The 144,179-nt window shown below is 48.0% G+C and overlaps 1 protein-coding gene across 2 annotated transcripts; it reads left to right on the top strand.

Moving 5' to 3' along the window:
• Positions 1-42,546: 42,546 nt before the first annotated feature.
• On the top strand, positions 42,547-102,663 carry LOC144179428 (UBX domain-containing protein 4-like). Of its 2 annotated transcripts, XM_077707779.1 has the most exons (13): positions 42,547-42,570; positions 42,647-42,844; positions 47,032-47,137; positions 51,101-51,129; positions 52,442-52,560; positions 56,713-56,900; positions 59,095-59,149; positions 60,703-60,872; positions 70,711-70,833; positions 75,048-75,150; positions 76,082-76,219; positions 93,147-93,370; positions 100,620-102,663. In XM_077707779.1, the coding sequence occupies exons 2-13, from the start codon at positions 42,763-42,765 to the stop codon at positions 100,771-100,773; spliced, it is 1,491 nt and encodes a 496-aa protein (XP_077563905.1). In that variant the 5' UTR covers positions 42,547-42,570; positions 42,647-42,762; the 3' UTR covers positions 100,774-102,663. The 2 variants fall into 2 exon arrangements, with proteins under 2 accessions (XP_077563905.1, XP_077563904.1); XM_077707778.1 differs by lacking the exon at positions 42,547-42,570 and having other exon boundaries at positions 42,577-42,844.
• The last annotated feature ends 41,516 nt before the right edge of the window (positions 102,664-144,179 follow it).

Below are 144,179 nucleotides of genomic sequence, written 5' to 3'. Positions count from 1 at the left end.
CCGCGGAGGTCAGTCTAAGGTGTAGATCTACCATTAGGGGATTTTCACGACCGGAGTAGGCCCGATTCTACACTAATCTTGAAAGACCACTCTCTACGCCGAACAGCCCAAGGGCTCTGATAAAATTCGGATCTTCAAATGGAGGATCATCTTCCGAGGCATCGGGAGGCATAGCATGGGTGAGGATAGGCCGGTACAGCAAAAACGCGGAGCAACGCCAGATTAGGTGGTCAAGGGTGGCGAATACGGTCATTCGGCAGTGGGGACAGTAAGAAAGTGGAGACCCCATTGGGTAAATCCATTTTCAAGTGATGTGGGGTGTGAGAGCTGCGTTGGCCCTAGCTTTGTTGACGAATACTTCCGCAGAGCGAGGCATCGGGCGAGCCAGAGCCAGGTAGCCAGGAGGGGTAACGGAAGAAAGACGGCACTTCCGTGACTGGCGTGCGTGATCAAGTTGAAGGCGAGGGCAAGGGGAGGAGGGCGACGCGTTGTCAACCACGGGAGGTGTACTATCAAGGCGCTCCCGTGCTGCATCATGTGCAGCCTGGTTGTCCCCATCCGGATCTGTGTGACCCGGAACCCATGCCAAACGGGTAGTGATCCCATTACGCGCCAGAATGGCGGTCATATGTTGGATTCAGTGCACTGTTGGATGATCGGTGAAGGGTTTGCGCAGCTCTTGGAGGGCTTGGTGAGAGTCTGTGAGAATGCGGATGCGTGGAGGTGGCGAGTTTGCAATGGTGAAGGCCAAATTATCTAGTGCGCTAAGGATGCTCTGGAGTTCCGCTTCCAGGGGGGACGAGTTACAAGCGTGACGTGTGAGGGAGCCGTCCAGGTCCGGTCGAGCTGGGCAGCGCCAGACTAGACCCATATGGGAAGGGGAGAGGCACATTTTAAAACATTGCTTTATGGTAGCCTATGTAAGGCTGGCGATAAATAGTCACCGGGAACAAACTTTCGTTGCAGCGCTCATCATAGCTTTCCTTGACATTCTAAACAAATATTTCAAACAATACCGCGTGATAAGAAAGTTAAAAGATTCCACAACCTACTTCAGGAATCCCCATGGCGGCTTCATGTTACTTTGCTCGTACATGTAAACAAAAAAGGCAAATGGAAATTTACGCGCTGCTGAAGTGCAGTTAGTAAAAGGGGGGATCAACCAATTTGTACAAGATAAAAAAATGAAACACTAGTTGGTGCACAAACAAATGCATGAGCCCAAGAACCCAAGCCTTTAAAGGCAAGAAGTTGTCCCTGTGTAGAGGTTCCCATTGAGAACCCCACCCAAATGTAGCAGAAATTCTATGTCGAGCCTGAACGTTTTCTTGCGTACAGGGAAGCACTTGAAGCACATAAACGAGCTTTGCAGCACGGAAGAAATTACACACTTATGCACGAACAAACACAGAGAGGTCTCGACCTTTCCATGCCCCCGATCCGCGCTTAACGTGCGTGAGTGCTAACGACAAATGAGGCTGTGTGCTCCGTATCTGATGCAAAGGGCCGTTTAGGTGCTTATGAGGAGCGCTATCCGAAATAATACCAGCGAATCTGGATGGGTTCATTCCCCAGTGCCCCATCAAAAATCCCTTAGTTATTTTCATTCTATTATCCAGTGCAGACACATCACAGAACTGCTTAGTCTCTATAAAGGCCTCCTGAACGCTCTTTTTGTCAGCGCAAAAATATGCTATGTCAACTACACAAGCAATCACCTCAACATCGCATGGTTGTAAGCGAAAACCTCTCACTTGTGGACTCTGATGAATGCTACGACAAAGATGCTCGAGGTACAATGCGGACAGAAAAGGTCAGGCGGGTAGCTTGCATGACACACGGCTGGATCGCAATTGGCTTAGACACTATATGATTGACCATAAGCTGTGTACAGCATTGGATATAGCACAGCTCAATGCCCTTGTACAACACATCCCATAAGTTGACCGCTTCCAGAAGTGCGGTTAAGAAATCGTGACTGATCCGATAAAAATCTTTCTCAAGGTCCATTTGCGTTAGGGCTACCGGCTCCACCGAATCACACACGCACTCCAAAACGAAACGAGCAATATGAATATTGTCTCGAACCTAACCAGCGTAGAAAAAACGGAGACGGAGAGCAGAAACACACAGGACAGCCGCTGGTATGACCTGCCCGAATGTTGGAACACTCCTGCCCCGAATACCGCAAGTTTTGTGGAACCCCACTAAACCGATGATTGCAAGTTGAAGGCGCTTAGACAAAATTTTTGCAACTATTTTGCAGTCAACGTTGCAGAGGGAGACTAGTCGATTATCCTCAACAGAGCTTAGTTTTTCTGTACCTGCAGTTTCCCTAATTAGCACCGTATGTGCTGAGTAAAAAGTTTGCGTCAAGGTGGTCTAGGTGGTCTTAAATACGTCCAAAGGAAGCTGGAGCAAGATTGCCAGAAAATTCCTGATAGAACTCACCCCCCAAGGCCATCTGGCTGTGGGGTCTCGTCAGTCTTACGCGGGGAGACACATTCCTAACTTCTTCCAAAATAATAGGTCCTGACACCTCCACGCACTCATCGTCTGTAAACCTGGGAAGTAAGCCAACGAGAGAATGATAGTACAAGTCCTGAACATTAATACGGAACCTCACAAAAAACATGCTGTAATGAGCGTGGAAAGCACTAAAAACTACTTTTGCTTCAATATACCTAACACCGTTATAATTAATTGGAGTGGTGGTCGAAGCGGTTTGGGTTCGCAGAGGGGTGCATGGTGCTCAGACGACAACCAAAAAATACGCCACGACAAAGGTTCGCGTTCAAACATAGTAGTCGTCAGACGGAGGCCTGCGCGGACTTTAGGGCACTTGATTAATTCTAGGCTCGTTTATGCCTATAGGCATCGTAGTCTCGCTCGCTGTTTCATGGTGTTATTTTTTCTTAAAAAATCAGCACATCATTCAACTAAACCGTTTAAAAGCAAGTTGGAAAAAGGAAAAGTCATTCTTCTTTTTAAAGGCGGTAACTAACCTTCTATTTTACGCATTATCACGTGATACTTTCAGTCACAGGGCAAAAAAAACGGAAGCTCAAGCGCTTAATGAAGCGAAATCTTCTGTTACTTCTTTTCATTATTTTTTTATCAACCGCAAATGACGTAAGAAGATCGCAGGGCCTAGAAATAGCCAGCGAGACTTTCACCAACCACGTCAACCACTCGGAGCGAAGTCGAGTGAGTGCAATACTACCCAGAAGGTCGGGGTGCCTTTTTCTAGTGCTTTTTTGTCCACAAACAACAAAGGATCTGTTGGCAGGACGGCTCCGCGCTTGCCACCCATTACTGCTGCCTTCCACTACATCACAAGCGCGCACATGAGCACACAATGTTAAGCGGATAGGATAGGATAGGAGTAACTTTATTAAATGCCGGCAACCGACGGTTTAAAGCGTCGTGACGTTGGCCAAGCGTCGACCCGGAGTTATGCCCTACTCTGCAATGCCCCAGTTCGGCCTGTTTGTGGCGGGTCGTGAGGCTTGTGCTTTTCGGGTGCACCCCCGGCCTGCTGGACGGCCCATTGTTGAGTGTCCTTGTCTGTACACTGCACTGCACTTTAAAGTTCGGGTGGGTATGTCCTGGAGGTAGATTCGTTCGGGAACCTGGCACAGTCCCACATGATGTACCATTGGTCCGCCGAACCCACTGAGCAAACACTGCACACACCACTCGGATAGAGTTCTGGGTGAAGCACGTGTAGAACTGTCGGGGCGGTCTGTAGCTGCCTTAGGATGACGGCCTCCTCCCGACTGAGTGCCGGGTGGGGAGGCGGAATTGTCCGTCGAGCTAGGCGATAAGACTTAGTCACTTCGCCATAACTGGTCATTCGGTCCTTGGTTTCGAACCGCCACACGGAACGGTCACTCTCGGGGGAGCGGAAGGTAAGCGCTCGCGCCGCCAAATTGGCCGTCTCGTTGTGGTTCGGTGAAGATGCACACTCGTCCGCATGAGCGGGGAACCATTTGATACGGATGGTGCTGCCTTGTTCTTGGAACTTGAGCTTGGCGATGATGGCAGCCGCCGTCGCGCACACTCGCCCCTTTGCAACGTTGCGCACGGCGCTCCTCGAGTCTCTGAGCACGGTGAGACACTCTCGGTCTCGCCAGAGCGGTGGCAACCTCCTCGGCGTCTGTGGCGTCTTTGCACCGCACGCTCGCTGCCGTCGTCCTGGTGCCGGTAGCCTTCGCAACGACCACTGCCGCAAAGCCTTCCCGTTGGTATTCCGATGCGTCTACGTATCGGGCGTGGGGGTCTTGGGCGTGTTGCTCGGTGAGGGCCTTGGCCCGTGCCTGCCGCCGTTCTTGGTTATACTCAGGGTGCATGTTTTTTGGAATGGGGTCCACGCGGATGTGGGCCTACGCTTCCTCGCTGATCTCACATGGTTGCCGCCTTGGAGCTCGGTGGTTGTGACCTAGGGATGCCAGGATAATGCGGCCCGTCTTGGTGGTAGAGAGATGCTCCATTTGCGCGGTGAGCTGCGCCTCGGATATTTCTTCTAGGGTGTTATGGACACCGAGTTGCAGGAGCCAAGCCGTACTTGTGGTCTCCGTTAAGCCCAGCGCCGTCTTATCAGCCCGTCTGATCAGCGTGTTGATCTTGGTCCTGTCGGTGGCGTGCCAGTCGAGGTAGGGCGCAACGTATGCGATGTGACTGATCACGAACGACTGGTCAAGGCACATGAGACTGTCTTCACGCATGCCCGCCCGTCTCGTCGAGACTCGGTGTATGAGCCGGATTGCGTCCATTGCCTTGGTGGTAAGCTTGGTAATGGTCTCGTCGTTGCGGCCGCTCTTGTTTAGCAGGAGGCCCAGGACCCTGATCTTGGAAACCTCGGGAATGCGTTGCCCTGATGCTGTCACGACCTTGATGTGATCGCACTCCCTAGGAGGAGCACGTTTCCGCCCCGGTCGTAGCGGTGTGGGGACGAACAGCTCGGATTGCTGTTCAATGGTGGTAACCGCCGCTTGCAGCTGTTGCTCGATGCTGGCGTCGGTGCCACCGGCCGCCCACAGGGTAATGTAGTCGGCGTAGATCGTGTGCCGGACGCCGGTCCCCGCCAATGCCCTCGCTACCCCGATCATGACGAGGTTGAAGAGCAATGGCGAGATGACCGAACCCTGCGGTGTACCCATGCTGCCGAGCTTACGTTCGGGAAGCTTCAGGTCTCCGGCATGCAGTTCCACCGTGCGGTTGGTCAAGAAGTCCTTAATATAATTGTAGCTCATTACCCCCATGTTAAGTCTTGATGCTTGTGATAATATGGCTGAGTGTTTTATTTTATCGAATGCGCTTTGTAAATCAAGCCGCAGAATTACTTTGCTGTCTTGTGTCTTGTTGTCGATGATTTCTTGTTTGAGTTGTAACATGGCGTCTTGTGTGCTGAGCCTGTGCCTCAAGCCGATCATCGTGTCTGGATAGAGGCCATCCTTCTCCAAGTATTTCTGCCAACGGGTGGCTACCACGTGCTCCAGCACCTTGCCCACGCAGGACGTGTGCGAGATGGGACGCAGGTTGCCAATATCCGGTGGTTTGCCCGGTTTCGGGTTCAAAATCGTTCTTACCGTTTTCCACTGTCTGGGGAGCTTGCCCGAACGCTAGCATTCGTTGAAGTAACGGGTTAGGTACTCGATCGATGCATCATCGAGGTTGCGTAGCATCTTGTTGGTAACGAGATCAAGGCCGGCTGCCGAGCGGCTATTGAGCTCGTGCAGCGCTACCCGCACCTCTGACGTGGTAATGTCTCGGTCGAGCCACGCGTTGCGCAGCCCCCCCGTACGGTGGGTGGGTTTCCGTTGGCGTGTCCGGCAGATACTTGGCATCCAGGGTCTTGACAAGAGCGTCTTTTCCTTGATGTTGTGTGGTAGTGTGCATGAGGCGGGCCAGGCGGTCACGCTGGTGTGACTTTGTCTTAGTTTCGTCTAGGAGGTGCCGAATTAGATTCCAGGTGCAACCGCGGTGCATTTGCCCGTCAGCTCGGCTGCAGATTTCGTTCCACTGCTGACGGCACAGGACCTTGCATGGTGTTCAATGGCCCTGTTTTAGTCAGCCACATTCTTTCTCAAATTGCTGTTCAGCCGTTGCCGCTTCCAACGCGCCTGTATCGAACGTTTGGCCCCGATCAAATGGGCCAGGCGGCTGTCCATGGCAACGACGTCCTCGCCCGTTTCGATGGTCTTGGTGGCCGACTGCACTGCATCGCGGAGCTCTGCCGTCCAGGTTTCAATGTCTGTGATGTCTTGCGCTGTAGTGGGACGTCCCTTACGGAAACCGTCCCAGTCCGTCCACTTGTGTGCAATGCTGTTGCCCCGGAATAGGTTGGGTACCGTGATTTCGAGGATGTAGCGATCGCTGCCCAGGTCGACGCCGGTGTTGTGCCATGTTACTTTTCCCGCGTGGTCGTTCTTGGCAAATGTAAGGTCTGGTGTGGTGTCTCGTTCTACGGAGTTGCCGATGCGGGTGGGATGAGCGGGGTCCGTTATCAGGGCACAGTTGTGGTCCAGAGCATCCTGTAACAGGTCCCGTCCCTTGGCCGTGTCCTTCGCGTAACCCCACGCTCGATGGGCGGCGTTGAAGTCCCCTCCGATCAGCAACGTGTTTTTTTGGCTTGTGTGCTGGCTGTGTGTAGTAGAATCTTGAATTTTTGTGTGTGGTGCTTAGGATTACTGTAGATGTTGGCGATGAACAGGTTGCGTTTTCGTTGTTTGCTTGGAAGGATTTCCGTGAAGGTGCATTCCACCCTGCTGCGGCCGTGTTTTAGCCAGTGCTCGACGAACATGAGCCCTTTGCGAACAAACGTGCAGACGTCCCGTCCCTCCGCAGGACTAACGTGAGCGCAGTACCCAGGGAGGGCGGGAGTCGCCATCGCCGTTTCTTGCAGCAGGATGATGTCGGGTTTCTTGGTTACTGTGGTGATATGTTGTTGCACCACTGCTCTCTTGTTGTTGTAAGTATGGCCGTTCCACTGCCAGACCGTACGTCCTGGCAGCCATCCTATTGTGGCTTGGGGCTGGGACATGGTTGTAGCGGAGTTTGGGCTTTCGTTTGTTCTTGGAGGTATGGGTGGTTGGCGAATTGCGCCGCAAAAATGGGGCTTCAGGCTATTGGCTTGTGGGTCTGTTCAATGAATTCGAACTGCTTTTGTATGTTGCTGAAGGACGTGGTGATCAACTCCTCCAGCCGCGCCAGTCGTTGGTCGGTGACGGCAGCTGTGCGGGCGTATGTGTTGGTGAGCGTTTCAATTTTCGCTTCCAGCTGAATTTCCAGTTGAGTCAGTTCCGTGTGGTTTTGTGATGACGTGCGTGCTCGTTTCGTGGGGGTTGGATCAGTGGTCTTCTCTTCATGGGGCGCGTCTTGTGCTGTGTCCATTGATTGTGTGCCTTGGTGTGATGGCGTGTCGATGCTCTGCTCGGGAGTAGCGGCGGGTGTAGATGTCTCGGGTGGCTGACCTGGGACAGTGGTTGCCTGGAATTGCTCTGCTTGCAGTTCTTTCTCTACCTCGGCTAGCTCTTGGGAAAGCCGACGCGTGGTTTTTACCAGCGCCGTGTTGGTTGAGCGGAGCTGTTCGAGTTCCTTGTAGTAGGGGCTGGTAATCCACACGTTCCAGCTGTTCGGAGTGCTTCGGCCACTAGTGGAGTTGTTGGAGCTGATGCTGCTGCCTTTAACTTTGCCCTTTGCTGCGTCCGCCCAGCTGACTCAAACACATGAGTCACGGCCGCGGGATGCACTGCGCGATGGACGACGGGAAGCGTGGCGTGAGGCATGGCGCGATGCGCTGCGCGACGCGCTGCGTGATCCGCTACGGGAAACACTACGTGAGCGGGAGCGTCCAAGGCGTGGAAACGAGTCTGATTCGAGTGCTTGCTTTTGCTGTTTCGGCGTTACGGCGTTACCATCGCCGTCGTCGCACGACGTATGGAACCTTGTATTTCGCTCTGCAGAGGCGGTCGCCGGTGGGGTGTTCTCTGCCGCAGAGCTTGCATTTGGGCACACACTTGTGGCCCTCTCTTGGATTACAATGCCACACGTAAGGCAAACACGTGCATTGGGTGTGGGGCACACGTCGCGCCTGTGACCGACCTTCCCGCATACTTTGCACACTTCTATTTGCTTCCTGTAGAGACTGCGCGGGTAGAGCGTGGATCCGTGACGCACATACCTAGGAACCTTGGTACCGTTGAAGACTACAATTACTGTCATCGTGTTCCCGATACGCTTCGCCCCCGCGGCAAGGGGGTTGTACTTGGTAACGATCTGCTGCATTATTTCGGCTTCGCTGTCCTCGAGCCCTATGCCCCTGATCACGTCCTTGACTGTACCGTGGGCCGTCGCTCCGTAAGCGCTCACCTCATATATTTTGCCTTGGTTGTTGATGGCTTGAATTCGCGGATACTTCTCCGCCCGCTCGATGCTCGGAGTGCTGAGCACCATAATGTTTTGCTGAGAATTGGGACACGCTATATCGTCAGCGCTATCGGCCTTCTCAATTCCCGCTACCGCCATGATGGCGGTTCCCATGCTAGCAGCTCCTGCCTTGGAAATATCGAGCCCTCCGCGGGGCCGCACGACGATCTTAATTTCGTCTGCAGGCATGGCTGGCATGCGAACTGTCCGAATAACTGCGGTCCGGGGGTTCTTGCTGAACTTAGGGTTCTGTTGCGAGCTCGGAGTAGCGGTTCCAGAAGTCGACCCACCCTGAGTTGCTTGCCGGCGTGATCGGCTCTTGTGCCCGCCAATGTGCAGCCATCCGGACGAGCGCTGAAATTCCTTGGGCGTAATTTCTTCACCGTCTACTTGCACGCACATTTGTGAGACCTGGGAACCATGCGTCGAAGCGGCGGCGGAACTCTCCGTGTTGTCGTGGCAGTAGAACGGCTGGCTAGGCCTATCCAGCCCTCGGTTCGCTTAGGCTTAGCCGCTCCTCGTGGCGATGAACCGGGAAAAGTCCGATAAATCGATAAAAAACGCACCTTCGATGGAAACTGGGGTATCGGGTGATAGCGGACGCTCTCACAAACACATCGGCAACCAAATCTTTCGGATCCAAAGTAATTAACGCCGACAAGTGAAGGTCCAGGGCCCCCAACAACGATGACTCTATTCAGGAAATATCCCGGAGGGGCCCTGCCGTTACAAGATAAATTGGGCGGGACAGCATCTATGCGATGAAGGGGGCCTTTAAGACAAAATACAAGTTTGAGTTGTTCGAAGAGTGCAGAAGAGAAAAACACTTCATTGGCGGAGGAAATGGCCATGGAGAATTTAAGTCCTTAAGTTGACGGGGAGCAAGGGCTGAACGTCGATTCCTCCAGGACGTCTTCTCCTTGAGTTAGGTGGGCAAGCTCGGGGTGACGGTACGCCGGTGCCTTTCGGCGACCTTTTCTGCTCTCTTGAACAAGGGTACCTGTACTTCCGGGTCGGGGCCTCAAAGGTAGACCTCCCACCTCTCTCAGAAGGGATTTCGGGGAAAGGTTCCTAGGGCATGGGAAGATCATGTGGGTCAGGTTTGCATGGGTCCTACACAAGGGGAACACCGAGGTTTTGTATTGGCTGGGGTGCATATGTGTCATAATGGCAGGAATGGGGAAGACTCCCGCCTGGAGTTGGCGCAAGACGTCACTTTGCTCTGATGTGAAGGATTTGTCTGCCCGAGGGTAGCTCCGGCGCGAGAGAAGGCAACAGGTAGTAATATCGTGGTAACTGACCAGACCATCCACGCTGGCCGGGCTCCGTGGTAGGGATACGGGCTCAGCCCAGGTAAGGTAGTAGGTCCTCGGGCTAGGTCATGGGCTACCTCGTTTCCCCTCAGTCCGGTTGTACAGGGGCTCGCGGGGGGTTCCTGAGTAAACGTTTTAGCGCTGTTTGGGTTATGCGTCAAGTGGCAAAATTTTGGAGAGCGGTTTTAGAATCTCTAATGATTGTTGCGGAGGTGGGATTTAGTGAAAGGGCAGCACTATCGCCGCCTCTTCCGCCGGTTCTGGGATGGGCGCCCGGACTGTGATGGAGTCAAGAGTGTAAGTGTTGGAGTAATTGCAAACACCGATTGCGGTGAAGTCCCCGTAATATCTGTATTCCGCTGCATCTGTGTACACGACTAGTGGGTCGTTATTGTACTTGTGCAGGGCGCGGGCTTGTTGTTCCCCCTAACGGTGTTGTACGTGTGATTCATGTTGCGGGGAGTGGGTGAGCTATGATGCGAGCGTGGATATTACGGGGAATAGTTGTTGCATCGTAATATTGGGTCTGGTATCCTATTTTTTACGTTTTGGAGGATGTGCCTACCTGTGAGGCTGCCAGCGAGGCATTCGTATTGTCCCATCAGGTGTGCTACAACAACTTCACTGGCCTTACTGTGAAGACCTATCCCTTCTAATCTGGCAGTTGACGTTCCGGGAGGGAGGCGTAGCACCGCCTTGTAGGCGTGTCTAATGAGGGCGTCTATTTTGTCGGTTTCTGGTGTTGTGAGCTTAAGGTGTGGAATGGAATAAACAGTTCGGCTGACTGACATCGAAGGCTTGGAGCAAGCAGACTCTGCCCTGCTTGGTCAGGCCTGAGTGCTTACTAATGGCTATCTTGAGCAGATTAATAGTTTGGTTTACATGCTGTTCTATCGTCTTCAGAAAGTTGTGATTAAGTTTGGAGGATTGCATCTGCATCCCAAGGACTTCAAGGCCAGTGACTTCTGGAATCTCTCTCCTTAGATGTGGAGTTCGATGTTGGACCTGAGTTGTTTTTGTGGCTTGGAGGAATAATGAGTAACTCAGACTTGGCACGGAGCAGGTCAAGCCCGCTGTCTTCACCTCGTCCACCACCACTTCTACGCCTTTTTGAAGTGTTTCTTGGATGTGGCCATCACTCCCCCGGTTAATCCAAAGGGTGGTGTCGTTTGCGTAGAGGGCATGGTAGAGATGGGGAAAGAATGTGTTCTAATTTTGGGGGAATACTTACGATTGCTTTATTGAGAAGTAATGTTGACAGGACGACTCCTTGTGGAGTGGCTCGACTGCCTTGCGGGATAGTGTCTGAGAGGAGGCTGTTTATATGTATGGCGGCTGTCCGGTTCGAAATGAAGTCCTGAACATAATTGTTCGTTCTTTCAGCCGGAGTGACCGAATCTGTACCCGACATTATGGCCTCGTTAAAGCCATTGTAAAATGCTTTTGCGGGTCCAGGACCAGTGTCGCCACCGCGTCTAGGCCGCTCTGGGGCATGATTATTTGCCTTGATAGTTGTATGAGTACATCTTGAGTTGACAGACCAGTTATGAATCGAATCATACTGAGGGGGAATTGCTAAGTGCCATTCATGTATGTTGTAAGTTGTGCTAGGATGACGTGCTCGGTGAGTTTTCCTAAGCACGACGTGAGGGAAACGGGGCGCAGGAGTTCGATCATCAATGTTTTGCTTGGCTTAGGAATAGTTTGGAATAAGATCGGAGTATTTGTCTTGTTCTCTAACATGTGTTCATAAAAGCTGTTATGGCGTGATTGATAAGTCGTCGAGGTTTCAAAGTGCCCGGTTCGAGATATGGCTAGGACCAGCGGGCGAGCTAAACCTAACTTTGTGAATCGCCAGTCGGACATCTGCCTCGGTTATTTCTCTATCCAATTCAGAATTAGGATGCCTACTGTAGGAGGCCAGCGCGATCTTGGGCCCTATTGGTAGGTACATGTCTCGGATTTGTGCCGTAAGTTCGTCGTCGGAGCCCGAGTGTTCGTGCAGGACTTTAGATATGTAGTGTTTCTGTTCTGCCTTGTTCTGGTCTGGATCGAGCAGGCGTCTAGGCAGCTGCCACGCCTTATTCATTCTGAGGTTTCCTTCCAGCTGGTCGCAAATCTGGCCCCACTGGTTGCGTGCGAGCGTGATGTTCCAATCTTCGCTTCCAGTGTGTCCAGTTTCAGCCGCAGTTTCCGGTTGCTCTTGTTCCTGCGCCATCGTTTTAAAATCCCCGGTATGGCTCCCAAAGGTGGTTGAGACGTGAGCCTGCCGTATCGGAAGAGATTTAGCGGTGTAGGTCTTAGGTGGCCGCTTTTATATCTGCAATTATAATAGTAATAATAATAATAATAAAGTTTTATTTTCCTTTTGTACAAGGATGGAGCGGCCTCAAAAAGCTGAGTGACAGCTTGACGTGGGGTCTGCCCCGTTTGTGACAGCAGCGGTGGGTAAAATACCAAACAGCACGTACAAGAGTATATACATTTTACACAATTCTACGTATTTTTACAATCTAATAGGACTACAGAAGTAAAGTCTGAAACAGGCGCAAGTGTTTCAACAAAAAAAAATACTTATACAGGGATACAAAACACAGCCTAGTTACAAGGGTGCAAACGAAAACAAGTGTATAAACAAAAAAATACAAGTTCCGAGTTGCAACACGGGAGACTACAAAGGCAAGCTATGGAGAATGATTACTAACCAATCACGGACAAATTATAAAAACATTTCTAAAAACACTTCTTTCAACTTGTTTTTGGAAAACGACAGACTATCAGTTGACTTCGTGGCAAGATCATTTAATACCGTTGGTAGGGTGTAACCGATCGATTGCATGGCATAATTATTAAGTTGGGTCGGTGTGTACCATGCATCGGGGTGCCGGGTAAGGTAAGTCGGAGTGTTTTGTTTCAATCTCGCTAGTTCACTGTAAAAATTATTCTGACGCTTTACGGCAGTAATGTATGATTGCGTGAGACAATATTTATAGTAATTTGTAGCCTTAAGAACCTTAAATCGCTGAAAAAGCTCATGCGTGTGACAGTTATATGGCAGGTTTGCTATTACTCTGACTGCTTTCTTCTGAGGTAGGAGCAATTTGTCCAAATTACTTTTCGTCGTTGTTCCCCATACTAAATGCGCATACGTTAGGTGAGGCAAGAATAACGAGTTATAAATTAATAGTTTAATGCACTCAGGTAATTCGGGCGGACATTTATTTACTGCACCTACAGTCTTACAAAGCTTTTTGTGAATTTGAATAATGTGGTAATCCCAAGTAAGGTTGCTAGAGAAATGTACACCTAGCACTTTCAGGTTCTCGACAACTTCTATCACGTCTTCGCCAAGGACAAGGTTTGGGCAAACAACCGTTTTATTTTTTGGTCTAAAAAGCATGGCTTTTGTTTTTTCCGTATTTATGATCAGCGAGTTTTGCTGGGTCCAGGTTACGAGTTCAGTTAGCACTTTCTTGGATGTTTTTTCTATATCAGTGGTTGCTTTACCAGTTACCAACAGGGTAGTGTCATCAGCATAACAGAGTAAGGATACCTGAGGAATTAACGATAGAAAATGCAAATCATTTACATATAAACAAAATATCAGGGGACCTAGTATGCTTCCTTGAGGTACTCCGGCATTGATGCATTTCAGTTCTGATGAATACTGGCCCATGGAAACATGCTGTTTTCTGTGGGACAAGTATTGATTGTTGTGTCTATGTGTTTATGTCCTCAATGCCTTCCGGACGTTCGCCTTCGTTTGCATCTTTGATGCTGATTTATAGGAGCTCTCTGAACTCATGCCAGTCGGTCAGAGTTTTCTGTCTGGAGTTTTGAGCGAGTCTTTTTATTGAGGTTTTGATCATCAGGATCTCAATTATTTTTTCGTCGCTGCCAAGTGTTTGTTCAGTGACCCCCCGCCCCCAATCTCCGTCTGTTTATTTGCAGGGTTAAGGTGAGATCCGAGGCGGTGTGGAGTTGTGCGCAGTTTCCGATACGTGCATGGGTATGGATGGCTATTTGTAGCGTCAAATGGTGTGTCTGTATACGTTCCCAGAGGTCTCTGTCCTTTGGGTCGCAGGTTGGGTACATCCAGGCCGTGTGAGGAGCATTAAAATCGGCGAGTATGAGCAGTGCGTGCAAGCTCAACTTCTCTTTGGGAGCGCGAATAGGTGACTGAATCTGTGTGCTTTATATTTGGGGGCGTTATAGACGTTCATTGTTTAGTAGACGTTTAGTATTTTCGCCCCCCTTTTGCGTGGAAGGACAGTATTTACGTCCTGGGGAAGTGCAATGCTCTCTAATTGGCTCATATAGGCCGGTTTATGTCTCCATAATAGGACCGCCGTTTTGATGTCCGTCGAACTTTGAAAGGCTTTATGACCGGGCAATTTGACAACGGCATGTGTCTCTTGTAGTGCTATAATTTTCGGGGGGGGGGGATCTAGGCTTTGAAGGTACATATGTAAATTATGTTTTTTTTTATACCCTCGGCATTTCAAGTGCCAGACCTTAATAGGGTTGCCCTTGCTATTGTTGCTGTGGGCCATCGAGTGTTTCAGGTTGGGTAATTAGATTGAAAGCGATACCGAGCCGGTTTATTATATCTTTTATGAAGTTATGTAGTTCTAATCTGTACAGGTTCATTTCCGATCGTAAGGATTCTATGCTTTTCTGCATGGTGTTGATATGTTCGTGCAGGCCACCATTGCTTTTACCGAGAGCGACTATTTTACGTTTCTTTTTTCGTTTTTTTTCTATTTTACTATTTTTCTTGTTTTTTAGTAGCTTCTTCTACTCGGTCGGGGCTTCGTACGGAGGCTACTACAATCCCTAACTTTTTGGGTGTGGGGGAGGTAGGTTCTTGATCTGTGGAAGACTTCCTTGTCCCGATAATAATGATAATAATTTACCAGCAAGCATCAAACAGATGATCCAGAAATCAAAGGAAACGAATGTATCAGTGGTGGCTTTCCGATGAGTTATCTACGACGTCACAGAATCTTGTTTTTGCAATTGGCTACCGCCGCCCTCAGACGCCCCCACGAAACAGGATAAGGCAATTGTAGTGGGGCCTCTCGCTCGGTTAGACTGTATTCCTTGAATGCTAGGGTGCATTTAACAGAACGATACCTATTTCTCAGTGTTGTCCTATCTTACTTCACCCCTGCCCTTATCACATCACTCTAGTGGGAAAATTCAACGTCTATCAATATTCCTCACGTTTCTCGTTAAAAACAACCATTTTTCGAGACGAGTGTTGTACAAGTTCCTCTTAAATAGGAACGGAAGCTCGTTCCTCGTACTTTCGCAATTTTGAAACGAATTCCCGTTACAAGTTCCTATACTGAGAACAGCGAGTACAAGCTGAGCCTACCACAGTTGACGGACTAAAACGCATAAACAATTAAATGGCGGCACCCATGAACCATCGAAGGTAAACAAATGTCACGTAAAGTGAACTGACCAATCATCATGGAGTCGACACGGAACAATAGGAGAAAAGAGTGCCGATACGCTTTAGTCTTATCTAGTGACACATGCCGAGCAGAAGTGACAATCCCGCCGAGACGACGTGGAATATTTCATACCCTCCTCCATCACCATTTGTAGTGGTTTACAGCAGATTTTGCTTGACATCTACTTTCGCAGGGCGGGATAGCGACCAAGTTTGTCCCTGCCAGTGGGTATCGCAAAACCTGCAAGTTGCATTTATGTACAGCATACCAAACGCGTCAACGTATATTAGATGCGACGCATCTGATTCACTCGCCTTGCCCCTCCATACGGCGTCGTTGTCCGTCCGCACATCTCCCCCTACACTATAAAAAAAGTAGTAGTTAGCGGCGCCCGGTTTCGAACCCACGACCCTGTGGGCGGAACGTGAGGTACATGGTGCTCTTCCCACTGCGCAACAAAACCGAGACAGAATGAAATGCTACGAACGCGCCTTATATCCTTGACTCATTCAAACTACGTCAAGAAGCTACTGATACAACGCATGATGGGGCAATGATTAACACTTGCAATAAAAGAAAAGAAGCTCCCACTTACAGCAACAATGATGGAGTAAAGGTCGTTGCGCCAGCGAAGCCCCAAGCATACCACTTAGAGAGATCGACCAAGATTGGCCAATAAAACATAATAATAATCATAAAACATAATAATCATACGCGTTCCCGACACGTTTTACGCGATTTCAGAATCAATCCAACGGAAACACCAAGTAAACCCCACGATGCGTCGCATCTACACAGGGTTCCCCTCGCGGGGAGGTGGGCGCAATTTTTTCGACAGAGTGTTGGGCTGTCACAGTCTGAAAATGAACCCATTTTCACAAAGATTGATTCGATTGATTATGGGTTTTAACACGTCTAAACTACACAGGTTATGAGGCGCGCTGTTGGGGAAGGCTCCGGATTAATTTTGAGCAACAGGGGATCTGCAACGTGCGGCCAAATCTCTAGCACACGGGCGTTTCTGCTTTTCGCCTCCATCAGAAAATCGGACGCCGTGGCTGGGAATTGAACCCGCGTCCTATTTTGACAAAGGTAACAGGGATGCAGCGCCGATCATTTGTTATTTGGGCTCCAACGCGTTCGCAAATATGCTGTTGGCGAATCCTACCTCGCGCTCATCCGCCGTTCTTAAATGCTAGAGAATACAAGTGCATGCATGTAAATGAGAAACCATACCCGAACGTCCTCCGTATTTTCGCAGCATTTGGCGGTCATGGACTTCAATTGAAAAAAGTTGTTTAACAGCAATCAACCCAGACAACACACATACATCCTAGGTAAGTGCTAGGGATGTCACACATGGGAGTTTAGGAGCTCCCAGGGACATCCCACTTAAGTTCAAAAAACATCACAAGTGATACAAAAAGAGACCCCTCTGGGATGTCCCAGACTAGGGCTTTGCTGGGAGGTCTAATATCCCAAGTAAAACGAAGAAAGGAAATTTTTGGGATGTCCCAAAAAGGTGCTCGTAGGTCCTTTTGAGGACACGTTTGATTAATATATGTGGTTATACCTCAACATTCCATTGCAATGGAGCTTTTCTTCCACTCAGGCACACAATTAGAACTCTGTGCAAAACATGGCAAAACCATTTTATTGGACGGGTTCCATACATAACAGACTATAGTGGCAAAATCAAGCAGCACTCTAAAGGTACCCCATACACTTCGAATACCACCAATAAAAGTTCTTTATAGCTTCATGCACGACGTATGCATCTGTTCCTGACAATAAATTCCACTAGCTGTACCACAAGTGAAATTTCACATGAAAAATTTCAGTAAGTAGCACAAGTTATGTACAGAAAGATAAATATCATCTCTTCTCTTTTACATCAGAAATTCGCCATACATCTTAATGGCGAATTAAATTCGCCATGAATTTAAAAATAGGGGCAGCCTAATTTCTAAGCAACTTGTGGCATATAGAATAAGGTGTGAAAGTGCTGTACTTCCTAAAATACCGAAAGGTGAAACATTTTTCACTACACAGGAAAAGCACATTAGTGCGCAGAAAGTTGCTGAAAATCATTAAAAGGGCCATGCAGACAAAAAACAAGGGTGGTTCATTGGAAAGATTGTTTCAATAAAATCATACTGACATGACTTAAAACGTAAACTTCCCTCAAATAAGCTACATAATTAGGAAAAAAGGGAATGGCCATGCGACTCACTAGCTCATTTCTCGCACTAAAACATATGACATACGCACAGCCGATCGATTGGCTGAGGGCAGCAAAAGTAAACGCAAGTTAGGCAGGGCTTATAAGCTTGCAGAATGAGCTATTTTCGCTTAAGTGTAATGCATATTCATTTATAGCAGTAAGAATAGTGGGGTGAAACAATGGAAGTTACGAAAGTAGAACCAGTGCGCACTGTTGTTGGTACTGCGGGCACTATGCTTGTTATAGCAGCACAGCAGTGCAGCGTTTTGGGGTTGTCTCAGAAGACACTGGCGGATCGGTGTAAGCGACATTCATTGTCTTATGTGACCCTAGCTGTCGACGTACACCATGTTTCACGAAACAATTGGTACCTACGGTAACAAAACTAAGCCATGTGCAAATACAATCAAAAGAAAGCAAAGGTGAAGGAGCAGTATGGTGGCGACACCTAGTAGGATTGATGGTAAACAAGGCCCAGCAGTCCGCTGCACACGGGACGGCGCACTTGAATGTCGCTTGAAGATTCTTCCCTAGGTCATGGCAGACGCCACAAAACACTCAATTTGGCGGGAGAATAAAAATTCTAACTTCAATTGATTAATTTTTGGCAAATAAAGCATCATTTACTGCCGGACAAGCGCTAAGGGCACTATAAAACACCAAATCTTTCAAATAAAACAAACTTGTATTGTGTCTGCATGGCCCCTTTAATGTGGCAGTCACACCCCCTCATGGTGTGCAGCCACTTTTGAACAATACGGGGCTACCGCGAGGCATCACTTTGCACCACACACATAGCAATCATTTGAAAGGCCAGATGATCTAGCTCGGATTTATATAAAATGCCACTTTTAAAATCCATTGCAAGTGAAAAAACAAGCTGAATTTTAAAATTGTAAAATCAAATTTTGGATCACATGTACCTACATTCAAAAAGAATTATGTAAAACTATTCAACGTAAAGGGAGGACATTTGCTGTGTGCTTAGAAGACATGCCAATTGGCCACATGATGACAGCAAATTTTTTACAGCCAAACAAGTTTTCACCTGTTTGCTAAAAGGCAAAGCTAACGGAAGAAAATTGATTAACGGGTAACATTGCACAGGTTAGAACACAAGAATAACAGTTTGCACGTGTTGGCTGTACGCGTATTTTTCTACCTTTAAGATTTAGCTGCATTTTGTTACCCTTTTACGTACTGAGGTGTCAATGGGTACATATACCTGCATGCATACTTATGAGTTAGTGGTGAAAATGTGGGACCATGTATGGATGTATATTGCGATATTTTATCCTTGGCAATTAAAAAATTCCGAAATGCAGCCAAATTTTGTGGCAAGAAAATCAGTCTACAGCCAACGTGCACAAAAACTATCACTCTTTTTTAGACTTGATGAAGAAATTTCGGAACCAATTCAATTCCGTCATGCAGCTACCAGTTGATATGTCATATGAACGTACAGCAAACTCTCCAATTTCTGATGAATTGTTTTTCTACAACTCTTCGAAAATACAGAGGCAAGTGAAGCAAAATGAGATTTCTCGAGTTTGAAATTTGGGTTTGTCTCTCATGCAATAAATAAATAATATTGATATCACTCAAAACTAGACAGGCTGCACTTTGTAATGGTACATTAGTCATGTATGTGGTGCTAGCTGACGCACAGCAGTGACCGTACAAACGTCCAAAACGGACAAACACACCCTGAGGGAATACTGGCACCTTGCACCTTAATCTGGGATGAGGCACTGAATTCCGTAGTTTTTTTTACCACGTATTAGCTTAAGACATTAACGCACAAAAATAAACATGGTTTATATCAGCATTAGGAAAATTTACATGAAGAGTCAAGAAAATAAGATTAAACGACTTTCATCATTCCTCGACAGTAACTGCATTGCAGCTCCAAAGGCTCCGTGTGCCGCAGCTCTTTCCGCAGCACGTCAGAACTGTGTTGCTGTCTTCTTATCCTTTACAGTTCCATGTGACTCGGGAGGCTTTACGTGGTCCATGAAGCTGCCTGCACATAATTTAGAAAACAATTTGTAATGAATTCGAAGTACAGGGCTGACATAGGCTGGCTTGAACACTGCCAGTAAGGAAACAGACCTCAAGCATTACCAAAGTGTACAGATAAACAAGACACGATTAGCGAGGCTTTACTTCATAATGCTAAGGATATGTAGTAGGCACAGCAATAACAAACAATGTTAATGCAGTGATTTCACACCATGGGTAAAACGGCACGCTTACGAGTAATGCTAGTTTTATACGTGCTGAGCTTTTCTGATCTCTCTCACAATGCCCTTCCTGATACATGCTGTCGTGATTGCGCTAGTCAAAATGAACCTTGAAGCCAGAACTTTCACCACACTCCGACAGCCCCCTGCCACGCGAAACTCTGAGGAGCTTGCAGGTTGTTTACGCAGAAATTTGATGTATGATGGAAATTTGGTATTTCGATTTGTGAATGATCTTTTTAGTTCCGTTTCCTCGACATGACCTTTACATTCCGCGATTGCTCAAACATTTCACCTGCTTCAGATGTAAATAAGACAGCTTTACTAAATACTTTTCAGTCAATGAAATGAAGGTTTTAGATTTTGAACTGGCTCTGGCAAACAATCATGCTTGTGGGCACTACGCATCACACACACGCAAGCTACTGCAGCCATTTAAAATAAAAAGTGTTTCAAATACTCCATTACATTAGTCTTCCCTGAGATCCAATGATGCAAAGCAAAATGAAATATAACAGAGTAACAATAACAAGGATGACACTAGACATGGGAGTCGCAGTTTTCCGGTCATGCCCACCAGGTTTAAAGCTGCCTGTAAAAACTGCTAACTGCATCTTCAAGCCTCTGCTTGCCGACAAGAGACTACAGGAAACTGTCAAAAAAAAGCTGCTTGGCCGGTAAAGGCTGACTAATACCTATATTCAGAGTATACAGCGCAATTTGAGAAAGATTACAAACAAAATGAGTGAAAGGTTGTTTTTACTGCTCATGACAAATTGATAAGGTTTCTTAAGAGAAACTGGAGTGTGAAGACAGTCTTCGCAGCCCTTTAAACATGATGCACAACTACTCCCCCACTGCCCAATTCTTTAAAACGGTCGTCAAATAGGTGAGGGTAAACGAGTGCGGAAAACAGACTATTCAAAGCGGCCCAGATTACGTTGACATTTGTGTGGAGGTTGCGTAGTCGCCAGCATGCCCATCCACAAATGGCCGCAAAGTTGCAGCAGCAAGCCCGATTTAGACTGCAGCACAGTCATTAGCACATACAAGGGCAGGCGATCACGCGAGATGAGTAAATTGAGGCCATCACACACTGAGATGTTACTCAGTAAAAATGTTAAATGCGTAAATTATAACGCATAACGCCTGCGCTATGCCGCTTTACTATTCCTAAAAAAGATACAATCAGTACCGAGGACTGTCACTGGACTGTCGCACGTGTTGACAAAACCTGAGACGCGACTTCCTCTAAATACATGCGAGAAATGAGTGATTGCGTCCCGAGTAGCGAGGGACTGGTAATTGAGGCCTAGAACCAAGAACTAAGCTACGCTAAAACCTTCAGTTAGTGACACTATTCAGCTCTTTGTCTAGAGTTGTTTTTGCTTGGCTTTCCGGCATCGGCGGCGTTTTTTTTTTGCACTGTTGCGGTGATTCCCCAACTAAACTTGCTATATTATAAAGTCATGTAAAATAATCAACAGCTAGAGGTACAAAACAAGTTGAGCGACGCAAAATAGTGCAGCAAACGTCGCACTTCTCCCCAACGTCTAAGAACGTTGCTTCTCCCAACACCCCACGAGAAGCCTTTCGACGGTTTCCTCAATGAGCACCCACGTTGGACCACAGAGCAAGAAATCATGCATAAGACACAAGAAGGGCATCGGAAGGGTTTAACGCTGAGTGGTATATATAAACGACTTGGAAGAGTTACCTTGTGAAAGGACGTTCCAGCAGGACGGCGCGACATCTCCATCTGCGGGCGGCCATGTTTATGAAACTATATGAAACTGTGATGTCTGACCCATAGAGTTTCTTACTATATACACTTACTAAGAAGCTCTATGGTCTGAGCCGGCTGAATCACAGTTCCGTAAAAAGTACACAGAAGGTTCTAATGATAAAAAATAACAATCAAGCTTTACAAATGTATGGAGATATGAATAAAATAAAATAACAATTTTAGTTTTTCAAGTTAAAGTAATAAATATTTTACATAAATACCACATAAAATCGATAAAATGGCAACAACGCAGACAAGGTTCTTTCCTCCCTGAGAAAGTTGCCGTTCTCAAAAGCAGCGTTTTTAGTCAGTTTAATAGCCTTTCTCTGAAGCACTTCCTGTAACAATCAGGCGCTCGTTACGAGCGCCTACGAGCGTTCTTTATTTCATAGGTGGACACGCAAGGCATTTCCTGTACGGCTGTACCTCCTTCAAGCGCATTATGCGCGCCTATGCGGTTTATTCTTTTATACACAAAAATTAAACATTGGGCTGACCGAATCAACATGAAAGCACGCACGCCCTTACGCGTGCATCCCAATCACAGCCATTCTTGGACATTTTTAGGACTCTCCCAGTGCGGAAGTCCCAGGGATGCCCATAGGCAGTGCTGTTTGGGATATGGGATTTAGGTACCTTTTTGGGATGTCCTTAGGATGTTTGGGGTTGTCTGGGAACTACCGTTTCTCTTCTGCACTCATAAAATCGCCGTAGGCGGGCTTCACCACAACACTCCTGAACATCAATCATGGTGACCAATTGTGCCAGTTTGACGAATGACAATGCCCAGCATAAGATTACAGGAAAATATAATATCGGCGCTGTGACAACAGCGCCGATGACAGGGCGCCTTGCGCTGTTGTAACAGCGCAGGTACGATATTGGGCTCTACTCGCATGATTTACCTATTTGTTCTAATACACGCTCTAATCGCATTCCAATGACTAGAGCGCGGTAAGAAAATAAAAGTCTCCACAACCTCCTTAAAAATCGCCATGACTCCTTCGTGGAAACTTCGCCCGTACATACAATCGGAAGAGCCAAATGCACACTGATGCGTTGCTGAAGTTCGTTTACTTAAAGTGGGTGATCAGCCAGTTTGCAGAAGAAAAAAACGCGACAAAAATGGGTGTAAAAACTAATTCCTGAGCCCAATAGCCACAGATTCTAAAGGAAGAAACAAGGTATCCCTGAGCGATGGTTTCAATCGAGAACCCCCATAAAAAATAATTCAAGGAAGCTTGCGCTCACGCAGAATGCTCGTATGACGAAACTGTTGTAGGTGAGCATTTCCAGACATATAGTCTGGTTTCACTCTCATTTTTATTTTTATCATCGTAATCATTGTCATATGCATCAAAGAGGGCGTTGTCTTCGCGGGGAGAGGTGAATGCAAAGTCACCATCAGCATTTCAGACTTCCAGCAGCTGAACTGGCGAAGCTTGCATACACTAAGTTGCGCAAGGTTTGAACCATTACGAAGCTGCAGGATTTCGATATACCTGAGCACTTCATGACGCATCACCACGCAATTGTGCAAGTTTTAGACTGTTTATTTACATGTTCTGTAGTTGCTTTGCACCTAGCTAGTAGTATTCATCGCCATATACATCGCTATTGACGTGTTTCTAATGCTCATACAGCCATTCTAGTGTCCCTTGCAGCTCTTGGACTTGGTGGGAGGTTGTATGCATGGATTTCCAGCTACTTGGAACGACGAGAGCTTTTTATGAGCACACCGAAAATTCCTACGTCATGTTACAGTATAAAGAAAGGGGTACCTCAAGGAGTGGTTTTGACCCCTCTGTTATTCAACATTACACTAATCGACCTAAAGCGTGTGCTCCCTCCTGGCGTAAATTTCACAATTTACGCCAACGACATCTGCAATTGGAGTGCAGTAAGTGCACGTCTAACTACACAAAGCAGGCTCCAGAAAGCCCTAAAAAATATATCTGAATACCTTGCACCGAAGGGCCTCCGCCTCTCACCTCAGAAGAGCGTTGTCATGGCATTCACCCGCAAGCGGATGACTCAGTACTCATTAATCCTTGATGGTCGTTGCCTGCATTATGTGCGCACTCAAAGATACCTCGGGATAACCCTGAGGTTCGGAGACTACGTACTCGTATTTCCGCGGTGGCGTAAGTCATTGGATACCTTGCCGGAAGTCAATGGGGCAGCGACTGTCGATCAATGGTGCTTCTCTCCAAAGCTTATGTTGATGGCTTGCTGTGTTACAGCCTGCCTGTTTTGCAGTGGCTTTCAGCCAAAAGCAAAAAGCAGCTTGGTGGGGGGAGAAATAATTGTCAGCGCACCTGCCTTGGCCTTCCTAGGGGCTCTTCCTGCGATGGTAGCGTTGCGGAGGTTGGCTGCTTGCCCTTAGATGTTCTTCGGCTGCAAGAGACATTCCGATTATACCTGCGGTATCGATTGCACACAACAAGCAATTTTTGACCCGTGTTGTACAGCGCGATGAAAGCTCCAGCTTCGCAGAGATGATAAACTCTATTAACATATCTGTACCATTCCAAGCGCGACCAACCATGCCGTCTGATTTCCCTCCCTGGACTCTCTCACCCGTATGTATAAAACTCAACATACCTGGTGTCAACTCAAAGCAAACTCTCCGTCAATTCTGCCTCTTTCCACCCGCGCTTGCCCACATCAGTGGTCGTTATTCACATATTGCCCACATTTTTACGGATGGTTCATCTACACCTCACAGTAGTGCATCGGGCGTCTACGTTTCAACCGGCCAAGCGCTTTCCTACCGCCTTGAACGTGCAACGTCATCCACGTCGGCCGAGCTTCATGCAATTAAGCAAGCCCTCCGCTACATTTTTCGTCAGCCATCAGCAGAATGGGCTATATTCACGGATTAGAAGACAGCGCTACAAACCCTACGGCACGCCAGTTGCTTCAGCCTTCGCGAACATGTATCCCGCGACGTCACCTACCTGCACCATCTAGCGTACGTCGCTGGGCGTCGTGTAACCTTGCAATGGATACCCGCACATTGTGGCATTATCCGCAACGAGAAAGCAGATGAGGTGGCTCGCACAGGGCTACAACTGCACAATATAAGGAAAATTTTCTTTACAAAGCACGAGGCTGCAGCGCTAGCGAAGCAGCTTGCCTTAGAGGAACGAAACCGCCTCTGGTCTTTTCCCGAAACTCATCACCCCTTTCTGTATTATATAGGCTCGGACTTGAGAATGAGGATCCCAGAGCGGATCCCACGTCGACTTGAGACGCTCTACCATCGGTTGCGCCTCAACGCAGCACTTACGAACTCCTACCGACATCGCCTCGGTCAAACCACAAACCCTTACTGTGATAACTGTGGTTTTCCAGAAACTGTTGAGCACATTTTATTAGGGTGTCCGGTGTACAACCAGGAAAGGAACCACCTCTCCAAGAAGATCGAGTGCCTTAACAACGGACTTTTATCATTGAAAGCTCTTCTTGTACCATAATCATCTCCATCATCCCAGCGAAAAGTGTTAAATGCACTGTTTGATTATTTACATGACATCGGTGTCGCAGAGACAATGTAGAACTATGCGTCGTCATCCTGTGAGACCACCTGGACTTTTACGTGACCCACGGAACACGCCATGTTACATTATTTTTTACCTCTTCCTTTTTTCTCCTCTCTTTCGCCCTGCTTCAGTTAGGGCCTTTATTCCCTTCACCCCATCCCCGCAGAGTAGCATGTAGGCGAATACATGCTTGCAGACCTCTCTGCTTTCTTCTAATAAAGACTCTACTGCCAACATTACATGCGCGGTAGCGCTTGGCGACAGTGATACAGTGTTTATTTTGCAGAAGCCACTGGGCAGTCCGGGGACTCGGCGGTAACCCTGAGGCACACGCTCGCTATTAGTCGCGCTCCCCGTGGTTTTGTCAGTTTTTTTACTAAAGCCACTGCGCGCGCCGGGAGCGCTCGGTTGTCGCCGCGAGGAACGCGCTCGCGAGTGCTCCGCATTTTCTTGCTATAATGTCCAGCAACACCAAACTTACAGCTGATACAACAGCTCCGCTGTTAAAGAGTAGCAAAAACTCCATGTAGAGCCTGAACTTGTGATCGGGCACACTGGACACTGGAAGCACACGAAGAGAAAGATATTGCACTATTTCTCACGCACAAACACAGAGTTCTCGCCCATTACATGCCTTTGATGCGCAGTTATCTTGCGTGAACGCTGATGAGCAGTGAGGCTGATGCAAAGGCACGCCTATGTGCTCAAGTGGGGTGTATATCCCAAGTAATCCCCGCAGCGCTTCAAGCACCATTGCGGGCACGCAATGCAGAAACCTGGAAGGGCGCGTGACGCCAAGAAGAGGGGGTGTGCCGACGCAACCCGACGAAGCCCCAAGAGAACATGTGTAGAATCTGCATCAACCCAATCCGCGACGAGTGCGCGGCCCTCGAGCACCCCGAACCTACGCCTTCAATAGTGGCGGAATCGCAGGCCGACAGCTTATCGTGCGCGTCGCGCATATCGAACCAGCGTTTTCGCGATACCTGACGGACTCTGGCGATACCCACGGCTCGCTCGGCAGCAAAGAGCTCCAACTACGCGAGCAGCACAAACCGTCAGAGGAGCAGGTAGCGAAAATATTTACATTTAGCATCAGCACACTAGCGGAGTGCCACGAAAAGATTCTGAGAGACCGTAAGTCTTCGTGCAGAGTTAGGATTGCCGCTATCAAAGTTGATCTAAAGGTGCACGGTTCCGTTAATCACGCCTATCGAATCGATGCCTCCGTGGAGCCGCCGACTGGTCGCTCGAGCAGAACCGAGGCCCTAGTGCAAAAACAGCGGCTGGAGTGGATGGCGGTATACCACTGAAGCGTTTCCTGCATGAAGTTGGGCGCCGCTGCAAGGGGCTCGACTTCAAGTTTAGCCACAACGCCACGCTGGAAGGCATCCGCAGTTTCTGTGGCGTGGCAAAAAGAGAGCAACATGAAACAGGGCATTCTGGGGACGTACTCAACAACCATTCCGCCACCCTTCCCGCCAACGTACCAGATGGCGGACGTGCGCGTGCTTCGTCAGCATGGCGTCAAACCACTGAGCGCAACCTTCCCATTCGACCCGGGCCGGCTGCCCGTAGGATTGATATACATCCGCGGCCTAGTCAGCACTACACCGAACAAGTTGGGCGGTGGTGGCGACGACGCACACAAGGGCCCTTAAACGGCTACCGTTTAGCTTCCTCGAGTCACGACTCCCACATTCCGGATTAAGATAAGAAGGTGGCCTGCTACCACATGTTTTGTTCTTTAGCGTCATGGAGGGAACGTTCGGCGAGCGTTCTGGTGTATGAACTCGCAGAACGACATCGTGGTAATTAATAAATCCAGATCTTCCACCACGAGTGCGCTTAGCATTCCAGATCAAAGACGTCAGTAGTGCGGGCCGGAATAGACAGCTAGCTCTTCATCCAAAGCTGAATGGCAAATGTAGTGGGCACAAGAGACCGGGACAACATAGGCACGATCACCCACCCACCAGGCAAAGGTTTCCAACAAGCGCGGGGAATTGTATGCAAGTTGGGATTGCTCTAACTTCAGCACCCTGGTGGCGTGGCAGCGGACCGATGGTGGTGCTTGGTGTGTGCCAGGGCGCGCGCACGTTCATATGCGACGTTACCTGTACGTTCGCCAAAACGGGTCCTTTTTTTTGCGTGTTTCAGAAGCTTCGACTATCCTGGATATCATATATTTCTCAAAGCTAAACTGCGGCATTATGAGTGCCTTACTACGATTGTCTACATCTATAGAATATATTATTGATGTAAAAATGTGTTATTAATGTATTGTTAAAGTATTAATAAAAATAAAAGCTGCACTGGCAAGCCAGGTTATGAATTAACAACACGTCTCCCGGAACTTTAAGTAATGTCTTTTGGTATTCAGGTGTTAAATTCATTCGAAAGCACCTGCAAAAAAACCTTCGAAAAAAAATACCGGCCCATCTCCGCCAACGTGAAACCTGCAGATGGGCGAAGCATGCCGCGTATACGTGTATTCTTGACGTCTTAACGTTTTTGCCAACGGAGAGGAAACCGGTTGGAGGTGGAGTTACAGACGGACCGACAGACGTTGAACTTTATTTATTCCTGACTGTCTATCCTAGCGGCCCAGAGAAGACGAGGGCCGCACCTACGCGGATACTGGCAGGTTTTGGACCTCCGCCCTAACGCAGGCCTTCTGGACGGGCCGGACTTGAGTGTAGTAGCACAGCTGTGCTGTAAAAGTCTCTTGTCTTTGAAGCACGAAGCTCTCTAGCGCGAGGCGTAAACAAGTGCCCCGGTGTTTTTTAGTACGCGTTACGAAGCGAAGTATAAACGTGTGTTCCGTTGTTTTTGTTAGTACGCGCTATACGGTCTAGCGCGAGGCGCAAACAAGTTTCCCGGTGTTTTATTACCGTGACTACATGAGACGATGATTACGGCGACAACAGGAGACGCCAACAGCCCCAGCCCTCAAGCAGCTTCGCCCCTAAAACTTTTTCTCGGCAAATTTCTCTTACTTATATTCCCGGCCTCAACGTCAGTTCGGCGCATACGCACGTCCCCCCTCCCGGCTCTCCGTCGCCAGCCCGGCGCGCTCGGTGACGACGTTGCACATGACGTTCCAGGTATAACGGCTGGTCATCGTGCGCTCCGTTTACCACTCCCTCTGCTCCGCCGACATTTCGGATGGCATATTTTCAAGGTGGCGTTGTTGCTAGGGGGTACATGACGCATCGCCGCTAATGGGTGCGTTCGGTCGGAACGTGACCACATTCGCAACTATATTTGTAGCCACCTGCGCGATTTTTCAAACAAAATTTTCCTAATCTCGTCGAGCGCCTTCGCCGTGACTGAACAGTTGACCTTCCTTTGACCGCCGCTGCGCCGTAGTCTTGGCAACACATAACGTGGCTCGCCGCGCCGAGCTCCATCTATAGGGCTACGTTAGTCGCTGTTACCGTCGCTGCTTTGGCTTGGCACATGGGCTCTGCGCAGCTGGTTCGCGCCTGAACACGTGACTAGCCGCATGCATGCGAGCTTGGCCATGGATGAGAGCGGGCCCGGGCAGTCTCCTCTTAGCTTTGCGCGGGAGATGGAGGCTTTGAACCGTCGTCGGCACGCGGCGTGCTACTATAGCGCGGAAATCGCCCGCCGAGCCGTTCGAATCGCAAAACGATTAAGACCAACGGAGGTTGTGGACGAATAGTTTAATAATTACAGCTAAATCAAAAGTTAAGGAAATGAAACCAAGACGTTTCCAGGCTACGCCAAGCTTTCGCTTTGCATACCCTGGGTTAGCTGGGCTCGGCCTGTTTTTTGCCGCGTTTATCATTTTGGGTTGCGCACAAAAAAATATGCACAATTGTTTTTTCAATATTGCACCCAACTAGAACGTTTGTTTCTGTACAAAGCATAAGGCATCCAGTCAGCGACGTAGACGGTGATCTAATACGGGGGATGTGGAAATGTGCTGCACAGCTTCTACGTCTATTGCCACGCAGAAAAAGTCAACTACTAGCTCAAGTTTTGGTCATCTTCGTTGGAACAATATCCCCGAGACCAGATACCACGCTCTTGACCTTTCTTGCGTTAGAAGGCATAAAAAAACGGGGAAAATTAGGTTGTTACATTTGCAAACCATGACTGTTTCAAGCTCTGTTCTAAGCATTAAATATACACCCACGACATTTTAACTAAATGGCTATTACCTTGCCGAAACGGGGTATAAAAAGCGTCGACGAGTGGACTGCGCGTACACCGTATAATCCAAGCAGTGCTGCGAAATTGGTGTCATTGATAGGAACCTTTAAACAATCAGCGCAGTCTCCTCAGTTTCTTCCTACTGGCATCGAAGCTGGAGATAAGAACTGTACGTTTCTCGGTGTCCGGAGCAGTGGTGACTACGTCGAATAGCGGCTCGCTGCGATTGTCATCGGCGACGGCGCGAGTAGCAGCGGCCCCAGCGCGGGTGGCTGGTACAGAAGCATCCAAGGGTTGCGGCGCGATGGTGAGTTTCTCCCCGACGCCTCCCAGGTCCTCGGCGCTTTCGAGCCAAGCCTCGATTGCCACGAAGGTCATAGCGAATGCAAACAAGGAAGCCGCCAGTACGGCAAGAACGTAGGATGCGCAGCACACCTCCTTCGTACTGTTACTTTTGTCCGGCCGCAGCAGCTGCCTTACGGACGTTCCGCCGGTGAACGGTGTAGGTGATGCGACGGCTCGTCTTACCGCAGTGGACAGCGACACACTCGTGAGACGAGACTCGCTCGCCTTGGGCGCCCCATCGTGCTGTGGGATTCTCCGTGACGGCTTCCCACCGCCCCCTTTCGAAGCAACGGCACATGGAGCGACTCGACGATGTCCGCAAGCGCTGCTACCTTGCAGCTCTGTTGCTTTCTCAGTTCGGGTGGCCGGAAGCCGGAGTCGCTTTGGCAGACGTGTACGACTACAGTGCTTGTCGTTCTCGCGTTGTCTTGAAAGGTGCGATGTGAAATCGTTGGGAACATAACAGAGTTTCTTGGTTCTGGTGCTGTGAACGCCAGTCGTGCCCACGGGCGTTACTATGGCTGGTGACAGTGTAGTAAAGCGTGGTCGCTTCGGCGGTGAGTGTCCCAGTATTTGTGGACTTACTTCCAGCGACACATGTTTCGAAGGCCTTCTGCGTGGGCCAGAGGTCGTTCCAAAGGTTCGGCTGCTGGAGGCGTTACGTTTTCTCGAACCGTGTTTCAATATCGAAGTCGCTTCTGAAAATTCCGGGCCGTAGTAGCGGTCGTAATAGCGGTGATGCAGCGGGGGCAGAGGCCTTCCGAACTTGTCACGGTTGGTGAGACTACTTGACTCTTCTCTTTCTGTGCCAACCAGCTTTGATTTGAAGCGCTTCATTCCAGCGGCACGAAGCGTAGGTCGCTTTTTTGGCTCCCTTGAAGGCATTCTGTACATGAACTCGGGATTCCAACTTCTTCTACTTCATTCTCGTCTCATATAATTGGAACTGGCAGAAAAGCTTAATCCAGCGTTACTTAAGGAGGTCATTTGCAAGGCGCCCGAAAATATGGCAAACTTATCCAGAAGGCTTAACAGCAAGAGGGAGCTTTATTCAATCAACATTTGTTTCCACGACAGATAAGACCGCGGCCGCCAGGAGCGCGGTGAGAAAGGCACTGATGATGATAATACAGGCTTGCAATGTTCACTCTTGAGAAAGGGTCACCCTGAAACTTTCTGTTACAGCGAGTTCCACGATCCCTTTGAAAACGTTTGCCATCTTCTAGAGTAGTTACTTAAGGGAGCCTGCCTTCGTGCATGCAGTCTCTGGCTCCTAAGCTGACGGCTTCGGTTCGAGCCCCAGCAATTTTAGCAACTTTCTGTCAAGTGTTGCGATTGGTTATTGTAAAAACAAATCTTCTGAAAAAATTCTACGGATTGTTTCCGTAAACAAGAGTGGTTAGTACCTTTTCGACCTGTTCAGGCGTGGGAACCAGTAAATCACCACGTTTATTTTACTTTCTGTTCGCGAAGCAGGGGCCAGGTTTGTACCTATCACAAAATAGAAATTCGCTGAATCTTCTGGCCGTCTGCGGTGCTTGGCTGCTCTGCGGTGATGTTACGCTCATGCGAACTGACACCTTCTACAGCTCTGTGGCTGAGGAGATTGAAGTTGTGTGTGAATGGAAGACTGGAGCACAGCCGGATCTTCGGGGAGGTGTGGATTAGTGCAACGGATGTCCTTACGTGTGGCGATGAGAGGGGGATGAGATGCACTGTGGGCTTGTAGGGATAACTCTAGAGCCAGTAGCCCGCCACCTGAATTTGCCACTGCTGCACGACTCAGAAGGACCAGGTCGTGTTCCTGGTCATGGGTATCTTCATCAAAGCGGGCATGTTGTCTTGGGCTCTACGGTTTCTTCTCTTCCCTGTTTTCGTCGTAAGATCTTCATTACTTCGTGGTGTACGCACTAAGTCCATTCGGCTGTTGACGGTTAGAAAAAGAGTTCCCCCTCACCACCCACTACTTAGTCGTCTCTTGACCACGCTATTAACCACATCCTCTTGCAAACCCTACCATTTATAATGGGAGACCACGCTGACCCAATCATGAGAAAGAGCAAGCCCTCGTTACTAGAGCCCTGGAAGCAGCTAGGGCTCAGGGCCTCCTGAACTCTCCCTCTACTTTTACAATGTTTCAATAATTGTTTATTACTACTACCACAGCGCTGTAGGTACGGAGCTTCCTCTAGATAGTGTGCATTGTCAAATCGGGCTTTTCGCCGTCAACCTAAGGGTCAGGTATCTTATAGCCCGAGATTGCCGGGTAAATGGGTTAGGTAGCTATATATAGGTTGCGCATTGGGTGTTTAGTGATGTTGGTTGTTGCCTGTCGTACCTGCACACGCCGTTGTTTCATTTTATGCCCAAGCGAACGGCATTTTCCGGCAGCACGGAGACCTTTACTTTTATTGTTCAGTTGATTAGGCAGTGCCTTGACCTGAAGTTAGCCCAAATCACCATCCCACATCACTGAACTAGTACAGATCACACGCCTAACGCAGTTCGTTCCTTGTCTTATGATTGTTTTGACGGCTTTTACAGAGACGGTAGAGTTTTTTATTATTTCTGTTTAGTGATTGTGGGGTTGAACTGCGACGGTATTTTGACCAGCCGCATGAGTTGAAGGTACTATTCCGCTCTAGATGTGTACGCTACATTTCAGGCTGGCTTGAGTATTTATTCGTAGTAATGCAAATGTTTCATCGCATGAACTGCAGCGTTCTGTGGGGCTTTTATTGCGAGGGCGTCTATTTTCAGTTACGCGGGTTACTGAAAATAGACGCCAATGAAAATAGACGCTTCGCAAATGATTAGCAAAGCAGGATCTCCCTGTTAACCCACTTCACATTCAAGCTTGACATTATCGTTAGTATCATTGGCAGAGACGTTTTACGCCTTTCCTGTGTCCTCTTGATATCATTTTGTATGCAGGAGTTCTAAAAATATGCTATCTTCCCATGGTACATCTCAGTGTTACCAGAAGCATGTTGACGTCTGTGCTTTGTATAAACTATGAATTTGAAGTTGACAGGAATCCTATAGCATCTTCCGAGTAATTCACTTGTGGTTTGGTGACCACTCCCTATTTAGCGTGGTGAAATATCAGAATGAAGAGTTTGGTTTAATGAAGTCAAAAGAAACTCCGCGGCGTGTACGTGACTTCCAAGATGAATTTAACTTTGTCCACAAACATTATAACCTATCGGGCTGCTTCCAAGAATATCGGTACAAGCTTTTTTTGTCTTTTCATGTGTCCGGGTGATTTCTTCTAGATTGCTACGAACAGCGTGATACACTCCGAGGCAACTACTTTCTGCCTGACAGGTCCCTAAAGGAGTACTGACACCAAATTTTGACGCCTAAAAAATGATATAATTGGCTTCAGTAGTTTGTACAGATGCCTCACAGAAATTTTTGCAGCGATCCGAGGCCGGAATCACATCTAAAATCGATTTCGATTGTCCCGGCCGCGAGCTTCCACAAATCGGCAGCACTAGCGAAATCGCTTTCGGCGTGACGAAACATCGGCCTGCGTGTCTGGCCGGTTCAGGGTGACGTCATATAGTCGTTTTCAGAACCGGAAACGATATCCTGCGCTGCGCGCTGCTGTTGTCGGTGGCATTCGTTTGGGCAGGAGACGTACGGGTGTAGCTGTGTGAGCAATGCTTGTAGACTTTGCGCACTTTGCGTGTTGGACGTCTTTGCTCTTCAGTTCGTGGCCGGCGCATGGTGTTCCGTTGCAGCTGGTGCTGAAAACTGCGCCGTGCCGGCACCGCGCGGTGCGCGACTCAGTGTCGACGCGCACCGCGGCGACGCGGCGGTGCGCGTCGCCGAGCTCGACCAAGCTGTGCTATGGCAAGCTCGCGGAATGCGAAGTACTGCTCGTGGAAGCCTGTCCGAGCAAATCGACGACGACGCCAAGATGCATTATTTTCCACGCGACGACATGCAGCGCTAAACGTGGACTGAGTTCGTGCGCGGCGGCGGCCGCAAGAACTGTCGCCCAAGCCAGCGGGCTCGGCGTTGCTCGCGTCAGCTTGGGTGATGGGAACTTCAGGTTTAGTATCGTAGCGAATATTTGATCGCCGGTATCTGTACAACTGCGAATGACCATCCCTTACACAACTTTTCACCACACTATCATCCCCTTTTTCGCATACTGAGCTTTATTTTGGCGATAATTTCCGTTTCAGCGATCGGTGACCAAGACATCTGCCGTGGCCGGTTTTGATTCTAGCGCGCAGGTGGCGCCGTCTTTCGGCCGCTCGCCGCAACGCGGTGCCGGCAGTGCCAGAGCCAACGTTTTTAGCCTTCTAAGGCTCTGGGCAACGTTTTTAGATTAGGTCAGTCAGTCAGTCAGTCAGTAAACTTTATTGATGGGAAAGGGGATAAGGGAAGGGGAAGTGGGGCTAGAGAAGTGAGTGGAGCCCTCTTTCCAGGGCCCCAGTTTCAGCTGCCCCGATTTTCGCTCTCCGGATCAGACTCAAAAAGAGCCATTCTAAACTTAGCGGCAGGCAGAGTTCCCAAGTCCACAGAGCGGATTCTTCCTGCAACCCTGAAGTAGATTAGGTCAGTTTGCAAACTGCGCCTCGAGAGGCGGCACCATTTTGTCGCCAGTCCGAGAGGTGGCGCTGGCGTAGCGTTGAGATCTAGTTTGGGGAGCGAGGCTCGCCCCGGCCATGTGTTTACGCTGTGCTGTTGGCGCTCGCCTGTTCGTCACGTCTGTATTAACGTATTAGCTCTGTGCTGTTATCGTGCATACATATTTTAGTGGATCTCTGAAGTGTCGGTGCGGTTTGTTGACGTGCTGCGCGCCAGGCTGCCGTTCGGTGTATGCTTCGGAAGCGGCCAAGTCCGTGCAGCGGCATTTCTTCAAAGCGCCGAAGGGTCCTGACGGATTGAAGGCGTGGGAAAGCGCGATTCCGCGGAAAAACTTCGAGGTTACGCCGTAAACATACGTTTGTGACATTCATTGTGAGCCTTCAGACATCGTCAACTGTTACGAACACGCCGTGAGTGGTCAAACTGTAAGGATACCGTAAGGCAGGTGGACTCTGAGGGACCGCGCGGCGCCCCGTATTTTCCCTGACATACCTGAGCATCTGTCGCCACCAAAGACGTCAAAGTCATGCCGAAAACCACCCAAATGGATGACAGTGGTTCCCACCTATGTTGCGTCCTGCCAAAATGATGGGTCTTTGCACGAGGAAACTGGCGTAAGTGGCGCGAGTGGTGTAGAAAGCGCCGATGTCAGCACGTACATTGGGAACTGAGCTGTGGTTCGCGGTTATGCAGGAATTCAGCAAATGTCCGACATTTCAATCGTAGAATGTGAAGGCTTCGCCTACCCAGGTTATCCTCTACAAGCTCGGAGATTCTGGGTGCAATTGTGGTCATTGAGAAGGGTGCAGTAGTCGGGCAAAACTTGTCGGTTGAAGTTAATTCAAGAGGTTTGCTTGTTACGCCGTGTAGCTACAACGATAAAAATGGGAATATTCACCCTCAGCTGACAAGGCAGAAGAATGTAACAACATTTATTCGCTACATTGTTGCTAAAGATCAGCCCTTGGAACAAATGTTACCTGTTTCCAGACGTTTCATCCGCAACAACTGCCGTGAAAGGGCATGCAGTGTGTGCGGCACAACATATTCACGGTGCTGTCAGATCAGATCCCAACCCGGCGCGGTGGCTAAGGCGCCGTGCTGCTGGGCGGAAGGACTCGGGTTCGATTCCCGGCCACGGCGGCCGCTAGGCGGAAAGCGAAAACACCCGTGTGTTCGAGATTTCAGCGCATGTTCCCAGCAAACCACGAAAGTCCATAGGATATCCACAAATGGTCACAATATCCAATGTCATTTCAGGACATTCATGTGATGTCCATACAATGTTTCACCCAAGATCATCTGCTTGCGGACATCCATGCGATATCACTGCAGGTGTGTTAGTATAACATCATTACGCGATATTGCTAGGATGTCCACAAAGTTACATTTTTCCTTACACTGAGAATTCGCCTTCATAACGCGGTGTACATATGGGGCCCCAGCCACACAAAGTGTGTCTTAGTTCAAATCACCCCTCATCCCCGTCTTTCCGAAATATTTTCGAAATATTTTCTGGCCTGTTTCTAACTAATATTTTAAATGAAGAGCGGGTAGTTTTTTTATTTCGAATTTGAGCGAAATCTGGTTGCCTTTCTGTTTGATTCGGGAATATTTTAAGCTGCTTGATTTATGTGGATGAAGAACAAGCGGGACTGTTGATTTTCTCATTTCTCATTTTCTCCGAGCACTGGTATGCAGCCTGCATGAGTACGGAACCAGTATGGAGCCCGCTGAGTAGGCAGGACTCTTGTCACCCAAATTTGATGCTTTGGATGCGAGCAGGTATTGCATGATGCAACTCGCGCGTCTGGGTGTTGTTTGTTTAGTTCTTGCGCGACGGAGTGGCGGGCCTCGTCCAGTCTTTAACATCGGTGGAGATGAGGGTTACGGCCGCGTAATTTTGCAGCGTTTTACTGCATCGTGAAGCTCGTTGGGTAAGCAGTCGAAGGCTTTGCGAATGTCCAAAAGGACGACAAAGGCCATGGTTTTTGGTAGCTTTCGCGTTTTATAGTGCAGAGACAAGGTCAGCAATTGAATCCATGGAACTGCGCTGGCGGCAAAAACCCGTCTGCTGCTCAGGGTTCAAGTTGCAGATTCGCACATACTGGTAATTCGAGGCGTGCGAGCGCCATTGATTCGAGAATTTTGGAGGCAGCGCTCGTGAGTGAAATAGGACGAAAAGAGGAGAAAAGTTTGGGAGATTTGTTCTTTTTTAGGACGGGAGAGACAAGTTGGAGGCCAAATTGAGCAGAGAGGGTGCCGGAAGACCAGTGGAAGTTGCAATGTCAAGATGGCGCGAGCGCTGCCTCTCGGCTACGTTTCCGATATCCTGGTATGTGATGCCGTCAGCCCCGGGCGCACTTTTTCTTTTTGCATTTTGAATGGCCCACAGGAGCTCGGCCGCCATGAAAGGAGCTTCAAAAGCCGTGCTCGGGGGGAAGGAGGGAGCGGGCGCGCGCTTGGCGTCAGATTCTTCGTTTTGTGCTGCTGCAGGGTTTGCACGAGAAAGCTCGGCCGCGTTTTTTCCACTTGTATGGAGTGGGCGAGGAGGGGGGGGTGGTGGGGGGTTGTATGCGGGGGTGTCGGAGAGGGCGCGAAGCCAGTGCCGTGCATTCGCCACAACCCCCCCCCCCCTCCTCCCTCCCCGAGCGCAGCATCTCCGTACTTGCTTGGCGTATCGTCTGACAAAAGCGGCGGCGGTGGAGAAGGAGGAGGACCGGAGGAAACCATCCTCGCCCTCTCCGACGGGGAGCTGGGTTCCCGTTGTTCCCGCGCTTTTCGGTCACTCACTCGCTCTCTGCTCGAAGGACTTCGCGTCTCAAGAGACGGGAAATCGACGGCTGTGTTCGGTTCCTGTCTTCGGCTGCACCACACGGTTCTCAGATCACCGATCGGCTTCACTTCAAGGACCCGGCCGTATACTTCTATCTCTGTTCAAGCCTTCAAGGTATTTCTTCTTTGCGATTGTGATGCTACTCGCGACTCCAAATTACTGCTTGGTATTTTCTTCCAGTTTTCCATCTGAGACTGCCAGTGAATACATCACAAAAACTTCATCCCAGCCCCTTGATCAACGTCTCCAGTAGCAGGTAAGAAACTATCATAATGTCAGCAATAAGCTGAAGCTAACCAAGATATACGACATTTTCTTGCAGGACAACGAGCGTTTTCTCCAGATTCTGCCATTCCAAGAAGGGTACCTAGCATTTCGTTCCTTTTCCCTTTCTTCAAATGTATATTCTGCCGCCGCTGCTGCGAAGTTTGCTGCCGCTCTTTCTGCTGAAGAAACAAGATTTGTGGATCAAACACAAGATTTCAACTGGCGGCCCAACTTCTCAGAAGCAAATTTACAGAAGACGTGAACATGAATCCAAGCACGTGCCTTCTTTTGCGTAATATTTTAGCATGCAGTATAGTAGACTAAACCTTTGCTTTTCCGGCCTGTTTCTTAGGTATTCTGGCAGCTCCTATTTTCTCTGGTGTTCTGTTTAACTTCATGATAACTTTTATTTAAAATCTTTTGTGGGTTTATTACATTTAAAGTTTATTCTTTGCTTAAGTTTTGCACGGCTTCAAGTTGAATCACATTGTTTATTTGGCACTGTTTTTATTCAAAAGCCGAAATCTTTGCTGTGTTTTTTCTCTTGTCTCATTTTAGCTGCACAGTTAAGAAACGATTCATATATGCACGCCTGTTGATGGTGAGTTTGTATGTAAAGTATCTGACCCGCCCGGTTGATTGCAATTTTCTTTTAGCCTGTCACTCTTTCAATAGGCAGAATGGTGTAAGCAGCTGTTTCAATAATAGCTATTTAACAAGCGTTTAACTTGTGCTGTTTTTATTTTTTTAATGTTTTCTAGGTCTTGAACTTCCAGCAAGGTTCATCTGGTGGATATTGAAATGATTTTGAAATAAATACCATTTTTATTTGCAATAAAAATTGGGGATGGTTTCATGTCATTAATAATAATATATAAATAGTTATATAATAATAGTATAAGGTCCTGAGAATGCCTCCACATGGCATCAAATGGACATTATATGATGTCGTCCGGATATCTGTGAAATGTCCACAGAAAGTTTCCATGAATTTTAAGTACATCCTGTGGATATCCAGACGAAAGTATTTGTGGATGTCTATTCCGAGGCAATAGGGACATCGCCTGAATATCCTGTGGACATAACGTGGGCGTTCACGAATATCCTCTGCACATTGGATATCAGGGAAGTTACATTGAATGGACATCCACAAGATGTTTTATGGTTTGCTGGGTTAAAGATCCCCTGCGTGGTCAAAATTAATCCGGAGCCCTCCACTACGGCACGCCTCATCGCCTGTGAAGCGTCGGCGCGTTAAACCTCTTATAAATCAATCTGACTAGTCAAAACTGAGAAGTGTTGCCTATCTGCAGATTGCAAAAAGAAACGAGCAGGAAAAATCAACGCAGAAGACAGCATAAGCGACGGCTCAGCGGAAAAACTACCAGGCGAAATGCTTTAAAAAAATCGGCTTATCAGGACTACAAGAAGATAAATGAAAGTTTCTGTGACCCTAACAGATAGTCCATCAGATTTACGAACCAACAAAAAGAATAGCAGTACGACAAGCATTCTCATCCGAGAAAAAACGTTTATTTCTTTTAAGAAACCACATTTATACCTGTCAAAGAAATAAAAAAACACTGGTTTAATTATTGGTTCAATATTCTTTGTTAACAGCGAAGCTGTTTAACAAATCGTAATTTTTCGTGTCCGCAGTTAAAATACCAAGAATTTGCTGAGCGCGGGAACGTGAGCACGTGCACGTGAGCGCGCACGTTAGCACTTGGTTTCCAATCGGCTCAATTGATCAGTTTTGTTGGGGTTGTAAATATGTTCTTGTGAAAACGTACCTACTGCATTTTCTTACACAGCATAAATAAAAATGTCGAGGCGTTTTTTCTTGATTCCAAGTAGATGGCTGACTGTTGTAGGCTTTCCCGCAGTTTCAGAAGTGTAAGACGTGTTCGGCTATGCTTTAAACATTATTGAGCTATAAGGGATCCCGTACTGGGGAAAAACTAAATGGAAAAATAAATAAATAGAACGGGAAGCAGCCGAAGACAAGCGGACTGTGCAGTGTTCGCCTTGCCTTTTTTTTTCTTCTTAAGTACAGCTTGTTTCTCGTTATAATGTCGATAAAAATGTCAAGTTCTTGTCACTAAAGCGTAAGAGTAGAGCGAAGTTGGATTTCGCATGTCAAAGAAGAACAATAAAGGCGTGCGGTGGTCGTTCACCGGCGCCATTCCAAGCAAGGAGTAGCAGACGACGCGCCGAGACCGATCTCAACGCTACCGCAGCGCCACCGCCTGGTCGGCGACAGCACCGGCCCGCGCCGCGGTGCTTGGAAGGCCGCGCTCTTTGCCAACTGACCTAATCTAAAAACGTTGGCTCTGGGCAAGGCTAGGTCGGAGCGCCGAACCTCCGCCCCCGGTCAGCGTAGGCTTACCATCGCGGCAAATATCTGAACACCGCTTTTAAATTCAGCGCTGATAACAACCCCTAGCACAATTTTTCAACACACTAACATCTACTTTCTCGCATGTGGAACTTGTTTTTCGCGATCAGATTGATTAGAAGAGTGGCGACAAGCTGTTGCTGTCACGGTCTGCGCCGGTTCGAGCCGCAGTGATATTAAAAAACGGACGACGGCGAAGACATCGCCGGCCTAATCGCCTGACCAAATAAAGTTGTTCTGTCTGTCGGGTGGCAGCGACTCATCCGAGTCTGACGATTCAGACGACATGTCCACTGCGCGGGCGAGTGCGGACCATGTGCAATCGTAGCAGACGATGCGGCGAACGTCCCTGACGTCACGGGTCATAGAGTTTCATACAAATAAGTTAAATTGTAAGAAACTCTATGGTCACGGGTGAGATCGTGACGTAAGGCTGGCCCGCTTGCAGGCTGGCCTTCGAACGGCCATTTTCCCGCGCGGAACCAAATTTGAAACTGGTTGCAATAAACGTGCTATAATTAATTCTGTGTTTATGGCTGGCGGCTTTCGGTTCGATTTTCGTGATTACTGGGCCAATAGGTATTCTTTACAGCATAAAAACTGAAAGCGAGAAATTTCGTGTCAGTACTCCTTTAAATACCTAATGCCGATGTAGTACAATCATGTTTCAATGAACTTTTGGCAACCAAGGAAAAATATTCGTTAACCTGAAACATCCCTACTGTCAAAACAGGGGAAATATAAAAACCGGTTAAAAACAAGCTCGAATATTCGGCGCCCCAGAAGGGGAAAGTCATACTAAAACAACATGGATGCAACGTACGAAAAGCACATCGAAACCAGAACCCCTCCAATTTGCGGCTACGACCCGGCTTCGTTTTTGGAAGTAGCCATGCCGTTAGAGGCAAGATGCGGCGGCGGCCAACCGTCTCAACTCCGACAACACTGAGTTAAGGTGGCTAGAATGGGGAGGTGTGAGTACCGCGGCGCCTTCCTTCGGCCGCGCGTGACTCCCTTGCGCGCAGATGACACCAGGGAAAATGTGGCGCTGCCCGTCGAGGCGCGGTAGCCGCAGCCGGCCGCGCCGTCCTGCCCGCGCTGTCCCTGCCCTCTCCGTGGCCAGCTTCGTCGTGCGTTGTGGACTGTCTCGCGTCGTTCTCCCGTTCGGGCATTTGTTCGGGGTGCGATGCTGTCGACAGCAAAGAAGACGACGGAGCAAACGGAGAAAACTAACTAACTTGCGCATTCAGCGTAACACGTTTGCATGCTAAAGCTGCGGCAGAAATTCGCTAGTCAATGGGTGATGTGCCGCAGATTGGCTGCCGAAACCATTCTGCTGCCCTGAGCTTCACGCTATACGGTTTTATTGCCTTAGGAGGATACAGTTTCTACTTAAGGTGTGAACTAACAAGGTAATGAGAAGAAACTGAATGCAGTGAAACCTGCATGATGCAGGCTGAATTTTACAAATTTTTTTTAATTCTTCACTTGTAAAAAATTCAGGGAAGCTTGCATTCACGCGCAATACTTGAATGACGAAGCTCTTGTAGTTGGGCATTGCCGGACGCATAGTCAAGTTTTTAGTATCATTGTTTAGTTGCATTGTTTGGGAGCTAGTAATCGTCGTCATATGCATCGAAGATGCCGTCGTCTTCGCGGCGAGTGGTAGATGCAAAGTCATCCTCAGCATTGTAGACTTCCACGTACCGTGCTCTTCTCATCAATTCTCGAGGCAGTGGTGGCGGGAACTTCCGCATTAGCACTGAAGTTTTTTTTTGTTTGTTTCTTTTTACATGGGCGGTAGGGCTTGACGACAGCGCTGTTTTTTTTTTTTTTTTTTAACTAAAGCCACTTCCCGTGCCGAAGGCGCTCGGTGGTCGCCGCGAAGCACGCGCTCACGAGGGCTCGGCATTTTCTTGGTATCTATTTTCTGCTACGGCGAACTTTCGGCTTGTACAACAGCTCCGCTGTTAATACTTTTTCTTTTCCCCCAATAAATATACTTTTGTTCTCTCGTCACCTGTAAATACTTTTTGTTTCTTCATCACCTGTCAGCAGTTTGTTTTTCTTCACCTGAAAATAGTTTTTCCTACTTCATATCTTCTTTTAGTATCCTCACTATGAACATTTTTTTTGTTTTTTTTCACCTGTTAATGCTTTTTTTTTCTTCTTCACCTGCAAATAGTTCTTCCCCGGTGAATAGTTCTGGTTTTATTTTCAGCGGTAAATGCTTTTTGTGTGTTTCTTATATACAGGTGCTAATGGGCACCTGTAAATATAGTTAAATTTGTATCTTCACGTGTAAATAAACCGTTTTTTTTTTCATTGTAAATAAACGATTTCATGACGAGACCAGATGTGTTGCTTCAATGTCTGCTATCATTTCTGATGTGAGCGGGATAACTGCATGCGGTATAGCGGTTTGTTAAGGGTAGCAGAAAGCGCGGTACTCCGGGACCGCGCGGTAGTGCCGATCTCGAGGACGGCGGCCGTATTTCGAGGGAAGCGAAATGCAAGGCGCCTCTGTACCGGGCGGTGTCAGTGCACATTATACAACTCCAAGTTTTTTTTTTTAATAGAAGCCGGAGCCACTTCACGTAATGTGCAGACGTGCTTTTGAAACTGCATGCAATGCGAACTGTTCCCGTAAAACTAAATTTCATGGGTGTAATGAAATGGGCTCATAAAATTTTTTTAGTGATAAATATTCTCTTTTACTCTTCCAGAAAGCTCGCCATACCACAACGGGTTCGTTTCCCCCTTGATGGTAGAAATGCAGCCGACGCGATGCCGCCGGCGCGCTCATTCCAGCTGCGCGCCTTACCGCGCCCTACCGCGCCTTGGTCAACAGCGCCGCCCGTGGCATCTGCGCGCTTTGGAGTCACGTTTCCGCCGCCGGTACTCACACCTCCCCATTCTAGCCACCTTAACTGAGTGCGTTTTCTTTATTTCCGTTTGGTCGATTAACACAGATGACGTGCCTTGCTGTTTTCGCGTGTAAACAACGCAGGTTTGAGAGGTGAACCGTCGTGAAGCCGGCGAAGTAGCGTCTCAGCCGTGAGCCCAGACGAGGCGGACTTTACCGCTGATACTGGAACCTCGCTGTGTCCCCGAGTGCGTGCGGCCATGAAGTGGTTCGAAGGTTCTATCCCGGAGGCGATCGCCCTGGCCAAGTCGAAGCAGCAGCTCTTCTTGGTGTTCATTGAAGGTAATCAACGTCTCCGCTGATGTAACATTTACAGCTCACTACTGCTCTCTCATTCCGCGATAATCGCACGGCTGCGCGAAGGTGACGGCGTTTTTTTTTATCGCCGCGGCTTTGCGCAAAACGGGCCTTTCGTGTGCTAGTCTTCGAAAACGCGGTAAAAACCCGATTCCGTCCATTTAGAGTTGATTTTCCCATGTCATTCTTTTCCCCATGTAATGATAGACCTCCCAGATGACAGCGTGTCGCTCGTGTGATGCCGCTGTGTTGTTTTTTTCGCGATCGTGGACACTTGACTGCGAAGGTACAGTGAACATGGCGGCGCCCGCAGTTGTGCCTGCTAGTGGCGTTCTGATTTTTAATGATCCACTTAATCTGGATAATTAGGCGGGGAACGGCCGATAGGGAAAACCCTTGTTCTAAGCATCGCGCTTGTTGGCACCGGCCTGTTTTTTATGGACACGTGTCGTAGCTGCAATCGCAGGCCCAAAGGACCCTTGCTTGAGATGACAGTGAACGAAAACGCAGAGAAGGACGGATAAAAGCAGCCGATTTTTTTTTTGCTCGTTTACAGACGAACGCGTTAGTTGTCTGACGTGCTTATGCGGTATTGACTTATTTTTGTCGTACTAGCTGCTACTGTGGAGGCATTGGGCGAAGTGTTTTATTTCTGCCCCGTATTTTCAAAATGAATACGTGTTCCTGAATCTCCTTGCCAGATGGTTTAATCGGTATTGTGAAAGCTTTTTTGAGGGCTGTAACCTGGTGTGAAGTTCGCCCACGGCTGTAGCTTTCCGTGGTTGGACTGAAACATGTTCGGTATCCTAAAGGAACTGTATGAATGTTCGCCTGAACGCGTTCGTAGGTCGCTATTCCAATCAACAATAACACGTTACAGCATCCTCTACCAGAGCGCGGAGGTAATTGAGGATCTGTGTAGATCCGGTCACGTGGAGTCCACCAGTGGCAGAAAACATTGGCCACTGGTACCGAAATCATGGGATTTTGAAATGACTCAGAGGTGCTTTTCGAGGTTGTGGTGCTCAATTCTAACGCAGCATCACGAATTGAACTTTGTCTTGCTCACACACAGCAGGACATCACTGTCCTGATCATTCATCAAGTCAACACATTTTACACGCTAAGATGTAAAAAACATTGAATACACACTGGCTGGCCTGGCACCTCCCCCCCTTTTTTTTCTTGCATGCCTCGACAGCTCAGAATCACTCTTTGGCATGATTTTGCCGCATTGATTCAGTTCATAATTTCTTAAGTCTCGGCACTTGCTCTTTTTTGCAAACGTGTTACAAATACCTCCCGTTTTAGTGTTTAACACGATAACAATGCCATCTGTCTTGAGCGAGTTGGGTGTTCCAGTTCCTCCACTTATCTTACCTAGTTCAATGATTGCTACGGTTGTCAGTACATCTCTTCAGCTCTGAACGGAGATACGCAGGGTGCCACCTTCCCCCGAAAAAAAAAAAAAAAAAAAACTGCCCTTCAGAAAGGGGGGTGATATAGAATGCCGAATTTGCGCTGAAAGAAAACTGCCATGTCTTTTTTTTACATGTAATGCCATTTATTGTAGCATTTTCTTAGAGACAACTCACTATAATGTTTCGACTGAAAGTGACTGAGGGTTTTGTTATTGTGCTAAGTGTGCTGCACTCAAAAGTAGCCGCTCATACTTTTCCATCAAAAGGTCTTCTTTGCATCTGAACCGTGGCGGCGACATTTCATTGTGTCTTTCCTCCCCTTGGTCCCCCTCCATCTCAGGGAGCACGCTCACCCTTGTATTTTTTTTGCTCGCGTGTCTTTGCGCAGCTTGCCGACTCATATTTATCGTTGTAGTTGCTTAGTTATTGCTTATAACATGCACAAAAAAAACTTAATTGCGGCAAAATGGTAAAAAAACCGGCCAATGACGACCGATTTTAAGTACGGACTGGAAACCAACCTGGTGTGTGAAAAAAAAGTCTGGCTGGTCAGAAACCGGCCAGGTGGCAACCGTAAGGATGCATCTTAATCATTCTTCGAGTTTTGCCCAAGTGCAGCTCTCACATCAAAACCGCACAAAAGCCCTATCGATTATTTGAAAGGAAAACCTGGCTAGTTGGCTGTCAGTGCTGAGGAACATGCTTTGAGAGCAAAAGGAACAAGGACAAAGAGCGATAAAACACGGAGGACAACTCGGCTCGAAGAGGAGAATTTCTGGAATTAGAATATTTGTGACGCTGTGCTTTCCGGTAATCACGGTTGGTAAAATATTTACTGCCATCTTTCAAGGCACTCCGAGGGTGCACTATACCTGGACTACGAAACCTTAACTACATCGTTGTGCTGCTGGGCACTATATTAATGCCTAGATCTTTTTCCGTTTGAAGTGAAATACAGCAACGTGGGTAAGGTATTTGCCTGGGATGCGGGCCCCCATATGGTCTACATTAAGCCCACCACGACTGCAGCCTGTTGACAATATATAGTGGGTAGCACCGGGCTGGACTTTAATAAAATTTAAAGGCTGGACACACATAGAAACAGGTCATTTTAAGGTACACTAAAATATAAACGCTGGTTGGCCAATATCGGTAGTTTAAAGTGTCATACAAACATACCACTTGCAGCAGGAGCAGCAGCAGGTGCTTTTATTACATAAAATACCTGAAGCCTAAAAACAGGTACCGCCGGCTCACACGCATTCGTACACTTTGATTTACGACATCACAAATCGCGAATATTCCAGTGAGATTGGTGGCGCTTCCCTAATCATTTTTTTTTTTACCCGAAACAAAGTTTGAGGCGTGAGCATGTAATTGTAAAATAAGGGTATCTGGGTACTTCTGCTGACGACATGCTTTATAAAGCACAAACTTTTGCTCCAATAAAATAAGATGCTTCGCTGCACATATGTGGCTTTGTTTGAGTTACCTGTTTTAAGCGTTTCACCTTGTGCTTTTAGCACAGTCAAAAGATGCATGCAGGTGAGCAGGAGAGCCTACTCTACCAGAGTACCTCTATCCATATGTATACTGCCACCGGTGGCAAAAGCAAGAGGTAATTAGCTGGGGTTGCTGTCAACTTTGCTTATCCCTTTGCGACACACGCATTAGGATGTTGCCGTAAGAAAAAATTGAAAGTGCCTTTGTATGTTTTTGGTAACCAAAACTTCACTTTAAAAAACATAAACAACCAGATCTCTTAAGTAGTTGATAAATTAGGTTGTGTCCTAATCACAAACACGCTATCGTAAATGAGACCACCGTTTCCTAACCATTGCTACAATAGAAAAGATATGCACATTATTGTGATCTATAGCCCTTATGTATTAAGGTAACAGCTTCAGTTTTGCTTTAATAAATGTTTTAACTAGACAGAAAACGTAAAAGTAAAAACACCTACTTGACGCGCCGAGCATTTCGCGTGCCATGTAGGTGTTCTTGAAACCCACTTGAACCGCTCATACAGCATTCTCATTTCCCGCCATGGGGCAGGAAATGGTTATGGTAAGGGGGGTGCGTATACTCTACATGCTCTTCTAGATGGCAACACCGCATGAGAACACTTAGCTAGGGGCAAGGCTTGATGGCCGCCCTGTCTCGGCCCTCATTCTCCATTGTGTGTGCGTGCAGCCGCAACAAGAGTGCACTAGGAAGACCTTTTTTGAAGAGGGCCTGGCTGGCACTGGGTGCTTTGTGGCGGGCTATTGAGCACCGGGGGAAAATAAAAGGGAGACAGCAGGGAGAAATGCCAGCTTGAATGATTTATTTTGCGGCACGTAGGGTGTTGGCAGCTGTCGAATGAAAGCCAAGAGAGCTGCGAAGTGTGTGATCGTTCACATAATTCGAAGAGTTATCCAGCATTTAGTGTCCCTTTATGGAAGTGGGAAGGCTTGGTGTTTGGGTTGCTTTTCATGGAGAGAAAGAAGGGGGGGGGGGAAGGGGGGGGGGGGGGGCGAGTTGCATTATCACTTGCACGCTTGTGGCAGTTGCAGCTCTGTTACAGAAGTGGCCTGTTGCTTAATGTCAGTTTTACAGCTCCGGAAACATTTCATCGATTGACCATTTTGGTTGCCCGTGGCATGAGTGCATTCTACTCCAGTCACTACTCTGTTACGTCCTGCACCAGTGTAGCATTTGCGTGAGTGTTGTCTCCCCACCCAAGACGCTTCTTGTGCCCCGACCGTGCAGGCAGTGACGAGCTGTCCAAGTCCATGGGGAACACGTACGAGGATGCGGTCGTCTCCTCCAAGCTGCACAGCTCCCAGTGTGTCGCCATCAAACTGCAGGCTGGCAGGCAAGTGCTCTGCTGCTTTTTGAATGTGGTAGCACCTGGGTGGCCATTATCATCCACCACCCCCCTTCTCCTCTCACCTGCCCCAGTGCCCCTGTGCCCTATGGCTACAGGATGAAGCTTGGTGTCACCAGTGGCACGGAAGCATTTTGAGTGCCCATTTCAAACACCAAAGTTTAATGAGCTCTGAGATTAGTTCCAAGCGATGCATCAAAAAATTGCTTCTGTCATTGCATTCACCAGGGTTCATATAATTAGAAAATATAAAGATTACAGTTTTATGACCAACACTGTTTGGTCTATTATTCCACCAAAAAATGGCAAATTATCTGTAGTTATCTTGGGAACAAATTGACCAACTGAAAAAATAATGGCATATTTGAAATCAAGGGGGGGAAGCAGCAAGACTCACAAGTTTCACAGAGTTTACCTAAAAATTAAAACAAAATGTTTTAACAGCCATTCCCCCTTAAAGGCCCACCGGCGGATCTTTCATTAATTTTTTTTTATCGTACTCCTGGTTCCTTGCTGTACCTCCCTCTTCTGCGCGCAGGTTTCTACCCTGTTCCGCAACCACCTGGAGCACTTCACTGTAGCCGTACATGCTATTGGGTTAACCACTGCGTCAACACTGCAGAGCAAAAGATCCAACTAAGGAATTTGATTGCACACATGGGTCAGCCATGCAGTTTGCTCGCCCTAATCGGAATGTCTTTTTATTCAGTTTTCACAAGGTTGCGGGTTAGATTCCCGGCCGCAGTTGCCGCTTTTCTAATGTAGCCGAAAAGCACGAGATTTCGGCGGACGTTAAAGATCCCCAGGTGGTCAAAATTAATCCGGAGCCCTCCACTACGGCGTGCCTCATCACCTGCGTTGCATCGGCGTGTTAAACCCTACATTCAATCAATCAATCAGTCTTTTTATTCAGTTTTCGACTCACTAAGAGCCAGGGGTTGGGTGCATTTGTACTGGCAATATGAGTAGGGACACCCATGGCAAGTTAAGCTCATGCATTGGGTTGAAGGGTTAAATGGGACAGATGCATATTGTGTTTGCTCCGTAATGTTGGCACTGTTGTGCAAACTTGGCAGCACGTGACGAAAGTTAAACTCGGCAAAGTTGCACTGGTGGCACATGCGTCCATCTGAAGGGGGCCCAAGTGGAGTGAGGCATTATGGGTAAGACGTGCTGGTTGAGCCAGCAGCTGTTGGGCTCTCACATTGCTGGAAAGAAATCAGGCAGCTCGATTAGTTGTGCTCTTTGCACAGTTGATGTTACATATACTTTTATCAGCCTCCTGTGACTGCTCGTTAGTGCAGTTGACTGCTTAACGCTTTGTGGTCCGTTGTCAGGCCATGCTCGACACGGCCGTACACCGCAGCACGGCCGCAGTCAGGGTACGCACAACTTGTGTGTTCAAGGTTGTTTCACACTGGAAAGGGTTGAAGGGGCAGACAACCGATTTTTGTGGAATATGGGCTCTCCATCTCAAATGAAAGGGCATTGCTTAAAACACCTTGTACCGAAACGGTTTTCCTGATAGGGCCCTAGAACATTTTAAAGTGGAATTTTTTTAGATCTGCCAGCCGTTAAATATGCAGCCAAAACAAAAAGGAATGCTGGCAACACCCAGGATTATCTGGACTGCCATATCTTGTAGAGCGAAAGTGCGGTGTTCTTGCCAGCCCAGTTCTGAACCTCTGAATGATAGTGTGCCATTTCCTGGGCCAGTGCTGGAGAATATCTGGACGTTTCACACCGAGAGCCGCTCATAGCTGCGACTCCCTTTCCACCTTGCAGCGGGTGTAGAACTCCGAGTTCGAAATAGGTGGAAGGTGGAACTTCATCCACTGTTTTCTCACAGTTCTCATCTTTCCGCTTGTCCTGAGATCCAGATGATAGTTCAATGGCCGAAGGAAGTTTAAGGGGGATGTCCATGCTCAGACGTGGAGGGGTGAGCCCAAATGATGCTACTTTGCTGAGTTGATGATTCCCTTACATCTTGTTGCGCAAGTTTGCGGCCTTGCCATTGGCCGAGATTCCCGCGTGAGCCAGTATCCTGATAAAGGTCACAAGGCGTCCCAAGCGTGCTGACTCGTTCCCTAATATTCCATACGACCTCGGAGGTTTCAGCTGGTCGTTTTAGCCAACACAGGACGTTGATTGTGTCCGTAAGAATTACCGATTTTTTGAGCCAGTCTTGCGTTTCTAGCCACTGAACAATCCGCTGAACGGCCATCAGCTCGGTCATCTCAGGTGTTGGTTTTTTGGAAAGGTGCATCTCGGCGCTTATCGTCGCATTCTGGACACACGAAGGCAGCACCCGCCTGCCTAGTGATGGGGGTCGACTGAGCCTTCGGTGAAAACCCCAAGAGCTGTGTTGTGTTGCGAGAGCCGTGTTGTGCCAAATTAAAATTATTTCACCCATTGAGAAATTTCCTGAGGTTACCCCACAATATGCAGGACACTGGCTTGCATATTGGCTGGAGGTCATGTACTCCACCAAAATTTGTTCTCTGTCTCTTTAAAGGAGCCATGAAGAGAAAATACAACTTCGTGTAATTTGAAAGAACTACGATTCAGTATCTCCCTCAGCTCCATTACAGCCACAAAAGATGTTTTTTTATCGAAAAAAAAAAAAGCGAGAAGTATTTAAAAACTTTCAAATTTTGCACCACAGTGACGTGTTATGAGCCAGAATGATGTCATACGGGCCAACAATAAAACATAATTTTCAGTGCGTTAACTGCACGTTAGCATTCAAGTGATGTGGTCAAATGGAACTAGAGGCCCCATTACAGACGTCCAGTCATCTGTCGTCGCGACCGGTCAGTTAGGCGGCTGCCAAGGTTCTGTGACGTCATAGAAAAGTTGCAGGAAATTGGCTAGGGGGTCACGACTGCTTCACACATTCTCTTTAATATCTCTGTTATTTGTTCGAAGATTGTGATGATATTGGTATCATTGTTATCAGGACTATGCAGTCTTTCTAATCAACCCAACTTGTATTTTGTCTTCATGGCTCCTTTAAAAGCAGCGGTGTCAGAAGCTACTGTCAGTATCAGTTGGCGTCTGTGTCAGGAGGCTTCCATTATCCAGACCAGAGCCCACTGTGGTTATGTGAATTAGGGGCTTTACTTTGTTGTGAGAGTGAGTGCGCTGAGACTGTACGTCAAACCAAATTGAGAGGCTCAGAACACGGCAGCTATAAATGCTTCTCTACTAAAGGACGCAACAGTCTCACAACAGGGGAAACTGTGATGCCCTCCGCAATACAAAATAGAGCCAGAAACGGCTTCAAGCCAGAAAAAAGTCTAAAGAACATGGTAGTTTCTCAAATTCTTTGTCAAGCTAGTGGTCTTCCATGTGGAGGTATCAGGTTTACGAAGTAAACATCAGTGTCACCTGTATCAATGCTGAGTGCTGATCGCGACTTGTCAAACTGTCTTTGAAAAATTGGAAAAAAAAATTGCCTGGGATGGCTGTTACAGTATAGTCCACTTATAACCTGGTTTTAACTAAATCCTGGCTATTACACACAAATCTCGTTTTCCGTTGCCATTCGTATCATGTATTTCGTGTCCAGATATAGTGAATAATGGATATAATGAAGTGATTTCCGTTTCTCAATGTGTTCATTATAAGTGGTCTGGACTGTATCAGTGTTGCTGTCTGCTTAGCCTTTGGGATATACATAGCCTCACTGGATGAAGCAACATAGTTGTGAACCTGATGTCACTGCAGTGGATTTACTTAACATTGAGCTGAGGTTGTGAAATAGCACTGGAGATGCCGTTTGGTGTGTCTTGAATGGCATCGGGTTGTTTTAAACTGATTTGTAGGCATTCACTAAGAAGCCCTCGTTGCTGTGGCTTTGATGGTTGACATGGAAATCTGAGTTTGAGTTTTTATTGCACCAAATTTTCCTTGCTCCCTTCTTGACTTCGTTGTTTTTCTTTTTTGCAGTGAGCCCTGTCAGCAGTTCTCACAGATCTGTATCCTTGCTGTCATGGTACCGCTTGTACAAGTATTGGAACCATCCACATTTATGGTCCCGGGAGCAGTTCGTGTTCTCAGTGCTGTAATGCGTGAAATTGTGAAGGTAGTGTCACGCTTGAGTGTTTGCACTCCAGGTCTGTACTTTTTATATTTTACTGTCCCCCACTTTATTAATAAATGGGCAGGGACTCTGTGACAAGTATGTGATGCCCCCCCCACCGACCCTAGTCTTCGTTGGCCGCTAAGTTTGGAGGCCCCGCCAGGCTCGGTGGGCAACATTGTTTTTTTGCTGGCCAATAAACACTGAGCCTGGCGGGGCCATCAAACTTAGCGACCAACGAAGACTAGGGTTAGGGTCGGGGGGGGGTCATCACATACTTGTCACAGATTCTAAGTGCTGGCGCTTTCAGTGGCGATAACAATTGCGTGGGGCCGGAAAACAGCAACGCAGGTCCTGCCACGTGTCCTTTCAGCTAACTGAACGTGCTTTGGATGCTGGTGATTATGGCAAACCGACTTGCGTTAAGTAGAAGCACTTTTGGGATGTTGTCTAGTCTAGATGTCAAGTGGCGTCACTAGGTCGTGGCTTTCTTTTTTTCGCTAAGGTTAGGGCAAAAATAGAAGAAAAGGAAAATTTGCTCTGTCAGAATCGGGAATGCTATTAGTGGGTCTTCAGGCTAGTGGGTCGCTGACTCGCTGGGGGGACAGGGGTCTGCCTCCAGTGCTGTCCTATCAGTGACAGGAGTGTAATGTGACCCTTGGGTGTCACCAATCAGTAACAAGTCAACACAAATTACTAGCCACGCACTGATGAACCTGGGTGAGGGAGCTGCATACAAAGAGGGAGAGTGGGATCTAGGGAGTGGAATTGCGAGTGGGATGAGTGGGGAAAAATGATTGAGTAGAAGGATGGGAGGGGAGGGGGAAGTGAGTAAGGAGAGTGGGGAGAGGGTGATGCAAGTGGGAGGGGTTGTTGACGAGGAGCGGGTAGGGAGAGAGAAAAGGAGAACAGATACAAGAGAGCAAAGAGCGGGAGGATGGAGAGGGTAAACGAGTGGAGGGGTAGAGGCAGGGAAAACAAGATTGGGCAGGTGGAAACTTCTACGAAATCTCCCATAACCTTTTACACGTTCACACTATCAGGCTATGGTGTTGTGAGAGGACAGAACTGGCTTCTCTGGCGGTATGCAGTTGTTGCGTTCCTTACACTATGCTACCCTTGTCATGTTTTATTTCATCCCACTTGTCGCACACTCGAATGCTCTTGTTTCTTTTGTGTTCGCCTTGACTGAGAGCGCTTTGACCCAGACCCCGTGGTGGTGGTCCCATCGAGCTTCTTCATTGGCTGCAACGGCATTCCGCTGGAGGTGATTGCCGGCAGCCTCGAGCCTGCCGAGTTGCTCAACCGCATCGACAAGCTCTTCCCGGTGAGTGTTCGTATCGCCAGGAACATGCCTCGTTTATGTTCCACTACCAGCACCCAGCCACACCTGGCTGTCTTGTCCTTTCCGAGCTTAGCGCAGGCTTGCGGTTTTGTCAAATGCCACACCGAGTAATCTTGTTTGATAGGGCGAGAGTTTCACATTCAAATTTTGGGGGTTTAACGCACTGGAGCTACACACTTGGGCTATGAAGCGCACCATAGTGGAGGGCTCTGGATTAATTTCAATCACCCTGGGATCTTTTAACGTGCGCCAAAATCACGAACATACAGCCATTTTTGTTTTTCGTTTCCATAAGAAAAGCAGGCACCACTTCTGGGATGGCGTCTTAAAAAGGCGTCTTAGCCACTGAACCACCAAGGTGGATCGCGCACTTATGTTTGAGACGTCAGAAGGGTTCAGCTTTGTAGTGAGGAATTCTGCCTCATAGGAACTGTGCACGAACGATTATGAAACAGTGATGATGACGATGAAATGCTGAGAGAGAGATTAGTCTTTAACGGCACTAGTAGGCAGTCTTGGGCAGTAACTAGTTACCGTATAAACCGGAATATAGGTCGACCCCCTACCTTGAGGTGGGAAAAGTTGACAAAAAAATAATTTCGCACAGAAGTGCACGCACAATGTCTATATTTATTTTCGACGCCCGTCCGTCACTGCCACCCACTATGCCTGCCGAGGTCACTCGTCTGAGCTGTCGGAGTCGTCCGAGGATTACTGCTTTTCACTTCAGTGCCGTCGAGCGCGTTGCTGATGGAGCACTTCCTAAACGCTCATGCAACCATGTCGTCGGGCAGCGACTGCCAAGAGAAGAACACCCGGCTTGACACGGTCGTGAGGGATGGTCTCCGCAGTCGGTGCCTTTTTGTTGTCACTGGCTATCCACTCATTGTACAGTTTGTGGAGACAGTCCGCAAATGGCCTTCGTTGTAACCAGTAGCGATCATGAGCGAAGTTCCCTAACGAAGTCTGCCACTTTGTTCTCCAACTCAAGGTGCACCGCTTGACGTCCACGGAACGATCTGTTCCGGGGGTTGCGCACACGCAGCTTAGCTTTCTGGCTTCGCCAGTACCGCACACTTTTTCCGAAATGCCAAAGTGGCGTTGCACCGGCATATTCCCATTCTGCTCGGCGACATTTAACTCTTTCGCTACCGCGCCTATCAAAATCGATCAATTTGATCGATACTTTTGGGAGCGCCTTTCCATAGCGTTCTAGGCATTTCTCGAACAAGTAAAGATGTTCGGAGTTGGATCAGAAAATGGCCTTTCAAAATCAGTTTTGTTTTCATTTTTGCAACGGAAACGTGATTTTTGACACGCTTTTGAATCACTTGAGTGTGGAAAAGGGGCGTGGTCATCGCACGTCATGGCTACCAACGAAGAATGCGTGCAACTTGTAATTACTCTGCACCAGCGCTTGTTTTTTGCTATCAGGGCGTAAATGGGGAACTAGCAAATGATTTTCAATTGTCAGGTTCGCACTCTGACAGTAATAATCCCAGAAATCGGCTGAAAATGTCAAGCAGTGCCTGGTTGCAAACCTACTTTATGATTTTAGGCAGTTTTATTGCCTTTGCGCTCGTTGTTCTGAGTGCTGTGGTAGTTCTACTTACCCCAGGACCATTCGCAAACAGTTTACAACAGTTTCGGTTTCGTTTCTGCATCGCGAAATTCATATTTAGCGCTACTACGCAGTTACCCAACTTCAAGGCTACCTGCCATGGTGCCAGAAGCGTCCGCGACTGATCCTCGAACAAAGCACGGCGCTCCTGATTTCCCCCACCCTAACCCGATTTCTGCGATAAGAACTTCAGATGCAAGTCAAAAGGTCACACCCAGTCGCCAGATATCTGTTCCGCCGAGGACAGCGCTTCAAACCGGCCTTACACTGCCAGCTGTTCGCCTTCCAGTTTCGTTTCCATGCGAGGGTATATCCGGGTGTCTAATGTTGCTGCTTAGTTGAACTGTCTATTCGGACGGAGTCTCTGATAAGTTTTTGTACTGTTTCATTTGAAAAATGTTAGGTGGCGCTGCAATAGAGGAGGCTCGTTGTGCTGATCTTTTTCAGCGCGCAACTGCAACTCGGCCAAAGATCGAAGGACACGATTCTAGCTCATCGTACCTCATTTTCGCAAGCAAGGCTACAATTGCGAGTAAGAAGATGATAATAAAGCTCAGCTTTATGTTTTGAGAGATAACTGACCGTGAACGACAACAAGCGTCAGCCACGGCGTTCCGTTTTCAACTTCATGCATGTTTTTTTCCGCATCGCATGCTTGTCCCAAATATTGTGCTCGCTGTAAATGCAAAGTGAGCCATTGACAAGATGTTTTTACGTTATGTGTGGGCAAATTGGTGCCTCTGATAATGACAAACCGCCAGATTTATTCCAGGAAACCACCCGAAATTGCAAATTTTGAATTGGAGGTTGGGCTTCACCGCATGACACGAGCACCATGCATGCTAACATTTTTTTGTTATATCTGACAAACTGTTCCGCGCAAGTCGACATTTTTTCTAGGGCGTGTTTTTGAAATGTTTTCCTACAAAATGTATATTCTAATTTTTTTCTACTACCGGTGGTTTGATATACACAACTCCTTTTTTATCATTTTTTTTCGACAACTTGACAAAAATTTTGGTTTTGATATTTTTTTACAACTATGATATATAAAAACATTTAAAAAACTATTATTATTGGAAAAGGCGTTAAATAATCTGCGTTTTCTGCTCCTGCAATTAGTGCCTAACCAATTTTTTAGCAGGAAAAAAAATGTTTTCTTGGACCCCTAAAATTAGTCAATTTTCCGGCGGCAGCGAAAGAGTTAAGCTGAAGGTGATTACCTTCAGCTTAAATGCAAGGGTGAACTGGCTTTGACTTTCACCACTCATCTCGGAACAGACACGTACAGAAATGTGTGCATGCACTCACACAAGATGAGTAAAAGATGAAAAACTAGAGAAAAGTGAAAAGAAAATAAAGGCCTGATAGAGCGAGAGAACAGTCGGACACAATGGGCGACGGCGACGGACTATGCTTGCACATTGTTGCCAGACAAGAATTTACATTCTCCCAGAGATTGCTATATAAGACGAGAAACGACTTTTGAGCGGATTTTTTTTTTTAAACTCGACCAATTTTTCGGTTTATACGGTACTAGTAACACGTTACTTTTCGCAGTAACTTGTAACTGTAACTAGTTACTTTTAAGAGAGTAACTTGTAACTCTAACACTGTTACTTTTTCACGCAGTAACTGTAACAGGAAATACCGTTACAGTTACGTCCCTTTTTGATGAAAAAATATCTATCAGCAACACTCATTGAAGGCCGACGTAGAGTTCTCGCTTTGCACTTTTTAGGACTCTCTTCTTTGCCATATTCCCATTCACTTTTTACCTTTCCCTGACACGTCTTCCCTCGCAGTTTAGGAAAGATGGTCGCTAAGTGGATAATCTTCCTTGCAGAAGACCGAGACTGGAGGTCAGTCTTTAAGGAAATTTCTTTAAAATTTTCCTTCAACCCGAGTCGAGCGGAAACAAGACAAAAAAGAAAATGGCAATTAGACCACAGCCGAGGAGGAAGCTGGCCTACCCTTGTAAAGAAAGACCACTGTAGAGGGGCACACTGAGGACACCAAGGGTGAATCAACAAAAAAACGTTGATGTAACAAAATGAGGCTTAAACAGCGATTGTGGACATTGGGCTTGAGTGTGCCCCTATTTAGGTTCCCTTCGACTGGAGTTTTACCACATGCAATTTTGACCACCCACCTAGCTTCGTACGTTTCTATTAAATAGTCTCAGTCATTGGGTTTGTACTATTAGTTTTGTACAGTAACGGGAAAGTAACGATGTTAATTTTTTATAGTAACTGTAACTGTAACAGAGTTACTGTTTCGGCCTGGGTAACTGTAACTGTAATACTGTTACTTTTTACTGGTAACATGCCCATGACTGCTGGTAAGTTCGCCTGGCAAAGGCACCTAGCTTGCTAGACCAGCTGTATAAAAAGAAGTGAAATGAAGTGATGATGATGACTACGATGACGATGATGCACTCACTAACGAAGCTTAACACTGAAATATTTCCTGTGGTGTGGGCGGGTTTGTTCTTTTTGTCAACTCTGTGGCAGCCCCAGGCCTGCTCTGCCAATGACAACGGCAGTGTGGGAGCCAACATTGTCCTTGAGCCAGTGGCACCCAGCCCGACCGCTGCGGCTGCTGCGGTGGCAGCGGCATCATCGACCGAGGCCGAAGCTACCGCGAAGACCGCAGATGCGTCAACACCTGCAGTGCCCTCTTTGGAAGAGAGGGTTGACAGGTACGAAGGGCGGGCAGAGGGAAGGCTGTAATTCATCATCGTAACGGCCGAGGCGGTATGATGCTAGGCCATACTGGTGGACTGACAGTTTAACCACATCTTGGGGCAAAGTGGTTTGCACCGCAACCGAGTTACAGCGCAAAGGAGGCGACAGTGAGAGCACAAGGCTGACGGGACAAGCGCTCACTTGCAACTGGATTTATTGGAAGCATTGGTTTATATTGTTACGGGACTAAGGTGGGCAATGCCGCACAGCTCTTTGAACCAACAACGACGACGATGTGCCTTGCGCGCACCTTGCGCGAGCTCGGCCATGGCCGCAATGTAAATAACGTATTGATTGATTGTAGGGTTTAACACGCCGACGCAACGCAGGCGATGAGGCGCGCCGTAGTGGAGGGCTCCGAATTAATTTTTGACCACCTGGGGATCTTTAATGTGCGCCGAAATCTCGTACACACGGGCGTTTTGATGTAAATAATGTAAATAGATTGCTTCACCTCATCACATCATTCGTCTCATCTTTGTCTTACCACCGCGTAACAATATAAATGCATGTCTTATCAGTGGTGGCATCCGCAGTTGAAAAAATATAAACAAAGATGGGAGGTCGGTACATTTGAAGTGAAGTGTTCACAAAAATCAGTTTTGCTGACCTGCAGAAACACGGATGTGTCCGCTGACACACCATTTGCCCGTTTTCCAAGTATGAAAATGCTGCTAGAGCTCCATAGCCACTCTGCTGTCCCTCTTGCGTGGAATTCCAATCTGCCTAAAGAGAGGTTCGTATTTTCACTGTCATACAGAGTGGCTAGGGCACTTTGAAAAGCATATTACACGCGGGTGAAAAAAGCAAACAGTGTGTCAGCGGACACATCTGTGTTTCTGAATGTCACTGAAATGGATTTTTCGGAACCTTCACTTCGAATGCACCTATCTCACATCTTTTTGTGTATTCATATGAGGTGATGCTTTTAACAAGCCCAGCTGCAAGTGAGTGCTTGTCACGTCGTCCTTGTTCTCTTGTCACGTTCTTCGTAGCATAATTTCATGACAGAATGACAATCACGGCCTTTTGTGATTGCTCTCCTAAATTTCTTTGATTCTGCAGTCAAATCGTGCGTGTGGCATCGACAGACCGTCATTTGATCAGGAGCAAATGATAGTCTCTCTCTCTCTCTCTCTCTCTCTCTCTCTCTCTCTCTCTCTCTCTCTCTCTCTCTCTCTCTCTCTCTCTCTCTCTCTCTCTCTTCTCTCTCTCTCTCTCTCTCTCTCTCTTTCTTCTTTCTTTCTTTCTTTCTTTCTTTCTTTGTAGTGTCAAAGGTTTTGCAATTTCGAACAGTTGAAGCTTTTACCATAGCCAGAATCTAAAGCAAAGTTGGAGTTGCCAAAACGGGCAACAGTTGTTTCAGGCAGATCTTTCTACGCTTGGAACTAATTTCACAGCTCATTAAACTTTGGTGGCACCAGTGGCAAGGAACCATTTTGAATGCCCATTTCAAACACCAAAGTTTAATGAGCTGTGAAATTAGTTCCAAGCGGCGCATCAAAAAACCGATTCTCTTATTGCACTCACCAGGGTTCATAGTATTGGAAAATATAAAGATTACACTTTTATGACCAACACTGTTTTGTCCATTGTTCCTCCAAAATGACTAATTATCTTGGTAACTAATTGACTTACTCAAGAAATAATGCCATATTTGAAATCAGTGCGAAAAAAAAAGCAGCAAGAGTGTCAACTTTCTCAGAGCTTGCTTAAAAATTAAAAGAAATTGTTTTAAGAGCCATCCCCCAGAAGCATTTGTGGGACTAAAAGAATTTTAAAAACTGAAGTCCAGCTAAAACAATATTAAAATGCGGTGTTTCCTCTTCCTTTCTGTGGTTCTTGAATCGCGCATTGAAACCGAAACTGAGCACATTGTATACGTATGGTAGTGTCACAGTTAGACACTGCTTGGGGCCACCTTTTAGACTTGAGAAAGTTCAGTGTCAAATTGAAATTATTTCCCCCAATTTACCTAGAAATTCGTTTCGGTTACCGCACTACTACATATAAAATGCTGGCTTGCATATGAGATAGAAGACGTGCACTCCACAGAAATTGATTGTCGGTCGCTTTAAAATATGTAAGCACTTTTGGTGCTCGTCAGTAAAGCGATGCTGTCCTTGCCTACCATTTTTATCATTCCAGGGCCAAGCGACTGTTAGAGGAACGGCGACTTCAAAAGCTGAAGGAAGAACAAGAGGTAAGGGTTGCGGTGCCTCCCTTTTTCTTTTTTTTTTTTTTTTGTTAACCCTGTTAGCTGCCAGTTTGCGTCATAATGGGTTTAGTTTTGCTTGTACTAATATCTTTCATTTTCAGATATTGCTTTACACATTTCAATTCCCTTGTTCAGCACTTTTTGCCTGACACATAGATGCGGAGTGCTTATTATCACTTTATTGACATGCATGCTGGCAACTGTGTTGATGTTCTGTCACTGGTTACGGCGGACTTCGCGGGATGGCAGCCCTTGTGCGTGCTATACACATGGTATGTGTTGGACGTTCCAAACCCTACCCCACCGAATGCAAAGTAATGCCTCGACTCCAGTGTGAGGGCTATTAATTACATCTCTGTCAACACCACCGTTAAGAATCAGGTTGAAATGGAGCAGACGACGCACACCGGTGTTTTCTTTTTCTGTGGCGTGCGGCCACAGTGGCACAAGCTGCGCCATGTCCGTGGCCGTTTCCAGTGTTGCCAAGCGAAGAAATTGACGGCTAAGCTTCTCGGGGAATACCATCTATAATTTTATCGTGTGGTGGCATGTTTGTGTAAAAAAAAAAGAAAGACACCGGTTCCAAATCAAGTTTCGTGATCTTATCCTTCCATCGACTTATCGATTGAAGGATGAAATAAGGGCATTTAGTGACAAAGGATTGATTCTGGCAGCGCATGGTAGAGGCTGTGGGAAGTCATTTGAAGAGGACTTCATTGTGCTGTGGACCCAAAGTAGGCTGACGATGAGGGTGGTGCTGAAGTTGTGTAGGAGAAAAAAGCACTCTAAGGTTGAGGCTTAACATGGTGTTGTTTCTCCTGGATGGACGGCCCTGATTTCTCTCTTTTTAGGGAGTATGTGAATAGGGATGGTAAGGAATGAAATCAGTGTCCTTTGTTGTCATTTGAATTGTGATTCTGGGATTAAATGATGATTGCTGTCACTGCGCTGTCAGTTGATGATCTGTAAGGGCAAAAGAGTTCTTACAGCGGAGCTGTTGTTGCTGGCTGAAACGTATGTGGTGTCATAAAAAAAGCGTGAGTCATTGTTACTCCTATACCACTTACCCTTTTTGGGCATACGTTTTACGAGGAGCGTCTGGTGGCGTCCAGGCTTGCGCGTGGGGCTCGCAAAGAAAAACAAACAAGAAAACAGTTCTCTTGTGTACACGCATCTCAAGGGGAAGTACAAGCCAGCTGGCACTACAGACGCCCAGTTCACGGAGCCGGTTGCCACCGGTTCTAGCGTGTGCTGATGCGTTCCACTTTGGGAAAGCCTGCGGACGAAATGATCTAGGCCTGCCAGTCATGCATGAGGAAGGCGACAAAATAGATAAATACAACGGTGACTAGTGCTCCCAGATTGAAAAGCGACGGTGGGATATGTAAGTAAGCAATTTCAAACCCAATGAAATGCGTGGTGGTGTGTCCTTCAGTCTTTACATGGGACGAAATCCTCCAGCTCCACCATGGTTCACGCCTTGCATGACTCAGCGCACGCTCCGCCAATTTTCCTGCCCCCCGGGTGTTGTCTTGCAGGCGGTGCGTCAGAGTGAGGTGGAGCGCCGGCGGGTGGCCCGGGAGATGCAGATGGCGCAGCAGGCGCGGGAGGACCGGGAGCGCCAGGAGCTGGTGCGCAAGCGGGCCCAGGAGAAGGAAGAGGAGAGGCGGCACCGGGAGCGCATCCAGGCCCAGATTGCGCAGGACCGGTCAGCCTGGCCTTCTGTCTCTTCCACTGTATAAGGGGTTGGGGGAGGGGGTTCTGTACACCAGGGGCGTTGTTTTTTGTTCTTTTTTCCCTAAATGTTATGGCGCCCTCCGTTCTCCCTTGTGTTTTAGCCATTGCACTGGGTGCGTGGTGTGATCGGTGTGCATGTGTTTGGGGTCAGTGAAGCTTGTTGATAAGAAAGTGGTTCTGGCTTTAAAGGGGCCATGCAACCCGCCGGGGCGGCTCAGTGGCTAAGGCGTTGCGCTGCTGAGCACGAGGGCGCGGGTTCGTTTTCTGGTCGTGGTGGCCGCTTTTCGATGGAGGCGAAAAGCAAAAACGCCCGTGTGTACGAGATTTCGGCGCACGTTAAAGATCACCAGGTGGTCAAAATCATTCCAGAGCCCTCCACTACGGCACGCCTCTCCACCTGTGTTGCGTCGGTGCGTTAAACCCTAATCAATCAATAGGGGCCTTGCAGACAAAACACAAGTTTGGTTCATTCGAAAGGTTGCCTCGTTAGAGTCATACTAACACCATTTTTAACGCACACTTCGCTCAAATAAGCTATCAAATGAGGAAAGAAGGGAATGCCCATGCAACCAACTAGCTCATTTCCCTGCAACAGAACTCATGATGTCATACTTGTCAGCTCTGCGATTGACTGAGGTCGGCAAAAGCAAACACAAATTAGGCAGGGCATAGAAGCTTGCTGAACGAGCTATTTGGGCTTGAATGTAATGCATATTCATTTTACAGCAGTAATCGGTAAACAGCGGAAGTTACAAAAATACATGTAAACATAGAAGTACCGATGTGCACTGCTGTTCGTACTAAGTGCACTACGCTTGTTTTTGCTGCACAGCACTCCGCCGCTTTGGGGTTGTCTCAGACAACACTGGCTGATTGGCATAGGCGACGTTGTCTTACGTGACCCTGTTTGTCAAGGATACCCTATGTTTCACAGAACGATTACTTTCTACTGTAACAAAAACAAAATGACGGACAATGCTCCACGGCTCCGTATGGTGGTGATTAGGCTACAGAGCCTAATCACGCACTCGAAGTTAGTTTGAATACCGGCCCTCGTGACTTCATGGCAGGCGTCACGAAAACACACAATTTGGCAGGAGAATCAAACTTTTAACCTGAATTGATTAATTTCTCAGTGAATACAGCATCGTTTGCTGCCGGACAAGCACTGGGGGCAGTATAAAACACAAAATCTTTCCAATAAAACAAACTTAAATTTTGTCTGCATGGCCCTTTAAACAGCAGAGCCCCGGCACAGTGCTGCGAAGCAGTCTTAACCCAATCTTCGACGAGCGCACCACTCATCCATTCATTCTCGTGGGGTCGTACGACAACGTTTTTAAGGAAAACTTCCCCGGCTGGAAGAGTCTTCCATTTAAAAACAATGCACGGCGGCAGCTTTCGCCTATCGGTCGTGCAGCACAACATCACGGTGGCGCACTGCTTCTCGTTGCCTGCAGTTTTGACCTGCACTTCTTTTGTGGCCTTCTGATCCACGCTGTAGGCCACAGGCATGTCAGGATACGCGGGATCTGATTGGCGTTACCAATCTAACCCAGTCTGTACTCCTTTTCCAACCACTTCTTGATGTCAAAGTGCTGGAATGCGACTAGGTTCTCCTCGAAGTCAGGGGGTAGCTTTTGGCACGCAGACGTCCATCATAGCAGGCTGAACCTGAACCGCTTCGTAAAACGAGGGACCCAGCCCCTGCCGGCCTTGATCTGAGTCCGCGCGGCACCTCGGATGTTTGCGATCTCTCTTGCCTTCACCTGTAATAACTTGTCGTCACCGGCATTACGCGCTCTCTTTGCTGCTGGATAAAGTCGGCGACTTCCTTCTCCACCTTGTGGTGTCGACCTTTCTTGGGTCCTGTGAAGACCATTTGCTTGGCGGCGCAGTTGAAAAGTTCGTTCCACTGCTTCCGCCATTGGTGTACATTCTTCTCATTGATGCCAAAGTCGCACTGTGCTTGGAGTTTTGAAGTTCTCACAGCTTCCAAGTCTACCTTCCACTTGAAAGAGACGGTGTAGTGGCACCGCTTGGTGGGCGCCATTGCGCCGCGAACATGGGCACTTCCCAAGGTCACCCGGCCATGTAAGCAAACAAGCACGGGACACTGAGAGCTGTGTTCACAACATTCGAACAAGCAAAATGAAGCCTGAAAATCTGAAGCGGCAAGCCTGTGGCCACGAGATGGTGTTGTGTGTATGGCAGTGACAGGAAAGCTGCATCCTTGAATCTAAGCAGACCCCCGAGTTTCGTGAACAACTTTTCTTGAAGAAGGTACCGGCGTAGATTCGAGTAAATACCGTATTTTCGAGCGTGTAACCCGCACCAGAAATACGAAAATTTTGTGGCAAAGTAGGGGTGTGGATAATACACGGGAGTTTTTTCTTTAGTGCAGCTTCACGGCAGTGCGCGTTGTCACGAAGCTCCTATGCAGTAGCACACTGACTAAGCCTTCCATGGCAGCGATTGCAAAAAAAAAACACAAGGACAAGGAAGAAAAGAAAAAGGGCGAGCGTACTCTAACGACTGAATTTTATTTGTGAATTTTGAGTTTCGCCTTGCAGTCAGTGTATTCTACCTGCTAAATATACGCTTTTTCTGTCTACATAATATGTGATGTGTTGCTTAAGCATTAGCTTTGGTGCAGCCTTTCCTGTATCAATTGTGCAAGCAATACACGAGGATTTTTTTTTTTTTCTTCTCCGGCGTGCTGAAAGTGGGGCTGCGGTTTGTATGCACAGGCGGGTTATTCGTGCAAAAATACAGTATGGTGTCACCAGTCTGCTTGTCAAAGTAATACGCACCAAGTGACAGAGGAAGGAAAGCAAAAAAAGACGAACAAACACAGTGTAGGAGGCAAGAAGTTGTTATTAGATACTCCCACGCTTCCACCTTCAAGGCGCATAAGAGCTGACATAAATGCCCTGAGAAATCTTTTCTTCTGTCCTACATGTTATGTCACCCCTCCTCCCCCCAGCCTCTTCCCTGTGTTGCCCATCCGATTGTTTCCATGGTGGGCTCATTGCACACTCATTCTGGATTGATGACTGTTGTCAGGAAAGCTGCCCTCATTTTATTGCTTTGGTCAAACCTAGTTTGGGAGCGAATCGTGAAGTGGTGGCTCAACTTAGAGATGGGAGCGGTCGATCCTCGAACTCCCATTGTAGCTACAACAGCACCAACCTAATGCTACTGCAGTAATGACCATAGAGTCAGGCACAGTCCGCACCTAACTGTTCACGGACGTGAAAGCCAGTCAGCAATTAGATTGGTGTGTCTGAACTGAACTTTGATTTGTAAAGTTTTGTTAGGAACGCGTCTGAAAGCACGGAGGTTCAAGGAGAGAATGGGTTAGCTGGAACGAAGAGCTAGAGTGCACGGTGCAGGCTTGTTGGGAAAGAAAACACTATAAAGAGGTCACACACAGGCTGTCACAATGCAGGCAGTTTCAGTGTGGAAACAAAAAAAAAAAGAGTAGGATACTGGTTCTCTTTAGGGGTGTGCAAATGCCGAATAGTAGCTCTAGAATCGAATTAGGAAAAAAAAAAAACTCGAATGTCGAATATTGCCAAATTTCCTTAAATATGCTTGAATATACAGTAGAATCTCGATGATACGATTCTGGGTGATACGAATTTCGGGATGATACGAATTTCTGAAAAGTCCCGGCGAAATTGCATTGTTTGCAATGGGAAAAATTTCGGCTGTTACGAACGGACCTGCGCGGCCCGGCGGATGATACGAACGAGCCGGCGAGGCGCCCGACTGCCGAACAAGCAAGTGACGGCTCTCTCTCCCCATTTGTCACTCTTCTTTCCCCAGAAACGGCCGGGCTGTTGTTTTCTGCTCGCGAAAACGCGCCCCGCACGCCCCATGCGCGCCGCGAAACCTCTCGCACGCTGCGCGCGCCACGGCACCGTGGCCGCGGCCGGCGGCGGCAACATGGCGGCGGCTTCGGCCGCGATGTGGCACGGCCGCGATGTGGCACGGCCGCTTGAGCGACTGCTTCTAGCCGCTCTTTAAAATGCCACTCAGGGCAGACACGAAGTTTCTTTCTTGTGCAGTAAAGGAGCTGATAGCGTTGGCGAAAACGGTACTATAAAACACCATCCGCGTCGCTAGTGAAAGCGCCCATAAAATATCTGCCGGAGTGCTAAGCCTAAACATCTCGGGCGGAGCCAGCGGGCTGTCTCGAGCGTTTCGCAAGTCGTCGGCGTCTTTTTCTGACCGAGGTAGGAGATACCGCGGGCGCGAAATCGTCAATGCGGCCTTGAAAATACAGCGCGCGCAAAGCCGAGGCATGCGAATCACGTGCAAAAACGCACCACGCTCACGCTTGACTGTTGCGGCGTGTAGCGAGCTTGGCCACTGGGAGTGAGGAGACAAGCGCAAAGCTAGGCGAAGCGTTACGCGCTTTAGAAAGGACTGCTTTGTGACGTGGGGGTTTAAAAAAAGCAGAAAAAATCATGGATTTGTTCACGCGAAAGTAAGAAAAGAAATAAACAAATTTTTTTTCAGCGCTCAATTTTTTGGTCTGTGTTGGTTCATACGAATTTCGGATGCACGAATATTTTTCGCGGTCCCGCGAGATTCGTATCATCGAGATTCTACTGTACTTGAATACGCTCAACCAGGTGGGAGCAATGACTGGGAGCCCACACCAGGGAGGTCACTGCACCATATACAGCCATGGAATAAGAGGGCAAATATCTGGTAGTCATGCATGTTTATTTGTGCCGCTGCTCACAAGTTCTCATGGAGAAAAAGGAGCTGCTGCACGTGCTTCTAGGGCCAGACTCTCTTGCTGAGCTCTGACGATTCTCGCTTGGAACTTGCGTGGCAGGAATGCCCAAGTATTTCATGGCCAGGGTGCCAACGCTGGGGTACTTCTTCTTCCCACTTGTTTGCCAATATGCCAGCGGATCGTCGTTCCTGCCGCAGGTTGGTTCGCGAAGGAACTGCCAGAACTCTTCGATCCCACTGGACGCATGAAGCTGCTTCTGTCCAGACATGGCCAGCTTTTCAATCTGGTCCCATATACCAGTGGCGCGCTCGGTTGTTGACGGCACAAGTGTTGAGGGACCTGGGCGGTCACAAGGTGCTGGTGGTGCTGGAGCTGACCTCTCCAGCTCACTCTGTGCAAACTCCATGAGCACCATCTCTTGGGCAGCTTCTCTGAAAAAAATGTTCTTGAACCTTGGGTCGCAAGCTGTGACCATGACATACTCCTTTTGCTCGCTGTAGCCAACAAATCATGTTTTCATGGCTTTGAGCATGTTTTTTGCGAACAGTGACGTGACGTCATCTGCCGCTATGCAGTCTTTGAGCACCATTTCGGTTCCATACAGGAACGGGATAACTGCAGACGAAGTGGCATACTTTTGCCCGCTGAGGTCCTTGGTCGCCGACGCCACTGGTGCAAGGGCCTTCACGAGCCCCTCTACAGTCCTTCGCTCCTGTGGTGTCAGGCTGGCAATCGTGGTGTCTGAAGTCGCGAGCTCCAGGCAGACAGCTGCTCTGAGTTGCAGGAGGCGGGGCAGCATATCGTGCTCGCTGTTCCACCTCGTCTCTACATCTTGAATAAGCTTGAGTGTGGGTAGTTCCTGACAATCCTGGAGGCTTGCTGTGGCTTTGGCGCTGTGCTTGTAATGGCCCACAATTGCCTGGCATTTCTTCAAAGTTTCAGGGACTCCAGGAGTGATTTCCCTGGAATCCTTAATGGCCAGTTGCAGTGTGTGGCCCAAACACTGCAGGGGTGTACACAGGAGGCATCTAAGGGCAGCACGGAAATTCCGTGCGTTGTCACTTGCGAAGTATATTGGCAGCTGGTCCAGTGGCAGCTCCCATGCTGCCATCATTTCCTGCAGGTGGGCCAGGATGTTGCAGGCGGTGTGGCTCTCAGTCATGAGCGTGTTGCTCAGGGCAAATGCTCGCAACTCGAAGTTGGCGGTCAAATAATGGCAGGTGAGGCTAGTGTAGCTCTCATTCGACCTCGACGTCCACATGTCGCTAGTGAATGAGAGGGATTGTATCCCGTCTTGAATGTCCGAACAAATGATCCCTTTGATGGACCTCACAGTATCCCTGTACAGCTCGGGAGCAACTGTTCTCGAAAAGGTTGTCCGGCAGGGTATTTTATACAGGGGCCCCATTTCGTGCATGAGCTCTTCGAAACCTCGAATTTCTACGAAGTCGTGTGGCTGCAGGTCAAGCGCCAGCATGCGGGCAATTTTAGCTGTTCTTTCTTCCCTCCGGCGCAACGGCAGCTCCTTAGGCTGCTCAAATTTGTTTTTGATGGTGGGCTGCGTTGCGCTCGCAAAACTTTTTTGTTTCCCACTTTCCGCCAAAAACAAACTGTGCAAACCATAGTGCTTGCTCTTCAAGTGGTTTGCAAGTGGGGTCGTTGTGCTTGAAGGCGTCCGAAGCTTGGCATTGCAGCTGGTGCAAGTAGCTTCCTGTGGGCTCACCTTTATGAAGTGCTTCCAGATGGCACTTTTCTTTTTTAAATGCAGAGCATTTCAGTAACTCACGATGTCACCTGCGTTGGCGTCCGTAGTCCGCGTCCACATCGCTCCCCCTACACTATATAAATACTTGCCGGCGCCAGGTTTCGATCCTACGACTCTGCGGGCGGAACGCAAGGTGCATGGTACTCTACCAACTGAGCCACAAAGCCGACACAGAACGGAAGGTTACGAACGTGCCTTATATCCTTGACTCATTCAACCGTCGGCCAGAGGTGCGCCCTCTCCCCCGCGTCCTCCTCGCCTTCTCTCCGCTCGCAACGCCCTCTCTCGCCGCGTTCGGTTCGGGCGCACAACAGGTGGGGACGTGCGCAACACCCTCTCTCGCCGCGTTAGGTTCGCGCGCAAGAACAGGTGGGGCGCTCGCATCGCGCTCTCTCGCCGCGGTCGGTTCGCGCTTAAAGGAGCCATGAAGAGAAAATGCAAGTTGGTTTTATTCGAAAGATTTCGTGTTTTATAGTGCCCCCAGTGCTTGTCCGGATACAAACGCTGCTTATTCACTGAGAAATTAAACAATTTAGGTTAAAATTTTGATTTTCCCGCTCAATCGTGCGTTTTCGTGGTCCCAAATGACATCACAGGAACCGACCGCTCTGCAGCCTGGAGTACCTTCATTCACGCATCCGCCGTACAGGGTAGAGACACGTATACGCTGGCGCCGCCATTTTCGGTTGCTCGCTCGCCGCCGAAGCAAGTCATTGTGTCAAAACCGCGCTAAAATTATCGCCGCAACGCGGTTTACTGAAGAAGTTTGAATCATATTGTCTGTTTCGCGTTGCTAGGTCTCGTGGGAAACGAAAAGAATAACGCGTTGAGCCCGTTGGCCCAATTGAGGCGGCACGGGACCGTTCAAAGGTTGTCTCCACCCTGTACAGCGGTGTTGGTTTGTTCCCGCGTTTCTTTACGTTCCGTAACCTAGATGGCGCCACCATACCGTGGCAAGCGTTAGGTTTGTTTTTCCCCGCATTTAAACCTGGCTTGTTTTTGTTCTGGGAGAAAATATTCGTTCCCTGAAACAGTGCTCGCTCAACAAATGGGGTCACGTAAGACACCGTTGCTTGCGCCAATCGGCCAGTGTCGTCTGAGACAACCCCAAGCCCCGTAGTGCTGTGCAGCTCCAAGCATGCTGTGCGCAGTACGAACAGCAGAACGCATCAGTACTTCTATGTTTACATGTGCTTTCGTAACTTCCACTGTTTGTCCCATCATTCTTATTGCTTTGTAAAGAATGTGCCCTAAATTTAAGCGCAAATCGCTCGTTCGTCTGGTTTGTAAGCTCTACCTAATTTGCGTCTGCTTCTGCCAGCCTCCGCCAATCGCAGAGCTTAGCTCATGTGACATCATAGGTTCTGTTGCGGGAAATGAGCTGGTGGGTCGCATGACCATTCCCGTTTTTCCTAATTATGTAGCTTATTTGAGCGAAGTTTACGTTAAAAGTGGTGTCAGTATGATTCTAAAGAGACAATCTTTTGAATGAACCAAACTTGTGTTTTCTCTTCATGGCTCCTTTAAACCACATATGTCGTTCGCGCGCGCTGCGGTCGCTAACATCTGTGGCGTGATCGTGACGTTAGCATCACGCGTTCGCGTGGTGGCGATTTCGGCGCTATAACACTCTCTCGCGAGGGGCATTGGATTGGATTTGATTGGATTGGCTTGGATTGGCTTGGATATGGATTGGATTAAAGTGGATTGTGTTGGATTGTGTTGCGTCATAGCCGCGCCACGTTGCGTCATAGCCGCGGCAGGGGGTTCACGGCACGTTTCACCATCGACTTCATCGACAATGTCTACGCTGGAAGACAACAATTACAACAACAACAACCAATACGTAATCCATACGACTTGCAGGCGCGCCCCCCCCCCGCAGAAACGCTCTGCATTTGATCGTGCCCCTCGCGAGGGGGATGTTTTTTCCGCCATGTTGCCGACTCAAAAAATCTATGCAAGATTTTAGAAAACGGACGTGGGGCAGTGCCGACGCCTGGCTGATGGCGGCGCTTGAAAGTCCGACGGCGTACGGTATACAGTCTCGCAGGTCGCGTGGGCCCAGTATATCACAAAGTACGCGTTCCGTACCACACACACGGTGTATGCATAAAAACCAATCCCTTATTCCACTGCTGCTTGCTGCTGCTCTTTAACGTCCCAGCGAATGAAGGCCTAGCACAGGCCTAACGTACACGGAGTACAGTGGATCGCGGCGCTTGCAAGCCCGACGGCGTATCCAGTCACGCGGTCTCGCTGTCCCGTATGCACAGTGTACACCACGTACGTACGTGGTGCGTATCACGCACACGACGCAGGAAATCTTCTAAAAGCAACCTCTGCACGCTCACTGAACAATGAGGATTGCGAACACAGCGGATGCCTAACCAACGAACCCGAACCAGCCCGAGCGGCCATATTGGAAAAAAAAAGCCTCCCTTTGCATTTCACGCATAAAATATCATCATCATCAAGTATTCAGGTTTACCGAATATCTGATATTCGGTTCGCGAATCGAATTATTCGAGCACTTGCTTTTCGATTCGTATTCGAGTATTCGCACACCCCTAGTTCTCTCATGTCCAGGTGTTTGTGCCTGCTTTGTTTTAGCCCATTGTTTCTTCATTTTGCCTGAGGGATTGTTGTAGAACTTAATGCATGCTTGGTATATGAAAATTCACTGTTTGTGGTACAGCCTGGTAGCCTTGTTTATTGGCTGAAGCTTCTTTGCTGTGACTTCAGCTATGCCTGTGTGCTTCGGTTGAAGACTTCTCTGCTATTATCATTTCCACTTTTTTGTACCGCGCAAACCATGCTTCCAGAGTTTCGCGTGGCATCGCTAAGTGCTTGACACCAGCAGTGTTGCAGAAACACCCCATCTGTGTTTGTCCAGCCCAAAAACATGCTGAAGTTCACAAGAGGATAAAGCGGCCCTCCACATCCTATGATGCACATGCACTGGATGCTTTTTGTTGGTGGCAGTTGGAGCATGCTTCGTACACCTCTTTGCCCGCTAGACGCAGCCGTATCAGTTCCGTGCCTTGTCTAGTCTATACCAGCCTAGATGAACTTGTTGTTGCTGTCATTATTGTCTTGTGAAGCATGGGGGGTTTAGTAGCAAATGGCTAATAGAAAACTAGCAATTCTTGGAATTGAAAATTGTGCTTTCATTGTGTTTGGGTGTTGTTTGGGAGAGCTGGGCCGTGGGCGTTCTTTCCACCAGACCACAGGGTTGTCTCCAAGCTGGATGCCTGGTGAAGGCTTCCCTCTCCCCCCGTGCACTTGCAGGGCAGATCGTGCGGAGCGCTACCAGCACGAGAAGGCCCAGGAGGAACAGCAGAGGCGGGAGCGCGAGGCACAGCGTCTCCTGGAGCAGCAGCAGAGGGCAGCGCACGAGGCGGCCGCCAGGAGGTAAGGAACGCACGTCCGCGTTTTCCCGTCTTCCATGCAACATCGCATACCCTGCCTGCCACAACAGTACTGGGTTTCATTGCACCAAGCTTGGGGAAGCATTGAAATGGCTCTAGCACCTTTTTATGCATGTGGTGGAAGGTTTGGCGGCCAGTCAGCTGTGCACCATTTGGAATTCTGCAGGGGGCTGTTTGTAGTCTGTGCTACTCCAATCTAGGCTCCACATCTCGGAAATTGTAGTTCACCTGGATGTATTCAATGACACAAAGTTATTTGGCCAGTTCAGTCTTGTGGTCCGAGAACTTTTAGTGCGCAAGCACTTGGGCAGCTGCTACTAGGGTTTCGTGGCGGCATTGTAACTGAGCGAACGATGAGAAGAAAGAACACTCAATGAAAACGGTGGAGGAGTGTCACGAAATTGTGAGGGGGACGGCCGTTGGCCGAGGCTGTTGGATGGTGTTTGGATTGATTAATTAAATGGCGCTTAGATTGAATCAAGCGGCCAAACCGGTAGTATTGCACATGCTGCAGCCATTGGGTAGTTGCAACTCATAATACTGACACGATCAGGACAGAAACGGGTTAGGATCGAGGCTAGGGGCTGCTGAAACAGCATGTTGTCAGAACTGTGACGGGATCACCTGTCTAGTGTTAAAGGAGCTTTGTTCAAGGCTCACTTCGACGTGCCGGAGATGTTTTCTTAGCCTTTTCTTGTTCGCTTAACATGGCGGACATCATTCATTCACAGTATGCATTGTGAGCGTTGAAAATGGCTAGTGAACATGTCACCCACCCACACGGCCATACGTTGTAGTTTCAACAGTAATGAATAATCCCTGTGCCTTGTGGTTTCGAGTTGATAAAACTAGAACACATAGCAGTGTGAATAATTGACGCTTTCACCGGCTAGTCTAAGATGCCAATGCACGCTCCAAATGAATGACGTCCTCCATGTTCAGCGAAGAAGAAAAGTGTGCAAGTTCAAACTTTTCACTGTTGTGCAGTACAAGAGTGAGTGCAGAGCTGTCAGATTAGCAAGCTCTTCCTAGTGCACAAACCATACGGCCACCCTTGTTTGTTGCATGATGATGAGGCCTTCAGTGTCTTCTGGCTACTGAAAAGGACATTAAAGCCCCCACGAGTAACTTGCACACACTTGACAGACCGTAACATGCGGTCTACTGTTGGGGATCATTGGCTGGATAAGGGAAACCATTTGTTCCTGTGCACACATCACGCACATTCCTTCTGTTGTGCCATCGGTGTTATCGTAGCAGTGGGAGCAGAAAGGCTTACCAGCTTTTAAGGGGAGATGCTCCTCGAAAACACTTTTTCTTTAATATTATACCTAAAGTTATGAAACTTTGGTCATAGATTGAGTTTTTAATGCTGATTCCAAATATGTGCTTAGTTCTTATGTAGCTTCATTAGTTTTTGTGTGAGACAGCCCTCAAGAGCAAAATATAGGGTTTTTTGTGCATATCTTTTTTCATAATAAATGTTTGTTTAGAGCAGCCTGCAATAGCTCGTTTTGCTGCTTAGGTAAAGTAGTATGTCAAAAACTACTTAAAATGTATTCAAATAATTCCTATATTTGTAAAAAAAATCAGGAACACCAAAAGTATATATTTTGTGCGCTGTGAGTCAACATTTTGATTTTTTGCAAAAAATGTATAAGAGATATTGAAAATGCATATAGATATTGACATTCTACACACTTTGAAGAGGCTGTGTGCAAAATTTCATCCATATCTGACCATTTGAAGTACCTGAAATGTGTTGCACAACACGTAAAAAATGCTGAAAAGTACAAATGGAGAAAAATGCTTTTGAAAGTTTCAAACATCTGTATTTTTAAAAAACATGATGAAAGCACATGAAATTTCTTGCAAAAATAGAGCAATGTGTCTCAAACACAGCACAGCTGTTCAGAACTCCCCTGGTTCATATGTTTGCCCCTCAGCACCCTCCTGAATGGAGTCCGTGAGACGTGCTCTCTTCACCTGGTTTCGGCGATGGGCTCGAGCTTCAGCGGTTTGGGTTCTTCCCCCACGGCTTTCATGGCCGCAGTATGAACTTTCTTGCCGATCGCAATAAAGTTCTTATGATGTAACGGCGTCGGCAAGCCAAGATAGGCACAAAAACGTGAAAGCTGTTCGTGCCCGATGCCAATAGCTCGCGCAGCCACCACCGCCTTGACGTTCACGGCGAAGCTGTCGCGGGAGCTCCCACTCCGATATTCCCGGCTTCCGCTAGCACCGTTCGCAAGGTCACCATGGCACAACACGGCTCGAGGTGTGCACAGAAGAAAGTACCGATTCAGGGCACTCACTATTCGCACAATGCAACTCAAGAAACGCCGAGAGGCCCTTCCGTTTTTCGACCGGTTCGCGTACCGCGAGGGTACAGGTGTGGCACGCTGGGCAAGCAGCTTTGCTTATCAGCACCGTAAGCGCACTGACATCGCATATCACAGCACTCGCAGAGTTCCAATCGCTTGCTGCTCTATCTTTCTCGAAGAGTCAAATCTTCACCTCCGAAGCGCTCACAAAGTTCAGCGCGGCGTCGATTTCGTCCGAGTGGCCGTTGTGCTGGTTAGGGCTAACCGGAGGCGTCGGGCGGCTGCCTCCCGCTGTCACTTTCCGTAGAGGTTTGCGACGCCGTCCTCGGTACGGGGTCTTCGTCCAAGCCTTCCGCGCTCGGAAATCGCACTTTTTCGGTTCGTTCATAAAGAGATAACTAAAAAAACGCAGAAAAAGGGACACAGACTTCGATTGAGTCGCCGTACACAGTCGAGGACGGATGCAGGCAATGCAGGCTTCGGTGCTTCGCCGCAGCAACGTCTCCGTGTAAGCCAATGGCGGCCTCGGTAGAGCACCACGTGATTTAAATGTCCAGTAGAAGTGCTCGAAACAGGCGCCAAAACGTGCCTTTTTTTATTATTTTGGGCCGAAATGCGAAACTGTCGGAGGTGCTGTGGGCTAGAGGAAGGCTTTCTCAACCTCTCCAAGCAAACAGCAATGGCGGGAGACGCCGCATTCTCGAGATGCAGACGATCGAAAGTTGCTGATTTGCGACGAAACTAGCACTTTCTCGAACCACCGTGGCTGAATAAAATTGATTTTTTACTAACTTCTCGTTCGAATTTTGCCTTGATCTTTTGCGTAGTTGTAGCTGAATGTACAAAGATAATTTTACAGGTAAAATCTCAAAACTGAAAAATTCCGCGAAAAACGCGATTTTTCGACGCGCATCTCCCCTTAATAGCGGAGCTGTCGTTACTTGCCGTAAGTTCGCCATTAAATTTAAAAAATAATACCAAGAAAATGCCGAGTGCTTGTGAGCGCATGCCGCCGAGTCCCCGGCTCGCGGAGTGGCTTTAGCAAAAAAGAAAAGAAAAGAAAGCCTCAAGCGTTTGTCCTCATCGTGGCAACACTTGCTCAAAATGAGAAAGACAAAGACGACGAAGACGACGAAGACGACGACGACCTCCTCAATGCATATGACAACAATTACTAGCACTGCAACTATGCAATTGAACGATACTGAAACTGTCTGGCAATGCTCACCTACAACAGCTTAGGCAATCAAGTGTTGCGCATGTGTGCAAGCTTCCCTGAATATTTTGTAAATAAGGGAGCAGTGGCTAGGGGAGTTGGTTTATTATTGCCACCAACAATGCCTTCTGTTTTGTTTACTTGTGTGTTTGCTACCAGCGTCTGGCCGTGCCCAGCTGTCTTATCTGTGCTTGAAGTGATGCGCCTGTTTCCCTCTCTTTCTTTTGTATGCCGCGCAGGCGATCCCATTTCATAGAGAGAGTGTTTCACCCTGTCGTTGGTAGACTGGAATGTTCTTCTTTGGTTGCCAGTGGTCTCAATCTAATTTGACTGTTCTGTAAACAATAACGTAAAAAGATAAATGCTCGCAGGGTGGACACCGCAGCATTCGATTCGCTGACGCCCGTCTGCACACGTCACTTCCTTGACTGCTTCTTCGCCGCTTGTGCTTTGTTGAAGTTTATTGCGGAGCACCAGTTCGCTCCAATAAACGTCCATTTCTACGAGAACCTAGATTCTTTCTACACTGCATGACAATATCTCCGCTGAGCCAAGCATGCAAATCAGTGATGGAAATCGCGGAATGTGGCTAGTGAATGTAAGGCATATACAAATCTTATCGCCCCCCTCCCCTTTTCTTTTTGTTGCTGTGGGCAGCCAAGTGGCGAGAATCCAGTTCCGTCTTCCGGATGGCACCTCAACTCCGCACACCTTCGACGCAGGCGCCACGCTCCAAGAGGTGCACAACTACGTGGTTGAGGTGAGTGCACATGCGCTCTTTGCGCATTACAGCGCACACTTCTGCACGACTCTTGAGGGGGGACGCTGCTCTTAAAACAGCGTCCTTTAATTTTTAAGCAAACCCCGTGAAACTTGCCAGCCTTGCTGCTTTTTTGCCACTGACTTCAAATGTCGCAGTATCTTTTGAGTCAGTCAATTAGTTACCAAGATAATTAGCGATATTAGCCATTTTTGGACAACAATAGACCAAACAGTGTTGGTCATAAAACTGTAATCTTTATATTTTCCAATACTATGAACCCTGGTGAGCCTCACGACTTGTGCCAATGGGGAGGCGTGTGCCTCATGGTGGCAATTTCGAAGCGCTCGCAGCAGCTGGCTGGACCACCTCCGCGGGGGGATATTTTGCACGGATGACATTTTATAGTGCAGTTTTCTCCCACACTGTCTGCTCCTTTCCCGCATGAGCAATTTAGTTTACACATTGAGTTGCGTTTTAAGAAAAGGCTATAAGCGGTCGCTGAAGCTACTTCCACCTCTTCGCGGCAAGAGCCGACGCCATGTTGCCGCCGCCTGTTGCATGCGCGGCACGTTTCCATTTTTTGCCGTTTGCTGATGATACGAATGTTTTTCCTGCCCCTTGAGATTCGTATGACCGAGATTCCACTGTAGTAGCTTAGCTCACCTGTCGCATGAGACTATCTACTAGGCCGGCATTTACCCACACCCTTGTCATACGCCAGTTTTGGGTGCTGCCTTTAAAGTCGTATTATCGTAATTTCTCTGTACTGCAGGACACCCTGTTCTGAGTATGGGACGTGTTGGTTGACTACGTTCTGAAAGCATTTATGACTAAGAAAAAAGTTAAACAAGGTGTTGCAGGGTCCCTTTAAGCTGGATGGCTTCCTGAAGACTCTTCCCCGTTCTTCCTCCTCCTTTGACAACAACAGACGATCCAGCCGAGCTTCTCGAACTTCACCCTGTCGACGACCTTCCCCCGACGGGAGTTCACCCCGGAGCACTACCAGAGCACCCTGCGGGAGCTGGAGCTGGCACCCTCGGCCGTCATCCTTGTGGTCCCCGTCACGGTGAGTCCGGTGGGTGGGTGGGGAGACACTACCTGCGTGCTTGCTGTTAGGAAGTTTGAGCTGACCGCTTGTGGCAGTCCACTCCACTCCGATAGCATGCAGGAGCGCCATTGCGCATGTGTGGCAGGCTCCGGAGCAAGCAGCGTTACCGGACTGGGGCGCTGCTCTGCTCACCGTGGCAGCATACCCTATTTCAAGCTTGCGGAATTTCACGATGGCTGCCCCTAGCGAGGCGAGCGCGCTACTGCGAACTCCGTTTCTTCAGTTAGAACGTCAGCAACAAAACTGCGGAAGCGCTTCTGAATAGCCAAAGGTGTGACACACCTCAACAGGGTTAAGAACGGAAGCAAAAAATGTCAACAAAAATGCGAGCCTACTTCAATGCAGCGCCCAGAAAGGCAGCCTTGTCTTGACTATTTGTAAGTCGGAATATAGGTCGAGCCGGAATATAGGTCGACCCCCTTACCTTGTGGCCGAAAAATGAGAAAAGAAGTTAGGTCAACGACATCATTTTATTGCACAACCGCTTCTGTATGGCTGTCGCCCACACAGCAATTCGTTGTCGGTGCAGTCCGGGGAATCGTATATGGGAATTGCTTATCTCGAAGCAAGCGCCTAGCATGGGACATCCGTGTGTCGAACGTCGTGAGAGCCGGTCTGTAAAGGCGGCCAGGCCTCTCGGGGCTGTCGCCACCTTTCCGTTTCATAGAGACGCCACGCAATGGTCGCAAAGAAAAGTCGCCACCTTGTCCTTCAGTTCCAGTCGCACAGCGCGGCGCCCACCACGAAGCGAGGTCTTCCAAGTGTTGCATATCGAGAGCTGCCCATTCAGCTTGCGCCAGTAGAGTGAACTCTTTTCGGTGGCACTGAACTGCCGGTAGTCAGCACTGTTGCTGTTGGTTTGGGCATACTATATGACGTTTCTTTTAAATGCTGTGATTAACTGGCACCAAGTGCCTGAACATACCTGGAGCGAGAAGAAATTATCACTGACAGCGAGAGAAGCAAAAAATATCCCCGCACAGGGCACCTTGAGTAATCTTGGTGACGGAGAGTGGCGACACCGCGTACCCCAAGCCCCCCATACTTAAGCTGTCACCTACCGTGGCTAGAAGTTGAAAGGTGAAGGGTTAGAAGCCGTGAACGGTGGCCGTCGGAGCCTTGGTCAAGCTCCGGCCGATGGGCTCCCTGCCTGTCTACCAGGCAGGGAGCTCCGGGACCTCTTTGACTACCAGGGTAAGGTCAAAGGAGAAAGTACCCCCGTCTCCCTGCTTTCCAATGTATCATATGGCATTTTCCAAACCCCCCCCCAGACGTGATCGGCCCCCGAAAAGGGGCCGCACCGAAGTTTCTTTTCCTCCTTTGCAATCGATCTCTCCCCCAAAGCCTGATAATTTCTCGCGGTTTTTGATCATGGAATCTGTTGACAAGACAAAGCCCATCACTTCCCAGTCTGTGTTTCTAATCTCCAAGTTTCTTGAAACCCTTATCGGAATATCGTACAAGGCTAAGAAACTCACAACGGGAGAAGTTTTGATAGAAGTAGAAAACAAAGAACAATCCTCTAACCTCCTCAAGCAGACGCGCATGGTAGATGTTGACATCAAGATCACGCCCCATCGCAGCCTCAATAGCTGCCAGGGCGTGATCTCTGATTGGGATCTAATGAGTGAGACTGAAGCAGATCTGCTCGAGGGCCTCTGAGATCAGGGCGTGACAGCAGTGAGGCGAATCACCATACGCCGAAATGATGAAATAATTCCAACCAAGCACATAATCTTGACACTTGACCGCTCTTACCTTCCTGAGTCGGTCAACGCAGGTTTCTTGAGATGTCCAATCCGACCCTACGTGCCGAACCCACGCCGCTGTTTCAAGTGTCAACGGTTTGGGCACGGCACAACCTCTTGTCGTGGTAAATTGACGTGCGCAAAATGTGCAGCACATGATCATCTAACTGACAATTGTAAATCCGAGAACTTCACCTGTGCGAACTGCCAGGGACCACACGCTGCCTATTCTAGGAGCTGTGAAAAGTTCAAACAGGAAAAACAGATAATTGCCTTGAAAGTCAACGAAAACATCACCTTCCCAGAGGCGCGGAAGAGGTTCGCCTCTTTCCCCCTGGGGAGGTACGCCGACGCAGCTCGCCGGGGGGCGGAGCGGCGTCTGGTTTCGGCGGGGACCCAGTACCGGGAGTCGGACTTGGTCCCGCCCCCGCCCCCCCCTGGGTTGCCTCTGGCAGCCCAACCCGCCTCCGCACCGCTCGCTGAGCCAGCAGCGGTTGTGGTGGCAACCTCTTCCGTCGGGACCGGTGCCGCTCCCGTCCCTGCCTCCCCGTACTCCAGTGCGTTGGAGGGTGCCATGGACACCACGGGCCCCGCACCGGCTCCCACCGCCACCGCACCGCCCGTGCCACTTCTGTTGCCCCCGACACCTGCGGCGGTGGCGGGTCAAACGAAGGGCCCCCGAAGGGGGGCCAAGTACGGGGGGCCCGGTTCGACGGGCACACCCAGGACATCGGATGAGGAGATGGACTTCGGGCCGTTCTTGCCTGCGGTGCACCGCAAGGAACGCGTCCCGACGCCAAAGCCTCCCGACAAGCCAAAAAAGGCGAGAGTCACAGCCCCGAAAGACAACACATAAACAAACACACACACTCCAGTAGCTCTCACACTAAATAATGGGAAGAGAAAACATAATTCAATGGAACTGTAGAGGCCTTCTTAAAAATCTTGACGATGTATACGAAATACTGCATGCTAATCAGCCAAGTGTAATGTGTGTTCAGGAAACACACTTGAATTCCAAGCACACAAATTTCTTGAATAGTTACATGGTCTTCAGAAAGGACAGGGATGGCTGCACACACTCTTCTGGCGGTGTGGCCATAATTGCCCGGAAATCCTTAGCCTGCCACCCTGTCACTCTGAACACTATACTTGAGGCTGTAGCAATACGCTTAATAATATTTAATAGATTGATAACGGTATGCTCCATATACATTCCTCCTGCAGGGTGTCTAGCGACCGGGAAAACCGGGAAAAGTCAGGGAATTTCGCGCCACCGGGAAAAGTCAGGAAATTGTCAGGGAATTTTTTAATCAAGTAGTAGCAGTCAGGGAAAATCACTTCGGGGCCTGCCCACAGTTTCAGAATAGGGGAAACCAGTGTTGGGGGGCCCCAAGAAGTTACCGAACGCAACACGTTCGCGCGCGATGAAAGCGTGAACCGTATGAAACGTTTTCTGGTTTTTCTGCAAGCAAAAACGCGCCGCGCACGGGGCGCGCTGACGCCGCCGCGAAAACCACCTGCACGGTGCGTGCCGAGCGGCAGGCGCCGGCAACATGGCGGCTGCACTGGCCGCGGAGTAGTGCGGTAGCTCCAACGACCGCTTCTAACGGCTCTTTAAAATGCTACTCAAGGCACAAACGCACTTGCTTGTGCAGGAAAGGAGCCACCGCAGGCACGAAATCGTCGACGCGGCCGTGAAAATACCGCGCACGAATCGCGTGCAGAAACTCGCCGTGCGGCTCGCGCAGCTCGCAGCTGGCCTAGCTTGCTGGTTGCACTTGCGAAGAGGGTCGATGTAGGTGGTGCCCAAATCGCACGCACAACGGGCTTTTTTTTTTCAGCGAATTTTAAACGTCAGCGCTTTTTTGTAGCTAATCTTGATAGAACTTCTTTCTTATGACATCAGGAGCCAGAATTACCTAATCAAAAAGGAACATGACATGGTTTAGCGTGAACCGCGTGGGGCGTTTTCTGCTCGCGAAAATGCGCCGCGCATGTCACAGACGCTCTGACGCTGCCGCGGAACCACCTGCACGCTGCGCGCGGTGCTGCCGGCAGCGGAAACATGGCGGCGGCTTCGGCCGCGAACTGGTGGCGGGAGCTCGAGCGACCGTTTCTAAGCGCTGTCTAAAATGCCACACAAGGCACGCACGAAGTTGCTTGTGAGGTAAAGGAGCCTATAATGTGGGCGAAAACGGTACTATAAAACGTCATCCGCGCCGCTAGTGAAAGCGCCCATGCAATACCTGCTGGGGTGGTAAGCCTAAACATATCGAGAGCTTCGAAACTGCCGCCATGAGGTATGCGGCTCTCTATTGGCGCAAGTCGGCAGGCTCCTCCCACTGCCTCCCGCGACGCGCGTCATTTTCTGAGCGAGGCAGAAGCTGCGCGCGCGCGAATCGTCGACACGGGCGTCAAAAAATCGCACGCGCAACGCCGACGCGTGCGAATCGCGTGCAAAAAAAAAAAACGCACCATGCGATTCACGTTGCATGTCAAGTCAGGACAATAAAAAAAAAGCAAAATGTGCTCGCTGAAGCGCACTTGAAGCTTCTATCTGGCAAGATGAAATAAACTCTCTGAAGCCGTAACAGAAGGCAAGCAAACCTCAAACTGAACAAAGTTAAGTTAATGTGTTTTGTATATGCTTTTTATATGCTGCACGGACCATTTACACATAATGGCGCCTGTTGTATTGGTCAGGGAATTTCGTTTAAAATGGTCATGGAAAACATGGAAAAGTCAGGGAAATTGAATTAGGCAATTTGCTAGACACCCTGTCCTTATGTTACACCTTTGAGCTCTGACTTCGAGGCGCTGGTTGACCAGCTGCCCGAACCATACATCTTAACAGGCGACCTTAATGCTCACAATTCTTTATGGGGCTCTTCTCGTACGGATGCCCGGGGTCGCAAGAGGTTTCTTACATCCTCTGGAGCATGCCTTTTCAACAATAAACAGCCTACATACCATAACATAGGACACAACACTTACTCAAATCTTTACTTGGCTATTGGTTCGGCAATTCTGTTTCCATGTCTTGAGTGGGGTGTGGGCACTGACCCATATGGCAGTGACCACTTCCCCACTTTACTGACATACATAGGTAAAGGCCCAAGCAATTCATCTTCCCATAATAGGTTTAATGAGGCTCAAGCTAACTGGAACACATTTACTGAGACATCGAAACTAACCACACATCCATAGGACACCTGCACGTTGAAGAAGCTACCCAACTCCTCACGGCGCACATCCTCGACGCTGCCGAAAAGTCCATTCCCCACGCCTCTGGTGCCCCGCGCAACCAGCGGAGGCCGTGGTGGAATGAGGACTGTAGGCGGGCGCGAGAGGCCCAGAACAAGGCGTGGGGTGTCCTTCGTCGGTACCCCACGTCGGGAAACCTCCTCTTGTTCAAACAGGCCAAGGCGTTAGGAAAACGTGTGCGCCGTGAGGCAAAACGAAAGAGTTGGCACACCTTCTTGACATCCATAAACTCTTACACAGACACACACAAAGTCTGGACACGAATACGAAAACTAAAAGGACAACAGACACACAGCCTGCCCCTGGTCAGTACAACAAGGGACACACTAGAAGACCAGGCTAACACACTTGCACAACACTTCCAACACGTTTCCAGCTCTGCACACTACACAAACACTTTCCTGAAACATAAAACTGCTTGTGAAAAAAAGTCCCTACATGACAATACAGTAGAATCTCGATGATACGATTCTGGGTGATACGAATTTCGGGATGATACGAATTTCTGAAAAGTCCCGGCAAAATTGTATTGTTTGCAATGGGAAAAATTTCGGCTGTTACGAACGGACCTGCGCGGCCCGGCGGGTGATACGAACGAGCCGGCGAGGCGCCCGACTGCCGAACAAGCAAGTGACGGCTCTCTCTCCCCATTTGTCACTCTTCTTTCTCCAGAAATGGCCGGGCTGTTGTTTTCTGCTCGCGAAAACGCGCCCCGCACGGCCCATGCGCGCCGCGAAACCTCTCGCACGCTGCGCGCGCCGCGGCCGGCGGCGGCAACATGGCGGCGGCTTCTTCTGCGGAGTGGCACGACCGCTTGAGCGACTGCTTCTAGCCGCTCTTTAAAATGCCGCTCAAGGCAGACGCGAAGTTTCTTTTGCAGTAAAGGAGCTGATAACGTTGGCGAAAATGGTACTATAAAACACCATCCGCGCCGCTAGTGAAAGCGCCCATAAAATATCTGCCGGAGTGCTAAGCCTAAACATCTCGGGCGGAGCCAGCGGGCTTTCTCGAGCGTTTCGCAAGTCGTCAGCGTCTTTTTCTGACCGAGGTAGGAGATACCGCGGGCGCGAAATCGTCAATGCGGCCGTGAAAATACAGCGCGCGCAAAGCCGAGGCGTGCGAAAATCGCGTGCAAAAACGCACCATGCGGTTTACGCTTGACTGTTGCGGCGTGTAGCGAGCTTGGACACCGGGAGTGAGGAGACAAGCGCGAAGCTAGGCGAAGCGTTACGCGCTCCAGAAAGGACTGCTTTGTGACGTGGGGGTTTAAAAAAAGCAGAAAAAATCACGGATTTGTTCACGCGAAAGTAAAAAATAAAATAAACAAAAACTTTTTTTCAGCGCTCAATTTTTTGGTCTGTGTTGGTTCATACGAATTTCGGATGATACGAATATTTTTCGCGGTCCCGCAAGATTCGTATCATCGAGATTCTACTGTAACAGGTCAAAATCTGGTTACAATTCTGAATTTACACTCTATGAGTTGAGGGTTGCCCTGAGCACATGTAAACCTTCAGCTCCAGGGGCAGATAAGATTACATACACCATGATACAACACCTACACCCAGACACTCTTGAAACACTCCTACACCTATACAATAAAATATGGCTTTCGGGGCAGATTCCACACTCTTGGAGGGAGGCCATGGTAGTGGCGTTCCTGAAGGAAGGGAAGGACCCTTCCTCTCCCACCAGTTATCGTCCCATCGCTTTGACAAGCTGCCTGTGCAAGCTGCTCGAGAAGATGATAAATCGCAGGCTCGTGTACTTCCTTGAGTACAACGGTCTTCTCGAGAGCTGCCAGGTTGCTTTAGGGTGGGGCGATCTACCAACGATCAACTTGTTGCGTTGGAATCATTCATAAAAGATGCATTTGCTCATAAGCAATTTTGCCTTACGGTATTCTTTGATCTTGAAAAGGCTTACGACACAGCCTGGCGATATGGCATCCTTAGCGACCTCAAGTCCTTTGGTGTGTCAGGTAACATGTTAAGTACCATTTCTAGTTACATGTCCATGAGGACATTTCGTGTTAAGGTTGGGTCATCCCTGTCCGGGATACATGTGCAGGAAAATGGTGTGCCGCAAGGTGGAGTTCTAAGCTGCACATTGTTTATAGTTAAGATGAACTCCCTCCGAAAGGCATTGCCACCAACCATTTCCTGTTCCATCTATGTAGACGATGTTCAAATATCTTTTAAATCCTGTAACCTGTCAATTCGCGAACATCAAGTACAGCTCGGTGTTAAGAAGCTTGCTGGATGAGCGGACCTTAACGGTTTTAAACTGAACCCGGGCAAAAGTACTTGTGTTCTGTTCTCCCGCAAGCGCGGGCTTAATGCGGACCCTGAGATTGCTCTTGGCCGTGCATCTATTCCTGTTAAAAGGGAGCACAAGTTTTTAGGTGTCATATTTGATAACAAGCTCATGTTCATACCTCACGTCAAAGAACTTAAACATAAATGCCTCAAAACACTAAACATTCTCAAGGTCCTCTCCCACCAATCCTATGGTGCCGACAAAGAACTGCTTCTTCGGGTCTTTACCGCCTTAGTCGGGTCTCGGTTAGACTACGGCAGTGTCGTGTATGGGTCGGCATCAAAAACGACACTAAAAATTCTTGACCCAGTACTCCACTTGGGCCTCCGCCTTGCGTCGGGTGCGTTACGCACTAGCCCGGCAAAGAGTCTATATGTTGAATGTAACAAATGGTGCCTTGAGGACCAACGAACGTACATGGACTTGCTCTACGCTTTCAAAATTTCATCGATGAACAACCATCCTTTTATACCTGTTTTTAATGATGCATCCACATCACCAGTGTTTGTAAATTGCCCGTCCGTTCCTTTGCCATTCTCACTTAGAGTGAGACAGGAAGCTTCGGATTTCAACATCTCTTTTTCAGACATTTACACATCTTCTTTTACTGACGTTTTACCACCCTGGCAGCTTCAATTTGTGTGTTGTGACTTGTCTTTCACGACTATTGATAAAACCAGGGTACCACAAACTGCAATTTTGCAGCACTTCTTGTCCCTGCAGTACAAGTATCAATATGCAGAGTTTTATAGTGATGCATCAAAAACTGCCACCATAGTGTCTTGCGCTGCTCATGGACCAAACTTTGATGCATGCAGAACCATGAGCACATACACCACAATTTACTCAGCTGAAGCATATGGCATCGTACTCATTGCACAACACATTCTTGAACACAAAATCTCGAAGTCCATCATATATACAGATTCCTTGAGCGTTGTGCGCGCATTGGCATCATACAAGCCATGCAAAAACAGAATTGTCCATATGGTTTTCAACACTATTATGTCTATATATGCCCAAAAACTTGTTCTGGTGTTGTGCTGGGTTCCAGGCCATGCTGGGATTGCTGGCAATGAGGTTGCGGATCAGAAGGCCGCAGTTGCTGCACTAAGGAACACAGTGATATAACAATGCTACCACAGAGTGACCTTAAGCCACAAATTCGACAACACCTTCGTAGGAAATGGCAAGCACAGTGGAATGAACAGACAGATAACAAACTACACATAATAAAGCCACACTTGGGACGATACACAACTGAGTCACACAACAGACACACGGAAGTCGCCTTGGGTAGGCTGCGGATAGGGCACACCCATGCGACGCACTCGTATCTGCTGACGGGATCATCTAGACCCCAGTGCAGCAGGTGTGGAGAGGCCCTATCGGTAGTGCACATACTAATCACATGCAAGGCACTTCACACAACACGACACAAACACTTCAGAGAACTCTACAGAAAACATATTCCCCTACATCCATCGTTTTTTCTAGGTGACGATGCCATTGTTTCCGTGAAACGTGTGTTTGAGTATTTGTCAGAAGTCAAGTTTTTAAACCTCATTTCCTATCATGCATAATGAAATCTGGCCCTATACACCAGCCATGCTCATTGCCGTTTTGTGATTTTACTTTTGTTTTTGCTGATTTTACTTAGTGTTTAAGATTTCACCCCTCATATATGACTATTGTTTTGGCGCTCTTTGCCCCAGTTGGCCTTGCGCCATAAACATCCAACCATCATCATTATCAGAAGCAAAAAATATATGTATACAGTCTACGCTCGTTACAGCGGATCCGGCAACAACGGACTTTCGGTTACAACAGACCATTTCTGTTGGTTTGTCTGGTCCCCATGCATTTTAAATGGAGTCCACTCCGCTCATAACGGACCTGGCTAGAGCAGACTATCGGCTACAACAGACTAAATATTAGGCGAAAATTGTTTCGACTGAATGTTTATAGCGAACTTCCGCGGGGCCGGCACCCGATGTGCTTTTTCTTCGTTTATTTTGGAATGAAAACTGTTATGTCTGGCAACATTGCTGGCAGCCGGGTCGTTGGCGCAGCCAAGCCAAGCCAGTGCATCCAGTGCTAGTGGCTTTTTTTTTTTTTGTGCGACCAGCGGCATGAGCGGCAGGGTAGCTGATTTCACTGTCGGATAAATTAAGCGTAATTAACGCTGTTGAACATAGGTGAAAAACTGCCGACATCGCCAGAAGTACAGGCCTGTCTAAGCAGACGGTCCGCTCTACCGTCAAGAACAAGGCCGCTGCCGATAAACGCGACTCCGGTGAGTTTGAAAACAGGGCGAAGTGGTGCACTCGGAGGCGACTCTGCCCTCGTCAGTCTTTTTATGTAATAAAAAACTCGGGTTAAGTGAAGTTCGGGTTTTATTATTTCCACGCATGCATCGTTCCCGTTCCGGTCGGTGAAAAAGGTAAGAAATGCTTCAAGTAGGGGGGTTGTTCCCCATCCATTGTGTGCAGTCTGCCGGTAACCGTGCGCAGTCCAACTGGTCTAACTTTCGATTTTACAGCTGTCCGTCATCAGATTATTTTATTACAGCTGTTTCAATGACCAGACTAAAATCGCTAAAAATATGTAAGCTGCCTTGAGGGAACGTCGGGCAGCGATCCGATTTGTTTGTTTGACGAGCTGTTTCGGGAAAACCTGCCTCGTCGTGAGGGGATTTAAAAAAAGCCTAGCTAATGCTGATGGCCACACCTGGTGTTTTATAGCTGCTTAATAATTGCGCCTAGTTATATTCTTGCTTTATTTGCTCAGCTCATCATGCGTCTTTACACGCTTGGCCGCATGCGCTATGCCTTTTCCAAGTGCCGGGGCCAAGCTTTGGAAACGGTGTTTACGCGATTCTTTGCCCTTGCGGGAACGCTGTGCAGAGGTACTGCAGGCGTATAGAAAGAACAAAGTGTATGTACTATGCATATGCAATATTGGTCAACTTAAGGGCTCATACCCCCCCCCCCCGTCGGATACTGCATACTTCGGCTACAGCGGACGTTTTTTTCCGGATTCAGAGGGTCCGTTGTAACGGGCGTAGACTGTATATGGCGGCGCGTTGGATTGATGTCGGTGGCAATGGTGCCTTCGCGGTTTTAATTGGCTGTATGGGCTTCCTAGTTGCCAGTTGACAAATATCATGCCTATGACCAGTATATAGGTCGAGGTGGGACCTTTCGGCAAATAGTTTGGAAAAAATCTCGACCTATACTCCGACTTATACGGTATTTTAAATTATTTAAGACGATTATATGGTGTCATTGACTAATTTATACAGAAAAGGCGAAAGAATGCAATGAACATGGTATTTTGCTTTATTTGAGTCACCAGAATAACAATTGTTATATTTTCTTTTGTATGAAGTTTTGGTATACACACGCCCTGGGCAGAAACGGTGACACGAATGATTCTGCGGCCAGGGAGATATGGTTATCGGTTAGCTTAAACTGGCGTTGCGGTTGGGCATAGCAGGCCTTTGGGGCTGGAGCGGACCGTCAAAAACACTCAACTAAAACTCTCTATTACAGTCTACGCCCATCAAACGGATCTGGCAACAACAGGCTTCCGGTTACAACGGACTATTTCTGTTTGTTTGTTTGGTGCCCATTCATTTTCAATGAAGCACACTCCGCTCATAACGGACCCAGCTAGAGCAGGCTTTCGGCTACAACAGACTCAATTTGGGCGGAATTTGCTTGCCCTGAGTGTCAATAGCGAACTCACGCGGCGCCGACACAAATATATATTTTTTTTGTTACTTTTACGAGAAGCCAACTACTATGTCTGGCAGCATTGTGGGCGCGGAATCAGTCGCTGGCGTAGCCGAGCCAAATCAGGGCCTGTGCACAGTAGCCATGTTTTTCTTTGTGCCACCAGCGACCAGGTTAGCCGAAATGGCGAGTTGTAAGAGAAAGTAGATTTCGCTCTCAGACAAGTTAAGCATCATTAACGCAGTTGATAATGGCGAAAAACAGGCTGACACCACGAGAAGAATGCGCCTGTCAAAGCAAATGGCGAATTCAATCGTGAAAAACAAAGACGTTGCTGAAAAACGCGACTTCGGCGAGTTGCAGGAAAAGCGCTTTCGAATGCGGAAAGCGGCGCACCTGGAGGTTGAGTATGCTCTGTTGATGTGTCTGTGGGACACGCGTGCTCGTGGAATTCCCGCTAACGGACTTTTGCTCACAAGCAGAGCAGGGTGTCAAACCGGAAAAAATATTGGTTCGGTTACGGTTCGGATTCGGGTGAAATAATTTCGTTCCGGTTCAGTTCCGGTTCGACAAAATCACGTACCGAACCGGTTCGGTAACCGGTTCGGGAGCTTGAACCAGTCCGCGAACCGGTTCGATGAGTTGAATTATCACTGAAATTAGAAAAAATCACTTAGTAGTTTAAAACGACAGTCAAATCAAAACACAAACTAAAATTCAAAATGCTGCTGTTCCCCAAAGGCAGTGGTGCAATTGCAAAGCAAACAATCACGATATATTAGGAAAAAAAATTGGCCGCGTATGTGCTTCTTTCGTTGCAAATGTCATCAAAAGACGAGAGTCTTTATCGACTTTTGCCAAGTAAATGCCTCCCTTCGCTTTCCCGCTCACCTCTCATGTTGTTCCTCTTGCGTCGCGCTCCTCCCAAGGTAAAGACGCCAAAGGTTTGCATAAATCATTTTAAATTATGCCGCGTTCCACTGCTCCAAACCGGGTGTCTCGATGCCAACGCTGCCCTACAGCGAAGACGCGCGTGAATCGAGGCGCCCTTCTTCAACGTTTATAGAACCCCGTTTCCCTACTCCACGTGCGTTGCAAGCAGAACGTGGAACCTATCTAGTGGAACCTTTCGTAACTGTTGCCAGTTGATTCCTTAAAATGCCGCAAAAAGCTATAGTGGCGCGGGCGACAGCAGGCGACAGCAAAGTGAATTTTTTTTCTGGAGTTTATGAAGTATTTAATTTCGCCAAAGTCAAGCATGTATGATTTTTTATAAAGGAACACTTCAGACATCACTTCTGTATTAATTTGTTGTCTTATATTTGCATAATGTCTTGTTCTTCTTCAACAATGTTGACAGGTATGAACATTACACCGGACTTAGACGGGTAGATTTAGCTGTGACTATATAAGACTGTTGCGCAGGCGTTGTTTTACTTTGGCCGGGTGGCTGAATCGAGTCGCAGACAGACAGACAGACATACAGACAGACCAAAATTTCTGGGTTTAAGTAGCCCAAGAAAGACTATCGTCTTTAAAAGATGAAGCGGCGACGATTCACCCCCTACTTTCTCGCTCAGACTTTATGTTGTCCTAGCGACTATTCATAAGGCCACCGCCAAGAGATATGACGGTGGGATATATTTTCTGCCCTTTCCTTTTTTGTTGAAATAGCTATCGTCACTATGAAACCGCCCATCACGCTAACCTTGAAGCCTTAAATTTAGGCCTGCGTACTGGTTCGTTCAAATGCCAGTGCGTGCTTAATACCAATGACGCACATTTTTTATATTTCTAACAAAACAGAAAAATCATACAACAGGCACATGAATACTACTAATGAATTAGATTATTTGGTCACCCTGAATAATTTGTTAGCTGTCACCTTATCGAATGTGTTAGCCACACTTTTGTTAAAAGTAAGCTTTAGTTAACGCTCAGTCACTGCATTATTGCTCTGACCACTGCAATTCTTTTTGCGATAGCTATACCGGATACGTGCGTTACAATCTGTATGTCATCGTACCGCCTGACCCTGCCCATCGTTCCGTGTGCTACATTGCGGAATCTTATAACAGATTATGCTGTTACAAAATGAAAGGGAAATTTGACGCGCGGAGTATGAGATGGAACTTTTTTGGTTAGGCGCTCTTTAATTCGCGCACAGCAGTACTCCCCTCCGGAACGAGTAGCAGTAGAAGTAATGTAGCGAGTTGGGCAGTCAGTACAACTACACCTTCGAAAAAAGCAGATCTGAAAGGGACAAAACTGCAGAACAAGCAGAAAAGATGATCGCTCGGCGAATGGGACAGTGTGAGGTACCGGCCTGCCTTTCTGCACGTGTCATCTGCTTTGTTACTGTTTCTGCTTCCAAGACAAGGTCGAGGGCTGCAGTTTCTTGCCAAGGGATTAAGTGCGCACCTTAACAGTTTTCCCTGACATATCTGGTGTTATTTGTATCTGTAAAAAACAGAACTTGTCCACTGTACTGTCCCCAAAAACTGACCACGGAACTCACTTCCTTCGCATTGATGACACGTTTGGTTGTGGAAGGCAGGGCAAAGAAAAGTATAGAGCAATATCCACGTTTTGGAGTTTTTTTTTTTACATATTCGCTTTTACTTACTTTTTGCTTAATATTTTAAAACAACGTGATTCGCCTTTTCCTTTTTGTTTTTTTCCGTGTAAACACATTAAAAAAAACTGGCGCATTTGATGCCCCGTGCTATATCTCTGCTTCGAGGCGCAGCTTATGTTGCAGGCCAGCAGACTTATTTTAACCAGCTGATGATATTAAACGTGGATCAAAATCTCGATACACCGACGTTCTCGATTTCCATCTACTTCAGAAAAACGGTCGTGGGGAAGGGAGATCGAGGCCACTTGTGGTCAGCAGCAAATGGCTTAGCCATTGAGCAGCTGCTGCGGTCACACTTGTCAAGTATTAACAATTTGCAGGTGTCGGACCTTTTAAACAAATTATGAAATGCAAAAGGTTTGCACACATCGGGTGTGTGCTTTCGCTGTTGCGCAGTGGAGCACTCCTGCAGCCTGATTGGTCCGATAAAGTCGCAGCTAGGGAAGGGCAAAGTCGTTTTATATCCCCTGCAATCTGCCGAGAATGACATTTCGTTTGGTCAGCTTGCACTATGCTCGCGGTTTTAGCAGCAACAGACCATTGCTACATTGTTTCATAGAGCGTGATAGTGTTCAACTGTCTGGCGTGGAATGTGCGCGAGCGTTTACAAAGTTGATGGTACGTGAAAGAAAAAAGACCTGAATTGCATTGACTGTGCAATATCAAGAACAGAGGGTCGAACCGTTTCGGCATGAACCGGAAACCGTTATTTCTTTTTTCGGTTCAGTTCCGGTTCGGGTTCAGCGTGCTCAAAAAATAACGGTTCGGGTTCAAATTCAGTTCCGGCAAAAATACCGGTTCAGTTCCGGTTTTCGGTTCGGTTCGGTTCCGGTTCGACACCCTGGAGCAGAGCTGAACAGCTTGCTCTGATTTTGGGACAGGGCGACGTCACCTTCAGTGAGGGTTGGCCCAGCCGGTTTAAGGCACGATGTGGTGTTGTGTTCAGCGAAATGTGTGGGGAGCGCGGCAGCGTCGACCAGACCGTCGTCTCCGAGTGGCAAAAAAATCGGCTGCCTGCACTCCTCGCCAAATACGAGGACAGGAACATTTTGAATGCAGACGAAAGTGGACTCGTGTACAAAGCCAGGCCCAGCAAGACGTACACTTTCTCCGGAGAAAGGTGTCACGGTGACGAGTGCTCGAAAGAGCGCTTGTCAGTACATTTCTTCTGCAATATGGACGGTTCAGAAAAGGTTGAGGCTCCTGCTCATCGGGAATTCAAAACGGCCTCGTGCCCTGCGTCACATGCAGACCCTCCCAGGAAAGCCTGGATTACCACAGATTTGTTTAACGCGTGGTTGCCGAAGATTGAGTGGAAGATGGCCGAAGAGAAAAGGAAAGTTCTTTTGTTTCTGGGCAACTGTTCCGCGGACATGCAACCCCCAGTACTCGAGGGGACAGAGATAGCGTACTTTCCTCCAAATGCTATGTCAGCACTGCAGCCGATCGACCATGTTGTGGTGCTTTCCGTGAATGTTGCATGCAGAACCTACCTTACCCTGCTCTTTGACATGCACGCAAAGTCAAGCGGCGGATGCTGGATGTCAAGCGGCGATCCGAATTTGATGAATGGGTTTCGGGCAGACTTACAATGGCACGAAGCGAAGTGTTTAAGAGGCGCTTCACTAATTCTGCTCGCCGTGACTAATTTTTACAGCTGGTCAGTGGTTGCGCCTAGTAACAATTTGCTTTCTTTTTTTTGCTCAGGTGAGTGCGCGTCTCTACGCGCTAGGTTTTTATCAAGCGCTGGTGCTTAGCTTCGGAAACTGCTGCATTAGGCAGTGGCATTCCCCGTGTGCACGCTGTGAATAAATGCTGCAGGCGTGCAGAAAAAAAAACAGAAAAAATGGAGTGGCTGCAGCATTTATATGCAATAGCGGCCAGAATTCCCACTTGACGATCATACATCCCTCCCCCCCTCTTTCTTTTTGGATACTACATACTCCGGATATCGCAGAGGTTTTTTTCCCCATGATTTGGAGGGTCCGGTGTAACGGGCATAGACTGTATCATAGAACGTGCTGTGTGTATGTGTGTGCGTGCGTGCATGCGCACGCGCATTTGTAGCTTGAAGGAAAACAAGGAATGTCCCCAACTTGCACACGTCCAATTGCATCATCACTGTCATAACCTCCTTTTCATTCACTTAATGCGACCCTGCAACACTTACCGTCGACTACTTAGAATGTATTTTGGAGGTAAAGTTTATTCTCCCCGCAATCTCCTCCAGCAAGAATTATGAAAGTCCGTTCACTATCACCGAAACTACGCATGATGAGAAATCGCTCATAATTGTTCCCTCTCAACTCGACTGCAGACAACGCGACGAAAGCTGCGCGCTCTCTCCCGGAGAAGGAAGCAGCTCGCGGCTTTCTCTCCAGTGGCCTTCAATATATCATAGGCCGAGGAGTTTTCTCCTTTTCTCCGCAACGTGGAGGGGTCCTATTTCTGGTCTGGTGCCACAAAAAAAGCAGGCATGGCTGCCTGCTCGCAAGCAAGCGCTCAGGCTGGTAGGGTGTTCTTAAAGCAATAAACCTTTGTTGTCGAGTGGTCTCGTTGAAAGGGAAGTATTGAGTCCGTCAGTCAAACTCCGCGCACACTCAAAACAAAAGAAAAACCAAAAGTAAGCATACAGGTTCAGGTGTAGAAGAGGTTGGTACACCGCACCGACGACGGCGGATCGTCACAGGAAATGCGAGAAACAAGATGTGAAGTTGACCAGCGACAGCCAATAGGACAGCCATGGCCCAAATGACATCGTTTAGGCCATGCCAGGGGTGCATAATGAGGAGAATTGAAGAGGGCGCGGTTGGTTTTTCCGCGTCTTTCATGGCAATTTGCACGCTTACTGCTTCACGTACACGTGTAATATTTGGCTCAGGTATTCCTTGCAGTCTAAGCTAAACGTCGCACAGGTTTACTTGCACTGCTCAAAGAGTGTTGCAGGGTCAATCTGGCCAACGCAGTATGACCCGGGGTGCTAATTTTCCAACGGGCCCTGTGCTCTGCATCACTGACGGGGATGCCAGTTTAACCACACACTTTCTAATTCCTCGGTTGAGCGGTGGAACGGAGAACTGGGGTTTAGCACTTCAATGGGACCCCATGAGGGTCCCATTGTAGTGAGGGATAAGTGGAAGAAGAAAAAGTTCTGAGCAGTTGACGACGATCCGCAGAGCCCCAGTGTGGCGGCGGTTCCGGCAGCCCTGATCAACCAGTCGGGCGCCTCGCTGATGCGGCTGCTGTGGTCCCTGCTGGCGCCCTTCGGGGTCCTCTGGAGCCTCTTCACGGGCCTCATCTTCGGCTCGCCCGACCCACCGGCTGCGGCTCCGGCTAGCGGCGCGGACCCCACCGCTGCCCACGGGCCTCAGGAGCCCCAGCAGCAGCAGCAGCCGCAAGGGTGAGGGTGTTTAGCGCCTCTAGCAGCCTTGAGCGAAGGGGCTTTTATGCAGGCACCATGCCAATTACATTCACGCTTCCTGTCGCCAGACGATATCACTCAAGTAAACAATAGCATTTTGCATATCTTAAAAGTGACGCATGCAAAATTTTTTTTCAGGGACGGACAACCAGTTTTTGTCGAGTAGGTATATGTTCTCTATCCCAAATGAAAGGGCATCCCTTAAAACACCGCAACCCTAAATGGTTTTGCTGATAACGCCCTAAAACTTTTTAAATTTCAATTTTTAGATATTCGAGCCGTGTGTGGCCACCCATAAATAATGCTGGCAATCATGACGTACAGTGGCGCGGCAATATACTTTTGTCTGTGCGAGATGAAAAGCGGTGTTTAAAAACTTGCCCCCAGCTGATAAAATTGTCAATTGCAGTTTTTCTTATTCCTTTCTGGGTTTCTTATTAATCACTAGTCTATTTTGCACGGTGGCGCCATCTGTTGGGATAGACGACAGGTAGAATGCTGGCTTCGTGTTGTGAAGGAAGTGCAGTTCAGTTCTCCCCGAGCACGTCGGTTTTTTTTTTTTTTTTTTTATTGTTTTGTTTTAGCTGCCGTAGGCATTTTTGGAAACTGACAACGAATATTTTGGTAGAAGAAATACCCCCGACTCAGGCAGAATCGCCAAAGCGTTTTCACTAGGTCTGTTTACTGAACGCCGCCGTTTATTCTGGTTGTGGAGGTTCAGTCAGCCACACTGAGAGCAATCCAGTGGCAGCGGGTGGCGTGATTGTAAAACTTTCAAAAGAATGTTTTAAAATACACATACAATTTAAACTTGTACAAATACTTGTGTTAAAAAAGGTTTTCAATAAGTGAATAAACGTTTCAGCAGTTACAGTAGCTGCTAGGTTTGCGGGTCACGTGACCGGGACACGTATTGTAGTGTCAAGTTTCTACGCTACGAACCACCACCCGTCAGATTTCAGGATGCCAAATTGAAAATATTTCCGCCAATTTGTTTATAAATTGGTTGTGTTTACCAGACTGTATAAAATTCTGGCTTTCATATGAGCTATAGTACAGTTACGTGGCAAAAATCGGTGGTCCGTCCCTTTAATATAGGACAATTCCAAGTCTACAACGGGTTGCCCCCAAAATGTAGAAGTTCGTAAAAATTGGAAAATGAGAAAATTGAGTTTAAATCTTTGAGACGTTTGTGCTCGCAGAAATGCAATTCTTATCGCACAAAAGTTTGTCAGAGCAGAGAGAAGCAAAGCACAGAAAGTCGAACCCTCCAGCGCTGTAACTTCAGCCTTCACGGCACAGCAGTGTTCACTGCAGTGTTCAATCTCCACAGCAGTGTTCATATTGCAACCACCGTCACAGTGATCAATTTCGGTGGGAGGCGTAGTGGCCGTAGGAGCGTCACAACCATTATCCTTCTAATGTATGCATGCCATGTATTTTTAACCTCTGTGTAACAAAGTACAGTGGAACCTTGATAAAACGGCTTTCAAGGTACTGCGAGAAAGCGTCGTATGACCGGGGGGTCCTACAATTGGGCTGCGGGTAAATGCCGGCCTAGTAGACGGTCTCACGCGACAGGGGAACTAAGAACTTATTTAAACCACTATATTTAGCGTGTTCTCGCGTGACTTGCACACCTTTAGCTGTAATCCCAAGTTTAAAAAGAAAGGCAACGCCTATGTTGTGCCCTCCTCCCCTCCTGGTGTCCGAGCTAGCCGCCAGCCAAGCGCCACATGCACACGACACCCGTGCCGTCCGGCGCTATTTATAGCCCGCCAGCCCCACATGTTGCGCACGCGGGATAAGGCCAGCATGTTCGAGCAAATGGAGAGGGGAAAAGGCGAGTGTGAAACTGCCAAGGCCTGGTGAAACGAACGATAGTACTTGGCGGAGATTTTAAAAAAACAGCATTGCCGCACATGGTGGAGACACCCTTTGAACGGTCCCGTGCCATCGCTGTTGGGTCATAGTGCTCAACACATAGCTGTTTTCATTTCCCACAAGACCCAGCAATGCAAAACAGATAGGATGATTCAAACTTTATGAGTAAACTTGTTGAGGCGAAAATTATAGCGCAGTTTTGCTACAGTGACTTGCTGCAGAGGCCAGCAAGTTACTCAGAATGGCGGTGCCAATGGGTGCGTGTCTCCACCCTTGCGGGCGATGGGCGTGGGTTGAGGCACTCCAGCGAAGAAAGGAGCAAACTGACAATGCAGCTTTGAAAGGCACTGATAAGCCGAGAGCAGCGATACAGGGAGCGAGAGTGTCATGAAAAGAAGGAACTTGGATCGAACTTGGAACTTGGCAGGGAAAGCGGCTGTCTGGTCATTGCTGTGGGGTTGAGTCGTTTGTCTTTTCGTGTTCGTCGGCGGCTCAGCGGCAGCTTCCAATTGACGGTCCAGCTGCCACCTGAACTTCGACCTCTCGCGGTTGGCGCGTTGGCGTCCTGCTGCCGCGTGGGGCCCTCACAGGTTAACTCTCGCTCACGAGTACCCGCCTGCTTGCTCCCGTCTGTTTAGTAAGTGGTCTGACCTGCCTGGGGACCTTTGCACATAAAAGCAGTGTCAAACGGGGGTGAAGAAGAAAAGAGGTCGGGACGAGGCAGCGAAGCGGTGTAAAATATGGGGAAAACGCCAGTTTATCCGCGGCCAGGGTCCGTTGTATGAAGCAGACCTGCACCTGAGCGTCATATCATCAGGGTTTTTAATGCAAATGCATTGGTTCTCTGGGGAGTTTGCCGAGACTGCCGTGATACGTCTTAAGAGGCGGGTCGGTGTAAGTCTGGGGGACGAATCAGCGACGCTCCACTGTAATGTTTTTCTGAAATTTAATGGAGTTTCATTGACAGATTGGCACGAACGTTTAGTTGTCAGAGTTTGGGTGTGGGGAAGTACAGTGGAACATTGGTTGTGCGTCCCCCGGTTTTACGATGACCCACTTAGGACGGATGACCACGGTCCCAGCAAACCATAAAGAAACAATGCATTAAAAACTCTGGTGATAAAGTGCTTGGGTGCACGCAGTCCACTTCATATGACAACGGACACTGGCGAGTATAAACTGGCATTTCTCCCAGCTTTTACGCTGCTTTGCCACCTCGTCCTGGCGTTTATTTCTTAACCTCCATTTGATGCTACTGGATGGGCAAAGGTAAACAATCCGCGGCAGCCCCGACCACTCGTTGAACAGGCTCAAGTGAGCAGGCGGGTACTGGTGGGCGAGAGCTTAATCTTTGACAGTCCCACACGGCAGTAGAGTGCCAACATACCAACTGCGAAACGTCAAATTTCAGGTGTGCAGCGGACCGCCAATTTTAAGCTCCCATCGAGCCAATGAACATAAAAACGCTTGCACAATACCACACAGCGATGACTAAAATCCCGCATTCCTTGCCCACCCGATCCAAGTTTTTCTTTAAAGGGGCCCTGCAACACTTTTCGATTTTATACAATGAAACTCCGAAGGTACGTACCCCAGTTTTAAGGCGACACGTCTCTTATGACAAACCACCGTGGTCCCGGCAAACTCCGTAAAGAAACGATGCATTAAAAACCCCGATTACAGAACGCTCTGGTGCACGCAGTCTGCTTCATACGACAGACCGTGGTGGGGAAAATGCTTTATTCTTAACGCCATCTGACACTGCTTGATGTGGAAAGTCCGCAGGCGGGTTGACCACTCGTTGAACAGGCTCAATCAAGCAGGCTGGTACTGGCGGGCAGGAGCTTAACCTTCGATTCCCCCATGCGACAGCAGAGCGCCAACACGCCAACCACAAGAAGTCAGGCGTGGTGGCTGGCGGACCGTGCATTGGAAGTTCCCATTGAGAAGGCAAACGTGAAAACACATACGCCGCAACCCCCACGGCGATGACCTAACACCTGATTTCCTCACCCACTGGATTCACGTTTCTTCCTTTCACAACACCCCCTTGCCCCGTGTGTTGCTTGCACAATACCCCACAGCGAGTGGTCGGGCCCACCGTGGACTGTTTACCTTTGCCCATCCAGTAGAATCAAATGGAGGTTAAGAAATAAACGCCAGGACGAGGTGGCAAAGCAGCGTAAAAGCTGGGAGAAATGCCAGTTTATCCTCGCCAGCGTCCGCTGTCATATGAAGTGAACTGTGTGCATCCAAGCACGCATCACCCCTCGGTCCTTTCTTTCCGCCCTTGACCACTCTTGCCACCTGATCTCTGCTTGTCAGTGTCTTTGAAAGCCGTGTTGTCGCTCCGTTCCTTTCTTTCCCACCTTTTTTCCATCGCCGCCCCGTACTATACTCGGTTACAACTCAAAACAGCACCACCTCATGTAAAGTATCACTCCGCCAAAGCGCTGGACCTGTGACGTCAGTGCGCGCGCATTTTGAAAGGGGTTTGCTATGAATGCGTGATATCGTCTTCCTTGTCTCACGCAGTTTGTTTGTCGTCACTGGAGTCGTTTATAAGCATATTAAGTCCAAAAAATCACGGGAACGGCTCATGCCATGTTCAAAATATTCCCAGTAACGCCCTACTTGCGCTGCGCAGAAAAACATTCGGCTACGGTGATAAGGCACAGCGGCAACTTTCGGTGCTGGTTTTAAAGAAGCCATGAAGAGAAAACACAAGTTTGGTTCATTCAAAAGATTGTCTCGTTAGAATCATACCGACACCACTTTTAACGTAAACTTCGCTCAAATAAGCTACATAATTAGGAAAAACGGGAATGGTCATGCGACCCACCAGCTCATTTCCCGCAACAGAACCTATGATGTCACATGAGCTAAGCTCTGCGATTGGCGGAGGCGGGCAGAAGCAGACGCAAATTAGGTAGAGCTTACAAACTAGACGAACGAGCGATTTGCGCTTAAATTTAGGGCACATTTTTACAAAGCAATAAGAATGATGGGACAAACAGTGGAAGTTACGAAAGCACATGTAAACATAGAAGTACTGATGCGTTCTGCTGTTCGTACTGCGCACAGCATACTTGGTTTAGCTGCACAGCACTACGGGGCTTGGGGTTGTCTCAGATGACACTGGCCGATTGACGCAAACAACGCTGTCTTACGTGACCCCATTTGTCGAGCGAGCACTGTTTCAGGGAACGAATATTTTCTCCCAGAACAAAAACAAGCCAAGTTTAAATGCGGGCAAAAACAAACCAAACGCTTGCCACGGTATGGTGGCGCCATCTAGGTTCGGGTAACGTAAAGAAACGCGGGAACAAACCAACACCGCTGTACAGGGTGGAGACAACCTTTGAACGGTCCCGTGCCGCCGCAATTGGGCCAACGGGCTCAACTCGTTATTCTTTTCGTTTCCCACAAGACCTAGCAACGCGAAACAGACAATATGATTCAAACGTCTTCAGTAAACCGCGTTGCGGCGATAATTTTAGCGCGTTTTTGACACAATGACTTGCTTCGGCGGCGAGCGAGCAACCCAAAATGGCGGCGCCAGCGTATACGTGTCTCTACCCTGTACGGCGGATGCGTGAATGAAGGGACTCTAGGCTGCAAAGCGGTCGGTTCCTGTGATGTCATTGCAGACCCCGAAGACAAACGATTTAGCAGGAAAATCAAAATTTTAACTTAAATTGTTTAATTTCTCAGTGAATAAAGCATCGTTTGTATCCGGACAAGCGCTGGGGGCACTATAAAACACGAAATCTTTCGAATAAAACCAACTTGTATTTTCTCTACATGGCTCCTTTAAGTTGTCACCGAGTACAGTTGAACCTCGATATAACGAACCTCGATTTAACGAAATTCGCAATATAACGAATTTTTTCAAGTTTTCTATCCAAATTTTGCTAAATCCATGTATTTTTATCTCGATTTATTGAAGTAATTTCGTGCAGCGCTTTCGATTTAACGAAGTCATGGCGAGAAAGGGAGAACGAAATTCCAGTCGAGGCACGTTTTATTTTGCCTCTCAGAGCCAACATTGAAAACATTCATTACTCCCATTAACTCTTAAAAGGCAAAAATGCAAGAAAAGCAGTGAATTATGCGGTTGACAACAATTAAAAGCGATGGAAGAAGCTGCTCAAAAACCGCTAGCAGTCATGGACGGTTTAAGTGCGGCCACCATTTTGACGTCTCCATCGTTGCCTACGCCAGCGCCCTCTATGCTTGGTCTGACGAAGCCTATTTCAAGTGTGTTTTTCTACGCGTCCTTACTCACGGTGAGGCTGCTCCAGGTTGGGCTTGATAACCACATTAATGTTTTGTTCCTCCATCATTAGATGAGTCTTATAAGCATGAGCACGCTTTCGTACGGTCCCTTGAAAGTCGTATTAGTGGGGTTCCACTGTACATCCTAAATGCTTTCAGAACATAGTCAACACACGCACTCAGTACTTTGAATAAGGGGTCACAAAGTACCTCAGCCAAAATTACTGCACATCAGAGAAATTGAAAACTGGCTCAAAAGATTTCTTACTTTTTTCTGGTGTGGATGCTCTTCAAGCGCTCGAAATACGTCATTATGGTGTCGTAGCGGCTGTTGGCCAGCTTTCTTTCAGTTGCAGCCATAAACGCATTCGATGGGTACTTTAAAAAAAAAAATGCAACAAACGCAAAGAAGAAATGCAAGGTGCATCTGCTGCAACGAGAAAATTCGCAGTGCTGCTCCGCACTGGCAATAACTGCATCTATTGCATTGCTCCCAGACGCGAAAGAAAGAGTGAAAGCGTTTATCGGCAATGTTGCAGGGTCCCTTTAACAATGCTGTCTCTCCTCCTCTCCGTTTTTTTCAACCTCCGCATCGCCCCACCATTGTCTCTTTCTAGCCTTTACCGCTCTTGCCACCTGATCTAACCCAGAGGCTTCGAAAGCCAAGCGGTTTATATAGTCATAAGCATTAAAAACTCGGGAACCGCTGGCGCTTGTCATACACCTCCCCGTTGTTTAGCGCCAAGAAAACTGTAGGTACAGTTGAGGCGAAATATACGTAATTAAACAGCAGCGCCCGCATTCATTTAGTTAGGAACGCTCATTGGGTTGGTTTTTACGATAGTAATAAAAAGAAGTGGCAGTGCAACGCCGGCACGTCCAGGAGGAAAAGCAAGCACAAAACGACCGAAGGCGGAAATTCGAATTGCATTGGGTGGTAGCAGGGAGCGGGTAGCGGCACTACAGTCCATTATGGCGAATGCCTGCTCCTCGCTTCCGACAGCTTTTTCGTTGAGTGGAGCGGCTTTAATTTTCGGTGTTTTCCTCTCTCCCCCACTGTGAACAGGGCTGTGCGGCGGCGACGCCAGGCGCAGCAGCCCCACGCCGAGGGGAACAAGTACCAGCGCGAAGGCAACGTGGTGCGCTTCTCGTCGCAGCGCTTCAGCGACGACGACGACGAGACCAACACCTGGAACGGCAACTCCACCCAGCAGATGTAGGGGCAGCAGCAGCGGGGAGAGGAGGACACCACAGGGAGGGCCAGCCCGGGGAGAAACTTGTATTCGCCAGAGCGTACCACTACTGACTTGAGAAGTCGGGGGTTGCGTAAATTCCACCCTTCCCATCGCGAAATGTCAGGGTAGCCGTGTTGGGGCATGAAAAACTGGCATAATTTAACCGCAGTGTTCCGTGGGAAAATTTTTACAGACGCACAATAACATTGGGCCTCGACAATGCCTAGTGCTGTATTCTCCACCCTTTCTTGCGTGAGAGCTGTTTGTTTGGAGCAGCGAGGTATATTTCCACCCCTAGGTTCCTTACTTGAGGATAATAAAAAAGCGCAATGGGTTTAGGACAGTGCGAGTTTGGACATCAGCCACTTCGGATCAAAAAAATGGCTGTGGTTTTTTAGAAAGCTTTGCCAAACAAATTTGGTTGGCTTCTTCTGTGGTGCTTCGGTGCAGACATCATCTGGAGGCTTGGCTTGGCTCATTGAGTTCGACTTCTCGCTTATCAGGCTAGCGTACTGTAAGGGGGCGATTCCCATTTCTTTATGGCTTAAATGCCACTTGCGTTTTGGGGGTTTAGAATGAGAGAGGGCAGTCTCAACAGGTGCAAACTAGGCTTAGCAAGGTCTGTATGTGGCAGAAGTTGGGGGTGTTGCCGCACGCAGTCTGCGGTGATCACAGTCATTGTTGTGCGTGGGGGTAGCTTTCTTTGCAATAATCCTGGAAGGGACCCAAGGATTTTCCTTTTGTAAGAGTAGTTGCTGTACTTCTTTCTTTCTGTTTTTTTTTTTAAGCATTTCATATGGAACACAGGCACTTAAAAGTCCCATTGCGGAGTAAAATAGCTTGTTTGCACGGTTCCACGGAATTAAAACCAGACGGTTGGCTATATCATGTCAAGACAAGCCGGGTTGTTATGACGGAAAGCACCACAAAAAAATTGAAAGCACTGAGCGCTGCCTAGTATTGACTTCCCAGCACTCATTTTCAGGTTATGTTGGGCTCCTTTTTTGCCGTGTTTATGCACTGCCTGTCGGAATACATTCAGGATCATCTTCAACGCACAGTGCTATGTTCAGAGGTCTTGATCATGTCCAATGTCTAAGCTCAACCTATTAAGATGTGAGCCCAGTTGACCAGCTTTGTACACAAGTAGTCATTTCTTTTTTTTTTTTTAACACTGAGTGGCGTTTTATGTTTATGAGTGGGAGCCCTCGGTTTCTAAACATTTTGTTTGAACCAGATGTTGTTCATTAATCTTCTAAATCATCTTATGGGCCATGGTTTGTTTACTGACAATACGCTTTGCAGTACGGAGTTCCAGGCGAATTGAAATCATGTTTTTGTCTTGAATGCAAAGTCGCATTTCTTATGCTTGTGATTTGTCTGAACCAGATGTTGTTCATTAATCTTCTAAATCTTCTTATGGGCCATGGTTTGTTCACTGACAGTACACTTAGTGGTCTGGAGTGCCAGAACAATTGCAATCATGTTTTTGTCTTGAATGCAAAGTCGCATTTCTTATGCTTGTCATTTTGCGCTGAGCTGAAGCCAGTGTGAATAGTGTTCATATGTTCAAAGCGTACAAGGTAGTTCGGGCAGAATGTGTCGCTTATACGAGATGTTTACACTTGCCGAGATTTATTTCACCTGTCTGAAGTGACACGTGTGTGGCCTCTAATGCTACAAGGTGTCGTGCTACAAAGGTGTCTTCTCACCATATTGCACACTTCTGTACAACGAATCTAAGGTGAATTCTCATCTCTCTGTTAGAGTTGTATGCAGTGAAGTAAGTGCTGCGGTTCAGCTTTTCTGACCTTCTCTCATTGAGAGTCTGTCGCAGAGCACACCACTGCTACTTCCCTCCATTTAGTGCTACTACAGTGTAGACCATTTATAACGTAACCGCTTATAGTGCGGGACCGGATATAACGCGGGTTTTCGTGACCACCGGTTTGGCTCCCATAGAACTCAATGCATAAGCATACCGCTTAAGATGCGGTTGGCCGAAGCACCATACCGTTTATAGTGCGGTTTTTCGGCGGGTCTGCTCATCGATCGGCGCAGGGGGCATCGTTTTAGGGTAGCAAAAGAAAAAAAGAAATGATGAAATCGGCCATCTGACGCAGCGCGCACCCCTTGCTCTCTAACTTCGACACAGAAGCACGTGATAACCACAGCTGTCCTTGCTTGATGCACCTCGGAAGATAGCGACCGGCTCCCCGTCCGCGCGTGGCAAGTTATTTCTATTAATCGTGAACCGCATGGCCCGTTTTCGCACATCGGCGTTGCGCGTGTGTTTTTTTCATGCTCGCGTCTACGATTCCGCGCTCACGGTGGCTTCTTCGCGTGGCAGTGGGAGGAGCCTGACGACTTGCACCAATGGAAAGACGCGCACCTAATGGCGGGAGATTCGAAGCGCTCCGAGCCGGCTAGCCGCGCCAAAGGTGTTTAGGCTAAAGTCCCTCGATCAGATGAAGGGACTTTAGTTTAGGCTTACCGCCGTGGTATTTTTTGATGGGCGCTTTCACAAGCAGCATGGATGGCAGTCTATATTCCACTTTGCGGTCACATTATCAGCTCTTTTCTTGCATGAGTATCTTCGCTTGCGCCTCGTGCGGCATTTCAGCGAGCGGTTAGAAGTGCTCGCTGGAGCTCCCTGCACCGCTCCACGACCAGTGCCGACGCCATGTTGCCGCCTCTTACCGCGCCGCACACATTACGTCAGTTTACGCGCCGGCGTCGCCGCGCTTGCGGCGTGCGCTGCACGCTTTCGCGAGAAATCGCTCCATGCGGTTCACGCTTTAGAACGTTGTGCAGATAAGCCACCGCTCTTCCCGAACAAGCGAGCCGCGCGAAGATTTCCACCACCAGTACGTTGCGCTGATAAGCAGCCGCCTTCGGCATCGTGAACGCAAGGTGGGGTAAAAAAAAAAAAAAATCCCGCTGGCCTTTCTTATCATGTCCTGCGGCATCTTCATAGACGCAAAAAACGCAGCCATGGTCTTTCATAACACAAACACAACGGAAGTTAAAGCCGCACTCGCCGTTTGCAAGACCGCGCTTTTGCAATGTGTGAGACCCGGCAGCAGCGGCTGATGTTAAAAATAATACGAAATAAAGACCCTTCCTTCGTTTTTAGGCGCTGTGCGTTTGGGTGATCAAAAATTTAGGATGACTTGAGAGGTAGGTGGCGATTTGGTTGAATTCGCGCACGTTTTGGTTATAGTGCGGTACCGCTTATAGTGCGGATTTTTGCGGCTCCCGCGACATACGTTATAAGCGGTCTACACTGTACAGTGTAGACCGCTTATAACGTATGTCGCGGGAGCCGCAAAAATCCGCACTATAAGCGGTACCGCACTATAACCAAAACACGCGCGAATTCAACCACATCGCCACCTATTTCTCAAGTCAACCTATATTTATCATCACTGAAACGCACAGCACTTAAAAACGAAGGCACGGTCTATATTTCGTGTTATTTTTAACATCAGCCGCTGCTGCAGGGCAAAAGCGCAGTCTCACAAACAGCGAGCGCGGCTTTAACTTCCGTTGTGTTTGTTTTGAGACCATGGCTGCGTTTTTAGCGTCTATGAACAGATGCCGCAAGACGTGATAAGGCCGCCAGCGGGATTTTTTTTTTTTTTTTTTTACCCCACCTTGTGTTCACGATGCCGAAGGCGGCTGCTTATCAGCGCAACGTACTGGTGGTGGAAATCTTCGGCTTCGCGCGGCTCGAATGTTCGGAAAGGGAAAGAGCGGTGGCTTATCAGCAACAACGTTCTAAAGCGTGAACCGCGTGGTAGATTTGGTATCGCGAAAACGTGCAGTGCACGCCAGCGCGGATACAACTGGCGTGGTGTGGGCGGCGCGGTAAGAGGCGGCAACATGGCGTCGGCACTGGCCGTGAAGCGGTGCAGGCAGTTCCAGTAAGTTCCAGCGACCGTTTCTAACCGCTTGCTAAAATGCCGCACGGGGCGCAAGCGAAGATGCTCATGCAAGAAAGGAGCTAATGTGGGCAAAAAGTGGAATATAAACTGCCATCCACGCTGCTTGTGAAAGCGCCCATCAAAAAATACCGCGGTGGTAAGCCTAAACATCTCTGGCGCGGCTAGCCGGCTCGGAGCGCTTCGAATCTCCCGCCATTAGGTGCGCGTCTCCCCATTGGTGCAAGTCGTCAGGCTCCTCCCACTGCCACGCGAAGAAGCCACCGCGAGCGCGGAATCGTCGACACGAGCACGAAAAAAAAAAAAAAAAACCCTCATGCGCAACGCTGATGTGGACGATTCGTGCGCGAAAACGGGCCATGCGGTTCACGATTAATAAAATCAACTTGCCGCGCGCGGATGGGGAGACTGACGCTATCTTCCGAGATGCATCAAGCAAGGTCAGTTGTGGTTATCAGGTGCGCACGAACTAAAGGGTGCCTATTTTTTTTCTTTGGGTGTCTACGTTAGAGGAGGGCAAGGGGTGCACGCTGCGTTAGATGGCCGATTTCATCCTTTCTTTTTTCTTTTGCTACCCTAAAACGATGCCTCAGCTGTGCCGGTCGATCAGCAGACCCGCCGAAAAACCGCACTATAAACGGTATTGAGCTTCGGCCAACCGCATCTTAAGCGGTATGCTTATGCATTGAGTTCTATGGGAGGCAAACCGGTGGTCGCAAAAACCCGCGTTATATCCGGTCCCGCAGTATAAGCGGTTACGTTATAAATGGTCTACACTGTATATCAAAAAACAGCCTTGTCTTGTTACAGGCCTTTCGTTGTTAGCAATCCTCTGCTTTCCAGGTTTCTAGCTGGCGCCTGTGTTTCTTAGGAAAGGGAAATCTAGCAACTATCCAGAAAGGACAAATTGTGAGAGCTGGTTCGTGTTATTTGAATAAAAGACAACGATTCTCATCACCTTTACCTCACAAAATTCTTTTTTGTTGTTGTTGTACTTTTGGTTTCTGCTGCTGGAGAAAGCGATTTTCAAGGCATACCAGAGCACATTTCGTGCAGCCTTTTGCAATTTGACAAACGTCGGCCACTTTATGATAACGACACCTCTGCAAAATGATATGCACTGTTGATGGTGAACTCGTGTTGCAATGACTACAAGCTTTTTTAGGTTTTATCATTCATTTAGAAGGGCTCCTTGAGAGCGTGTGGGTGTTGTCATGTTGGATTGGTCAAAAAACTATGTTGATATAAATATAGAGTAAAGTAGAATGAATTTGTGCCATCACATATGTTAAAAATTCGTTGTCGATTAGTGTCATCGCAATAGGGTGCAGCTATTGCTGAATTTCTTGTGCAGCAGGTCTGTACACTTTAGTGAGATAGGTGTATCCCATGCAAAGGGCACTGATTTGAGCTTCTTATCTGTGCTTGCTCACACCTTGGCTGTGATGACCCTGCCATATATTTTCACGAGCTCGTTAGAGGGAGTTAAGCATTGCTAACCTGCATTGCACGTCTGACCTTTTGCCCACACTATTGCACCTTTCTTTCCATTGTCTGGGACAGTGGCAAACGTTTGAGCACTTTTGTCCGATATGGTGTTGCATCTTTCACTATGCAATTGACCGTGGTTAGAATACTAGAGGGAACATTGGGGTCTTTGAAATGATTTTGTTTGAGGTGAAATTTCATGGAGGAGGTATCTTTGTGGGATGTCTGAAAGTAGGCAGTGGGGAATTTAGGTTAGTTACCTCTTTTTTTCTTGTTTGTGGTTGTTAGCGTACAAGCAATAAAGCTATTGATATAGGCTGGGCTCTTGTGCACCACTGCGTATTGAGCTTGCATTGTAAAACAAGGTGCTCACGATGTTGGGGGGTCTCCGCATGTGGCACACCCTGCAGCTGCTGCCGAACGCCTTGTTTCTCTGACCACGTACGGACCCAGGGGTGGAAGTTGCATTATAATAAAGACTATATTCAGTTTGAAACACGAGAAAGTGAATCGTTTTTGTGTGTCGTGTCTTTTTAATATTTTGTCAGTTGCGTATTGTTCCGTTCTGCTGTGTAGCAAGTTGCTATGCACACTTTTTTAATGCGAAGGCATTGAATGGTGTATTGGGTGACAAGACCGGCGACAGCACTTGGGAAAGTGAAACAGCTTCTTCGGAAGTACTTTTTTCATGGCACGAGGCATTCCACAGCGCGAGCTTAAAGGGGACATGTTTGTTTTGTTTGAAAGATTTTGTGTTTTATAGTGCCCCAAGCACTTGTCCAGCAGCAAACGATGGTGTATTCACAGAGAATTTAATCAATTTAGGTTAAAATTTTCATTCTCCCACCAAATTGTGCCTTTTCGTGATGTCTGCCATGAAGTTATGAGGGTGGGTATTCAAACGAAGTTCTAGTGCGTTGTTAGGCTCTGCAGCCTTGCTTTCCGTCAATCCTCCCAGATGGCACTATCATATTCTGTCACGGACCACTGTCCACCGTTGCTTTGTTTTCGACCGTATTTGCTCCTTGCTTGTATTTGTTAGAATAGAAAGTAATCGTTTCGTGGTTTGATCGACAAACAGGCTCACGTGAGGCAACGTTGCTTACGCCAATCGGCCAGTGTCGTGTAAGACAACTCCAAAGCGGCGTATTGCTGTGCAGCTAAAAAAAGCATATTGCACCCAGTACCAAGAGCAGTGCGCATCGGTGCTTCTATGTTTACGTGTATTTTTGTAACTCTTATTGTTCCCACCATTCTTACTGCTATAAAATGAATATGCATTACATTTAAAGGGGCCCTGAAAGGCGTTTTGAGCACACTAAATTGACTAGCGCAATCGTTAGATTGGGTCGTCAACATCATCTGTGCCAAGTATTACTCTTTTACGCGCAGCGGAAAGCTCGCACTTTTGTTGCAAAGTTTGTCGTTGTTTTCTCACCCTTCTCTTCGTGTTTTTGGACGCCGCCATCTTCATCGATTCCCACATGTTCGTCATGCGCTAGACATCCTGCTATTGGGCAGCTTTTTCTCGCACTTCCGGCAAAGAGATGAGTCGTCTGCTCAGCGTCGGCTCGCCGGCTGATCTGCCAGCGGAGTGCCGGAGTGCTTGGACATTTTACGACAAACGAAACGAGTGTAAACAAACGCTTAACCGTTTGTATTGAATGCAACAGGGCCATAACACGACATGGATATTCTCTTACTTGAGTACGTTCCATACAGAAAGCGTTGAAGCTCCGTGGCACTTCTTTCTTGCAATCGCAGAGAACGCCCTGAGCCGAATGCCCGGGTTTGACGCATACATTTTATTCAACTTCCAAACAATCCAGAGATGCGTTTCGAACGAACACAACGTCACAACATGCGTAGCAAGTCCGAACCGCGATTGACAGACAATGGGTTGCCTCCTCCTGTCCCTCGTAAATTCGGCACTCACCTCGCCCGCGGTTTGCGGGGACGAACAACAAGTCACTTAACTCTGGCGCACAAGCAGAGATGGCTTTTAGCCACGCACACTGCACATACCCCATGCGAGGTTGAGTCGTACGCCGCTCGACAAAGATAATCCAGACCATGGGATGCACTATCCACCCGCAGAAGCACAACGTCGCATTTCATCGCGAAACAAAGGCGTCCACAACACACACACCATCGCCTCCTGTAATGCCAAACGCATCTCGCACTTCCAAATGGAGCGAGTAGTATGCCTGCAGTGCCCATATGCCACGAGGTGGGGCCCCAAGCTGAACCGGGATCACGCAAAGGTAACTGACTTCTAGAGCGGCTTGTGCCTTGTTGTCAGGACAACCGATGTTTGATATTGTCAGAGTCCTTCAAAGCATTGAAGGACTCTGATATTGTCAAAAATGGTGCTCGCTCCAGCGCTAGAAAGCTCAGAGCCGCCGCGGAGCATGTTTTGCCAACGTTGCCGCTCTCCACCACGCGGCGCCCCAAGCTGAACTGGCGTTTTGTGCACAACTTCTGTATCGGTTTAAAATGTCTTGTTCACATGCCACCGGCAGGAATTACCACCGCTACAAAATAAGACCTGGCACCAGCGGGGCCACATCTGATACGGCGCTGTTTGAATAAACAGTGCGCTGTGCATCCAAGGGAGCGAGCGCACGATCCTCCCCGTGCGGCTGCGAGTTCGCCGCCGATAAAAAGCAAAATATCACCGGTACCAATGAATGCCTTCGCTGCTATATCTCACCAAAAAGCAGCCGCGTCGGCGGATTGCCTCGAAAGCGCGTCATCCCTAGTTCATATTTGCCGCGCTTTCGAGGCGCTTTTCTCAAAGAAAGTGCGTGGCCTCCTCGATTTGCTGCCGGAGGCGCGCAGTTGCTCCGGCCGTCCCATTCGGCGCGGAAGCAAGGGGAGCGGTGTAATTTTGCTAACTCCGACACACGCCGCGAGGCGGTGCCGTTAACCTAAGGTTGAAGCGAGGCTCGTCTAGCCGACGCTGCCTGCGCTTTGAGTTGGAAATCAGCCTTCGTTGTCGCGTCTTCGGGATAGAAAACTCTCAATATGTGGTCTATGTATTTTGACTCAATCCTACAAGTTCAAAGTTGTTTAACGTAGGTTGTTTAACCCCCACGATTGCCTTTGCACGCAGCTTTAGTGGTCGTTTGCTTGAAAGGCGAATGCTATAGCCCAGGGTTCTGTCATCTCGGGCAGAGTGAATGCCAGCGTGCTGAATTCTTTTTTTCACTGTTACAGCATTTTCGCGCGATATCGCTGCGTGAAAATATGCTTTTTTTGCCTTTTAAGTTGTTTCGAACGCTCTGGGTATCCGTTGTGTGTGTGTGTGTGTGTGTGTGTGTGTGTGCGCGTGTGCGTGCGTGCGAGTGCACGTGCGCAAAAACAGCGTAATACCGATAAGCTCTCGGGTATTGTTTATAGGCAGGCGACTACGATAGTCAAATATTCTGTTAGGCTTCCACGGGTACGAATCAATCATTTTTTTTTGCGTTTTATTTAATATGCTTAGGGGTTTCAAGTACCTACTGCAATCTCGCTACCAAATTATTTGCCGTGAGTGAAAAAGTGATGGTATTCCGCGATGCCTTTCATATCACTATCGACTCTACATATGTATTTTTTCGAAAGGCTGTTTCTGAATTTCTAGATTTGCTGGGGTAATATATTCTGCAAATAATTTGTTGGCATGGCATATTAAGGGCATTATTTTTTCGGTGAGCAGTTAAGCTGATCACTAATATCTGTATGCACAACGTCGGCTGTAAGTAAGTTGTTCGGGATATTGATTGTAGGGTTTAACGCGCCGACGCAACGCAGGCGATGTGGCGCGCCGTAGTGGAGGGCTCCGGATTAATTTTGACCACCTGGGGATCTTTAACGTGCGCCGAAATCTCGTACACACGGGCGTTTTTGCTTTTCGCCTCCATCAGAAAAGCGGCCGCTGCGGCCGGGAATCGAACCCGCGACCTCGTGCTCAGCAGCGCAACGCCTTAGCCACTGAGCCACCGCGGCGGGTCTTGTTCGGGATATTAGTGAATAAACACATCAAGTGGCGAACTATACCAATCGTAACTCGGGTAAAGATTTTTATTACATTACTTAGACCACGTCCATGTATGGTAGACTGGAAGTCTCTCTGTACGTTTGTATATGCAAGCATGCATGCCAATAAACGGCACCAGCACGTTTAATCTGCCTATTGCGGAAAAAATACCGATAGCCATTTGGACAGTATACACTTCAGATGCTGAAGTGTACGACGTCTCTGTTAATAGTATCGCGGTAAAAGTTACGCCAAACGTTTCAAGTAGTGTTGCCATGTCATCTACTTCATCCGTCAAAGACCGCACATTTAAAGGAGAGAAAAGGAAAGGACATAGGGGGTATTTTCGTGTTTACTAATGGTTGGATTTCGGTCGGTTGAGTTCCCATAATTTGGTTCTTGCTCAGAACGCACTGAATATGTGTTCTGTGCGTTCCAAACAACATGTACGAGATTTTCAGAAATAAAACCGGAAAACGTGTTGTGTTTTGGAACCATGCGTGACTACAAAAAAGAATACTGCTGTGCAATGAATTCACTTATGCATCACCCCGGGCATAGTCTACGTCGAAAATTCAAAACTACCCTAATGGCACCAGCAACTACTTCTACCTTTCTCCAGCATTGGTGTGCGGTAACTTTTTTATTATTAAACGTCGCACACAGGCTGCGAAGGCCGAGTTTTCGTCCTCTGCGCCCGCCCGCGCCAGGGAAAGCGACCTTAGGCTAAGCGCGCCGCGGTGCAGCGGAAAACGGCGAAACAGCCTTTTCGCAATTACGCTTTCTCCGGGTGATTGGAACGGCCGGAGCAACGGCGCACCGCCGGTAGCCGATCGCGGAGGCCACGGAAAGTGCTACGAGTTGTGCCGCACCTCCGCCAGATGGCCGCGACGGGTCCCGCGACCGAGAGAAGACGCAGTGAAACATCCCCCTCGCGAGGGGCACGATCAAATGTAGAGCATTTCCGGGGGCGCACGACGTTAAGTAGTTTGCGTTACGTTAATGTTGTTGCACTTGTGGCAACTGCTGACGAGAGAGCGCTCGTCAGCAGTAATTTGAATGATTCAACGATATAAGGCGCGTTCGTAGCGTCCCATTCTGTGTCGGCTTTGTGGCGCAGTGGGTAGAGCACTATGTACATTGTGTTCCGCCCGCAGGGTCGAGGGATCGAAACCGGGCGTCAGATAGTATTTTTTTTGTATAGTAGGGAGGGGTGCGGTGCGGACTACGGACGTCAACGCGGGTGACATCGTGAGTTACTGAAATGCTCTGCATTTAAAACATCCCCCTCGCGAGGGGCACGGTCAAATGCAGAGCATTTTCGGTGGGCGCACGACGTTAAGTAGGTTGGGTTACGTTAATGTTGTTGCAGTTGTTGCTGTTGGTTGTTATTGTTGTTATAATTATTATTGTAATTAATGAGGAGTCGTAATTTAGTGGTCACGTGACATCATTTTTTAGCAGGTGGATCAAGCAGCGATCGAGGAACTCGCGTTTGAATCGAGCGTCGGCCCCGCCACACTCGCGGTGACGCGCCTGCGCGGCTCGTTGGCGCTCGCGAACGGCCTCCGGGTCCGCTTCAAGACGACGACGTTCGGCTTCCGCCGCCCGTTGTCGTACAGTCGGATCCGCTTGGCGGCGCTGTCGCTTGGCAGCCGCCTCACATTCCGCTGCCGCAGGATTTGCAAGTCGACGCTCACGCGCTGCTGCCGCTTCTCGTCGACGCAGGGCTGGATCCGCTGCTCGCCGTTGACGCTTAGCAGCCGCCTGACGTTGAGCTGCAGCCGGATTTGCAACTCGTCGTTGACGCGTAGCTGATGCGTGTCGTTCTCGAACCGAACGGTCCGCAGCCCAACGATTCCGAGCAGCTGCAGCTTCTTGTTCGCGAAGGGTCGGGTCCGCTTCTCGACGTTGCCGCTTTGCCGCCGCTTCTCGTTCTCGAAGGTCGGCGTCAGCAGCACGCTTACGACGCTTGCGTTCCGCGTCGGCAGCGCGCCGCCTCGCCGCCTTGTCCTCCGCCGAAGTCGATGCAGAAGACGATGGTGCGATCAACGTTACTAGAATAAACTCAGTTTCGGAGCTCCGCATCTCCGCCAGCGGAGGAGGGTGGGCCAAACGGCGGTCGCGAGAACTAGCGGCGCTGCAGTCAAGTCTTGCGCTACTCTCGGGGCGTCGTCTGCTACTGCGGCGGCGGCGGCATGCCGCGGTGGGCCGCCGCGGAGTTGCTCGCGGCGGCTTTCTAGTAGTTATATGGCCAAACTTAAACATTTATCATCCTTGCAGTCGACAAACTTCAAAATTAGTCATCCTTCCAGCTGACACCCCGCATCACATTTGCGCACTGTTGCGCACGTAGATATGCATACGGTCGTCTGTATGCATTGACTTGCGTGCGTTGCTCATTGGTTGGCTGATTCGACGGTGGGCCTATATTTGAGCTGTGTAGATTGCGTGTAACTTCCATATACAGGAGTTTCTTAGCGAGTGAGCATTTTCAGCGTAGTTCCTATAACTACTGAGCTGTCTTATCTCGACCAAAAACGACCCAACACGTTTGTAAGATTGTGACTTTATATTTATTTTACTTTATATTATATTCTATATTTTATAATTTATTTCACACACCTTTTGTTCGTTGCCTCGTCGTACAAACACTCGAAAATCCACTCCTTTGAAGGCAGCGTGACAGTTGACAATTTATCAATTGTTAGTGTGACGCCAGGGCACCTCTGAGTCACGGCAGCGTTGCTAATAACCGCTTGCCTTTCGTCTTGCTGTTCTACTTCCGGCGGCTCCTCCGCCGAAGAACTAGGCACTGGACTTTTGCGGGACACCGTGCGTTTTTGGGATGATTTGCGCCTTGATCCCGAAAGTTTCGGCTTTGATATATGGGGTGGAAGTGCTGGGAACAAACGCGGAATGGCACCGGGCGCGAGCTCCCACTTTCCTCGTGCTATCAAAATTTCTTGTCCGGCAACAACATGATGGTAGTGCTTTACAATGCCGTCATCTTCAAAATAAATGTCACAGACTTTGCATTTTGCAGTTACCCTTTTATCTTTGCGATGTAAAGCTTGCTCCCACCTTTTGAATTCCGTAGGGTCCTTTGGTGGCCCGAAGAAGTGGCGTAAAGTGGAGTAGCCATTGCGGTCGCCGCCCTTGCACCCCGGCGCAAAGCAAGTCGGCATGCCGAACCGTGGATGAATCTCTTGCTCCTCACCACGCTTTGTACATAACGCACGTGTCTTCGTGCAGGCTCCTTCGCATGGCCGAAAACAGTTCCAAAAATGACCGACGAGCAAAGCGTACACACTCGCTGCCAACGTTACTAGTAATGTTGGTCGCTGCAAAGCACGCGCACTTGCACCGACGATCTTAATGAAAACCTTCTGGAGTGAAGAAGGCGCCCGCTATTGACGCCGATGCTCGCCAGGCAAAACAACACGTGTTTTGCCTGGCTTCAGGCTAAACACGTGAGGGTGGTAGTTCCTGCCCGCATGGCAGTACGACAGTTTTTGTGAACCTCATCAGTGGGAGGTCCCGTTAACCAGCTTCCGGAGTAGAGTTCCTGTGCTGAATTTTTATGTGCGCCGGGCTGGTCTCACCTTCTACGGCCTTTCGAATTAATTCCGGGTGAATAAAAATCATACACCCCTTTGTTGCTTCCACCAAGTACATGACTTTTGGAATGTTTCAAGCGAATACGCATTACGCCCGCGAACGGCTGAATGCATATTGGATCATATTTAATCGCGTACGGCTAATATGAAATTGCTTAAACAACTGCCTTATGCACCTCCTTTGGAAGGTAGTAGGGTTGTTATTTTTTGACACCCCTTTCCTTTTACGCAAGCAAAAAATGCTTTCAGGTGGTTATGAGACAACTTGTGCGTGAGCAAATTCTGCAGCTTCCCTGTTTCCACAAGCCTGTCAAAAGTTGCCATGACACTTTTCATGCGTATGGGGAGTCCTAAAAATACGGTTTTCTTGAGGCCCTCAATTGTTGATTTTCCTCGTGCATCCTGGAGTCCTGTTATGTACAATTCAGCCTTTAAAAAATTCATTGAATCCTCATTCGCCTTTGGCAGAGGTGCCTTGTACGATCAGGTGGAGGGATTTCTTGAGTTACAAACATCAAAAAGGCGGTCAAAAATCCTTATGAACTTCGGCGTAGAATCCGCACCTTTTAATTGTGGATTAAACCTTTAACGTGATTTCGCAAAAGTTGAGTGCATCTGCGAGAGATGAACTGAGCGTCAGAACTGTCGGCGAACTTTCATCTTCGGTGATCTAATGTATCCTATGCACCACAAACAGCACTGAGGCCGGAGGAGGTGAGATGAGCCCGGCGCATATAAAAGTTGAGAATAAGACCTCTACATCGGAAGCTGGTTAACGGAACCTCGCACTGACGAGATTCACAAAAACTGTCGTGTTGTTGCACAGGCATAAAGGCGCGGCTTTTACAAACGTGTTGGGTCGTTTTTGGTCGAGATAAGACAGCTCAGTACTTATCGAAGCTACGCTGAAAATGCTCACTCGCTAAGAAACTCCCGTATATGGAAGTTAAACGCAATCTACACAGCTCAAATATAGGCCCACCGTCGATTCTTAGCCAGCCAATGAGCAACGCATGCAAGTCAATGCGCATACAGACGATCGTATGCATATCTACTCAGTGCACAAATAGGATGCGGTAAAGTCGACTGGAAGGATGAAGATGTTTAAGCTTGTCGACCGGGAAGATGATATATGTCTAAGTTTAGCAATAGAAGTACTAGAAAACCGCCGCGGTACTTCGGGGCGGCGGCCCGCCACGGGCGGCGGCTGCGGCGGCCCGCCGCAGTAGCAGACGACGCGCCGAGAGTAGCGCAAGACTCGACTGCAGCGCCACTAGTTCTCGCGCCCGCCACGCGGCCCGCCTCTCCGGCGGAGCTTTCAAACTGAGTTTATTCTAGTAACGTTGGGTGCGATGTCTTGAACCCATGCTTCAACCGGTGTTGCGACGTTGGTGTTGGATTGCGTCGCGGCCGCCATTATTCCCACCGGGTGAAAATAACGCTTTTCGGCCAAAAGCGTTATATCCACCCATGCGTCATTTCCGGTTAAACATTTAATAGGTCTCCTCGATTTGGCTGCACTTTGTGCACTAGTTCACAAAAGTGTCGTGCAAGTACAGCGCCAGTTCTTTCAGCGCGAGTGCAGTCGTACACTAGCGCTTTCCGTGCAGCAGCCAAATCGAGGGCAAAAAGTCGCAAAAGTGCACAAACGTCGTCTGCTGCAATCCGTGTTTGCGCGCTCGCGTTTTTTTTTTTTTAATGGCGTCACCCTGCACTCACCTTGTGTTTCGTACACAAATGCACGTGACGACCATTCTCGTCTAAAACGGGAAACCATAGAGATAGCGGGAAACGCTGTCGTTTCTACTCCGTTTACTGACACAAGTATCATGTTAAAGCCGTCTGCTACGGTGCGTAAAAAAAAAAGAAAACGCGCCAAAGCACGCTGCACCTTTCACGAGACGAGAACTCGCACAGAGGCTAGTGCAGAAGTGTAGCAGAACTCGTGCAGCACTGCTTCAAATCGAGGGCTGAAGTCACGATGGAAGATCGTGGCTGAAGTGCAGGTGGCGCGAGCTGCACTGGCAAATCGAGTGCGAGAGTGCTACACCGCCTCAACTGGTGCAGAAAGTGAAGCCGAATTGAGGAGACCAAATATCTCCTTATTGTGGTGCTATAATATATAAAACGATAACTATTAAGCTTTAAAAAGCAAGCACAACGACAACATTTGTTAAAATAGAGCAAGAGCAAGTTGGTAATCTAACTTCCGGTTTTAACGACTGCAGTAGGTGAAGACTAGATTTACATTTTCTTGCTTCGCAATAGGTTAAAATTGTTATGCGCAGAATTATTTGAGCTTATTTTGTGGAAAAAATTGATTTGTGAGGCAGTTTGGAACAGTTTGGTCGTGGCCTCCGCGATCGGCTGCCGGCGGCGTTGGCGCGCCGCCGGCAGCCGATCGCGGAGGCCACGGTTTGGTTGGTGCAGTTCTCATGTTGGCCACAAAGGGCAGCGCGAGCGGTATAGTTTGCGCGGCGCGTTCAAAACTGTGCTGGAATTCGTGTGAACGCAGTGTGCTCCTTATTCTGTCGTAGCTTTGTGATTTTTATAATTATACTGGGTATACTGTTATCTGGATCTGGTTGATGATATATAGACACAACCGCTGATCAATGGCGGGGGGAGGTCTAAGTAGCCACGAGTCACGACCACTTTGCACTTGTAGTTTCAAAGCCTACACGTCGCGCCTAGCTATCTAGGATGGCTGTGCGGAACATACTCGCGAAAACAACGTGCAGGTGTACGACAATTGGCGCAATAATGTCTATGTTTCCATAAATATCAATAGAATAAAGTACTAGCACACGTTTTATATGCAGAAAAACTTCATTCATAGCCTCTTTGGAAGCGTCATAAAACCGATCCTCTTTTTTCTTGTAAATTTAGGCGATCAAGGTGACTACGCGGCCTTTCTACCACTCAGCTATTGTAATTTCGTGACGTGCGTGCAGAAATCTGTTGGACGCCAGATGAGCGTTGTCAACCAACGCATCGATCGCCGATCGGGATTGGTGCACGTGAACTATCTTTATAAAAATATTTTGAGGGCATATAAAGTATACTTACAAACATAACGCCTGAGATCAGCAGTTAGCAAAGTAACGGACAACCTATCTCGTAAGTCAATGCCTAACCGTGTCAACTCATCACAGCAGTAATGGCGATAAAGAGGGATGTAGACCTAAAAATGCGAAAAGGGGAGGGGATGCTAATATATCTTAGTTATTTACGCCAATGGTGCCAAAAGGCGTAAATGTTACTTATTCACACCAATATTGATTATTACTGCGTTTTCTGGTGGCAGCGAGAAACTAAACGCGCACGCGCACGTACGCTGCAGCCTGCATCTAACTTTCGCAGTTTTCTTACAAAGATTGTTCGTTATAAAAAAAAAGAAGCTAACGCTGTACGTATATTCTTGGCGCTTATCTACCTAGTATATTATTACTAGCAGTTGTTTCCAGTTTCGAAATTTTACGAATTCAGGGGGGCAAAAATTGGGGTTTATACCGCGTCGATTCGGTCTTGGTGGGACAATCAAATCTTGATCGCAGTAAGGAAATATTGAATTGACCCGAGTAAAACGCGTAGCTTTATACACTAATGGGACTCCTAGACCTGATCGAAGCAACTGATAAAATCAGACTAAACGAGGTTGAATTAACGATTGTTGACAGACTCTCCATCGTTATTTCAACCCAGGCCTACGGGGACCGCTAAAATTTAGTTTAATAAGCGGAAAATGGGACTGACAAAAAATACATGGCTTTGTATACCCAAAGTCGGACCTCATGATTTAACTGAAATAAGTTAGCAGATATAATTAAGTTACATATCAAATAAAGAGAGTCGGCTACAATAAAGTTTGGAAACAGCTAGTGGAGAAATCGGGTTTTTATGAGTGCCGTATTTTATAAATTTCTTTTCTAGTCCCGCAAGGAAGAATTAATTACCAGCGACCTTTTGAGATGGCAGGATCACCGGGACAGCACAAGAAAGTGAGCTATGTTTCCTAACGCGTGCTTTTCCTTGCGACGTTTGACAAATGTTCGTATTATAATAAAACGAATATCGCCGGTTTATTTTTTAGTTAACGACAACGCCTGCACTGAGGGTTTATTAAGCTTGTAGGAAGTGGTATAAAAGTATACTACTTTTCTCGGAAACCTGTGCTCGCGCTTCCTGGACCCTCTCGTGAGCCAGGGTGCACAACTAAAAAAATGCGCGCCAATCCACCCTGTGAAGGTGGTTGGAAAGCGAAGCTGTAAACGACACCTATAACGGTTACCCATGCGACGTCACTTAAATTCATACACGTGGCTCTCCAAAGAGTGAAACCAGAGACAAGTGAAATGCACTTAACCGCTCTTCTTATTACTTCATAGAGATATTCTTTGCTAAGGTCAAATGAATGCATGATCCATGAATGGCGTTTGGTAGAGTTGTATTGGTAAAGCACGTGAGTGGAAACTTTTTTTTCATAAAATGAAAGGCAGCTCAAACACGAGGAGCGATTTCGCCTGCGAATTCGCTGATGCGGCGCCGCTCGTGCGGCAAAACCACCTTTTTTCGTTGCTGCGGCAAAGTGCCAAACATTTGAAGCGGTCGAGCAAACGCCGCTCGTGCGGCGTGTGCGGCGTAGAGGGGCCGGACCTGCGGCCAATCGGAGCACAGCTCAGCACCACTTCCACGCTTGGAAACCAGATGGCGGGCACACCAAAACGTTTGTCTTCTCTGCTGTGTGTGCGTATATTGATAAAGAATTGGCGATTCTTATATAAAACCGCAAATAAACTTATATTTACCGCAAACCAGGTAGAAACAACTTGCCAAGAAAGTAAAATGAGACCACCCTTATTAAAATCACAACAACCTTTGCTGGTGGCAAACTTAATTCAGTCTGCAAACAAGGCGCATCTGAAATGCGAAAATCGCGGCGTTCGGATATGTTCGCAGGCCCCATGTAGACGACAATTCCAGGCATTGCGAACTTCGCAAGTGCGAATGTTCGTTCCAGCGGATTCGCAGGCGAGCGAATTTCGCCTCATTACTGCGCCCCAGTGTGGACGATTCCCGCCACCGCGGGGAGTTGGAGGAAAGTAGTCACGAATGTAAATGGAGCGCGGGGGAGAGAAAGGCCCATGCGTTTTTGTTGACGGGGAACAAAAATACACGGACGTCGGAACCCTAGCCGTATACAGACAAAATGAAATTATTGCTAGAAAGTATGGGTCAATTAATATTCTCTGCTTGGTTGACGTTGTTTATTTGCTGTAAATGACTTACTAGTTTGATTAGTCGTACGTGAGCAAAGCTTGACCCGATTGAAGGACGACCACACTGAAGAGTGCCATAAATTTTAGCATCATGTCAAACAGTTTTGAAGTTACTGGCTAAGTCATATTGATTTATTGGGTCTTATTGGCTAAAATTAGTAATTTTATTAGCCATTACATCACTTTGTCATCTTGTCCAGGGCTCCTTATTGTACAGCTTCAACATTTTAGGAAGTCAATAGGAATTGCCAAAACTGCTGTAAAATTAAGATTTTTATAAAATTGAGAAACACTTGACAATGACAAAGCTAAATTTATTCCGAAGCGGTAAAGTAGGCATCCTGTGCTTCTATCATAAATTATCTCTGCCATTATTTCAATGGTGCACTTTTTCCTAGTGCGGTAGGTCTCAGTGCTACGAAAGGTTACTTTGAGACACACTCTGTTGCTTTTTGCGCTTATTTTATTCATAAGGTGAGTCGCAAAATACAATAAACTTTTACTTACCAAAACTCAATGACACTGCAATGACACTCCTCGTTGAGCGTGGATGTGTGGCTTTGGTATGAGCACAAAAAATACTCCACTCAGTGATGGGTCAGCAGGCACAACTGCATGCGTGAGGGTCCTCTCCTATCTGTCTAGGCATGCACTCTTTTGGCATGCACTCTTTTGCACGAGTCTTGCTCTGGCTTTGGATGTCCAAAGAAGGCACTGCTCTCACGCCTTTTGTACACCGTGCCAACTGTGCTTAGCACTCTAACCATTTAAGTGGTCACGTCTGCCCTGTTTAGCAGTGGCGTTGGCTACCCGTCTCTTATGTTGTCCACCAGTGTTGGCTGTCCATGGCTCTCATATTCAGCCTTTCCTTTTTTGCTCCCCTTCACCAGCTGCACACTCCATTTCACACGTGCAAGAGATGACATGACTCAAAGCCCACATGAGCCATCGAGATGGCGTGTCCTCGGTATTACAGCACAGGCAGGCGGTGAGCAGTGCTTCTACTTCACACCATTGGCATCTCCCTACCAATGTTGGCAGTGGCACAAAAGCAGCACCACCTCAGCCACGTGCTCCCTTTTAATCTGTACTGATCGCGTTCTAATGACGGATACATGGTAAAATGTTTTGCCAACATGCTGCACCTATTGCTCACACGTAAAAAATTTAAATTATCGATGTGGCTTGATGACTATTTATTTTGCAAAAGTAGCATGCCAGTATAGTCCATTTCATCCATAGTGTGCAACACTGACTAGGCTAAAGAGTGTAATAGGAAACTTTTTGCAATGAGAAAAATGCTTGAACAACGAAAAAGTCTTCATATCAAAACATGCATGTTCTCTGCTTGTGTGTAACCTGACAAACAAGTGAACAGTGGAACAGTACTCCCAATTTTATTAATGCAACAAGTGTACATCACGCTGATGTCATACATTTCTGGGTATCACACATGTACTCCTACTGTAGACCAAAAAGAAGCCTTGGTGCTTGGCAGGGCTATGCCTGCAGACGGCCACGGCTGCTTGAACCTGCATGGAGATCAAAAGAAACATGGCAGTACATAGAAGAAATGTAACAATTACTGGCATGAGATAACACTCGCCTGCAATTATCTGCCACGCAATTTACAAAGAATGTCATGCACAATAAAACAGGTGCGTACGGGCAATATTACTATGGAGCAGCCTTTCTTGGTCCACGTGAACGCAGAGGTTAACACTGCAGTGAACCCACTTGTGGCTGCCAGGTGGACAATTTTGAATAGAGTGAAGGCCACTACAGGCACACAAGGAATGCATTATTATGAGAATTTGGTGTGCATTCGATTCCTGCTACAAGCAAGGCCGGAGCAGTGCAGTTGGTCGCAAGTGTTGCTTGTATAGCAACCACCTGATTTCTCAAATGGCCCAGATTACTGCACGAGGTGAATATATAGAAAGTTGCCCTACGGCTGCCTTTCACACAAGAACTGCGACACTTCACTGCTCAGTGAACACCCTATAGACTTCACTGAGCAGATTTTGCTACCTAGCAAAAGCCGGACACAGATTAACATTTATCTGGTTCATGCTCCCTTCCTTCCCCACTTCGGTTCAACAAAATCTCTTAAGTGTCTGTACAAAGGGTAACTTCACTTCGCTGCTTAATTTATCGTTTGCCTTGGATGGTCTGCCAGCATACACATTTTACCGTAAAAGGAAAATTTTCCAAGTGTATTACTTGAGCTAGAGAGGTGTAACTTTAGTTATTCATTGGTGGTGGTTGTGGTTTGCGACGGGAAAAGGAAAGGAAAGTCACCGGAAATATTTTGAGCTCGGCCAGGTGAGCTCCTTATTTTCAGTGAATTTCCTTTCCTTTTCCCGTCGCAAATCACAACCACCATATAGCCTTAGCCAGCACATTTATGTAATAAGTGGATAAACATACATCTTTAAGAGAAGCCTAACCTTATGTTTCATCAAGGCTCACCATCGTGCCAGTTTGCCACATCTGAAACAAGTGGGCTCAACTTCATAGAAAAAAAACCAAACAAAAGAAACAGAATTACTAGACAAAGCTTGACAAAACAATACAGACAAACCTCATTAATTCAAACTCTAAGGAGACGAAAAATTTGGTCGGTGATGACTATATGGGTTTTAATGACATACGGCCAACTGAGAGCAAAGAGCACCAAAAATGAAACTTTATTCAAATTAACCTGAGTTTGAACTAGCGAAGTACGTTTGATTAGTGGTACAGTGCACACACCAATATTACCACTTTCCTGCCCACGCCCGTTCAAATCGATAGCAGTTTATCAATGCTTTCAAGTTCAAATTTTGATACTTTTCCATTCGAATCTGGCGCTTTCCCAGCACGCACTAAGAGCTGGCTCAATCTACTGAGACATTTACTTCCTCTTCACTTTTGTTTTATTGCGAGGTGCCTATTTTTATAAAGCGCCGCCAGAGTTATGTGACGGGTGCCCTGAAGATAAGCAATGGCTGTGGCATCACCTGCGACCATACCATGGAAACGCCGCCTTTCTAGTGATTCTGACAAGCCCACATGTGAACGTTTGGATGATATTAGGAGTGCTGACTCCAAGGACAATTCTTATTCATCGTATTTTTGCATGGAAAGCGAAAGTGTAGAACCAGCTGGGAACCTGGTAACCCTGTTCAACACAAGCCCCAGAAAAAGCAAAAGCATGGAAACTGTAAATTGTGCTACGAACGAATAATTGGGCCAGAAAACCATGTTTTCTGCAGGCATGTGCAAACAACTTATGTTTCACAAGTTCGAGGAACTGCTTTCTCCAGAGGCATAAAATCCACTAGGGATAACTCTTCTTTTTTGTAGTTCAAGAAATTTTAGTTAGGGATGTCATATTTGCAGGAGTTTTGCACCACTAGTATGTGTACACAATGTATATCTTAAATTTTTGTTTTTTTCTGTGTGGAGCAACACTGACATTTTTGCTCTTTTTGTTTGTCACAATTTTATTGTTGTACAGCCTTTTTTTTCCCCCACACAATACTGTTCCAGTATCCGCACACTTCCGGATAGCAAGATGTGGTGAGCAGGTAGCACTGACTGCAAAGACAGATGCAAAGACAGACATGGTGCGGCTATCAACAGAGCCGGAGTACTTCATGCGGCAATCATAGCTGCATTAGTCGGCTGCCTTGGGTAGCAATTCTTGGCGGTGCGAGTTTAAAAAGGTGTGGCCTGATTGACAAATACCTTTGCTTGTAAAATATCGATGAGGAGCTTTGATTACCTTATGCCCTGATTATCCTCTCGGTTTTGTCAGGCAATGAACCTCCCATGACTGTCAGCCAATCACAACTGGTGCTTAAAGGGGCACTGACACAAAATTTTGAAGGCGAGATAACTTCGGAGATAGATTGGTGGGAACACATATACATCATCTGCAAAATATCAGCGTCGAATACAGCCTAGAGCATATTTAAAATCAATTTTAAAGTGTGCGAAACGCAACCGAGCAGCCAGCAGAGGACCACGCGCAATCGACATCCCGAGGATATTGTGTAAATAAACAACATTCATACACGTCACGAGTTTGTGTTTGCCGCTTCCGCACTGCCGGCGTTTTTCGCCGGCTCGCCCGGCTCGCCCGGCTCGCCGCTCCAATCGGAGGGCCGGAGGGCGGAACTTCTGCTCTCGAGAACGAACGACCCGATCGTTGGCGGCGGAGGCGCCGTGATTTCGTCAGCTCATCGGGCAGCTGGCCGCGACCAAATTCTACAGCGATTCAGGCACTCTCTTTCTATTACTGTTTATTACCATTGGATGCGAAAACGCGCCGGAGGCACGAAAAGCCCACTGAGCTAGCCGCACGGTCGCTGTGCAGGCGGCGGCCACGGCCGCGAAGTGGCCCAGGCCGGCGCAGGTAGCTCGAGTGATAGCTTAATACCGCTGCACGAAATTGCCCCCAAGTCCCGACCATGATGGCTTACATGAGAAAGGAGTTAATGATGCGATGGCGGGTTGCATTAAAAATTGTCATCTGCACCGCTTACGAGAGCGGAACTCGAATATCCGCCGCAGTGCTAAGCCGAACTCATGTGTAGGCGGACCTGTAGGCAGACCGGCCGGCTGCTCCCAGCGCGCGTCTTGCCACCCACCGGCTCGAGCGTCGCGCGTCGTTCTTTAGCCGCGGTAGCATTTGCACTCGCAGCGCCTGCGTCACATCCACGGTCGCTTTTTTATTAAGCACCTCACGGGATCAGTACGTGGGGGCATTCGCAGAAACTGCCGTCGATGCGGATTCGACAGTGCTACGGCGGCTCTGCTCTGTGATATCCCTCCGACGGTCACGTGGTCAGCTTTGTTCACACAAAATCCACAAAATCCATCGTTTCGCGGAACTCGCTGAAACCGAAACTGCGACTGGCCGCATTTAAAATGCCTCTAATTAAACAACCGTCGCACGCTGAAGCAAATGAGGTTTCTACAGGTTATAAGTAGGTCACTAGCTACTTATCGCAAAAAAAAGACAAGATGCAATATTTTTGTGTCAGTGCCCCTTTAATATGCCTTACATGCGAAATTCTTGATCAAGCTCACCTCAGTAAGTTCAACTTTGTCCTCATATGAATTGCCAGGACCAATGGGCCACTTTGAATTATCCGTTGGTTTCAATTATGCGACTTCAAAGCAAAGAGGTTGATTTGCGCCACTCTATAAATGTCTCTACCATGTCTCCACACACTAAATGTCTTTAGTACACGCATCTAGCACGTTCGTTGGAACTGATGTGGCATAGCTGTGGTCACTGGAGTCGGCAGTAGTGGGGCCAGAAATGCAGTTGGGCCATGCATTGCAAAGTGGGGCTTCGGTGGCCACTACCATTGCAGCCCTGGTAGCTGGAGGCACCAGGTGCATCCAGGACCATCGGAATTGGAGGGGCCGTCACTCACAGATTGACTGGCAAGGCGCCACACCATTTACACGGGGCCTGAGCTGATGCGAAGTTATCCCCTCCTGTCCAGGCTGGCGTGAAGTCCCTGGCCTTGCCACATCAGCCCTGACTCGTTCTTCCAGAACCGCCTGCCTCTTGCTGCCCCCTCCTGCTCTTCTCCTGTCCCCTTTATGTGCTCCTTGTGAGCCCTTCTGAATGTAAATTCTGGAGCACCTACTTATTGGCTCCTCTTTCGCCAGAGCACGGGTCCTCAGCCTACTCGTTGTTGCTCCTGTCTCTCCTGTCGCATTCAATTTCTGCATCCTCATTTTCGATCAGCCACCTCTCACGCATGCTTCCTTTTCACGACAACCATCCCCCACAGAGATTGCCTGACTCACGACATTTACCGTACCTCTGATGATAACTGCAAGATTACTTTTTATGAACTCCGTAAACGTGGTGGCTTTTTTCAGTTCACTTGCACACATTTTTATTCAACTGCATCAAGCAGTCATGATCCATGATGGCAAATGCCATTGATGTAATTCGAAGGATTGTTTTAGTGCGCAAGCACTTTGGCAGCAGAGATGGCCACGGTGATGGCGTCGTAACCGAGCGAGCGAAGGCAGGAAGAAAACCGCGGAGGAAATTGTGGGGAAAGGAGAGCGGGGGGAGGGGGGGGGAGGGGCGGGCGGGCAGTATGCTGAGCCCGCTCGAGACGCTCATCGGAGTGTCTGGCGAAATTGTGAGGGAAAGGGCGGCACGCACTGCTGTGGCACCACCTCTCTCACTGCCTCCCCTGCACACTTTCGGCAGACGCTACTACTCCGTGTGTAGGCCATCTGAACCACGTGATGTTTGCGCGGGAGGTTCAAACACCATTTGCAACAGCAAGGTCGGCGGCGGTGGCGGCGCGCTGCGAGATAACAGCACAGTAGTGCACGCCGCCATGCGTTCGCTGATTACGCACTCACTTCCCAAGACACAGCAAATATGCGGCGTGACTGAGAAGGCTGCAGTTTGCACTGTGCACAAATAGGGAGTATAGTAATCATCAGTGCATTTTTAAATTCATTCAACAAGTCGTCATGCACATTTAGCGACTCAAGACAACTTTCAGTGACATCGTTATGAGCCCCAAGAGCCTCCGAAATTCCATTGGAGCAAAGCAAATACCGTAATTACCCGATTCTAAGCGCCCCCGATTCTAACGCGCACCCGATTTTCCGGACAACAAACCGAAAACACTTGCACCTCCGATTGTAACGCGCACGGAACTGTGTGAGCAATAAAAACGAATGCTAGAGAAACGGGTGATTTATTTCCCGAAGTAATCTCACTCATCTCACTCCTCGTCGCTCTCCGCTGACCACATCTCGTCCTCGGTGCCGTCAAGCACGTTCGCGATGCCACACTTCTGAACTAACGTTCAACCATGGTCGATGGGATCGTGGCACACGCCTCACACGCCCATCCCGCGAGCTTCTCCAGAGGCGCACGCTTCAGCCGACCGCTCGTTTTGAACGCGAGAGAGCCGCTGCTGCCATTGCTGTTATCAAGCGCGCAAGTGGAACGATTTGACGATTTGTGTGAACGCCGATAGAAAAACCTAGGCGCCTATGCTTCCTGCGTCCGAACAATCGTTGCTGAAAGCTTTAGCGCCATCTTGACATGGCGATGGCGATGGGTGGGACGAAATTTCCGCTGTTTCGGTTTCGGTTTCGTATCCGATTCTAACGCGCATGCCATTTTTCGACCTATTTTTCCGGAAAAAAAGTGCGCGTTAGAATCGGGTAAGTACGGTAAATGTATGAATGCACAAGCATAACTCTATTGGAGCACTGACCAAGTAGTGCAAGCGTACACTGCCACTGGGCCTCTCTGTCGCTGACTTCTGTAGTTTCACTTGTTTCTGGGTGAGCGACATGACACAAATCAGTGGCAAAGGGCCTGGTGGCAGTTGCTAGGTCCTTGCACCGATAGTTACTTTTGTTGCACCCGTTACTGCACTTGCTTCATGTGGTTGCACTTCTGGTCTTCACTTGACACAAAGCAGCAGTAAAGAAACCCACAAGACACCAGGCCGAGTATTAGTACAATGGCAGCTGTGTTAAAAAAAAAGTTCCTAATAGTCTGTGTGTTGAGGTAAGAAAGCTAGTTTAGCAAGACCCATGCGATACCACCACACCATGTGAGGCAATTAAAGGCCAACTGCACTCAAGTTTCAGCCCGATCAAATTTATTTTTAATGTGTAGTACGTACCACCAAATCAGCTAGGACATGAGTGGTGTCCCCGTGAAACGCCTCGTTAATCAGTCGGATACGTTTAAAGGAACCCTGCAACAATTCCCATCGACTACTCGGAATGTATTTTAAAGTAAAGTCTATAATGCACGTCAGTAATGCACGTGCATATCCTAGCCAGACTCCACCACCACTGCCCAATAATTCAAAACTGCCACGATTAGGACGTAAATAGTGTAACACAACTCAAGGTCTCCCTCTCCATCACACATGCACTGACGCAGTGTTGAAAGACCGTGCTGAGCCTTTCAACACTGATAAACAAAATGCTTAATGATAGCACTTAATGGCGAACAGCGGTATGCAGCTAAGAAAAATATTGCTTAGATATATAAGAAATTGCGCATTTAAGGCTAGTCTTAGCCTGTGCAAAAAAAAAAAAAAAAGCCCGGATAAATTTGGATTTTAACTTATAGTCTCTGTACAGATAGTTGTCGGAGGCGGTACCTCGCCATGGATTGAACAGTGCTAAGGCGGGACAAAGTGAAGTGAAACAACCACAGGAGCTGACTAACCACTGTTTATTTTGGAAGGAAATATTATTTATAGGTGAACAATGCTAGCATGGTTATCTGTGTGCGCATTGCGGCACGCGAAGAAACAGATCAAATAGGCTGTGATTGTGCATATCTAACAATCCGTGCAATGAACCAACTAGCCCAGCTACAAACACTCCTGCAGTACCTCAACAGCATAGATGAGACAAGCGGACGCTTGTTCGCAACCGATACTGAAGAATATGCATTGCCACCAGCGTACACGGTGTCGTGCGTGGCAGACACGCATTAGCGATAAGTTTGAAATCCACGGGTCCGAACTAGTAAGCACGTCCTTTGTCTGGAAATTTTCGCGCTTAACTGTGGTGGATCTGAAGAGCCTAGGACAAAAGAATGGAAACTGTATAATTTACACATAGCACAAGGTCAAGAGGTAAGGTATCTCAGCAAAACAAGCGATTGAACAATGAACAAAACCACTTACCACGGTAAAAAGGTTGAACGACGCGGGAAACGTTACGCGGGTACGCGGCGCAAATGGCTCGCACATCGGCTCGCACGACAACAACGCTAGCCACAAGGCTACATCACAGAAAAGAAATAATTGTACAAACCACAGCAAACAAACGTTCTTAAAATTAAGCTGCATTTAAAATATTTATGTTCGGTAAATTTGTAGAACCTTTTTATGAAAAAAAAACAGCCGGATGCGGATGTGATACATGGGTGAGAATAACGCTTTTGGCTGAAAAGCGTTATATCCACCGGGTGGTAGCAGACACTTGCCTTGCGTCGCAGCACTGGTTGAAGGTCTTGATTCCATCCCGTACAACGCTGACTCCGACGACAGCATCTAAAGAGAGTGTAGGCGATGACTGGATTGGAGCCCCGCACATACCCGATTTTATCTGGTTCGAAAGAAATTGACAGCGAGAGCGAACGCCGAGAACCGCCCCATCACGGCACGACCGCGCCACGACCACGTCACGACTACGTCACGATCACGCCACAACTGTTGTTGCTCCCGCGCCAAACTACGACGCATGCGCGCCCCACCTGTTGCTGAACGCGATCCGAGCACGCAGAGAACACGCGAGGAGCAGCGGAGAGCAGGCGAGGAGGAAGGGGGGAGAGGGCGCACCTGGAACGGCTGTTGCGGACGCCGAGGCACGCCAAAGCCGACAACGCCGGGTGACATCGTGAGTTAAAGAAATGCTCTGCATTTAAAAGTCACGTGCCTCCGGTAGCAAAGTCTGCAGCAACGTACACCGCGAAAGGACAAGGCCAGGCCGCCGCACACATGCGGCCAGATTTCTCGTTCGCTTTTCCAGCCTTGAGCGGAGTGCGGGATTCATGGTGTCAACAAAGCTTGCCCGTAGCAGACGGCAGTGTGAGCAGCACAATAGCGGAAGTACGTCACCGCCGAGGAGTGCAGCATCACGGGAGGGAAGGCTCGCTTGCCGTCAACAGCGGAGAGTAAGTTGAAAGGAGGAGGAAACGCGGCGCGACGATAATGCGCGGTTTTTGATTTACGATTTCTCAGCTAATACTCATCGCTTTAACAAAATTCTTGCGGGAGGAGATTGCTAATACATTACTTTATTTGGTTACATGTACATCCACGCATCGGCGGAAGGTGTTTCAGGACCCCTTTAAGTGAAAATAGGTAGTTCGGGAAGCTTATAAGACCTGCCTCATTTGCGCTTGCTTTCGCCGGCCTCAGCCAATCGCACAGCTGGGCATATGGGATCATAGTTTCTGTTGCGCGAAATGAGCTGTTGGGTCGCATGGCCATTCCCTTTCTTCCTCATTATATTGCTTACTTGAGCGAAGGGTGTGTTAAAAGTGGTGTCGATATGATCCTAACGAGGCAATCTTTCGAATGAAGTAAACTTGTGTTTTGTCTGCATGGACCCTTTAGCTGTGCTGTAGTCGCAAGAGGTGCCCGTCCACACCAACTCACCACAGATGAAGAGCAGGGAAGCGTTCAGCCAAGCAAGCAGACAGACAAGTAGCAAGATCCTCCATCGCTGTCAATGCTCCCATTACACGGCAGTGCTCTCTCTATTTCCCACCCCACCTTGGGTGCCTGCATTCGAGTGGAACATATGCACACCAATATTTCACTTATGGGTCATTCCAGGCCAAACGACCCAGCCGTAAAGGCGACCATCGCGGACTTCTTCAGTAAAAATTGTGGCTCGTGCTTCCATGGCCCGCAATGCTTCCTCAATGTACTTTTTTTCCAAAAATATTTTTTTCCCTTATTGTAAAGGCCCTTTTGTCTCGAGGGTTTAAAGGAGCCATGAAGACAAAATACAAGTTTGGTTCATTAGAAAGGCTGCTTTGTCCTGATAAAAATGATACCGATTTCATCGCAAACTTCCAAAAAATAACGGAGATATTAAATAAAACGTGTGGAGCTGTGGCGACTCGCTAGCCAGTTTCTAGCAACTTTTCTATGACATCACAGAATCTTGTTTGGGCGATTGACGGCGGCCAAACTAATCAATCGCCAGGACACATGACTGGACGATTGTAGTGGGGCCGCTAGTTCCGTTTGATTGAATCACTCGAATGCTAACGTGCACCTAACCCACTGAAAATCATGTTTTTAGTGCTGGCCCATATGACGTCACTCGCGCCGATAACTCGTCACCGTGGCGCGAAATTTGAAAGTTCTTACGTATTTCTGGCGTTTTTATCGGTTAAAAAACGTCTTTCGTGGCCGGAATGGAGCTGAGTGAGGTACTGAAGCCTAACTCTTTAAAGTCAAACAAAGTTGTATTTTCTCTTCATGGACCCTTTAAAGCAAAGTCGGGAATGTAAAAAAATTCGTTAAGAAATCACTTTTTTTGACATCGCAGAATTTTTTTGTGAACATCATAATAAGGCCCTGGACTGCCCTATGCTGCATTTTAAAAAGATTTTCGGCTTTTTTTGGTCTCGTTACAATATTAAAAAAATACAAGGTGTTACGCATATTCAAAAATTTTTAGCAAATACAAGCACACTCTGTGGGACGTTGAAACATTTGTTTACGAATGTCTCCGTTATGGACAATGCATAAAAAATATATTGACACTGAAAAAGGGAGAAATGTACAAGAAAACGTTTGTCAAATTTGAAAAAATCTCCTTTCCGGCCCATTTTCACCCCTAAATTGCGCATTGTAGTACAGATTACTGCAGTTAATGTTAGGAAGTTTAATCGGAGCAGTTCTTGTTTTAGCAGAGAAAAAAATCTTTGAATTTGTATACCGACACTTCACCACATTCCACAGAGCGTCCTCTCTGCCCGTCATGCGCCTGCCTTCATGAAGAGAGAGAGAAAACATTTTATTGAGCATCTCCTTAGGTCAGAGGATACTCGTGGCCGCAGGCATGAGCCGAGCGGCGACGTCGGTAGCTCGGGTGACCAGGGTGGTTTGCACGCCTGGGTCCGGGCTACGCAGTGCCTCCTCCCACTGCTCCTCGGATGTGATTAGGGGAAAGCTATTTTGAGGGCAGGCCCACATTATGTGAGGTAGATTGGCTGGGGCGCCGCATAGGGGGCAATCAGGTGTGGGGTATATTGACGGGTGAATGTGCGTTAGCCTTGCGGGGTTTGGGAAGGCGTTTGTTTGTAGGAGGCGCCAGATGTGTGCTTGCTCGTTAGTTAGGTTTTTTTCAGCCGGAGGGTAGACCCGGCGGCAGAGGCGGTAATGTTGCGTGATTTCATTGTAAGACACTAGTCTGTCCCTTGCAGATCTGTCTCCGTGGTTTGGATACAGGCTAGCTCCCGCCCGGATGGTGAGGCCTCGGGCCATTTCGTGAGCTGCCTCGTTTCCGTCGAAGCCAGAGTGCGCCGGTGTCCAGACCAGTTCTACGGGGGACAAGGGGGGATTTCGGTTCAAAATTTTGAGTGCTGCTTTGGAGATTAAGCCGGCAGCGAAATTTTGAATTGCGGTTTTAGAATCAGAGATTATTGTGGTTGGGGTGGGTTGCAGTGAAAGTGCTATGGCTATCGCCGCCTCTTCCGCTGTCTCAGGACTGAGGGTCTTTACAGTTGCGGTATCTAAAGAGGACCCCTCGGCGTTTACTGCGGCGATCGCGTAGGCCTCGTGGTGTCTATACTCAGCTGCATCAACATACACGACGTTGGGTTTGCTTTCAAATTTTGTCTGAAGAGCTCGAGCTCTTTTTTCCCTTCGCTCTACGTGGTGTAGGGGATGCATGTTTCTTGGGATTGGCCTAATGATCAGGTTTGCATGCGTGTCATGCGGTATCGGGAGTGCGCCAGTTTGTTTAGCAGGATGTTTGATACCTAAATTATGCAGGATGTGTACTCCTGTAGGGGTTTTGGATAATCGGCCATATTGATTTAACAAGTGGGCTTCAATAAGTTCTTCGGCTTTATTGTAAACTCCTAGTCCCTCGAGTCTGGCTGTGGAGGTGCACAGGGGCAGGTGCAATGCGGATTTATATATTTTTCTGATTAACTGGTTCACTTTGTTGAGTTCTGCAGTGCTTGGGTTTAGCTATGGTAAAGAATAATTTATTCTACTGATGACAAATGCTTGTACCAGCCTGATCCTCTCATCTTCTTTTAAACCTTTGCGTCTGTTTGAAATTCGGCGAATCAGACCGATTGTTTGGTTGATATGTCTCTCGATTGTCTGGAGGAATTTAGTGTTTACCCTGTTGTTCTGAATTTGGAGGCCCAGGATTTTTAATGATGAGACCTCTGGAATGCGATTGTCGTTAATGTGTATTTTAATGTCGGGGTGTTGCTGTTTACTTCGTTTAGGGGGGATTAGAAGGAGTTCAGACTTATTTGGTGAACATGATAATCCTGCCTTCTCTGCTTCTTCTATTACCACCTGTGAGGCCTTCTGCAGAGTCTCCTCTATGTATGCGTCACTACCACCTCTCACCCACAGAGTGATATCGTCTGCATATAGACTAAATTTCAGGTCAGGGATCAGGCTCAGCTTTTTGGGAATGTTTAATATTGCCAGGTTAAAGAGGAGCGGGGAGAGCACTGCCCCTTGCGGTGTGCCCTTGTCTGAAAGTAAAATAGTGTTCGAGGTGACACTTCCTATGTTAAGTACTGCAGTTCTGTTTGTAAGAAAGTTCCTGATGTAGTTGTATGTGCAAGTTCCTGGGTTAGTTGATTCTAGCCCTTCCATGATGGCAGCGTGGGTGACATTGTCGAAAGCCTTGGCAAGATCTAGTGCCAGTATTGCCGCCGTGTCTAGGCTATGTGAAGGGGTTATAATGTCATGAGATAGCTGGAGCAGAATATCTTGCGTAGACAGTCCGGTCCTGAAGCCTATCATTGTGTGTGGGAGCTGCTGTGTATCTTGTATGTGCTGTGTCAGTCTTGCTAGGATGATATGTTCCATTAGCTTTCCCAAGCATGAGGTTAACGAGATCGGTCTTAGGTGTTCGAGAGTTAAGGGTTTGCCCGGTTTCGGAATAAATACAACTTTCACGTGTTTCCATGCCTGAGGGATGACGCCTTCTTTCCAACACTGATTGAAAAACTTCGTGATGTTACTAATCGACTCGTCATCTAGGTTTTTCAACATCTTGTTGGTTATTTGGTCTGGGCCAGGGGCCGACCCTGAGCGAAGTTTAATTATTCCCGCACGCACCTCTGCCTCCGTTATCTCCCTGTCCATCAGAGGATTTGGTAGCCCGCTATACTGGGGGAGGGATTTTGGAGTTCCAGAGGAGAGGTAGGTTCTTCTGACCTGTTCTATCAAGTCTCCGTCAGTGCCTGGGAAAGCCTGGATTATTTTAGTCAGCCTGTGTCTTTGGTCAGTTTTGCTGTGATCTGGGTCAAGGAGATGTCTGAGGAGCTGCCATGTTTTTCTCATGCTCATGTTTCCTTTCATTTGATCGCAAATTTGGTCCCATTGATCTTGAAATAAGCGCGATGAATGCCTTTCTATGTCTTTATGAAGTTTAGATAGCCTAATTTTGAGTTTTCGGTTGCTTTTGTTTTTTAGCCATCTTCTTTGTATGCTTTTGTAGGCTTCCCACAGATGGTTAAGGTGTGGGTCGACAGCTTCATATGGTATTTCCAGATCCAGGTTTCTTGTGGCGGCTTTTACATCTTTCAAAAGCTGTTCGACCCATTGATCTATGCCTGTTAAATTCTCCAAGCTATTTGGTTCATCGCTCGACTCTTGGATCTTTCGGAAGTCGTCCCAGTTTGTGAGAGTTTTCTGCCTAGGAACGTGTGTGATTTTATGTGTTAGCGTCAGTACAGTCTGTATTATATAGTGGTCGCTACCGAGAGATGTGTCTGTCACATTCCAAGTGGCTTTTCTTATGTGTAATGTGAATGTGAGGTCAGGGGTGGAATCTCTCTGTACACTATTGCCGATTCTGGTTGGCGTGTTAACTTCTGTTTCTAGCGTGAGGTGATGTATTTGTGCCTGATTCCAGAGGTCTCGTCCTTTAGGGTTGCACGTTGGGTACCCCCATGCCGTGTGATGTGCATTAAAGTCCCCCACTACGATGAGAGCATGAGGTCCAGCTTTTTTACGCGCTAGTGAAAATAAGAGATTAAATTTATGGTCTGTAGCTTTCGGAGCACTGTATAAGTTGAGTATGAAGAGTTTGGTTTCTCCTCTCTTTTTCGGTAGGATTGTTATAAAGTCATGGGGAATTTTTACGCTGTCGAATTGGGTTCTATGGGCGGGTAGATTTCTGTTCACCAAGACTGCCGTTTTGGGATCATCAGTGTTTTGGAAGGCTTTGTAGCCTGGCAACTTCACTACTGTGCCTGTTTCCTGTAGTGCTATTATTTCAGGAGGAGTTTCTAGGCTTTGTATATGCAATTGTAAACTACCCCTTTTCCGTTTAAATCCTCGGCAATTCCACTGCCAGACTCGCACGGTGCCGAGTTCTCTTTTAGAATTGTTGGCCATACTGGTTATCTATTTGGGGTGCCTGCGCTGCGGGGTTGCTTACTGTGTTTAAAAAACCCTGCATACAAGTGTGCAGCTCTCCTCGGAGGGATTCTACGGCAGCTTGCAAGGTTCCCATATTGTTATGTAATGTGCAGTAGTTTTTCTGTATTTCCTTCAACTCGCTATGGAACTCTGTTATGTGTTTCCTAGTCCATGAGGCGTTGCCTTCTAATATGGTGAACCTCCTTTCATGGTCACTTAGCTGGGCTGCTTCGGTATTCTCTGTCGCTGAGACTGTTTCAGTGGTTGCTCGCTTCTTAGCAGCCGGCGGAGCCGACCCTGATTCGTCGTGTGGTAAATTTTCAATTTGACTTCGGAGTGTTCTGTTCTCTTGTCTTAAGGCCTGGTTTTCCTGCCTGAGCAGCATGATTTCGGCTCTGATGCTAGCTAGTTCTTTCGCTAGATCGGGGGGTAATGGGGGTGGATTTTGTGGAGTTGAGGAGCAGCGAGAGGAAGCACCGGCAAAGCTTACCGACTTGTCGCCGCCCGGCTGCTTGTCTTGGGTTGCTTCCGGGGCCGTGCTCTTGGCAGAGGTGGATCTTCCCCGTTCTGCTTGCGGGATTCTCTGCCGATTAGCTGAGGGGGATCTTGACTGGTGTCGAGACTGGGACTTGGACCAGCTTCTTCTTGACTGGTGGCGGGTTTGTGATTTAGACGAGTTTCTTCTTCCGGTGGGAGTGTTTGATCGTTCTCTTCTTTCGAGGAGGGCTGGTCCGGTACGGGGGTCTTGTGATCCAAAGGTGTTCGTCTTTCCCTCTGCGACGGCTTGAGCGTATGTTTGCTGTTTTCGTCGCGGCTGGAATCTCTTGGGACAGTCGGCGGAACCCGTGATGTGCTGTCCTTCGCACACCACACACTTGGGAACACAGTTATGTCGTTCTACAGGGTCAGCTGATCCACACTTGGAACATCTGGCAGTGGGCGTTGAATTTGGGCACACATCTTGACGGTGCCCAGGCTGCCAGCACGCGATGCATGCTTCTGTCTTGCGTCTGAATGGCTTACACCGGTACGTGGCAGCCCGGTATCTGATCCAAAAGGGGACCTTGGTGCCGTGAAAAAGGATTTGTGCGTTGTTGGAGCTTCCGAGACGCCTAGCTTCCAAGATCTGCAAGTCAGGGTTGTATTCTAGTATGCTGCTGGTAATTTCTTCCGGTGTGTCCTCTTCGGGGATGTTAAAAATGACACCCATGGCCGTGTTTGCTGGCGCGGAGACATGCGTGGCCATCTCATAGGATTTGTTCTTGACAGTGAGCGACTGGATAGCAGCGTATTTCTGGGCTCGTTCTTCTGATGGGGTGCTGATTAGGAGATAATTAGAAATATGGTGGACCCGAATTTGGTCAGTCGGGTTTCGGGGGACGTTGGCTGCTTGAAAGATAGCATCGGCAAGAGAAGCTTGGGCCACCAACTTGAGGTTTAGTCCTCCTCTGGGCCGTAGGACCACCTTGATATCCGCCTCCGGCAGTTGTGTCATCGGTGGCCTTCGACGAGCCGGTCGGCTCTTGCGGGGTTGTTGAGCGCGCTGTTCGTTCAGCGGAAGCGGGTTCTGTAGTGTGGTTTTCGCTTCGTTGAAGGCGCGTTGTCGCCTGCGTATTTGGGCCCAGTTTGCATCGTCGAGTTCGCTAGGGTGAATCTCTTCGCCCTCCACGGTGACTTCCATGACGGCCATTAGGAGCTAGGCCCATTCGCTAAGCCTAGCTCCGGCGTGGTCGGTGAAGACTGCGGGTTTTCGCCAAGGAAATGCAAGAAATATCCGAAGAAACTTGCCCAGGTGAATCCTCTAAGGTTCCGACGCCGATGAATAGCAGATTTGAGGGTCCGGGCGAGGAATTTCGCCGCACGAGGCGAAAAAACACAGAGCCCAAGCGAGGCACTTTCGAACACGGCGGCGACCACAGCGCCCTCCTGCCTTAATGAAATACGCCCAAGCCAGCGGCTTCGCGCCACAAGAAAACCTTTCCCTGCAATGGTATTTCGTAGCGTCAGTACAGAAAAAAGGGATAGTTCGTGTGCTGGTGGAAAAAGAACAACACAGAGCTAGCGGTGGTGCGCCCTTATATTATAGAATATAAGTACATGTAGACTCAACGGCTGGCTGGATGTCAGATGTTTATTTAAAGCCATGTAAAACATTATTGGGCTCAAAGAGCATCCCCGTTTCAAGTCCTCGATGGGTGTTGACCAGCTGTGTGGATTGCGGCCATTCCCATGTTGGGAGCACTCTAACGTGCTCCCTTATTTATTATCTTTAAAGTTTAAGGAACTTAATAAACTCATCACCTAAGACCTGGAGTTTAAGCACCCTAAAGAGCAGTTCTCTCTTTACGTCGTCATATGACCCTTTAATATCCAAAAACGTAATCCGTTGTGGCCTATTCTGAGCATTCGCAATTTCAACGCAGCATGTTATTACGAACAAACTGTAATCCAAGTGCCTGTCTTGTCTAAATCCATTCTGCAGTTTCCTAGGATTTCATTTTCTTCTATCCATGCTTGAATTTCATATTTTATCGCCTGCAATGCGAATCTATACACTACTGATGTTACTTTAAGTGGTCTGTATGAATGAATAGGGGTTTGCTGCCTCTGCCTTTATATATAAATTCATCCTACCCTGTATCGAATCCTCCGGTGTTTGATCGGTTTGTAACCTTATCCAGTTCCCTCATCAATGGTGCCTTGCTGTTTGGTCCGATCAGGTTTAACAGCTGCATTTGTATTCCGTTCGGGCCAACTGCTGTTTGGCGCTAAACCTCTCTGCCTTTTTCCAATCAAGGTTTCTGTGGCGCTGCTGCTATCGGTGTAGGCTTCACTTCTTCTGTTTCCCTAAACTGCTCACTAATCCCTCAATGAATATGTGGAAATGCCTGCTCTACTTCTTCATGTTTCCCCTTATCATCAACCAAAAATTTTTCATGGATATCGCTTTTGAGCTTAGTGTGAAACATAATTCCAAAACTTCTTGGATGCTCTTTTCTCCTTGGTTGGTGTTTCTGCCATTCATTGGTCGCTTTTTTTGCTTGATCTTTTCCAATTGCGCCATTGCTTCGCAATTCCACTTTTTTCTCCCGGTAGCCATACCATTTTGGCTTTACTACATCGAGTTCCATACCAGTTCTTTTTGCCTCACTGCGTTCTCTCGACTCCTTTTCTGGCTGGTCAGTAGTGTAGCCTTTTTTATTTCCTCATTGGATGGCCTGACCTACACCGAAGCAGCGCTTCAAAGGTTGCCATGTCTCCCAACAGCGATGCATCATCGGCTCGGTAAGTGAATATCGTGGGACATTCCTGTGTCACATGTCCATAGAACTGTTTAACTCATCTCTTTTGTAACATACGTTTTGTTCACTCTCCTCATTTATATCATTTCAGTAAATTGTTTAGCTCTGTAGCATTTGTACCTTTTTTGTTACGAATAGTCAATGTTTCATCCTCTTGTGCCTGTACCGTACTTGTTTGTTAAAAATATGCATCTCTCTTTATTCATTTCGAAATTCAGGACTCTGTTTGGTTCTTTCTGCTCTTGTCGGCGAAAGCCGCGCATCGGACGGCCACCCCTCGTCACCGGTTCTCTGTAGGGTCAATGGAGTTGTTTCCTACCAGAGTTGAGTACTCCATCCTCTCGGCGGATCACCCTTAAAAAACGGTGATAGCCAATATCCATATCAAAACATGACAAAGAATTGAAGCACTAGGACACTGGGACAAGCGAGTCAACACTTAGAAGACGCTTGTGTGTGTTGACTCGCTTGTCCCGTTGTCCTAGCGCTTAGACTTTTTGTGATGTTCTATCAACAGGCCCAAACCCGCACCCATATTAAAGTTGTTCTGGTGTATAGGTTCTTGTCCTGATGGGCAAGGACTCGTAGTGCCGCGTTGGAGATTCTCCCCTTTCTGAAGTTGCCGGTTGGGAGTCGCTGATTTTTCTCGCTTGGGTTATGGCCAGTTTTTAACCTTCTTCGGTGTGTCGTTTCGGATAGCACAGGCGGTGAGAAGCTTTCCTGCTTGGTCGGTGAAAACGTAGACGTTCGCCTTGCGTTGCTTATAGCAATTATCAATATGTGCGCTTATCAATTATCAATATCAATATTGAATTATCAATATTCAAGTATCAAACACGCGTAGCGTGAAGTGAATTGTCGGAGTATCAAGAAGCTTCTTATATCCTCAGAGGGTGTGTACTAAAAAAATGTATTTTTTTTATATATAGTGAACAATTCTGCGCTGATTACCTATTAAAGTAAAGTGGGAGAACGCACAACACGATGACGTGCTATGACTTTATTTATGTCACTGGTGCGCAATAAGCAACTTTGTATACAGACATTGTGATAATATATAGTTTCTGATGTTATTTTTCTGTACTAGCATTTGCTTTTCAGAGCTTTCGTTGCGGGACACTTACAAATTTCGTTGTGGGAATTTTTTCACAATCACAGGGGTGGTTTACGTTAATTTCAATTGGAATGTAACCCAATATTCCCTTCCCGGCTCCACCGGTTTATTCTGCCCTTTATCGCTTTCCTTCCCTTATTGCACAAAGGAGCCACACAGCTGGCTACCGAAGCGATGGCTCATAGGTACAGCACGATCGCTGCGTATGCGGAAAGTACCGGATTAGAATCCATGTATTACCGGGCACTCACCGGTTTCTCTATGGGTACAGGCGTCCCTGGTCCAGTGCGAACTCTCGAAAAAGGATTAACGTCTTGAAAGCTGCCTTTACCCTTGCGAGGGCCTCTGAACCTTGTACATCTGGCAGGGCCCCCGGCCTTCTACAACACCGCATTTCCGGAGGAGTGAGAAAATGTTTATTCTATTTTGTTGCGTTTGGGCGCTGCTGTAGATGAGCGTAGGGTTGGTAAAGGTATTTTTGAAAAGAGTGAATTTGGAACGGATATCTTTGCCTTCAGTTACTGCGTCAGCTGTTTTGTGGCCACGAAGAGTTTCGTTCAAAAAAAAGACTAACAAATGACATCAATTTTATTGCAAACTTGAAACAAATAATTGGTATTACAGAAAATGTGTAAAGCAGTCGGAGCTCCATAGCAACTTTCTAGCTATTTCTATATGCCATCACAGAATGTTGTTTGTCTGACTAACAGCCACTGCAAAGAAACATAACTGGGCGATGGCAGTGGGGCCTCTAGTTCCGTTTGATCATAACACGGGTGTTTACGTGTAGTTAACATACTGATGACTGTGTTTATAGTCCATGTCTATATGACGTCACTCCTGCCCAAATTACATCAATGTAGTTTGAAATTGGGATGTTCTTCACCATTTCTTTTCATTAAACTCGCCCCATGACAGCCTTGACGTTTGGCTATCAATTACATTTGCAGTGTGGTCGCTGCATATACCTGTGTACACAAACAATCCGTAGATGCTCTCACGTTCCAGGCACATCTTAAGATTACCTTTTATGTTGAATATTGAGCCTGCACAGAACCATATGAGTTTTCATATTCTGGAGTGCATGTACGTCTATTAGACATGATGGTCGGCCAAGTGTACACCCTTTCTATTACTGTCTTCTTCTCTGACTCTATCGCCTGGGTGTCCTGAATTAACTTCCTTTGCATGAAGGGACTCAGTAAAGTCTGGCCAACATAGCGTATACCCCAGGACATACAGTGAGACGTGAAGAGTTATACCAGTGCAGTAGCTATGAGATGAAGCGCCTAGCTAGTGTACCTTTTGAAGGACCGAGGTCCTAAATTGTCGTAGAATCATGTATTCTACAAGGAAATCTTTTTAAGCGCTCAATATCATGCATTTCTGATGCTTGTGGCACATGCTCAGAAGACTTTTCTGCTCACAAAAGGTATCCTGGGTGTAAAACAAATTTTAAGCTACAATTTCGTCCACTCTAAAATAAGAACTTCCGGATTTTCGATAGTTTTCCTTGCTAATATTTTTGAAGAGGAGATCTACTGTAGTGATACGCATGCGGTACATATATATGTGGGGACGCCAAAGATTACCTTTCCTTTTCTTCGCGCAGTTGTTTGTAATTGTAATGCGCACATGTGCCTAGCAAGAAGGGCCCATCTCCCCGCGAGGGGGACTCGAGCTCGAGTAAATGCGTCGCATAGGGGGTGGGTGTATTGCGTTAACGTTTAGTGTTTGGGGAGTTGGTGGTAGTGAATGCGTTGTATCAGCAGCTTCTTGACGTAGTTTGAGTCAAGGATATAAGGCGCGTTCGTAGCCTTTCATTCTGTGCCGGTTTTGTGGCGCATTGGGAAGAGCACCATGTACCTCGCGTTCCGCCCACAGGTAGTGAATGCGTTGTATCAGCAGCTTCTTGACGTAGTTTCAATGAGTCAAGGATATAAGGCGCGTTCGTAGCCTTCCATTCTGTGTCGGCTTTGTGGCGGCACCATGTACCTTGCGTTCCGCCCGCAGGGTCGTGGGATCGAAACCAGGCGCCGGTAAGTATTATTTTTTTATATAGTCTAGGGGAAGGGGTGCGGACCTGTTGTTGAGAGCGAGGAGGGTAGCGCGATGCGGGAGAGGAGGAGTGGGGGAGAGGGCGCACCTGGAACGGCTGTTGCGGACGCCGAGGTACGCCAACGCCGGGTGACATCGTGAGTTAAAGAAATGCTCTGCATTTAAAAACAGTTGCCACCACTAGCCTTCGTCCTCAGCATTGTATATTCCGATTATCTTTTGGCGCTACTAAGTTATCTTGATTTCTAGAACACACACCGCGATTTCAGGTCGCCCATTTAAGCATTCTGAGCTTGCCGTGGTACAACTTGTTGATAGCAGATGACGTCGCGCCGGCATGCGTCGGAAGGTTCACAGAATTACGCTCGGAAGGTGTCTTTTCTTGTGTAGAATGTAGCTTGTTCGAAAGGGGCCAGTCGGCTGTGCGATGTCGTCTTACATACGCTGAAACATGCAGGTACCATCCGCGTGCACCAAGCATAACTAAGTGGTCACAGGTCAACATTCCTCGAGAGCGGCTATTTTGCTGCCGTTTGGAAAGGCTGGCTGGGTCCCCACGCAATACTTAAAGGGACCCCGCAACACTCTTTGAGCGGAGAAGTGCACGAGGAATACCTGAACCAAATATTACAAGTGAGCGCGCGAATCGCTGTGAAAGACGCGAAAAAAGCAACCGCGCTCCCTTCAGTTTTTCTCCTTATGCACACAATGGCATGGTCATTAACTCTATGGCATGGCCTAAACCAACGTTGGCCTAAACGACGCCATTGAGGCCATGGTTGCACCCGCCGCGGTGGCTCAGTGGCTAAGGCGTTGCGCTGCTGAGCACGAGGTCGCGGGTTCGATTCCCGGCCGCGGCGGCCGCTTTTCTGATGGAGGCGAAAAGCAAAAACGCCCGTGTGTGCGAGATTTCGGCGCACGTTAAAGATCCCCAGGTGGTCAAAATTAATCCGGAGCCCTCCACTACGGCGCGCCTCATCGCCTGCGTTGCGTCGGCGCGTTAAACCCCACAATCAATCAATCATGGTTGCCTATTGGCTGTCGCTGGTGAACTTCGCGGGATTATTTTTCGCATTTCCTATCCGCTGTTATCGGCGCTGTGTACCAACCTCTTCTATGCCTGAGCCTGTGCGCACAGTTTTGACGTTTATTTTGTGTTTTGAGTGCGCTTGGAATTTGAGTGAAGAACTTGATACTTCACTTTCAGCCAGATCACATGACAACGAACGTTTATTGCTTCAGAAACGCCCTACTAGCCTGAGCGCGCGCTTTCGAGCAGAGCAGGCAGCCGTGCCTGCTTTTTTGTGGCTCCAAACCGGAAATAGACCCCTTCACGTTTCGGAGAAAAGGGGAAAACTTCCCCGCCTGTCATATATTGAAGGCCGCCGGGTTAGGACAAATAAATTGTCCTTTAAGCGTCTGTCTCGCCTGAAACCATTTTGTAGTTCTCCCAGTATGCTGTTCCCCTCTATCCACGCCTGTAGTTCCGCTTTTATGGCTTGCATTGCCAGCCTGTATGCCACTGAGGTAACTGTAATAGGCCTGTACGAATTGGCATCAGCCCTGTCCCCTTTACTTTTATATATCATCTTCATCCTGCTCTTACGCCAATTGTCTGGTACTTGCTTAGTTTTTATCCCGTTTCGATTGCTCGAATCAGTTGTGCCTTGCTTTTTGGACCCAGTAGGTTGACCAGCCGTATAGGAATTTCATCCGTCCCTGTTGCCGTATTAGCTGGAACATTTTCTTCGGCTTTTTTCCAGTTTAGATTCTCCAACTTTAGCTCTCTATCTGTACGCACTTCGCTTGCCCCACTTCCTGAATGCTGTAGCCTTCTCTCCGTTTTTCTGAACTTCTCTTGTATCATTGAGCGTATTTGAAATACCGCTTCTTCCCCTTTTAGTACCTGGCCTTCGCCGTTTATGACATGACGTTGTACTTCTTCGGTCTTTTTCCTTAGTTCCTTTACATGATTCCAAGGGGAGAGTGCAGCGCCCTCGTGCGATCGTTCCGGAGCCTATAGGGAGCATTCACAAGCGGTTCAGCCGCGATGCCGCAAGGCCTTATGGGAAGGGTGACTCGGCGATCCGCCATAACGTTGGCGGTAGTTTTCTGGTGTGCTTGTTGGTTTGCAGCCTGTGGGTGGCGGTTAATAGTACTTCAGTACTACGTACACTGCTGCAACACGTCGATGCTATCGAGGTGGATGTGAAAACGATCAGCTGAGCTTCCTTTTGGCGTCTGACGCTGTGCATGTATGAACAACTTTATCCCTAACAAACCCAAACGAACGCACAAACGTACGGCATGGATGACTCAAGAAATGGTTAAACTAAAAAGAAACGTTATATGGCTAAGAAAGCAGCATGCGCAGCGCACAGTTATTAAGGAACACCAAAGAATCCTTGCTCAAAAAATGCATCGCTCAAACGAATACTACTTTAAAACCTTAATGTCCAATTTTATAGAGAATGACCCTTCCAAGTTCTGGAACTATCTCAAAGATAGGAAGAAACCCGTTCCAAAGATTTCACTTGACGGCCGCATAGTTACAAATTCTGGTGACATTGCAAATCATTTCAACACATACTTTCATAGCGTGTTTAATGTGTCCGGAGCATCTACGTCTGCTGTAGTGTCATCTCAACCATGCGAAGTCAATTTCATTCCATACGCTGGTTTGGTTTCCATGCTTGTAAACCTAAATACGAAATAGAATTGCGGTCCTGACGACCTCCCAAATGTCTCTCTCCGACGTTATGCCGAATGCGTTGGCAAATTCAAGTTTGTAACCTTTCATGCTTCCTTGTCAACAACAACCTTGCCGCGTGACTGAAAAATGACCCGAGTGGCGCCTATCCTCAAAAAAGGCGACAGATTATCAATACCTAATTACAGGCAAATATCTCTACCTTCCTCATGCTGAAAACTAATAGAACACATTATAGCTAACCAGATTACAGAATTTCTTGAAACACTCTATACTAACAGATTTTCAGCCCGGCTTTAGAAGAAAGTATTCGACCGTGACGCAGCTTGTTACCGTTACGCATGAGTTTGTCGGCGCCCTCGATAATAACATTCAGGTAGACACCATATTTCTAGACTTTTGTAAGGCCTTTGATAAAGTTCCTCATGAGAAATTAATCTACAAATTAAATAAAATAGGTATTCCGAAGGTGTTGGTCGCATGGGTAGCTGAATACTTGAGTAACCGGGTGCAGTACGTAGCCATCGCAGGTAAAAAGTCTAGTCTTTTGCCAGTCACGTCGGGTGTACCCCAAGGTAATGTATTATGGCCCTTGCTATTTTTGATTGATTGATTGATTGTAGGGTTTAACACGCCGACGCAACGCAGGCGATGAGGCGCGCCGTAGTGGAGGGCTCCGGATTAATTT

Source organism: Haemaphysalis longicornis, unplaced genomic scaffold (genome assembly GCF_048455015.1).
Source record: "Haemaphysalis longicornis isolate Haplotype H1 unplaced genomic scaffold, Haemaphysalis longicornis Haplotype H1 scaffold_4, whole genome shotgun sequence".
Classification (NCBI taxonomy): domain Eukaryota; kingdom Metazoa; phylum Arthropoda; class Arachnida; order Ixodida; family Ixodidae; genus Haemaphysalis; species Haemaphysalis longicornis.
The sequence above is the reverse complement of the archived record's forward strand: the minus strand, read 5'-3'. Positions and strand labels throughout refer to the sequence as shown.

Excerpts from the sequence above, each read along its gene's own strand:
- LOC144179428 (XM_077707779.1), top strand. The coding sequence starts at position 42,763 with ATGAAGTGGTTCGAAGGTTCTATCCCGGAGGCGATCGCCCTGGCCAAG. Across the intron at positions 42,845-47,031 it reads CTTCTTGGTGTTCATTGAAG|GCAGTGACGAGCTGTCCAAG; the intron begins GTAATCAACGTC and ends CCGACCGTGCAG. Across the intron at positions 56,901-59,094 it reads TTGGAAGAGAGGGTTGACAG|GGCCAAGCGACTGTTAGAGG; the intron begins GTACGAAGGGCG and ends TTATCATTCCAG.